Genomic DNA, 144,179 nt, shown 5'->3' on the forward strand with positions numbered 1-144,179 from the left:
CATCACCTTTAAAGGAAAGAATGCACCTAAAGATGAGGCCACAAACAGAAACAACAGTGTCTACAATACATAAGTACGTTGGCAATGATTTGATACCAAGATGTGACAGTGTTATGTGCAATTTAGACAATGTGTAGGAGCTTGTCTGATTTTTTTAATTGCTATGGTATGAAATCAAAGCAAGGGATCCCCTACTCCTCCCAGTTCCAGACAGTTTTCCAAATGTCAATGTAGTATATGTGCAATTCAATTAAACTGCACTGTAAACTGAGATTCTCTCTCTGGTTCATTTACTGGTTTATTGTTGGTGGATGGCAATCTAACAAATTTACTGTAAACTCCAGAGTATAAATGGTCTTGGTAAATAAGCCCAAGCCTGTGTTTTTTTTTTAATCTGCCAAGGAGAAAATGGTTGTGTGTTTCTTTCGAGGACATCTGTTTTCACAGTATAGAGCTTGCACATCTACTAGCTATAATACGGTAGTTGAACTCTCTGTTTGCAGTGATTTGTCAGACTCACAGCTCTATTGTAGTCTTGAGCTGGCACTCTACAAGTTTTATTCACTTAGCAGTACACTCCTTGTTTTCTTTATATGCACGGATAAGACTTAACAAGGGAGAAAAGCAGTTAAAAAGTGGCACAAAACCCCACAAATTTTATCTGTGTCGCTGTTTTCCAGCATGTTCTGAGCCGTGAAGCAGCCCTTTGCAATATATGCAAAGAATGGTGATGAGTTTTTAATCACATTGCGTTTCTCAGTGGGACAGAGGCAGCTGTCAGGTGGGAGCTTTTAGGTCAGAGGGGGCCATAAGGGGCCCACAGCTTGTTTGGCCCTGGGATAAGACAGCATGCTAACTCCAGCCCTGGAAAAAACCTGCTGGTGTCCTGATTGGTCAAGTCCAGGCTCCAGTCCATCCTGATCCACTCCAGTTTCTCCTCCTTCCCTTCTCAGAAAGCTGCGCTCTGATTGGCTGCTGGCTGCTCGTCAGGAAGAAAGAGCTGCTGTGTTTGAGGCCGAAAACTCAGACAGACACAAGCAGGAGCAGGACGACGCCGGAGAGACTCCGAGGACGGGATATATCCTCTCCATGACACCGAGGCTGTTGTTTTTACCGAGCTCTCACCGAGCGGATCCTCCGCGCTGCTGCCGCACAGGCCGCCGCGTCCTCCTCCTCCGCCTGCCCGCCGCCTGAGCGCCGCTGCCCGCCGATCACTGTGCTCCAGAGCCGCTGTTTGTAACGGGACCAACGCTCAACCGTCAAGCAGAGAGAGATTTACGTGTCTGACAGATCCAGAGGGGAAATAACGGCTCATCTGTTGCTGTCTGATCGCTTTAAAGATCCGAACAGGTGAAGAAGTGCGCGACGGAGCAGTGTCTTATTCTGCGCAAACACTGAGCTGAAGACACATCTCCTGAAGCTGCTCTCTCCTCGGGCTTTAACACTCTGGATTTATTACATGAAGGGCTTTTAAAGAAGCTGTTTGAGGCTCGTGCAGCAGGTGAGTCCGCAGATATGAGGCTTCACACCGATATCTCCTCCAAACATCAGACGAGTCAGTCCCGCTGCGTAAAAGCACCGAGATATTTTTGGCACGAGTAGTTTTCACTTGTTATTCTAACCTTAAAAAGTCCTTGTGCTTACCACTCATTCAGGCCTCTTCTTGTCTGCGTGCGTGCGCGCGCGCGTGTATTTGGTTGGCAGTGGGGCTGGGAAATAGATCGAGTTTTTTAGATGTATCGTTGTATTCTCAAACGGGATGCGGGGCTAGCCAACATCGTTTATATCGATGTAGTTTATGGTAGGGCTGGGGGACACGGACCCTATATCAATCCTATCTCCGTAGTTTTAACTGGGAGGCAGTACACAACATATATTTGGATTTTTTATCTCCAAAGACAAACAGTTGTCATAATACCAGAATGATAAAGTTTGATATGCTTTTAGTAGAAATCAAACCATTATGAAGCCTGTCTGATACAAACTCCTCCAATGCAAAACATTGGCAACATTGATGCATATTGTGGTTATAGTTGCCAAAAAATTTGTTGATGTCGATGGCATCAAAAGGTAAAAAACTTCATGATCATCGTCAGCACCGCCTCATGACAAAGTGACACCCAATTTTTAATAATAAAAAACTGAAATATTAAATTGAGATTTAGCGTAGGTCCCAACTATTTCTCTAGATCTTTCCTGAGATGTTTATAGCTCACTTCCCTTTCATGTGGATTTTTTTTTTTAAGCTTCAAGCTTTGTGTTCCACATTGAGGCGCCTCCGTCTAGCCACTCTGCCATAAAGCCTAGATCAGTGTAAGGCTACCGTTAACTTTGTCCCATCTCCACGCAGGATCTCTGGAGCTCGGTCAGAGTGACGTTCAGGTTCTTGGTCACCTCTTTTTCTGAGGCCCTTCTTGGGTGGGCGACCAGCTCTAGGAAGAGTCCTGCCAGACTTCTTCTATATGGGAATGATAGAGGCCAATGTGCTCTAGGGAACCTGTGCAGTAGATTTTTTTGAAGCCGTCCCCCAAACCACCTCCTGTCCACCTCCTGGGGTGAAGCCAAAGATCTCGGGGGTGGCGCGGGACCCTGTCTGCTGCCCTGATGTTGTTAAAATTAGATGTGCATATATTTTTTAAAAACATGATTAGAAACATAATGAATGATAGTGTATTAAGGCCAACTTAATGGATAAAAAACTAAAGAGAAGCTGGTAATTTTTGAGAAAAAAGTCAAAATCTTAGAGGGAAAAAGATGATAAAGTTGTATATTAACAAGAAAACAAACTCTTGAAACAAACCAGGAAAAATGTTGGGACCCACCGCCTCAGACAATCCTGTCTCTGAGCTCTGCAGGTCCTTTGACCTCTTGGCTTGGGTTTTGTTCTGATATGCATTGTTAGCTGTGCAGTCTTCTTTAAAGAGGTGTTTGCCTTTCCCAATTATGTCCAATCAATTTAATTCACCAAAGGTGGACTCCAGTCAAGGTGTAGAAACTCAGTAAAAAGAAGAGAAATAGGAGGAACCTGAGCTAAATATTTTTGTCCTTTTGGGCCTGAATACTTCTGTCAATGTGATATTTCAGTTTTTTATTTTTCATCAATTTGCAAAAACTTCTAAAATTCTGTTTTCACTTTGTCAGAATGGGCTACTAAGTGTAGATTAATGAGAATAAAAGTTTTTTTTTTTTTTTCTGTAGCATCAGACTGCAACATTAGAACATTAGTAAGTGGGTCTGAATACTTTCTGAATGTTGGAAACATTTGAAGAAGTGGTGAGAAGAAAGGATTTTCTTATTCCTGGCTCCACCGTCTTCTCCAACCAAAGTAATGCCCTGGTAACAAAAAGCAGAAGTCATATACACCAGAAACTTGGCAATTAAGTGCAAAATCATCTGCAACAGTTTCGTATGAGGTTATCAAAATGCTCCTTCCTTTAACTTGTGCTTCCAACCCATCAAATCTCTATTATTTTAATGATAAACAGGATCAGAATGGACACAAACTTCCAAGTTCAGTTGTGCTAAAAATGTACTAGTTTGACAGTTCCTCTGATTTCTGCAGTGAATTGTTGTGTTAAATGCGTGTTTTCCAGGTTTTTTTTTTTTTGCCAGCCCTGATGCCTCCAGGAAACACACAGACCTCAACAAATTGGTTGTCCTAATACCAGAATGATAAACTTGGACTGATAGGAGGAAAAATTCAACCTTTCTGAAACCTGACTGATATCACAACAACAACAAAAAGTCCCAGATGCCTGATACAGGACAGTTGAAGACAGAAATGTTGGCTACATTTGTAAAAAAAAAAAAAAAAAAAAAAAAAAAAAAAGGTGAATCAGGTGAATTTAAAGATAAGCTGCTTTCTACTTCCACCTTCTCTTTCAAGTGTGGCCAACATGATTGTGAATATTGCAAGTGTCCTCTCTATTTTGGTTAAAGTCAGACTGCAGATGAAGTTTCTGTCTTTTTTGATGCCAACAATCATTAAAGCAATAGAGATTTGATCATTTTGAGACATCGGATTTAACCCTTTAAAGCCTGAAAACACAAATTATAGCCAAAAAAAAAAAAAAAATCACATTTTTTGGAACTGAAATGTTTATTTCACTTTCTAATGAAATCTCCAAAAATCTAAATTTACATAAAATTTAACATATATATATAAAATTATCTCATTTGATACATTAGGTGTTTTTGGTAACTGATAATCCACTTGAGGGCATTTTTATCATTTATCAGATTGTATTCAGAAGTTTTTTTTAGTCATTTAGGATAATATTAGTTAGAGGTATCATAAAAGTATGTATCAAATATGACACAACAGGCTTTAAGGAGTTAAAAGGAACCCAGATATAAGGACATGCTGCCTGTGTTTTTGAACTATTTAGACATCACAAAGGTGCACCAGCATATTTTTTATTGAAGATGATAATTTGGCCAGTGTTGGGTGTTTTGGACTTCTACTTGTGGAATCACAGTGGTTTGAAAAGTAAGTAGAACCAGCAAGGACTGAGAAAAGCCTTCCTCCAATATCCACCTTTCCAAATGTTGTAAATATTTTTTTGTTTTGTTTTGAGTAGTTTTGTTTCTTTACCTTTTGACCGTATTGTTTAGCACATTGACTCCATTCTGAGTTAAATGACCTTCAGTGTTGGAGTTAGTTGACAGTGTTGATCCATTCAGTGTTAATAATGCTGCAGAGCAGGGGTGTCCAAACTTTTCCACAGAGGGCCACATACAGAAATATATAGTGGGGCCACTTTCATATCCATCGCCATGAGAATTTGAAAGTTAGTAAGACTAATCCAATGTAAGGTAATACATGCTTATCAATTTAGTGTGCCTAAATGGCTGACAGGGCAAATAGACAGTCATTTTCAGGATTTTGGGGAGCCAGTCAGATTTCAAGGGGCCCTGTTTAGCCCTGGCTACCACTGGCTCTGCCCCTGAAACGTTATGGATGCTGCTGTTTGCTGTGATAATCCATCAGGGTGTTATTAATCAAGAGATATTCTTGTCAAAATGTTTGTTTACAAATTTAACATGACAGCACTGCCTTCTGCTGAAAACAAGAAGTACAGTACAGATTCATGTTTTACTGTGGGCCATATTTCATTTTACCTCTAGAATTTGCTGCGGGCCAATCAAAAATGGGCTGCTGGCCTCATTTGCCCCTCGGGCCATAGTTTGGACACCCCTGCTGTAGGAACTCGGTTGATCTAAACTCTGCCCACTGCCATTTCAAATCTGTGGATTGGAGTGTTCCCATCATGCTCTTGGGTGTGTTGCCTGTTGTAGAGTGACAATTGCCTTTGCTCATGTTTCTGGGGAATTATTGTTGTTTTGATGTAAAACACTTCTGCACCATGAGTGAAGTTATCCACTAAGTTGGTCACTTCCTGTCTGTGGTAGATGATGGTCTTTTATAAAGTAGAGATGGGCCAGGTCCAATCTAGTATCGGTATCTGCTCTGATATTTACCTTATTTTTACGTCGGACTGATGGTGCTCCATGTGACAATCCAAATTGTGAACTTTGGACCATAATGTACACAATCCTGCTAACATAGTAGCAAGCTATATGGGCGACAGCAGCACATGCTCAGTCCAATTATCATCATATTTCACTCTGACACTAAAGAGCACTTATTTTTGTGATTCATGTGAAGTACAGCAATGAGGTAAAGGTATGTTCTCTCCTCTCTAGGTTTAATGTCTGCATTAAAAGCAACATTAAAGGACCATGCTCTGTTGTCATGTCTGTGACTATAATACGAGCTGCAGCGACTCGTATGACATCTTAAACAACTGTTTAAATTTGTGGTTTAAATCATGACTCGCTTGTGTTAAGTCCTTGATAATTGAAAGAAGTAGGCTCTGGCATTTAACAAGGTTGGAAAAGCAGCCTTAGAGTGACAGGGAGGCGAACTACAAACACGGTGGCTGTGGCTAAAGCTAAGTTAAATCAGTGATAAACATGGTACTGGATGGTCTATAAGAATGAGTGGAATGCAACATTCAGCTAGGACATACTCTAGTTCTGCATCTGGGTATTTGCCTTTTCCTTGCCGTTCCTTTGCTCACGTTTCTGGTATATTATTGTTGCTTTTGACGTTGAACACTTCTGCACCAGGATTGAAGTTATCCACTAAGTTGGTCACATCATGTCTGTGGTTTAGGATGGTGTGTAATAAAGGGTGGAGTGCAGAATTTCAATTTCTAGATCTGCATTTGTCTCTGCTCAATCAACACAGACATTTTTCTTTTTTTGACCAGCGTTCACCCCCTTGGCAATATTGTAAAGCTTTTTTAAAGATATGTCTTAACAACTTGATGCATCATCCAGTCCCATGCCGTCAGCAGTGCAGCTCATCCAGACTCTATCTTCTGAAAACCCAGACAGAATTGTTGCGTTAATTCCCCCAACACCAATCTGCCCTGCTGTTTCTGTGTCCGTCTGTGTTTGGGGGGGTGAGCGTGTTGGAGGATTATCAGACATGAGTCTGTCAGAGATCCTCTCCAAGCACCAGCTGTCTCACTCCTTATTTAACTCCACAGGACAAAAAAACTTCCTCTCGTTGTCTTTAGTAACCATACTAATTCACCTCTCTGTTCAGTCCCTGGGCATGCACTCAGTGATCACGCTGGTGTATCATCAAACATACATAACAGGAGTACGGGCTGAGCAGCAACAGTTGGACAGGAGCAGTAAGGACAGGATGCTGTAGCTATAAACCAAAACTGAGTCAACGTTTTGTCTGTCTGCTTTAATCAAGAGGGTGGGGGGCTGGACTCTCAGGGGGTGGCAGAAAACATCTCTGCTCTCTCTGCTGCTTCGCTGACTCTGTGTTCAGACCCTGAGGTGTTACAGCGATAGGTTTCAGGTGATGAAGTCGTCACAGTGTAATCACTGGGAGATAATAACATTGGCCTTTATCAGTTGTTATCGGCTTATATCATCTGTAATTATTGGCTTATATCAGCTGTACTTATCAACTGTAATATTCGGCCTATATCAGCTGTAATAATTGGCTTATATCAGCTGTAATACTCGCTTATATTAGCTGTAATTATAAGCCTTCATCAGCTGTAAATATTGGCCTTTATCAGCTGTAATTATCTACTTATATCAGCTGTAATTATTGGCTTATATCATCTGTAATTTCCTGCTTATATCAGCTGTAAATATCGGCTTACATGAGCTTTACTAATCAGTTTATATCAGCTGTATTTATTGGCTTATATCAGCTGTTATTATTGGCCTATATCAGCTGTAACTATCAGCTTATATCATCTGTTATTATTGGCTTATCAGCTGTTATTATTGGCTTATATCAGCTGTTATTGGCTTATATCAGCTGTTATTATTGGCTTATATCAGCTGTTATTATTGGCTCATATCAGCTGTTATTATTGGCCTATATCAGCTGTAACTATCAGCTTATATCATCTGTTATTATTGGCTTATCAGCTGTTACTATTGGCTTATATCAGCTGTTATTATTGGCTTATATCAGCTGTTATTATTGGCTTATATCAGCTGTTATTATTGGCTTATATCAGCTGTTATTATTGGCTTATATCAGCTGTTATTATTGGCTTATATCAGCTGTTATTATTGGCTTATCATCTGTTATTATTGGCTTATATCAGCTGTTATTATTGGCTTATATCAGCTGTTATTATTGGCTTATATCAGCTGTTATTATCGGCTTATATCAGCTGTTATTATTGGCTTATATCAGCGGTTATTATTGGCTTATATCAGCTGTTATTATTGGCTTATATCAGCGGTTATTATTGGCTTATATCAGCTGTTATTATTGGCTTATATCAGCTGTTATTTTTGCCTTATATCAGCCATAATTATTGGCCTATATTAGCTGTTACTACTGGCTTATATCAGCTTTAATTTTAGGCTCAAATCAGCTGTAAATAACAGCAGATTTTGGCTGCAAATGTTGGCATTATTTTAGAATAAGTCTGTAACGTTTTATGGCAGAATCAACAGACCTTCATCAGTCGAAGTCATTTTCTCTGATCAACCTTACATTTTTTTATTTTTTTGTGCAAGGACTGAAGATTTAGAACTTAACTGTTATGTATAGTTATCAGTGTTGGTAGCTAGAATGAATTTGTAAATATTTACATATTGAGTATTGGCAATATCCATTACCATGCCCCCCTAATTATCAACTCTTAAATGGTGAGGCACTTCAAGCATTCTCCTCTCATCCTGCAGGTTGGGTTAAAAGTGAAAAAGTAGAAAAGTTCATCTCTTGTCTTTGGCTTTGACTCCTACAAAGAGAAAATTCATCAGAGTCCTCCTCTCAGACAGTGCACGTTGTCCTTCATCGTGCATGCTGATCCTGAGCTCCAGCTCTGCAGAAACGATGATAAACAGTCATTTAGTGAAGTTAATTTAAACTGTGCGATAGCGCCTTCGTTCGTCACTGGATTTATTACAGCGAGCAGACTCTCATCGGAGCTCTCCACTCGTTTCATCTGGAGAAGAAGCTCCGAATAAAAGAGAGTCACGTCCTGTTACTGCCTCTGCATCCTCATAGACTCAAATATTAAACTATGAGACTATTTTTGAGTCAAAACATCATGTGTGTAAAATTTCTGCAGGTGCTGTACATGTGGTTATACACTTTTATTTTAAATAAATTACTGAAAATGAATGAATGAATGTTGACCGTGCCTTTCTTGCCCTCCAGGTGGGCAGGTCATTGATTGTATGACATCAGGTAAAAGCTCAGAATTTAAGATCCATACTGACGCTGGTGTTTCTATCAGAGCAACCTTCCATTGACTCTCTGCAGCCGCTGTGTGTTGTACTTCTAAGTGAAGTTTAGTCAAAGACAGTAACACAACATGACTGCAGCAGATCTGCGTGCAGAAAACAAACGGGTACAGTAAGGATAAACACAGTAGCTTCACAGAAACAAGGATATTTCCTTGAATTGTGTCTGTGAGAGCCCCCCTTTCTGAGAATTGTGTTTTCATTACAAGTTTATGAGAGTTAACGGAAAAGCTAGCGTGTCAGAAATATGAATTATGTAAGAGCTGAACCCCCTTATGCAACAAAAAAATTAAAAGTAACATCTTTTATGCAACTGAGTTTTACACATGGAGAGATTCATCAGCTGAAAATAACAAACAAAGACCCTTAGTTATTATCTTCTAAAATTAAACCTATAGGATGTTTGGTTATCAACATGTCAGATTGTTGCAGTGCCGTACAGTGACATCAGGTATATGCTGTCCTATCAAATAAAATCAGGTAAAGCTTAAAGGATAGAGGATAATGTTAAGTGTGTCAATCATGATTATATTTGCTTTAACCAAGCAGCCCTAGCCATGATCGTAGGATGTTGGGTGGAGTTGGTGTTTGGAAAAATGATGGCTTGTGTTATCATGTTTGTAATTCTCGGTCAGTAAAACAAGATGTTGTTGATGTGATTGTAAAATATGATGTAATAAATAGGGTACAATACGTATCATGATACATGTTGATTTTGGATAGTAAACATGCCTTACACCAGGGATTTTCAAACTTTTTTACCCAAGGGACACCTGAGATCAAGCCAAAATATCCGGCCCCACCATGCTCATCCATGCAAAAATGCCTCTTTAATACTTGATATAGAATCTTTAGCCATTGTATAGTTGTAGTCATAATGTATGGTTGCACAAATTCCCACGGCACACCAAGACTTGCCTCAAGGCACACCAGTGAGCCTTGTCACACCGTTTGAGAACCACCGTCCTTCACACAATTCACTACAGTAACTTCTTCATTGTAGAGGAAAAAACAGCAAAGGCAAAGTTTTAATTGTCCTTAAAACAATTGAACTCAGATCTTCAGAGAGTCAATTGGTGAATTAAAACATCTTTTCAATAATCACTGAGCTACTACTTCATGTGTTATTTGATCGTGTTATCTTAAGATAGCCCTCTTACCTTAAAAACTAGATAAATTGTCCAGATTCCATGTTTGTCACCTGGCAAATCCATCTTGCAAAGCTCCAATCTAAAACCATTGTACCAGATCAGAAAATGGACCTGAACAATCAGTATCATTTGAGGAGAATGAGGTAGTAGCTACAGGCAGGGTTTAGTTGTATTGGAGGCCAGTAGCAATGGCTGCTGTCGGTGTTGCAGTTAGCTTAGCTATAGTATAGCGACAGTTTTGTCAGAAATAGACCACATTTCTTTGTTAAAATAAGAGCTTCTCATGGCAGAGAAGATGCTTTTGCACTTCTCCCAAACAGCCTTGACATGAGTTTTATCCACCAACAAGCTCCACCATTCATAAACTACAACAGTGCCTGTCTGGTGATCTCAGGTTACTAATACTGATACAACAATAATACTTCAGTTTCTGTGATGAACCACAAGTGTATTTTTTGTTGGGTTTTTGATGTTTGGGTTAATTTGGGTTGGATCAGTTTTTCTTTGGTTCTTCTGCTGTTGGGAATTTGGATTTGACTGTTGTGTTGTGCCTATTGCCTTTGCACGGTTGTCAAAGCACTTTGTAAACCCCTGTACTTATACTATAAGTAACTGCCTGAAGCCTCCATTCTCAGCTATGGCTAAAGTCTTGACAAATAAACCACAAAGCTCTGCATGTGATCTTCTGATCCCATTTACAACTTTGGCGAAATTTTGACTTTACATTATCCCTTGGTGCTAGATGTCACAACACACATTGGCCCAGTGTAGTAAGCCAAGCTGATGATGTTAATTGCTAATAAGCCAGGGGTCTTGTCACGTGTTGATGACGAGTGGTGTTGCTGCAGTATCTTACCTTATTTATTGCACTGCTTGCATGTGACATGACATATCCAGCTACTGACTTTCTGGACTTTCTTATCCATTATTGTTTGTTTTGATTTGAAGCATGTGCTGCATCAAGTAGTTTAGTGTCTGCTTCCACCTGTTAGGGGATGTGCATTTCAAAAACTGTCACTGTAACCTCTGCATATTGATATTTTGAGTGCAGGCCTAGTTGTGTTTTTGTGCTGTACTAATGTAAATAAAGCATAATGGTATGATGCTGTGGTCTTGTTGTCGGTCAGTCAAATGTTATGGTGTGATGTTGGAAGTCAGCAAGCATGAGGCTGTGATGGTGTTTCTTTTCATCGAACAGTTAAAAAAAAAAAAGTGCTGTTGAGATTTTGTATTTTTGGTATTACTCAGTTAAAGGTGATGTTTTGATGTCCAGATGGCGTGCAGAGTTGTTAGTAAAAGGTGCTGTAGTGATGGCGTGCAGCGCTGTTTGTAAAAGGTGCTGTTGTGATGGCGTGCAGTGCCTCCATGTTTCCAGATGTGCAGCAGCAGCAGGAGGCGACTGCTAGCAGCCTCAGAGAGAATCAGCTGAAATAACCTCTGACATTCAGACTGAATGGAGACGACCTTTCCTTTCTCTCCTCGCTGTGCAGTGGGCGATCGAGTGGGAGGAATTCAGAGGCTGCTTTCTGCACACTTTGGTCCATTTAGTACTGAAAGCACAGAGGACAAACATCTTTGTATATTTGGAGAAACCCAGCAGTTATACTAAAGAAAAAAATCAAAGCAAACAGATCTCTGAATACATCCAGGACATTGAATGCTGAGATTTGATTTTTGTGTACTGATGTACTAATGTACTGCTGAGCCTGCAGCAAGGACATGAAACACAAGGGGCTCTGTAGTCCTTTGAAATAGAGTTACAAGGTGAAATCTTCCCCTGTGAAATGGGGACCCTCCAAGTTCCTGATACATCGTCAGTGGTTTTCGACAGCATTTATGTAACAGACAGATGATAATACTACAAGCTTCTTACCTGATCCTAACCCTAACCCTAAACCTAAAGGTGAACATGTAAAATGTAGGGGCATGGACAGTACTGGGATCGAGTCCAAATCCAAATAACAGAATCCCTGTAAACATTAGAACTGGATGAATGTAGTTTTAAATCAGAGCTGTGGAAAAGTTTTGAATATTTCCATCTCTGATGCAGTAGGAAGATGAGAAGGCAAGGACGACAATAAGAATAAAACATTTTTATTTATGACCTCCGCCCACGAACAGAATAGTCCACTAGCAGAGCAGCTGCTTTACTCCTACTGCTGTTTCCATGATAATGCTTGATTTTATCTAAGAAAATCAATTTTTTTATGATTATCATTGATAATCCTGTGGGAGTTTCTAACCATAAAATACAGAAGCGTTGATTTTTTTAACCTATGTTGGCCCAAACTGAGATCTCTTTGAAACCAGGATAAAGTAAAACATAAAAAATATGAGGAACCATGTAACTATTATTTTCCCAGTCTGTGCCCACTTCGCAGCTGTTTTGTTAAGGCTCTTAAGAAGAACAATGTAAGAAATCTGTTGAAGCCTGATCTTGAAGACTCTGCATGGTCGCTCAGGAAGAAGCAAACCGTGGATTAGTCATGACCACCTGTTGTGTCTGTGTGTGTCAGCTGATGTTTTGATCACACTGGACAGCTGCAGAGGAGGCTGAGCCGGCTCCTGCTTTATGAGGAGCTCATGCATGTCCAGAAAGCAGAAACAGAGTACATACGCACTTATTCTGCTCTCTTTTTTGCTGAGAAATGATCATGATGGCTTATTTTTGCTAATGCCCTTGCGCTTTGTTTGTATAAAGACTACAACAACAAATTTTATAGTAGAACTGACATCATGCAGTTTAAATCAAGAGGTTTTCTTTGCTCTAAAATAAGGAACAAGGGAGAAATTAAACTAGGAAATTATGTAATAAAGCTGATTTTGTTGCTGATGCTCACTCTTGTTGTATCCATTTTTCAGTGAAGTCACACAAGGTGGTGTTATTGAGGCAATACCTCCAGGCCATTTTTGAAACCCCTATCAACCTCTCATTTTTCAGAATGTGTGTCAATTTTCAAGTGCTTATAAGCATATTCAGTACCCAAAATAAGTTAACATGGCAAATAAAAAAAACAGAGAACCTGCCCGATTACAACAGGGGTCTTGTACCACTTGGTACTCTGGCCCTTACCAGCTTGAATGCAATGCATCAGATTAGACAATGCACAGCTGAGTTATAAATAACTTCTTGTTTCTCCAAAATATGCAAAATTTAGGGCTCACCACAGCCCTGCCTTTAAAAGTTGACAATAACCTTTCATTATCAAGGCTTCTTTTAGCTGTATGCCAAAGCACGTCGATCGGATGAAATACATTGGACTTGTTTGATCTAACATGATCCCTGGAACAGGGCCAAAACATCCTAATTTGAGCTAATTTATTCAAAATTGCTGATTTCCTGTTGGAGTTAGGGTGTTTCCTCAAGAGACTTTTTTGTTAACCTCCCCAAGCTTAACATGTCTACCAAATTTCACAATTTTAGATGAAAGTCACTTTTGGGGTTGTTCTGTAGAAGCACAAAAAGTAGTTCTGTAGAAGCACTTTTCAGGCAGATCCAGAGGGCCAATTTTGAAACCTCTTTTAACCTTGGATTTTCAGACCATCCATCAATGACCCAATTATCAAGTAGAGAACCTGCCCAGTTACAATAGGGGTCTTGCACCACTTGGTGCTTGGGCCTGTAAGCAGCTTGAATGCAACAGAGTCAGATTGGACAATGCACAGCTAAGTTATAAACAACCCTCTGTTTCCCTAAAATATGCAAATTTGAGGGGTCGCAACGGCCACACCTTCTGACTGATGAAAAAGTTTAGGATAACTTAATTATCAAAGTCTCTTCTACCTGTATGCCAAAGCACGTTGATCAGATGAAATACATTGGACTTGTTTGATCAAATATGACCCCTGGAACAGGGCCAAAACACCCTAATTAGAGCTAATTTATTCAAAATGGCAGATTTCCTGTTGGAGTTAGGGTTATGCCCCAAGAGGTTTTTTTGTTAACCTCCCCAAGCTGAATATGTCCACCAAGTTTCATAACTTTATGTGAAAGTCACTTTTGGGGTTGTTCTGTAGAAGTACAAAAACTGGCATTTTTTAGGCAGATCCAGAGGGCCAATTTTGAAACCTGTATCAACCTTGCATTTTTCAGACCATCCATCAATGTCCCAATTCTCAAGCAGAGAACCTGCCCAGTTACAACAGGACTCTCGTGCTGCTTGGTGCTCGGGCCTGTAAGCAGCTTGAATGCAACAGAGTCATATTGGACAATGCACAGCTAAGTTAAAAACAACTTCCTGTTTCCCTAAAATATGCAAATTTGAGGGGTCGCAATGGCCACACCTTATGAATATTGAAAAAGTTTGCAATACCTTTATATTGTCAAGGTCTCTTCTACCTGTATGCCAAATTACAAGTCGATCAGATGAAATACAATGGACTTGTTTGATCAAGTATGACCCCTGGAACAGGGCCAAAACACCCTAATTTGAACTGATTTATTCAAAATGGCAGATTTCCTGTTGGAGTTAGGGTTATGCCCCAAGAGACTTTTTTGTTGATCTCCCCAAGCTGACTCTTCCCACCAAGTTTCATAACTTTATGTGAAAGGCACTTTTGGGGTTGTTTTGTAGAGGCACAAAAGGTGGCTCTATTTAGGCAGTTCCTTCAGACCATCTTTATAACCTGTATCAGCCTTGCATTTGGAAATCCATCCATGGGTGTACTAATTTCCATGTGCTTTTGAGTATGTGCAATACTCTGAAAAAGAGGAAACATGAGAAATATACAAATAATTGAGGAGAGCCATGATTACAGTGGGACCCTCGTACCACTCAGTGCTTGGGCCCATACCAGCTTGAATGCAACATTTTTTACCCTTGCAAAGTAAGATTTTGTTAATTGAAATGCATAGTTATGCTTATTTTCCTGAGCTGAAATACTTAGAAATAAGTAGAAAGAAATGGAAGTGATTTGAGAATTAGCACACTCTCTCCAAATGTTGAAAACATCTTGTTACAGCAGTCTAGTTTTACCAAAATATCATCCTTTCTGTCCATGGTTACCAGATACTTCTCTATTCATTTATGTTGGAGGGAACATTGTTATTTCTGCAGTAATTACCTCATGTTCTGCCTCTTAAAATGCCACTGAACAGAACTATTTCTCCGTCACTCAGCTGATTTAGTGAACACAGGAATAATGATGGAGCTGCTCTCTCTCTGATCGTCGCTGTAATTGCTTCTTCATTATTTCTCTTTGATTGACTTTGATTCATTTTTTATTCAGTAAACATTTCATCTGAGCCATTCCCACATCCTGCATGCAGTTGTAATCAGATGTTAGATAAAGGCCACGGCATCTGTAAAATCAGATCCTTGTACAAACACATTATAAGCGGCTTGTATTGTGGCTGATCTGCTGGTCATTGCCTCTGTGTTTCTGTCAGTTATTATAAAACGCTGGTATAGCAACATTTGACATTTCATCTTCAGATTACAACCTACAGGTTTTCAGATATGAGTGAAGTCTTATTCAAGTTTAAGTCTCTGATGACTTGCTCTTGTAGACTTTTTTTTTTTTCTGAGCTCAGACAGAAATCTGTTATTTTACATGTTTTTTTAGCTGATGGCAGATGTCTCCGAGGCTGACGTCTCTGAGGCCAACGTCTCTGAGGCAGACCTGACCAAATAAAGGTGAAGAGCACTGTGGCTGTAATCTTTGAGAGCTCATCATGTTTTATTTATTCTCTGAGGTGTTGATTCAGCTCCTGTGGCTCTGCTGGGCCGTGCTGTCGGACACTGATTGGATGTTTTATTTTATTAAACTCCCTCTGTCCCAGTGTGTTCGGTCAGGACAACAGAGCAGAGCATTAGGAGAACAACAGCATTACAGTGTTTTAATAGAACAAAGGTTGTCGGACTTGTTGTCTTTTATTTGTTTTTAATGTTTGCACTGAACCTTGGAGCGTCTGAGCGTCTCCAGGGAACGAAAATACACAGAGTCGAGGTGTTTGCTGTGATAAAAGTGTTTGTCTTTGGAGGAAGAGAAGAAGCTTTTAAAACCCACATGGAGGTCTATCAGTGTTTGCTGTTGTTGCTTTGTTACATTTAGTTTGATATTATCCGACCTAGGAGATCAGAGACTGCTGCTGTACTTATTTTTAGTATTTGCACATGAATCTGCTGACATTTAAAGATTTTATTAGCATTTGAATGTGTCTCATAGGGGAAACCATGATACCACAGTTTGAAACTTTGATATGATTCTTGGAAAAATTGAACTTTTGGCAACAAAAACAGAACTCTCAGAGTCCTAATATTTGTTTCTATACAATATGTAACCTCCAGCTGTAAATTTCAGCCCATATCAACTGTAAATATCGGCCATTTTCAGCTTTAAGCATCAGTCTAAAGCACCAACTATCAGTCTTAATTGGCTGTAAATATGGGTCTAAACAGGCTCTAAATATCAGCCTATATCAGCTTCAATATCAGCCTATAAAAGCTACGAATATCAACCTGTATAAGCTTCTATATTGGCCTAAAGTAGCTATAAATATCAGCCTGTATCAGCTTCAATATTGGCCTAAAGTAGCTATAAATATCAGCCTGTATCAGCTTCAATATTGGCCTAAAGTAGCTATAAATATCAACCTGTATCAGCTTCAATATTGGCCTAAAGTAGCTATAAATATCAGCCTGTATCAGCTTCAATATTGGCCTAAAGTAGCTATAAATATCAGCCTGTATCAGCTTCAATATTGGCCAATAGTAGCTATAAATACCAGCCTAAATCTGCTTCGATATCAGGCTTGTAGGTTATACATTTCAGCCTGTATCTGCTTCTGTTACAAATAACTGCCTGTCACTGTTTTAATATCGGCCATGGTTAGCACAGTGTAACGTCAGTTGCTGCTTTCCAATGTGACCATCTCCCATTTGGGTGAAACAAGCCCTCAGATTCAGTAGTTGGAGGTTAGAAGACATTGGTAACAATGAGATTAAAAGCCATTTGTGGTGTTTGTGCCATAAACAATTAAAAAGCCACAACTTAAGACATGTTTTGTTATCTCAAATGACAAAACACTATATATACTGGCTGTAAATATTGGCCTGTATTGACGATAAATATTGGCCTTTATCAGCTATAAATACTGTCCTGTATTGGCTGTAACTATTGACCTATATTGACAGTAAAAATTGGCCTTTGTTAGCTGTAAATAATGGCCTGTGTAGACTTTAAATATCAGCCTGTATCAGCTCCAATATTAGCCTATATAGGCTACAATTTTCCCCTTATGACAGCTTCAAATTTGGCCCATATTGGTTATAAATATTGGCCTACGTCGGCTGTACATATTGGTCTCCTAACAGCTTAAAAAAATGGGTGTATAACGGCTTTAAATATCAACTAATATAAACCTTAAATACTGGCCAATATTTGCAAAATTGTAACTATTTTAGCTGTAAATATTGGCCTAAAATAAGCTGTACATATTGCCCTATATCAGCCCTAAATATTGTCTTTTCTCAACTGTAAACATTGGCCTATGTGGCTGTAAGTATTGACCTATATCAGCTGTAAATATTGGCCTCTGTAGGCTATAAATTTTGACCTGTAATCAGCTGTAAATGTTGGCTTGCATTAGCTGTAAATATGCGCCTATATCAGCTATAAAAAAATGGTCACGCAATGGCTGTAAATATTGGCCAATATTCGTTGTAAATGCCTGCTAATTTGGGCTGTTAATATTAGTTGTAAATATAGGTAAGTATTGCTGTACATATCGGTCTATCATAGTTGTAAATACTGGCCAATATCATCTGAAATTTCAGACTATCTGGGCTTTTATTATGAGTTGTTAATATCAATCTACAGTTTTTTATGTTAGTCTTATCCAACTGAAAATTTAGGCAGGGCAAACAGATCTACACCAGCTGAAGTCTTTTTCTTTGTCCTTCTGTAAGCTTTGAAGTGTGTTCGAAGAAACTGAGTCTTAGGTCTGAACTTCTTTTATACATCAGTATTTATGCTGGTATTAATATTGTATGATATTGGCTAAAATTCAGTATTGTGCATGCTTACTAGTCAGCCCATCAAAAGTTCATCAACACAGAGCACTACACTTCTGTTTGTCTGATTTCAAAATGAAAGTGCTAGATGTCTTATTTTTTATCAGTGGGAATGACATGAAATTCACAGACAGAGCATTACATATTTATTGGATACGGTGTGGACAGCAAGCTTGCAAGGCTGCACGATGCATCACCATATCTGATGCTCACATGCTGTTAGGAGAATCGCCATTCGTACAGGCCCACAAAAAACACTTTAACAGTGGAACCCACTTTCAAAACGTCGTGCTTTCAGGCATCCAAAATGTCATTATTGCGGAAACAAACAACCAAAATATACCAAAGGTTATTATTTTGGTTGAAATCTATGTCATGTAGCATCAGTTGCACAAACATGTCTGTGTTTCATATGTTGCGTTGAAGCTTCGTTAAAGGTTTGAAATTTACCAGCTGCTCCATGTGTCTCCTTAAAAGACGACACAGTTCGCCCTCCTCCACCCTGAAGCTAACGTGACATGAACATCAGGTCAAAACAAACGCTGGAGGAAGACTATAACTAAATGTGCCCGATCTGTTGCTGCAGAGAGTCGTATAATTTAGGAATGAGACTGTCTGACAACACACGGGCAGTGTTTAATCTGGTTTGCAGATTAAAATCCAGACGCTGCAGACAGATCAGGATCGCTCGTAGACTTTATTTGGTTTCTAATTAGCGGCTTCATCGTGTTCGCGTGTCACTGTGCGCTCTGACAGGCCTCAGCTTCCACAGGGAATGCACTGATGACACCATTTCTGTTTTTAGTCCCTGCCCTACTTTCGTCTCCGTGCTGCAAGTGTTCGGAGGAGGTTTGAGGAGCAGCACAAGGACGCAGCCACATACTGAACATGACTCAGGGAAGAGTTTAATCGTATTTTTACCGAGCAGAGGAACCAGACGAGTTCAAAGAGTGTTTTCATTGGCTGCAGGTCAGCATCACATTCAGGCTCACATCAATGAAGAGTTACCTAAAGGGTTATTCTGCTGTTTTTAAACCTTGACCCCGTTTATACCTCCGAGTTCCCGTTGACTGATGAAGCAGAAAATTAAAAATCATTTAGATTTCCTCATCCTGCCGCAGGTAAACGGGCTGTGACGTCTGCAGCATAATACTTGTTTTTATCTGTGACAGGCTCTCATTGTTAGTCTTTGTCACAGTAAAACAACAAGTAAAAAACCTAAAAGTACCACTTGAACCACCTGAGAGTTCATGAATCCAAAGAACAAGTTGGGTACAGCGGAGTCGAGGAAAACAAAAGCAGAGGTTTCCAAACCACAAGAGGCTGGAGGCTTGGAGAAAAGCTTGAATGCTGACACAAGGTACAAGAGAAACCGACACAGAGGAGGACAGAGACAAGTGCAAGTTTTCTGAGACGTGGTTGGGGGAGAAGGTGTTGGAGCCGAGGCCAGGGCCGATACTTGTTGACATTCTAGAGGATTTTCCAATTTAAAGTGTAACACTAGCACAGAGCATGCAAAGAATGCTTTATTTTGCATACTTTGACAACAAGTACTATCTAAATGTGACTATGTTGTCACATTTTTATCTGACAATTTGCACAAAACATGCACATAATGCAAATGACATTTTTCTCTTATTTTCCTAAATATTAATGCAAATGACAGAATATTTTTCAAGTTATCAGCTGTTAGAACATAATTGTCAGCTGTCTTTTAGCAACTGCCTTTATTAAGATGTGAAAAGATACAAAATTTAAGGGTGGGGCATGTTTCAGATGTGTTTTATGTTGTAGGATAAAACATTAAACTTAAGCTTGTGTTCACCACAGACCTTATTTCAGGCATTTAACCGAAAAACTGAAAAAAGCTCTATCTCTGCAGGTATTTTTTCTGAAATACTCAGAATTACAATCAGAGCCTGGCAGGCACAAAACCAACAACTTTTATCAGCTGTTAACTTTAATTGGATGCATTTCTTCCTATAGATGAAGCTTCAGCCATCCTCTTTGATCGGATTAATCCTCTCCAAAACTTTCCATTATTCAGACCAAAAGTAAAAGTTCCTGTAAAACTTTGCATCCACAAACAAACCAACAATCTCAGAGCTGCAGTTCCAACTTTCCCTCCTCTAATCATTCTGCTCGACTTTTGACAACAGAAAACTTTGAACCAGAGAGAAACAAGGAGGGAAATAAATCAGCATGAAAATGACTGTTTCACTATACCAGGCTTTCCTTTTTTTTCTGTTTTAGCCTCTAGCTCACAGTCGGCCATGATTAATTGCTTCATCTGAGTCCCTCCAAACTAAACAGCAGTTTATCTCTGTGCTGCTCTATAAATGTATAGTGCTGCTGTATATAAAAAGGCCAAAATGCCAAGTGGTGCTGGGAGATTTCTGCCACTGAGCGATAACCAGACCCCTAAGATGCACGTCGCAGTTGCGAGGACGGTTAAAGGGAACCGTTTCCTCTGATTTAGGGTGGACAGAGACGATACCTGGAGTCCCAATTACTCTTTAAGAGATCTCGGTCAGAAGAGACTCCATGGTGACTTGATATCTGAAGATAAACCTTGAAGTTGAGAGATAACTGTGATTTATCCCAGGTCTGTATCGCGAATGTTCTGATAACCTTGAAAGTACACCGCCATGTACTACATCCTGTACTGGAGTGTTATATATTAACCTTTCTACTTCTTCTCCTTCTTTCTTCTCTTTAATCATCGTCTTTTAACTGATTGTTTTTTCTTCTTCAACTCTTCTATCTTATTACACTGCAATTTCACTCCATTGTTCTTTGAAAAACTGTTCAACTTCTGTCAGATTGCACGGGGATTGGGTGTGAACAGACCTTTTCAAGCCCAGTCATATATGTCCTGTTGGTCCGAGGTCTGGGCTTTGACTTGGCCACTCCAGACATTTACCTTGTTGTCTTTAAACCATTTCTGTGTCTTGCTGGAAAATAAGCCTTCTCCAAAGCCATAGTTCTCTTGCAGGCTGAATAAGATTGTTCTCCAGGATTTTCCTATGTTCTTCCTCATTCGTTTTACCCTCTTACTTCACAAACCTTCCAGGGTCTGCTGCCAAAAAGCATTCCCACAGCATGTTGCTGCCACCACCGTGCTTCACAGTGGGAATGGTGTTTCTACTTGAGCTTCCATGTCATCTTCCTCTTGTTCTTTTGTTTTCTTATCCAGCATTCTTCTATTTCCATTGAATCTTCTTTTACTGTCTGATTCTTTAATGTCCTCATCACCAAAATTGTCTTTGGGGTTCTTCTTCTTGTTCAAAATCTTCTTTTTTATTCATCGTTAGTCATTAGTAATCATGTTCATTAATCTCAGTATCAATTGACTTTATCTTAATTATATTTTTAGCCATAATAGATCAGCACTATGTGAAGTATTTGTGCCTTTTGTCACTGATCCCTGCAGTACACCTGCTACTGACAATCTTAAAAATACTCACAGGAAGGATGTCCAACATTTAAAATTGAGACCTGCTTTCCAGCAATCCTAAATTACCCCATAATTCCTGGGTAAACCCTGGTGGGTGGAGCACTAATCCCAAATTTGGCTTGGTGTGAAATAAAAGCAGTAATCATCATGACTTAGGGTGTCTTTGTATTGGGTTTTAGGTAATGTGAAGCCTTAATACAGCTCTGAGGTAGCCCTCCTCAGCACGGTAAGCTGATTTAAATGAGAAGCTGCTGCTGCCTGTAGCGTTCTCCACCTTACTGCCGAGGATATTCACCTCTAAATGTCTTTATCTGCTTCTAAAGCACCAATGACAGACATACTGTAGAGCCTCCTCACTGCTCGCATCCCTCGCCGCTCTTACAGAATACAGATGAGAGCACAGCCAAGGTAACATGGTAGAAGTGAAGGTAACTCCGCCTTGCACAATCGATGTATGTTTGTCCTCTGTGGAGATAAGACAGCAGCATTTAGTGCCGAGTACGTTGTGCACTCCTGTCAGGATGATGGGGATTGTTTTGACCTGCGGCCACTCTTAATTATCACGTTGAGAGAGAGTCTCTCCTCTATGCTGGCCTTCGCCGAACACAGGGCCGCTCTTCATCTTCCTACTTCAGCCCGACTGCATGACTGTAATACTGAACACACGCTCGGTCACGCTTGCAGTGGTTTTATCACTCTGTGTTTTGTTCAGAGCCGATGGAAAGGTTGGTAGTGTCTCCGCTCCTCAGCCGTTCAGATGTGTAGATGGAGTCGGCTCTGCCTCCGGGGTCAACACTTCAAAGAGGAGCTCTAAATTCAAGCAGAGAGCCGTGGCCCCGGACTCAAAGGTGCTGACTTTCATCCCAAACGCTCCACATTTGATTGCACGTTGCCCCGGTTCATGCTGAAGGTCATGGTCTCTTCAAGTCAACAGAATCACATCATCTGCAAAAAAAGCCAAACCCTTTGAAGAGTAGCACACTTTAACTGTTTGTAACCCACTTTACTGTGACCCACTTGAGACCTCTTTGCAGAAAATGTAAGAAATCTGGTCAGGTCCTAGCTCTGCTGGCCATCAGCCTACATGGTTAGGCGCCATGTGGTAGGGTAGGTACTATCAGTGTCATCACTACCTAGAGTCTGGGTCGGACATAGGTTTGGGGTCTAAAATGAGATATTTTTTTAATTTGAGTCTCTAAAACATTTTTGCATTTCAAATATAAACTCCCTCCTACTTTCATCACACATCCTAGCAGTCTGCTACACCTCCATCTGTAAAAAAAACATCAGCAGCTGTTTAAGGTGGCCACAGCATTAACACACGCTGGGATGAGGTGCCACTGATAGTGGGAATACACTGATTCTCCTTGGGAATGTAGTGTCTGCTTCAAGTGTCATGCTGGCATATCTGTGACAGCAGTAGCACCTCCTGCAGTCTGAACATGAAGATAAGTCCCAAAACTAGCTGGCAATCTCGTCATCAAGCACCAAAAAAGTGGCAGCGTGAAATGCATGTAGTCATGTGACTAACGCTGTATCAACGATGGAGAAATAATACACCTCTAACCTAATTAATAGGTTATCAATGTGAAAGGTTTGTCATTAGGACTGCAGGTATAAAAACTTAGTGACTGAGTTTGAACTGAACCTTCATCGTGATGTTTCCTAAATTCACCAAGTGTTTGTGGAGCGAGTATTTGTAGGGTATTTACCTACTTAATGGTCAACTAATTCTTCATGATATTGTTGCAGTTCTCTGGTAGTTAAGTGATATTTTACCCTAACCCTGGTCCTTGTGATATTGTGTCAGTTCTCTGGTAATCAGATGGTATTTTTCCCTAACCCCAAACCTTAACCCTTGTAATACTGTGGCAATTCTCTGGTAATTAGGTTATATTATACCCAAACCCTAGCCTTTGTAGTATTCTGGCAGTTCTCTGGTAATTTGGTGGTATTTTACCCTGAGCCCTTACCCACTTAGCCTAACCCCCCTTAAATAAGTGGTAATAAGGTGGTATTTTACCCTCACCTCTCTCTTACCTTACCCTAACCCTTGTAATACTGTAGCAGTTCTCTGCTAATTAGGTGGTGTTTTACCCTACCCTTAACCCTACCCTATCCTTAACCCCTAGCCCTAACCCTAATATATAATTGAAAATTATTCAGGAAGGAGTCAATTTAATTTTTGTGGGCCAAAATAGAAATTACTAAGGAATTACAAAGCAACTTATCTAAAATTAGAAAAGCACTCGGAGAGCAAAGACCTCTAACATTAGCCCTATCTCCCAATAGTAAAGAATCCTTTAAAAAATTCCTGGATCTCAGACGGTGATTTGGATCATTCCCGAAATCTAATCAGTTCTTCCTTATGCCATTTGTGACATTTCCTGAAAAAATCATCAAAATCTGTCCATAACTTTTTGAGTTATGTTGCTCACAAACAAACAAACAAACTAACAAACCCTGCTGATCACATAACCTCCTTGGCGGAGGTAAAAATATCATCTTATTTCTAAGAAATTACTTGGTAAAATACCACCTAATTACCAGAGAAGTGCCATGTATTACGGAGGCTAGGGTTAGGGTAAAATACTACCGAATTACTAGAGAACTGCTACAATATTACGAGGGTAAGGGTTAAGGTTAAATTTGGGTACGGGTAAAATATCACCTTAATACCAGGGAATTGCCACAGTATTACACATATTTACTTGTTAATTAAAATGTTACTACTCTACAAGTACTAACGTACAGTACAAGTTATGATTTGGTAAAATTCAACTTAATACCCCTTATCCTTAAAAAATTAGAACTACAAAATTACAAGGTTATTAAGGTCCACTAAAATAAAAGTGATACCGCAAAGATCCTCAAAGCATTATCGACATTGCCAACTTTCTTTAAAGAAAGATTGCCAACTCATTTATATTATTTAGAAACAAAGGAGTTTGCTTGTGATTTTTGATGGATTCATTATCCTGGTATACACATGTCTAATGAAGTCAATGTACTTTTTAAAGCTTAGTCCATCATTGAAATAACAGAGTCTGGATCATTTAAACACACAGTATCACAAACATTCAAAGGATTAAACACATAGACAACCCTGGTAAGGCAGGAAAACATTACCTTGAATGATAATATTGGCAAAAAGGAACCATAGCAATACGACAGCATTTCAGGACCTTGGGAAGAAAATCCCACACCAATTAGTCGGATTAGATGTTGATAAAAGCACTGAAGCTTTTGAGGCTTTTGTAAAATATCAAAAAAAAAGCGTGAGGGTACATGGCATGGCGTTGTTGTGACAGACCTTGATTAATTACCCAGACAAACCCTGGCAGAGCATCCACTGAAACAGTGTTGGACTCCCTGCTGAGGCCGCTGGCACAACCCTCGATTGGGAAGAAAAGAAGAGTTCAGAACACAAGCTTGAATCTGGTGAAAGTAATACAACTTTTCTATTGATTTTATACTTATTTAACATTGATTTTAGCGTGGTTTGAGTTGGTATTGATCAAAATGTTCAGTTATAAAAATGTCTGCGTTTGCCTTTGCTTTTTGTTCAGAAGTTTAGGATGAAATAAACATAATTAAAGGATAGTTTAGTGTTTTTACAGTGGGGCAGTTTTAGGTACACATCAATAGTAAATATATTAGGCTAAAAAGATCCGGATGGATGTCTTAGGAACGGTTTCTTAGGAAGAAAGTTGACAAAGTAAAAGCTTTACAGCACAGCAAGTATTGTTGACCTTTGAATGATATTCTGTTTGTCTTCAGTGTTCTTGGATCAAGGTAAAAATCATTGATGGGGGTATTTTAGAGTTAAATTACATGAGTAGAGCAATAAAAGAAAACATGATGTCCTGTTATTTTTTTTAATGGTCCATTGAATCCATTTGGCCTTGGTCTGTTCCCACAAGTATGGAATAAAAAGAGTCTTTGGTTTATTCAAATGCAGTAACCATCATCAAGTTTCTGGGTACCTTTGGCCATTCCCTGTTTCACTTTGAGTCGCTCCCATTCCACCTGCAGACTCGTAAAACAAATCTGTCGGCTCCATTTACATCTCTAACACACCATGCAGCATCTTTAAATACTTCCAGCTCCACCGCAGCGCTGTCCTTCACAACCAACAATTCAATCAGCCTCTCCCAGCATGTTCCCCCATCGCCGTTTTCTACCAATAAAGCTCTGCTCCCATAATCATCGCTCATCACTTTTAGTGTCAACACTCAGCTATTTACTATTGAGCTGTGGATATCAAATTCTATTTTCTATTAACTTACCGTGGAGCTGTGAGGGGAGGTCTCCCCATCGACATCTCGAGCTGTGGTTGTAAATTTGAAGGAAGGAAACGGATATCACATAACTTTCCTTACAGCCCAGATTAGAGACGACTGGATGTGATTCTTAGCCCTCCGCCTCCTCCTCCTCTCTGTTGTAAATGTTTGTGAGTTTTAGGGAGGATTGGGGATTTTATGGTGCAACTTCAGCTTTTCTAAGAAGTAAATTAAAGGAGTTATACCGGCCTTATGTTGTTTCCTCCTTTAATTGTTGACGACCATGTTTTCCTCCAAGAACACGACTCGGAGCAGATGCACAGACTCAGAAAGCTGTCTTAAAGATCCTTTAAACCCCTGAAACATGAGAAATATTATCATCCACATTCCCTTCAGGCTTTGCAGCTTCTTTTTCTCCATCCTCCTGTCATCTCCAGCCCTTTGTAGGTCAGACAGATCGAGGCCATGTTGGACTCTTCAGGTTGTTTCTCGGCCTTTTAGCTTTCGATCACCTGCCGCTGCTTCTCCACATCAGAGAAAGCCTTTCTGCTCGCCTTTAGGGCATCCACACCTTTTCTTTCTCTGGGCTTTTACTTCGACAGCCACGGGCTTCTTCTAAAGTATGCAACACAGGGACTGAACACATGGTCAGACTCTCAATTCACTATAAATGTCTATTAACAGAATCTTTAAATGAACTAGATGAGTTCTTTGTAGGCAGACTCCTCCAATGTCACCTCTCTTTTCTTGTTTGGAACTACATAATCAACTATGATCGACTGCTAATCAATATTTATCAGCTCCAACATGCCTATGGTTTCCTTTACGCAAACAAGCAAAAATGTGGCAGCAATACCAGCAACTGTCATAGAAGATGTAATGCTCTTGATAGTATTGTTAACCACAGCTGGGATTCAACAGAGAAGAATAAACCAGGCTGAAGACGTTTTGTGTTTGAAGTTAACAGCCAAACAGCGGACCTAGGGTGTACCATTACTCTACTGCTCCCAAGCACGCTTGAACCCCAAAGTCCACTTTGATTAGTTTGACGAGTGTGAGTGCTCTGTACTGCACTCAAGCAAACTTTTAACAGCTTTTCTCCCACATTATGAGAAACTATAAATCAATCTGCGGCCACATAGAAGTGAGGGAGATCTAATTTAATAAATTCCAAAAGTCTGTTCTTTTGGTGACGCAGTTCATCAGCGTCACACCTTGCAGGTGTAAAAGATTTGATAGTTAAAAACTAAAACCACAGGTCATAAATGGTATAAACATGTGAGGTTTAGCTTATTTTGCCACCAAAGAAACATCTAACCCCATATATGGAGGTCATCTCCAAAGGAAAACATCAGTCCACATATTCTGGGAAGTAGAGGGACTACAAATGTACTACCATGATAGAAATTATAAAATGAAAGATTTGGATACATGAACAAGTGTGCTTGAGAAATAGAAAAATATAAAACTTCATGCACATTGGATTAGCAATACTTCAATCCTATACATGTGTAAGCCAATAGTGGCATGTCATGAAATGTAAGATCCTGTTTTGCACAGTGTTGGAGTTCTTTAGAGGTGTGCAATAAGTTAGCCAAAATGTACAATATTCCTGGTATATTAGGTTTCCTGTTTATATTTTTATGTAGCATGGCTACATCAGATTGTTTGCTTAATGTCACAGTTAGGCCGGCAACGTGCAAAACTGCTCATCCAGGCTTTAGACTGAGGTTTTGATTTGAGTGACTGACCATACATTCGGAGCCGTACAGAGTTGGGTCAGCGGAGGAGTAGTGGCATCTACCGGCGGTTCATGGAGCATAGTGGACACCGGCTGACAACATGTGATGTCTATAGCGCTGTGGATACCTTGTTCGGGGGAGTAAGTGGGGCTACCCCTCTCCCCTGTCCTAACTAAGCGGCAACTCTCCGGTCCTGAAAAATGAAGCCAATGCGGAAGTGCAAAAAATTGCAATACAGTGAGTGTCCACTTGAGGCTGGCTCCAGGAACAACGGAAGTCCCGCCTGAACACCTGTTAAAAAGCCGTTTTTACACTAGAAATAAACTGGTTTACAGCCTGGTTTAAAAAACCAAACATGTCTAGTCAGCTGATGTCTTCATGTGCTCTCTCTGTACGGGGGGCTGAATTTTTTTGTACCACAATGGTTTCGATTATTTTTAGGAAAAACCTCACTGTGGAGTGATTGGCGTGTCTCATTTGATTGACGGATAGCTTGACAGGCAGAACCTACGTTTCTGTCAACCAGAAAGTCGAGCTTAATAGACGGGCTGTTAGGTTGATCCAAAGTTTGGTTGAGACAGCGATTTCAATATGGAAGCCGCCACATTGGCCTCAAAAGCACTTTGAGTCCGCCTATTGTAAGCAGACGGCTGACGTCACACAGGGTTTGTCAAATTATTTCTCCAGTCTATGGTCCTAACCTGTGTTTGCAGCGTAGACTTGAATACACACATCCAGGGATTTGCAGCTTTCAACAGGTATCCCAGATAGTTGTGGTCTGGCTTATACTAGGTCTTAACCTAGTCTAGTTGCCTGAATATTTCACTACTTTCTGGACACGAAAGTTGCATAAGAATAAAGATTTTTTTTAATTTTGCACTTTGAATGCTTGGCATAGTTGTGAACAAATCAAAACAGGGCATTTTTAATAGTTTTTTCAATGCAGAAATCACTACTTGTCCCCCAAGGGGAGTTCTTTGCTGTTTGAAACTCATTTATTTCAGTCAAAATAAACACTCGTGACACGTCATTGGATTTGGCTTCTAGGCCAATATTTACAGCTGACAGGTCATTGGATTTGGCTTCTAATAAATGTTAAACTGTCGAGTTTCCACGTTTTAAGCTTTTAGAATCCCTAAAAGACCCAGTCATTCCTACTCACCACCAATAGTTTGACAGACATGCAATTTATGCAAACAGTATGGACCTTGTTCATGCAAACCGAAGATTAGGGATGAAAATAACACCAGTTCTCCTGAATTTTTATCGGTCATATCTGCATGTAAAATGTGGGAATGCAATCAGCTTTTAGCCCTTAAAAAATTACCAAAATTGATTATATTGATTGTGAGTGTTGTGTACTTTCACCATGAGGAGTCACATCCAGGTTTAACTTTTGAGTCTTTGTCTAAAGATGCATTTTTACAATGCTGACACTTTGATCAAGTGGTCTTTGTTTTGTATTTAATTCCAAAAACGGACATATCATCATTGGCTTGTATTAAAGAAGTGTTTTAGGTCTCTTTTTGTGTTTCTTTTGTTGCTGCCAGCCTCAGATGTAAAGCTGAGATAGCCTGTTTGTCTGTAAAATCTAATCAGTGAGACAAATGTCTGATAACAAAGTCCAAAAATGTCCCTGACCCTGTTTTTTTTTTTTGTTGTTGTTGTTGTTGTTTTTTGATGATATTATCCGTCTTCACACGTCCGTGCTCCTCTGAATGTGCTTACTCAGAGCTCTGACACCTCACTGGAATATGCTAATAAATCTCCAACGAGTAGCATTTGCATTGTAAATCTCAGTATCCAGTGGAGAGCTAATATCACAGAAGGGTCAGAAGCTAAGGAGCCGCTCAAATGATTCATAGTCCTCCTATCAAAGCGGCGCTTGTCCTACTTGAGACTTTAATCTCCTTCAGCCTCGTTTAACCCCGGCTCGCTCTTCACTCGGCCTGGCCATGAGACCCCGGAGATCCAGAGAGAGCAGAGAGCTGGAGATACTTTTGTTTTTTAAAACCCACTCCGTCCCCTCAGTTCGCCTGTGGTTTCCTCGGTGACACAGTGATAATTGGCGTCCTGGTTTGTGTTTGTGCCAGCCGGAGGTATTGTGTTTCATCCCGGGGCAGTCTGTGGTGCAGATTAGAAATCGACTTGGGTCAAACAGCTAATTGGACAAAAGTGTGTGTAACTGAAAGAGGATTTCTGCTGATATCATATAATGAGACCTCCGGACTCTCTACTCTGCAAACTGACGAATGAGTTTGGGTCATCAAAGTCTGATTAGAGCGCCGGCACTGATTTATGCAACATTTATTAACAAGAAGCTCTTTCAGCTTGGTCTACAGGTTCAACATGGTGTCACTGTATGACGAGCTTGTTTAATTTCTAAATGAAGATTTCTCCAAACGGGCTCTGCCAGGTCGATAACCTCGAGTGTTCCTGTTCAGTCATATGTGGTTAAACTCTTTGGTACTGCTCATGTTTCGGTTTTATTTTAACCTTTTTAATGCATGCAACTCTTTCCAGTAAGACACTGGCACAAATTAAACCATATTCCGTTCCCAAAACCTCCACTATTCTCCAAGATTTACCATGACTGAGCCTATGTCTACCAATAATAGATAGCTGAAAACCTTACACTTTGGTTGGGCCATGCCCCTCTTGTTAACCCTCTTATTTATGACTCTAATCTTTTTTTGTGTGAAGATGCCAGTCTCATGAAAGTGGATATTCTGTAAAATTAGATTTCTTAAGACTGCAATGTTTTAAGGAGTTTCAGGACACCTAAATGTGTGGTGATGTCTTTTTTTTCATAATAATTGTGCTGTCTTGTTGAGCTAAACCTTTCAACAGGAGAAGCAGTGAGCCATGTTAGACCTTTGTGTTTCTGTGCAGGCTGCTGATGTGCTTTAAAGTCTGAAATGCCCTTAGCCATCAGGTAGCAGCACTGCAAACAAAATGCTTATTAAAATGTTTTGATTTCCATTTTCTTTCCATGTGTCTTCATAATGAAGGCAGTGACCAACTCTGATGTCAAAAAAGGCCTTAATTCCAGGGTCAAAATGGTAACTTTCAAAATAGGGCCTACAAGATTGGGATTTTGCTGATAGCTGATGTAGGCCAATATTTACAGATGATATTTGCCGATATTTACAGCTGAAATAGGCCGATATTTACAGATGATATAGGCCGATATTTACAGCTGAAGTAGGCTGATATTTACAGCTGATATAGGCCGATATTTACAGATGATATAGGCCGATATTTACAGCTGATATAGGCCAATATTTACAGCTGAAATAGACTGATATTTACTGATGATATAGGCCGATAATTACAGCTGAAATAGGCAGATATTTACAGCTGGTTTTCACTATCCAGACATTTTCATATCTGCCTGTACTAATATAATGAGGGTATGGTACATGACTTAGAGGGAGACTCTCATTCTCTCTTTCTCATCCAGGAAGGCAGATTCATGTGAGTTGCCATAGTTAGATGCTCCATCTCTGATAACCTTGACCAAACTAAAGAAAAGACCCTGGACTGTGCTGTACAGCAGTTAAATGTTGATGAAGTTGTACTTAAATTTTTTAGAAAGAACAACAAGGGCTTATTTTATTTATAAATCTAGAAAAACTTGTAAACCACACCTGCTCATGCTCATTAGGGATATGAACTAATTTCAATGTGATTTTTCTCTTAAATGGAGAAATGGAGTGCTTGAGGTTTGCTGAAATAGCATCATGATACAGATTCATTAATTGTGAGAAGTCAAGCTTTGCTTGTCGTGTGCCTCTTTGAGAGGAGAGTAAAAATCTTTTATTGGCCTCTTTATTCTTCATCAGTGCATCATTTGTTCTGTAGGTGCTTTGGCCTCAGGTTCCCTGCTGTCATAGCTACATTTTAATGGTTTTACTGTCGTCTGAATAAAGAATGATTCATGATTAAAAGTTGTTCAGAGTCTCTGGTAAATAATTGAAGATGTTTCTTTTGTCTCTGGAGGATTGACTGTTTTTTTATTTCCCTCAGCTGCATCAGTATCTTTGTGCTCAGCTGTTGTGTCAGGATGTGAAATGTCGGCTTCTTTCCTAACTTGTTTTTCTCCTCTCTTTCTCTCCTCAGTGCCATGAATCAGCCTGGGCCCCAGCTGCTGCCCACCTAGAGGTCTCTTCGCCTCTCTTTCCCCATCTCTTCGGTCCAGAGGATGCTGGGAATGTGTCGCGGGCGCAGGAAGTTCCTGGCGGCCTCCCTTGCCCTGCTCTTCATCCCGGCGCTCACCTGGCTTTACCTGTCGGTCGGGAGCTTTCAAGGTGAGCAAAGACAGGTCTCTCTTTGTGAAGCCTTTGTCACTAGCTCCACATTTAGCAGAGAAGGTGGATCATTCCTTCTTCCTATTAATCCTTTTGGACATTTATATTGACAGTGAAACATCACATGGTTGTAAAAATCTCACCTTGAAACCACAGTGTGATTCAGTTACGTTTGAGTAGGTAAAGCAGATTTTGGGTGTTGAATCATGTCTTGAGCTATTTTTACCCGGTAATGAACAGACTCATAAAATACTAAACTTTTCACCTCTTATGTGCCTCTTTGCAAAGTTTTCTAAGTTTTCTGGAGCACTTTTTGCCACCTAAAAAGTGTGATTTATTTGGAGGAATAACTCCTTGCATTATAATAAGTTCCTTCTCATTTTTTGTGCTCTCAGGCTTTAATAAATCAATTTAGAGGAAGGGAAACAATAAAAACAGCCGAATAAGAAGTTTTTCAGAGCTCCTATTAAGCCTGGAAGTCAAACTTTGAGGATTGTCCCATAAAGTGTGATGAAACAAATTTCCTTTAGACAAAGTCACCTTTGGGTTGGCTCTTTTCTCTCGTCTGGAGGTGGAGTATTAGAGAATCACTGAGGCCTGTCCAAAGTTGATTACTTCCAGCAGACAGTTTAGTCCAGGAGCTCTTCGAGCCGTTTTAATGACTCCCACTCTCCGGATTGAAAGGCTGCGTTAGCGCCGTTATTAATTATGATTAAATTGACAATTTTGACTGCGGGGGTCACGGTGACTGGAGACTGTATGTATGTGAATACGCTCCTTTAATAGCCGAGTCAGCCAGGTCTGCAGAGTCGTTATTAGATTTGGCAGTGTGTTGGTGGTGGTGCGGACTATTTCCTGGATGTGTGATAAGTTGTGAAAGGAGCTGGCTTCAGGGAGCGTCAGGCTGAACATGTCCGACACCGACAATGTGCTGCTCTGGCTCAGACTTCACAGCCCCATCCTCTTTGTCCATGTATGTCTGACCTCTTCTCTCTGCATGGCTGCTGTTTGTCTCTTTGTCTGTGACAGACTGGGATGTGTTTAGTCTCTGTGGTCTCTGCTGCTCCGTGGGGACGAGTAAACCAGCAGAGAGAATGGAGAGAATGTGAAAACCCTCACCTCAGTTGTTTCAGTGCTCTGTGCTTTGTTTGGTTTTGATTCTGATTATTTATGTGTGGTGAAAAGTTTTATAGTTCTAACTTTTTATGGGATGATTAGTCACAGAAATAATCTAATTTCACAGTTGTCACAGTTATTTATCAAGCATAAATCTGACTGACAATCAACGCCTATTAAGCTATTTTCCTGAGCAGTGGTGGACTCAGGATGTTTGACGGACATGGTCGAAACCAATAAAGAGGGCACCAGGTATATGTAGCGGGGCAGTAGTGCATGAAAAGTTTTATTTATAGTGAAATAGTTTGACATCTTGGTTAATATTTAATGTTTTTTAAAAAGTTCAATAAAAAATGATATAATAAATATATGTATTTATTTTAGTAGGATTATACCTACTTCACATTTGTAATGTAACAGATGAGGAGTTATGAACTATCTAACTAATAGTTTTACAAGGATATACAAGTGAGGGTGCCAGTGAAGACTAAGTTCATGGTACTTTATGCATTTCCGCCACTTTGGACATGTGCCCTCTGAGGGGCATTCTGTCAGATTCTATCCACTGAGAGGGTAATCTGTCAAATTTTGCTCACTTACAGGGCACCAAAGGCATGACAGAAAGTTATTGGTCCAAGGGCCTTTGTTAAATTGTGTCCACTTAGAGGACACCAAAAGTGACATTTGGTCCAATGTTGTCCACCTAGAGGGCATCATAGAGACCTCCTTGTCAAAAGTGACCACTCAGAGGAAACAGCAGAGGGCATTTTTCAAGAAAAAAATCCACTTAAAAAGCACTGTTTGGTGCCCTTCATTGATTCCATACACCTTGAGGACACCACACAGCCTCTGTCCATTTTTTTCCACTTAGAGGTCCTCAAAAGGGACACTCTGCCCAATTTTGACCTAGAGAGAAACAAACATACCCCTTTGTCTTATTTGTCCACCTAGATGGCACCGAAGAGGGTCTCTTGTCAAATTTTGTTCACATGCAAGGCATGAAAGAAAGGCATTTGCACATTTATTCAACTTACAGGACGCCAAAGTAACCTGACACGCCAGATAGATTTGTTTCACACATCCATCTGGGAAAGCTTCAATAGGAAATGTTTGGGAAAAGGCAGAGGCTTTGAAAAAAGCTCGGAGTGTGATTGGATGGACGTTCTGTCTGTTCCCATCTCTACAGGCCAATCAGAGCAACAAAACACGTGACGTAGCCGCTATCAAGCTGCGCATGCGCAGCCACCGAGGAATAACCACGAAACATTGCGACTATAGACATGTCAGTACACGACTTTTGTCATTTTTGAAAAGTAAACAACTCACTGCTGTTCTTTGTTCTTCTGTTACTGAAGAAACATCATGTTCTGATAAAACTGGTGCTGTAGCAGCATCCATGCTAATGTCTTCCACCATAACAGCACCGGCCTCTTGTTGCTGCTTGCTTTCTTCATGACTCTGCCGTGCCCAAAAGTACTGCCCCTCGTTGCTGACTGGTCCTGTCAGTTTCTAACCACACCCAAACGGTTCAGATGGGAGCTTTGCAAGATAGATTTGCCAGTAAAAAACAAGGAAATGGGCATATCCATCTGCTTTGCAAGGTTAACGCCAAAGAGATCCTTTGACAAATTTTGTCCACCTAGAGGGCACTGAGTAGGGTCCCTTGTCAAATTTTGTCTAAAAATGAAAGAGAGGCATTTGTCCAATTTTGTCAACTTAGAGGACACCAAAACGGGCATTCTGACAAATTTTGTTCGTCAAGAGAGCAATAAACACACCCCTTTGTCAAATTTGTCAACCTAGATGGCAACAATGTAAGTCCCTTGTCAAATGTTGTCCACATAGAAGGCACAAAAGAGAGGCTGTTGTCAAATGTTGTCAACTTAGAGAATACCAAAAAGGACATCTAGTCCAATTTTGTCCATTAAGAGGGCACCATAGAGTCAAAGTTTGTCTATGTAGAGGACACCAAAGAGGGCCCTTTGTCAAATTTAGTCCACTTAGAGGGCATCATAGAGGTCCTTTTGTCAAAATTGACCACCCAGAGGAAATGATAAAGGGTGCTTGTAAAAACATAAAAAATCCACCTTAAGGGCACCAAACAGGGCCCTATGTCTAATTTCGTCCTCTCTGAGGGCACCAAAAGGGGCATTGTGTCTATTATTGTCTAATTTTGTCTGCAACAAGCACACCAGCAAGGGCCCTTTGTCAAATTTTGCCTGGTGAGGACACCAAAAGGGGGATTATGTCCAATATTTTCTGATCAAGGGGTGCTAAAGGGGGCAATGTCGAGGACACCAAACACAGCCCTTTAACAAATTTGGCCACTTAGAGGCCACCAAAAGGGGGATTTTGTCTAACTTTGCCCATTCAGTGAGTACCATAGGGTGCTTTTTTGAATTTTAAACACTTGGAGAGCACCAAACACAGCACATTATTAAATTTTGTCCACTAAGAGGACCCCAAAAAACCAGCACAAAAAGCTGGCATCAAATGTACTGATTTCCATCTTTTCTACATCGAGTTCTATGTGGCCAAATGAAAACTTTCAATAAAAAACTTTGTAGGCATGCAATTTCAGATTTGTATGTTAAATTTAACGACTCTTAAAACAAATATCCTGCATCTCAATGAGTTAACGACAGCCTGTAAAGATATGGGTGAAATCAAATACCAGCACTTATTAGATGTTTCCTTTGTTACTCCCTTTGGTCCAAAAGAAATCTTGTATTCTTTTTTTTTTTACATTATTTTGATCATTCAGAAAGCCACTTTTTAACATGATTGTTCCACTGATTTAGGTTGAAAGAAGAGTAAGAAGTTAGAGATTGTATGATGAACTTCCTCCCATGTCTGTATCAGATTATAAGCTAATAAATAAACATATAATTCAGAATAACAGTGAGATATTTCAGGGTTTTTGATGATAAGCCTGTGTGACAGTGAGCTGCGTAAAAAAAAGACTCAAATAGAATAAAAACGAGATCTTCTGATCTGAAATAGTGATTGTATTTCCGTGCATGTTTGTCTGGGAAACATAAAAAATCACTTGAGAATTTCAAATATTCAGTAGTAAGGTTCGGTTTTGATGTCTTTGGTAGAAAAAAAATGTACATGATGCTATGAGCTGCAGAAAATTGGAAGTGACAGAAATTGAGAACATGTTCCAAGATCGTCTTAACCAGAAAATTACTCTGCCTCCGTAAAACGTTAGAGAAATCCAGGCTGAATATGTCTGACTCTGGGTAGTAAATGCTCTGTTCTCTGGTACAGAATCAATGTGCTTTTTTTAAAACTAGAACTACTACCTTGCAGTAATGTACCTCCAGCAGGGGCAGTTTTGGTCTTTTAGAAGCCTGAGGCACATTAAGATTAAAATCAATTGTAGCAAATGAACCAAATATTCTGAAGCATGTCTTTTCTGGCACCAGCTGGAACTTAGAGAAATGAAAATAGATGCTCACTATTGGTAACATATCGGTTCTTCTGACACTAATCAGACTTTTGGATTTATTGATGCCATTTTACCACACAGTAATCCACCAAGTCATGGTTTCAGTATGTTTGTAGGGATCTACCGTACTATCATTAGCTTAATATAAAGACATTTGGGGTCATTTTAAGGGGCTCTGACCTTGATTTTGGGATCAGGGGTCCTTGCCATGGTTTTTTTTTTTTTTTTTTTTTTTTTTTTTTGTAGGGTTGGGTTATTTTTTATTTATTTATTTTTTTTCTGATATGGTACCAGTGCCTAAACAATGCCTGAATGGATACTTTTGAGAGAAAAAAAGTGTGTTGAAAATCAGCTGTAGATTTTCAGCTTTCTTCTCCTCCATCATCTTTGTCCAGCTCTCTGTCAATACTTTCTTCTCCTTCATCATCCTCATTTTGCTGTCTCTTTCCCTGCACTGTTCTTCTCCATCAACCACATCTTACCCTATGTCCCTGCTTTCTTCTCCTCCATCATCCTCGTCGTTCTTTCTGTCCCCATTTTCTTCTCCTCGGTCACCCTAGTCTTGCTCTCTGTCCCCACTTTCTTCTCCTTGGTCACCCTAGTCTTGCTCTCTGTCCCCACTTTCTTCTCCTCGGTCACCCTAGTCTTGCTCTCTGTCCCCACTTTCTTCTCCTTGATCAAACTAGTCTTGCTCTCTGTCCCTGCTTTCTTCTCCTCAGTTACCCTAGTCTTGCTCTCTGTCTCCGCATTCTTCTCCTCAGGCACCCTAGTCTTGCTCTCTGTCCCTGCTTTCTTCTCCTCAGTCACCCTAGTCTTGCTCTCTGTCTCCGCTTTCTTCTCATCGGTCACCCTAGTCTTGCTCTCTGTCCCTGCTTTCTTCTCCTCGGTCACCCTAGTCTTGCTCTCTGTCCCTGCTTTCTTCTCCTCGGTCACCCTAGTCTTGCTCTCTGTCTCCACTTTCTTTTCCTTGGTCACCCTAGTCTTGCTCTCTGTCCCTGCTTTCTTCTCCTCCGTCATCATCCGCATCTTGCTCTTTGTCCCTGCTTTCTTCCCCTCCATCATCCTCATCCTGCCCTCTGTCTCCACTTTCTTCTCCTTGGTCACCCTAGTCTTGCTCTCTCTCCCTGCTTTCTTCTCCTCTGTCATCATCATCCTCACCTCTCTCTCTGTCCCTGCTTTCTTCTCCTCTGTCATCATCCGCATCTTGCTCTTTGTCCCTGCTTTCTTCCCCTCCATCATCCTCACCTCTCTCTCAGTCCCCGCTTTCTTCTCTCGGTCCCCCTCATCTTGCTGTCTGTCCCTGCTTTCTTCTCCTCTGTCATCATCCGCATCTTGCTCTTTGTCCCTGCTTTCTTCCCCTCCATCATCCTCACCTCTCTCTCAGTCCCCGCTTTCTTCTCTCGGTCCCCTTCATCTTGCTGTCTGTCCCTGCTTTCTTCTCCTCTGTCTTCATCTGCATCTTGCTCTTTGTCCCTGCTTTCTTCCCCTCCATCATCCTCAACCTTCCCTCAGTCCCCGCTTTCTTCTCTCGGTCCCCCTCATCTTGCTGTCTGTCCCTGCTTTCTTCTCCTCTATCATCTGTATCTTGCTCTCTGTCCCCACTTTCTTCTTCTCGGCCAACCTCATCTTGCTCTCTGTCTGCTCTTTTCACTCATTTGCACTCACCTCTCCTTAGCAAGAACTTTGTGATGAGCTACTTATTTTTTCTGCCTCCTTTCTCTTTCTTTTTTTTTTCCTTTGGGCACCTGTGATGCCACCTTAATGTGGCATCACTCCTCCAAATTAAAGTCACCTTTCTCCTCTCCAGTGAAACAAAAACAAAAACAAAAACACCCTCTTTAATCCAGGCTTCTCTTAAAATGATATATCTGTTTTTCTGTAGTTGGTATGTGTTGTTCACTTGCATCATTTTGAAAATAAAATTCAGAATAAAATTCTTGATGGTGCAGCTCCATGTAGTGGTCAATGGTGGTCAATGGTAGCTTTTTCTGTCCTAAGCTTTGAAAGCTGTGTTGCTTATAAATATCCCTAACCAGACAGTCCTTTGTTTTCTGGAGCAATGAAAACTACTCCAGGTTCCAGCCATAATGTAGCTGCTCAAACTGGGCAATGATTAAAATGAATTTGATACACACCAAACAGCCAGTTTTATTACTGAGCTTGAAGAAAAAATCTGATATCCTATTATTGAAGAGTTTATGAATGTAAAACAAGCTGGAGCTTGTTGATCAATCCAAAGCCTGACCCTGGGGCTCTAAATCTTCACTAAACACACAACCCTGAAAACTTGAACAGAGGAAAATAGCAGTATTTAATCTTTCTATCCCTCACATTTCATAAATATATATTGTCTGTTTTGTAAAAGCCAATTTTCTCCAGCTTAGGGCTGAAACCAACGTCAAGTCTTTCCTTGCTTTCTTTGAAAAGAAATCCGTGTTTCCATCTCATCATGTCAGGATTATCTCTTGCCTTGTTTCCCGTGATTCTCTTGTTGTTGTGAGTTTTCCCAGGATGCTGTAAAATGTTGTTTTTGCCACTTTTTAAATTGCTTTCCCTCGGGTTAGAGGAACAAATGCTTTGACTCTGATAATTTAGCTTTTACTCATCTTTAACACGGATGTTCGCAGGCCTCGTAATGACCACTCTGGGGCAGTCAGCATAACAAGGAATGCATTAGTGAATGAATAATCCAGAGAAAGAACAATAGAGGTTTAGCTTAAATTACTCTTGTGCATCTCAGAAAACAAATGGCAGCTGGCCCCTGAACACCAGATTAGTGAATCAAATATTCCAGTCAAATTGGCGGTAATGCGCTCAGAAAAATGTTGGATTTCTTTGAAAATTTCACAGAAATAAAACTGCTCTTTGGTGTTGCCAAAGGCCAGTATGCAAATATTGTCTCTTCCTCATTAATCACTCTGCTTGTTCATTACTTCATTACTTTGACCTTCCTGCCAAATTCATTTAAGTTCCCTTCGAGGCGTCGTTGAACCTTTCGGTCCTGATTTCCTAAATGGACAACAGCATTTCATATTCATAAGACAAAACACGCTCACTGCAGGATTCATTAATGTGGAACATCCCCCTTGTGGATGCTCAGAAGTGGAGATGAATGTTCCCGTGTCCTCTGTGTGACTCAGGCCTTTGTGTGGAGCTGACAGAGAACTACAGCGTCCAACAGCCAAACAAACCTCGTTTCAGGGGTTGGTATTGTTTCTTTCTAATGGCCGTGTGGAGATAACATACATCATCAAAGAAGCGCTGGATTGTCTGCAGCGTGAAGACGCAGTGTATGATTTATGTCCTCCTGCTCTGGTCCGACACAAGCTACAACCTTAGCACCTTTAAAGTGGAAATGGTGAGTGTAACAGGCTACATGTGGTGGTTGTGTTCTCTTTCTTGCATTGTGTGATGAACCAGGTATCAACTTTCACTTTTGGCACCAGTTTGCCATTTATAGAAAAAGCTCAAGCAGACAACTAGGGCTGTACTGATTCATACTTTGTATGTGTTGTTTTTTCAATCTCCTGTCACATTGCATCTTCATCCTTTGGCAGTTTATCTTAACCACAAGATTTCTTGTCTCTCAAACTTCCCATCACCCCAGCATCCATCTGAAAGCTCATACCTGGGGTTTTATTTAATTTCCCCCCAATGCTGCATCCAAAAGTGATCTGCATGGAGTGATGAGGTTGTGGCCTAAATGGCGAATTCAAAATGTCTGATGCTGCTATAAATGTTGAATTACATTACAAATGTTAGTTTTTTTGTCTGAAATTCTGAACTCAGCTGAAGCATAATCAGTTCTCTCACAGCCATTGATGTATCCATCCATCCATCCATCCATCCATCCATGTATCTATCCTTCTGTCAGGTTTTCTTCCATCCATCCATCCATCCATCCATCCATCCATCCAGCCATCCATCCAGCCATCTGTCTGTAGATTCCTTTATGGATCCATCCATACGTTGATCAGTCTGTCTGTAAATCCAACCATCCATCTGTAGATCCATCCATCAGTAGGCCCTTTCATAGATCCATCCATAAATAGATCAGTCCATCTGTAGATCCAACCATCCAATCGTAGATCCATCCGTCCACAGAGCAATCTGTCTGTTGATTCATCCGTCCATAGATCCATCCGTAGATCCATCTGTCTGTCTGTCCAGAGATCCATTCTTAGATCCAGCCATCCATCTATAGATAAATAGACCCATCCATCCAACTGTAGATCCATCCATGTTTAGATCCATCCATTCCAAGATCCACCTGTAGATCCATCCATCCATCTGGAGATCAATAGATCCATCCATAGATCCATCCATAGATCCATCCATTCATCCACCTTTTTTTTTTTTCTCAAACACAATAGTTCAACCTTTCTATCTACATGTGATGATTGGGGATTAGGCGGCTAAATTCAGATCCCTTGGCAGTCGGCTCCAGAATTACTTGAGGGTTTACCTGGTTCTTAATATTTTTACCATTTCAGGTCAACAATCCTGATCAAATGCTCTGTAGATATAGTAATGAAGCTGGCTATCACTAGTAGTCACTGTAGCTCTGGTTAAAGACATCTACTGATCTGCTGTAATGCTCTTTATCCTGATGTAAACAACAGTGAATGATAGCACTGATAGCATCTCATATGAATTGATTGGGTTAGCTCTATTTCAGTCTTAAAATGGTGATAAAGTTGTATGACTAAATGCATCAGTGACTTGCATTGAATCAGATGTGGATCTTTTTCTTTTTCCAGCAACATCACACAAAGTCGTGCAGATTGTTAAACTGTGTGAGAGACTGACAGCAATCACAGACATGCCAGGATGTTTTCCAAATGGCTCATGTACAGTAGTTAGAGTTGATCGATCTGTGCCAGCCCTCCGTATGCTGCAGGAAAATCATGCCTGAGGAAACTGAAATTCAGTTCAACTATTAAATGATTCATGCAGCACAGAAAAAAAGTGAGAAACAGGCTCATATCATACAGTTTATGTGCAGCTCAATCTACTTCAACAAGCTGAGTCGACAGCCAGGCAGCAGCGTGATGAATTCCCAGGAACATTGGTGTTATTGTTCTTTTTGTTTGTGATTAGTTCGAGAATTTATGGCCATGTTCATCTGTAGGATCTGGCAGTTATTACTGGGTCCACATACGGCTGTATTTCTAGAGACAGAAGCTCTTCAGGTAGATAAATAAGGCAATAACTGCATAGGATGATGCTTTATTTATTTGTAGCAGACTTTCTATCGACAGTAACAATGGTGGCACTTATCCAGGACCGAGTTTTCTTGTTTCTATTTCAGTATCTCTCTAATTCCATCAGATGCTGTACCTGTCCCAGTTCTGCAGTAATTTAATCACCATCTTTGGAGGTCTAGCACGCTCCACAACACTATAATTTGAGTCACACAGAACATGACAGTTTCAGGTCTCTCTAACTTGATTTAACCGCATCAACAGGCTCGGCACTGGCACACGAGGGGATCCGACGCCCAATAAAAACACCTGACTGTAGATGCTATTTTATACCGACAGTGGAGTAAGGGAATGATGCCAATTAGAAGGACAGAATGGGAGTCACTTCTCTGCCTCCTTCCTGCTACACGTTTATTATTCATAAAAATATGAGAGCTGCTGCACAGGGATGATGTGCTTTGAGGAACCAAGACCCAGGTCAGAATTGATTCAAAGAATATTAAGTTTAATCCATTTGGATGGAGTTTTGTTTACTGTCACATGGTCTCTGCAAGTGGATTTATCTCATCACTGATCTGCAGTGAGCACAGCCCACGAAAAATATCTAAAAATCTAGTGTATAGTGTTAGTTCAGGCAGGCCATAATGGAGATCAGCGGATCTCACACAAGGCCCTTCGTCGGCTAGCTGATTTGCTCTAAACAAGCTATTGGCTAATCGCTCTGCCTTACTTAAACTGCTCTTGCCTGGTTCTGCCGCTCTCTCTGCAAGCTGCTCTTGCAACCCTCCTCCACCCCAGCTCCTCCTTCATTCTGCTTCTGACTTAATCACTGATGCCTGTTGGGTTTGAACCATATTCAAGGGATCAGAAGCAGATTTTGGTTTAATTTATTAATTTATAATAATAAAATTTATATACAAAAATATAATCGTTATATCAATTATATGCATCAGGACTCAAAAATTTATATCGTTCAGGCTCTATAGGGATGAGAATCGAAATCCCGACCAACATGGTACTGGTACCAACCCATCCAATATGTACCGAACCAAATTACAGCACCAATTTTGGTGCTTCATTTTGCTACCACCTAAAATGAAACCCACCCCAAAAGAAAGATGTGAAATCTCTTTTGGGATTTTTGAGCACTCTTTTTGTTTTAGCAGAGCACAAATGTCTTAAATGTTTCGCTGTCCAGAGCAATGTCTATGCTCAGCTTGTGTGTTCCTACCAATAACAGTCACAAGACAAGAGGTTTGAGTCCCTTACATAAAGAATTACTCCCATTTCCTTTACTTACATGTTTTATTGGCATCTTTGTAAGATATTTCTCTGAATTATTTGCAATGCTGAAATATGTGTGTTCACCTACTGACTTTTACGACTTTTTTCTCTTGAAGGTATGGATTCAGATGCCGTTTAGGCACCTGAACTATTCAATAGTTAAGTAATCAGCACCAGTATCAGAAAAAAAACCAAATGATATCCACCCCTAAGGCCCTTGTTTTAACATTATACACCACTAATGGAAGCCATATGTAAATATTGGTTGACTTTGCCTGTATGCAGATGACACTGTAATTTATATAAATGAGGAAAAAAGGTGTTTATAATTCATACATAAAATTGGAAAAGAATGCGAAATACCCAACTGTTGGTCGGTTAATCAATAACTCTGCTGATCAATAAAGCTTTTTGCAACCCTGTTCTTCGCATGGAATGATGACAAGGTTGAATTAAGTGCCCCTTAAAATTAATCTTATGGAAATAGTTTTATTTTTTATTTTCAATAAATAACAGTTGAGTTACGTAAACATACTGGCCTTTAAAGGGTCCAAAAACAAAAAAAAAATAATAATTTTTGATAACCTGCTTAAAGTGGGGTGAAAAGTTTAGAAATATTGTTTTACAGCAGTTTTTGGGCAGCTGATATTTGTTCTTAGGGAAAATGCATCAGGATACTAGAGGAACTCTTAAGAGTTAATTTTAAGCTGTTTTTTATTTCAAAAAGAGAATTTTTATGTTTTGAGGATACACAATGAATGGAAGCCATATATAAATATTTATTGGCTTCGCCTGTATGCGATTTACTTATGTAAATGCAGATGCATCTGAAAAAATGCAGAACCACGGATACTTGTGTATTTAGAGGTCACATTTCACATGTTTAATAGTGTAAAGAGGCTTTAACACATATTGGCTCATGAAGCTAAAACTGTAGAATAAAGAAAAAGGCTCAAAAATTCACTTGTTCTGTGGTAGTTCAGCCATGATTGCATTCATGATGCTCCGGGTCCTGATATAGAATGGAATAAATGAATAACTGGGGAATATTCAAACCAGTTAGCAGCTGTCAGACCATCCATCACCTGTAAACATCCAATCAAATTCAAGGTCACTGACCCGGCCTGTCCATCAGCTTTTATTACCGTTCTGCTGTTGGGAGTCTCTGCAGGAAACTGTCCAGATCATACCATAACTGTCAACGCCACCATTACACAGTTGACACGATCCATCTGTTCTGACACAAACACACCCTGCTGTGCATCAATATGGCTGCCATACGGCATATCAAACCTCACATGGGGCTGGCAATAAACTTCCATTAAACAGCTATTTGGTTATTGATTAAGTCATTTACTCTGAGCAGCCAGGAGACATTTCAATCACCAACCTCTGGATCCATCAGTCTTTGGGGGAGTAAACGTGACTATGAATTTTAATGTTCACACTCTGAACGATTGTTCTGCTCTAATTTGGCCCCATGGGTGACCTCAGCCCCCCTTAAGGTGGTCCAGCTTACCTGGCTGTGCATGTAAAAAGGCCTCAGAGGTTTAAATCTGCTGATGGATTGATAGTGTATGATTACTTCTTCTGTTTCAAGTCTAGGCTAAGTTGCAGCATCATGAGAGCATTTGAGAATTGAAAGTGTAAGAAGCATTTGTATGATTCTGTTAAAACACAAAAGTCTTGGAGGTGGAGGCGGTATGCTGCAGCCAGGAGGATATGTAGGCAGGAATTTTGTACCTTCATTAAATGTGCTGTTTGAAAGAACAACCTTTGAAACTATAATTCACTTTTTTATTCACTTTCCCTTTAATGGATGCATTTCTCACAGATATTTTTAAAGCTAGACATTCCTGAAATACCACGAGGAGATGAAATCAGAAGCTGCATTGCTTCTGTTTTTTCATTTATTTTCCTCTTGAGTACAAAAAGGAGGTTTAAATTTGCATCAGTGACATTTACTTATTAATCTAGGGATCATTTTAGGACAAAGAAAGGTTAATAGGAAATGTAATTTTCAATGCTCTTTCCTTTTTTCTTTATCGAGACCAAATGGCATCGTGCTGCTGGAGGTGTTTCACTACAGGTGATCTGTTCACAATGATGGATGTGTCACTGCCACCCACCAGATATCAGCCAGAGAGCAGGAGGGACAGAGAGGACCTTTACTGATAACAGTAATTAAACGTGATTAGCTCGTATATTTACAGGGACCCCGGTGTCCAAACAGCCATGAATCACTCAACGGGAGGTACATGTGTCCCAGTTTAGCTAGATGAGAGGTCAGCTTATCATCAACAGGAACGCAGGATTGTTAGATATTATGCATATAAGGCATTCAACTTTGTGAAGGAATGCAACAATTGTATTTGATGATACAATTTGTTGAAAAGAGCGTCATTCAACCTCCAATATCCCAGTCATGTCGGTTTATGAAACAAGGATAGGGAATTTTGCTCTGAATTTTCTTTTATTCCCAAATGAATCACTCATTGCCTATCTCTTCATGAATATTAACATGATAAAACTTAAATGCAATTCTGAAAATGACCAGTACTTTTAATCAGTGACCTTCATTTGTTCAGTAGGGCTGAATAATATATCCTTTCATATCACTTGCAATGCGTGCATGCGTTATGTTAACATTACAGCACATGCAATGTTAGTCACATGACTTGAAATGTGCAAACCATCCAGCTAGAGCAGCGGTGTCAAACTCAATCACAAAAGCTTCTAAATCTGAGCTAAAAAGTCAAACTTGTTTGTTCAAAAAGTCAAAACAAGAAAATAGATGTTGAAATAATGCTTTTGAAAGGCAAATAATAACGTGTTTAAGGCAAAAATATGACTTAGAATTTAAAATGGTGCACCTCAAGGTCAAAATATGAGATAAAAAGTCAAAATAATAAATTGAAAAGGTCAAAATATGAGATAAAAAGTCAAAAAAATAAATTGAAAAGGTCAAAATATGAGACAAAAAGTGAACAAAATAAATTGGAAAGGTCAAAATATGAGATAAAAAGTCAAAATAATAGATTGAAGAGGTCAAAATGTGAGATAAAAAGTGAAATAATAAATTGGAAAGATCAAATATGAGATTAAAAGTCAAAGTAAAAAATTAGAAAGGCTAAAATATGAGATGAAAAGTATAAATAAAACTAAAAAGTCAAAATATGAGATAAAAAGTAAAATAATAAAACTACAAAGTAAAAATGGGAGGTCACTATAATTCCTTTATTTCGAAAAGGCCAAAATGATAAGATAAAGTCAAAATTATGATTTGAAAATGTTAAAATATTAGACAAAAATTTAGAATAATAAATTGAAAATGGTAAAAAAAAAAAATGAAATGAAAGTCCAAATAATAGATTGAAGTCATAATTGTGCAATGCAAAATTCAAAATATTAAATGAAAACAGAAATAAATTTCTCTTCCCACATTTCTCTGATTATTTTACTCTTTTTTTCACATTTTTATGACTGAAGGATATTTGATATAATTAAGATTAAGTTAAAATTGTTATACTGGACGAAATCTGCTGTTGGGTGTAACTGTACCACGGGCCAGATTTGGCCCCCAGGCCTTGAGTTTGACACCCCTGAGCTAGAGTTATTAAAAACACCTACACAGGTGTCCACTGGCCTTTGGATGAAAATGGATAATACCCAATCCTACTGCACAGATTGCCCCAGGGAATTTTTGGAGGAGCTTTTGTTTTGCACCAGCATTTGGTCAGTAACTTTCCCCTTCTTGCATCTAAGGTTTCTTTCTTTCAGTCCGGTTAACGCTCTCAAACTCCTGATCATTCTTCATTTACCTGACCTGCCCCCACACTGCCGACTTCACTCCTTTCTCTCGTGGGTTGGTACAAATCTTCACCGCTCGGCCCCTCTGCCATAAAGCTTATTTAGCGTAGCCTCCATGTCTCTGGAAATGCACGGCACATTAAACCTGCAGCCCTATTTTTTCAGGTTAAAAACACATGATGTAGTGGAGCCTCAAGGATTAATTAACCATGATGTTTCAAAGCAGTCTTAATAGTGCCATCAGTTCATAGCTTCATCTCCATGTCTGACACTTTTTATTTAGTCTTCACCTCAATCTGAGAGCTGATGTTTGACACTGCAGAGTAGTGTTTTCATTGATTTCTGTCTGCAGATTTTGTGGATAAAGTAAGGTGTACAGCTGCATTTGAAGCTTAAATTTGATGACCTTCAAATGAACAGAGACTTTCGTTGAGGTAGAGAGTTTTGGGACGGCTTCATCCTCCAAAACTGAGTCATGAATTATGTTTTCTTCCATTTCTGAGTTAAAAAATCAACCTCCTGTTGTTACTTCTCTGTGATTCTGCCTTGTGTTTTATCCTTTTCTGATGCAACTACAGCAAGTACAGAACTGGTTGCCTTGGTAACCATCCACAATGCCAGTCCCCTAGTGACTGTCTCTTTAAATTTTTTAACCCTGCAGTTTGAAATATTCTTACATGAAAAATCAATGCTTTAGTCTACCAGTAAGACAGACGTGGTTACCAGTGCAAGCAAAGATAGGCACAGAGAAAAGATCTGAGTGGCGAGTAAAGAGTTCTTTCCAGTCCGACATGTCTGCAGTAACACTTTGTTGACACACCATAAATCAGCTGCTTTTTCCCCGTCCATCTCTGTGTGCCAGACTCGTGTAGCTTCTCCTTGCTGTGAGACCGTGGCTGGGCTGTTCTCTGTATAGAAATAAGCTCCAGCTTTACCATCTGCAACATGTGGATCCAACTATCAGTTATCCGTCTCATAGAACGATTGAATAGCTGAGATTGAACATTGAGTATGTACAAACCCAATTCTGTATGTTTCAAAACCTAGGAATCAATAAGGTTTAAAGCCGGGTATACACTGTGTTTTTGTCCAATTCAGCCACAAATTTTGAGTTGCACGACTCACTTTGAAGCCAGACTATGACCCGACGAGCTGCTTCTGACTGGCCGTATGGATTTCTGGCATGTTTGATATTTTGGTCGTATGACTCCAGACACTTCACAGTGAGAGCAGAAACACAAGCAAAATTAATGACTTTAGGGGATTGGTTTCCTTTGTAAACTTTAAGATAATGTCATAAATTACCATTACAACAGCTGGAATGAGTTTCTGATGCCCCCACCCCCCACCCCCACTATGGTAAAGGAAATACACGAGCAGGAAATATTCCTACCTACTGACCTGCAGTAGACATGGATGGTGAGGATGTTTGTGTGTGTGGGATAGAGAGAGATAGCAAAAGACAGAGGGCCAGATCCACAAAGAACGGATTGCTCCTGCTAATAACGCCATTATTTGCGCAGAATTTGCTCATGCAATCTGCCCTGTTTTAGCGCCTTATCCTCAAAAGAAATTGCTCTAATCATATGCAGGTGCTAACACGCCCACACAGTTTGGCAGCTGAGCGCTATTTGCGCCTCTGATTGCAATAAGCCGCATGGCATCTAGTAGCGCAAGGATCATGCGGCCTGGCAACCGGTATCTGCAGATGATTTCATTGTCGCTTAGATCAAAAAGTGATACTCTCCTCCAATAAATCCTTTCTTGTGTGTGCCTGCCATCTCACCTGCCACGGTGCCTTCGCCTGGCTACAATCACTGCTGCCATGATTACCGCAGAGTCCTGGCATGACAGCCCTTATATAGGCTATGCTCCACAGTTACCACCAATTGAGAGCAATTTGCAATCATCTTGAGCGAGAGAGAGAGTGAGAGAGGGAGAAAGAGATATTGCGCGGATTTAATACACGGGTCTCACTGACGGTAAATAGCACCGCTTTACTGCCTGTGGCAATTAGCGCTGGTCTTTGAGGATTAGGTGGTATTTGCAATGAGGCTCATTTGCATAGGAAGGGGGCAATTTTGCGCTGAATTTATGAATATTCCCTAATTTACATGCATATTGGACCGGCGCAGCGAGGAGTGGCAGTGCAGTTTGGGTTCAGTTTGCGTGCATTTCACCCTTTGCGTATGCTTTGAGGATTGCACGCTATTTTTTTCTGTCATTTGCACAGGTTTAGTGGTCGCAAAAGCGGTGCAATCCTTTTGAGGATCTGGCCCATAGATGGCAGTAATGGATCTGTTCATGCCAGTAAAGCAAACTGAAAATTGAAATTGATAGCGAGAGCAAGGGAGAGAGAGGATTTGACTGGAAACGCTTCACCCTCAGTGTGTGAGACTTTTTTTTAAAAGGAAACTGCGGCTTTCTGACACAGTCCATCCCGACTTCACTCATTCAGTGTGAGCATTCAGGTCGGGCACGAGCATCAGACTGTGCAGTGTGAGCACATTCATTGTGCACTATGGTCATGCATCCTAAGCGATTCAGACGCACAGTATGAATTGACATTCTGCCACGACTGTCGTATGGTCAGTTTGTAACCAGTTTAAGCTACCCAATACTGCCATCCAGTCTCACAGATTCTTAGACGTAATACTTATCACTGGTGCTCAAACATGCTTACCTGACACACTGAATAGATCCACTGCATGGATATATTTCACATTCATTTGGGAAACCTTCCATAGAGGATGTCTGGGAATGGCAGGACTTTTTAAAAAATTCTCAGTAGGTGATTGGATGATTGTTCTATCACATTCATGACGGGCCTATCAGAGCGACAAGACAGCTTGACAGGCAAACTCTGCTGTAGTGCATAAATAGTGGAGCATGACGTGGATAAAACTAATGCCAAGCTGTCAGGAGAAGAGTGAAAACATCTTTTCTGCAAAGAAAAGCTGGCTACTTTTTCCTCAAAAAGAAGTGAGTAGGTTCCGGGGCTGAAGAAGCAGGAGTTCCTGATCTGTCTTTGTACTGTATTTCACTCATGTTTTGTGCAGCTTCCTTGTGACGGACCATGTTGCTCCCCGAACACAGTAACTAGCACTGAACAATGAATCTAATAGGCTATATGCACATGCGCTTCTGTATTCGGAGTTAACCAGCCCAATTACTTCCGGTTGCCATCCTGTCCCTTTGCAAGTATGGTGTTTTTTTCACGGTCTCTCCAAGATGTCCCGAAAAAAACAGTGAACGACGTGAGCCACATGATTCAAACACTATCCAACATCACAACAATGAAGAAGGAGAAGGGCTTAAAACTATACATTTCAATCTACATCCACAACTACTAGTTTTAAGCCCTTCTCCTTCTTCATTGTTGTGATGTTGGATAGTGTTTGAATCATGTGGCTCACGTCGTTCACTGTTTTTTTCGGGACATCTTGGAGAGACCGTGTAAAAAATGCCCTACTTGCAAAGGGACGGGATGACAACCGGAAGTAATTGGGCTGGTTAACTCCGAATAGTGAAGCGCGTGTGCATCTCGTGTGCATATAGCCTATTGCGTAAAATAATGCAGTTCATTTGTATTAAGTAGTACTTTCAAGATTTACAAAACTGCTTGCAGAAAGGCCTTTAAGTTTACAAAGTACCTTTATTTTCTTGTTGTGGTGTTGTTTTTTATGCTTCTTAATATTTGTTTGTTATGAGTTGAGAAATACATACTTCAAATAGTGTTAGTTCAGGCAGGTTAGAAAGTCACTGCCATATTTGACTTCAGCTGATCTCAGGCAAGCCCTCATCAGCTGATGACCAGCTGATCCGTTCTATACTTGCTATTGGTTGATTGCATTCATACTGCCATAATTAAATCACTCTAGCCAGGCTATGCTGTTCTGCTTTCTCTGCAAGCTGCTTTTTGCAACCGTCCTCCACTCCAGCTCCTCCTTTATATCTGACTTTATCATTGTCATTCTGTTGTCATTGATGCCTGCTCTGCTCTGACTTTATTGCTACCTCTCTCCCTGCCTCAAGTTTTCCTTGTAGGCACAGGAAGAGCAGGCACACCACCGAATATAATACCACAGTGAAAGCAAATTAGTTACTGCTAATGAGGAAAAAAATTTATAACCACAAATCATGTGTTTCTTGACAATGTGGTCCTGACTGAGCTATCATCATTCTCCACATTTCCCTTGATAGCCAAGATTCATGATACCATGTATGGATTATATCGTAATTGCAATCACATATTGCAGTATTGTCCAGTAATTGCAGTTGCACATTGTTAACAAATCATGCAGCACTAGTGCAAACGAATGTGGGAACCAACTGCAGACTCTTGAAGTTTTTGGGACAGGAAGAGGGATCAAATAAGGAGGAATTTTGGGTTTTGCATTTCACAAGAGAGTCTCGTTCCTGTTTGGGTCAATCTCCTCTATGTACACGGGCATATTTTGGCAGTGGACTGGCCTGGACGCAGTGCATATCTGGAGAGCAAAGTGGAGAGTACAAGCTGTGAATTTGCAAAGATTTATTAGAAAAGGAAATCTGTATCAGTCCACCCTGAGAATTTCTGATCTTTTTGGATCCTCCTTTAAATAGAATCCACCTGCACGGAAGTAGATAAACATAAACAACATCAAGAGTTTATTTGGTTTATGAAATTTAAAAGTAAAAGCTGATGTAAGCTGCACATGAATTATTAACACAGTCATTTTGAGAACAAAAAGCCTTCCGCAGCCTTCTTCTTGGATGTAAATGACGGTGTATTGTTCTCAGCTAATGTTTTGTTGTTTTCTGTCCACTGCTGGGAGAATCTGCCTCATGTGTTTACCCCGGCTTTTGTTTGCATGTAGATGATGAGCTTCATGACAAATACCTAAAAGCCAAATGAATTGGCTTGGCTGCAGAAGAGACCAGGTGCATCTGCTGCCCTGCAAATGCCATATGCAATCTCTGAGCGGACAAACAAACGCTCGTGGAGTCCAGTTCTGTGGGATTAGGCCCAGCAAATCCACTCTGCAAATTAATTACAGCCTGGACGAAATGGAGTCCAGAAGGTGCTTTTGTTGTGTGGGGAGAGGGCTTAGCGGCCCTCCACGCTCCAGCAGACCCGAGTATGTGCTGACTGCTTTTATATCTTAGAGCCACGGGGGACGGTAAATCTGACAGCCAAGAAAAGTGTGTCTCTTCATTAACACACTTGGTTAGAGAACAAACCAAAGTTTTCCTCAACTCCATCCAGGCCTCATTTCAGCTTCAGACAAACGAGAGACATGACGACTCGTTCTGGAAATTATCAGCTCCTTGTCTGCCTCTTCAGGAATGGGATGTTTATTTGACAGCCTGCTTCAAACGCTGACAAAGACTTTCCCAGCTGGTCAGAACTACTGCGATAATAGATGGTGTCATACTGGAAAACCATCCATTTCCTAACATCGATCAATACATGTAATCGAGCCACAACGCCTCTGGTTCCTCGCCAAAGTGGGATATGTGGAGATCTCCAAGGCCGCTTCGCTGAATCCTTTATGACCTTCAAATATGAGGTGAGGCAAGGTTTCCAACACGTTCCGGAGGGAGGAAGAGCTGCAGGATTCAGAGCCATCGTTGATATCTGCAGAGGAAATTGTTCCTGACTGGAATCAGATAGTGCGAAGAGAGACGGGTTGTTAGTACTGACAGGATCGATCCACAGATATCGCTGCACAATCAGATCTTCACATGCATTAACACTAAGATGGATCTCTAAAATGCAAACCTCTGGAGATTCTTTTTGAGGAGAAATCAGTCAAAATTATTGATTCAGCCTTGAAAAAAGCCTCAACTTTGATATTGATCCCCCTTCTTCATTGTGTCGACAATACCAGCAGCTACACTAGGGCTAGGCCAGTGGTTCCTTTTTCCCTTTTTTCCTTGGAGCCCCTCTTAATTGTATCTCCAAATAGCTGAACCCTCCCAAGACCCACCTGGGAAAACAATGGAACATTGCCGTAAAAATCAACACCAATTTTGATAGTTTCTTGATAAAAACCCGAAGAAATAGACCTAAATTTGTTCATCTTACCATGAAACCTTTGTTGACTTTGTTGAAACTATTTAACAATTAATCTAATTTTGAGAACTTCAGAGCCTCGTGGCACCCCTGAGATCTTTGGTACTCCCTCCAAAGGTGTCCCAGACCCCAAGTTGGGATCCATGGGCTAAACCCTTTGTGACCAGTTAAGGGCAACCTTCCACATTCCACAGAACATTTCCATTGCTCCTCAGTCCAGTGTCAGTGTTGCTTTACACCTTCATCCAATGCTTGGCATTGGACTTGAAGTTCAGAACTCTTCACCTATGTAATCAACAGAGCATTGATGACTTGGTGACACATCATGCGCCTTCGCAGTCATTGACCCCGCTCTGTGATTTAAGTGCCCTTCTGATTCGCAGCTGAGTTGCTGTTATTCCTAAATGCTTCCACTTTCTGATATCACTTACAGTCTGATGAAATCTCATGAACTGCAAAGTTTTGCATCTAGTTATTGCAAAGTTAGCATCTATCACAGGACCATGCTTGTGTCAGATAGAGACTGCATGCAAAACACTGCCAGCCAAAATAAAAATTACAATCACAATTGTCGTCTTCGGTTTATATTTTTTAGGTAAAAGTGCAGCACATCTTCCTCTTCCAAGGTTTAAACCCTCTCAGCCCTCCTCTAACATTTGAATCAACAGATGTTTCTCATTAAGTTTCCAGCCTCTCTATCTCCTCAGCTCTTACATCAGTTTCCAGCTGAGCGTTTTCATGGGAAGAGCAGTTTTAAAAACATATTAAAAATGCATGTAAAAAGTGGATCCAATACTGGGGCCCAGTAGGGGGCAACCTGTTTTTTTTTTTTTTTTGGTGAAAATGAAAGGAATGGAATAGTCGCAGCTGTAAATGTGAAAATAAGGTGCATTCATTTCATTTTCCTTTTCACTGTCATCAACATCATCCTCTCAGGTTTTATCTCCTCCAGTAGTTTTATCCAATGATATGAAGCTCTTAATTTGTGCAACATTTTGTGAATTATTAGACCAAGATTGTACATTGCAAAAGTAAAAGTATATTTAATTTGGAGTTTTCCGCAGTTTCTTTTTTAATATTGTGTATATAAACCTTTCAAAACTTTCTAGCCTCTATTTATTATCCACAGTACATCTGCCTTTCCTTCATTTTCTTATGCAACAACAAAAAGACCAAATATATAATGAACTGCAAATTAATTTAGTAAAAGTTGGAGTTGTCATCAGAGAGACTCTGACTGTCGAGTCACAACATCATTAAGAAGCCACAAAAATGTTGACACACCAGGAAGAATTGTATTTAGCAGCATTAACTCTTAGATGCACGAGTGACAGGACCCTACACTCTTCCAAAAGTGGGTCATTTTTCACGCACTAATGCATCTAAGGGTTAACTGATGTTTGACACCAACATCCTTTTGGCCAGACTTAGAAATGTATTTTTGAGACACCATGTTAAATATGTATGGACTTTTCTGCCCTTTCATAACACTATGAGTGTACAGCAGTTGCTATGTGTTGTATTCTTGAACAGAATTAGCTGCTTGTATGGTCAGGAGGAGCTTTGGTGTGATTTTGTTGCCCTGCTGTGTTTGTTGACATTCAATTAAATTTAATTATGGCCTGAAGGAGATGTTTAATTTAACAGCACTATCATAACAACCTTCTTCCTCTTTTAATGGTCCCTTTAATGAGATTTTACTGACCTGCTTTGACTTAAAAAAACTGTATGTTTAAAAAATGTTCTTATATTTAAATGATATTTTATAAAGATAACTACTACTCTTCTTCTGTCTATGTTGCTTACTCATTTTTAAATGATACCAAACTTCCTCAGTGGCGTTGATCTTCATGTTAAATGCGTCTCCTCCTGTGTCCCCCACAGTGAAGCCCCTCCCTCTGTCTCCGTTGGAAGCCCAGTCATCTGCGCCTGTGGGCGGAGTCGGCGAGCGGCAGGCTTTGGAGCTGCGGGTGCGAGCGGTGGAGGAGGAGAACCGGGCGCTGCGCCGGGAGCTCAGCCGGCCACCCAGGAGCCCGTCTGCACGCCTTCCAAGTGCCGGTCACCGTGGCAACCAGAGCAGAACGCATTCAGAAGAGGGGACGGGCGATAATGAGGGACAAAAAGCTGCGGCGGTGGGGAACAGCTCAGACTGTGTTCAGCAGCCTGCCGTGGATAAGTGTGAGGTGAGATTGTTTAACCACACAGCGCTCCATCAGTAACACAACACGCCACGATCAGCATGACCTCAGAGATGTCTTACAGGAAGTGGCGTGCTATTAGCATGCTGTGACAGCGTGTTATATCAGACTTTAGCCTCCTATTAGATTAATCCTCAGCAGACATGCAGCTGCTTCTCTGTCTGGAGACGGCTCGCTGTCAGGATAATGTTAGAGCTTTAACGCCGCCACGCTGAGATCGCTGCACGGATAAAAGCTCACAGCACATCACCTCTCAGCCCAGCAGGGGTCCATCTGCGCGACACTGACACTGAGTTTTTCTTGTCAGGGTGCAGATTTAAGATACCCACAGAGAACACTTTTCATTTTAGGTTTCTGTCAGAGAAGGAGAAAGTTTTTCTCTGTCTGGTAAGATTTGCCCCGCGGAGGATGGTTAGCTGGGATTGTCAACAAAACTCAGAAAACTTAAAGTCTGTAGAATACAGAATCTGAGGTTTGACGTGTCTCCAACTTATGACCTCTAAAGTGGGGCACACAATACGAGATATCATAAAGATTATCGCCCTAACTCCCCCTTCCAACCTAAGTCAGCAAGGGTCTGATTATCTGATGGTTCTGAAGATTATCTAGCCACATTTTTCTCTGGTGTGAGGTGTGTTAAGAGTAATTTAAAAAGCCGGTCACAGCACACAACACACAAACACTTTCATTCACCAACAACCAAAGCCTACACTTTGAAAACCAAAAATCTCACAAAATCAAGCATCAGAATTGCATCCCAAATGTCTTAAAGTTTTCAATCATAGCCAACTGCTTCTATGACAAAAGGGGCAACTCCTTGATTCATGGCAACAACTCGACTGTTTTCATAATGCATCCTAAAGCTGTGCCAGGCTTGACTGCAGCGGGTTTAGACCCTCAGATCAGCATAGTTTAAAGGGTTATATTTTGAATTTCTCCACAGGAAGCAGCAATGCTCTTGTTTTATGCACAAAAATAGCCTCAACTTTAAAACCATACAGGACTGAGCAGACACAATGCTTATGCATCTAATAAGAGAGAAAATGTTTCTCCATTGTGTACATTGTGATGACAAATATTCCCAATGGGACAATAAAAGAACTATAAAGTGTTGTACTTTATGGTAAAATAAAGTCAGAATGTTTTACCAGCAGAGCTCATATTTAGAAAACTATGGCTACAGGGTTTACTGTTTAGTTGTTTTTGGCAGTGATTAGAGATAGCCATATTTTTGATTAAAATGAAGATGGGGCAGAAGCTCTCTTTAATAATGATTTAGAAGACGCCACTTTCATGTTTGTGTTGTTTATTGCCAAGAAGAGTCAGTGAGTTATAGCCTAATAAATGTAAAAGCTCTTTTTGTTTTAATTTGTGGACTGCGTTTGTGACTATGTATGAGTGGTTTGGCATGCTGAAGAGCTTCTTCTTCCTCCTCCTCTTTTTCTTCTACAGTACGGCATCAACTTTTTCCTTACTTTATTGCTTTTTGCAGCAAAATCTTTAAAACCCAGCCTCCCTAAAATAAGCACCAGCAAATTAAATGACACTTTTGATTTTGACTGTTTTTTGGCTGCAAAAACTGCTGATGCTGAAAGAGTTTTTGCACTCAGACTCTGAAGTCTGAAGGACTGATGTGGATTTGGATTGCATTGACAGGAACAGCAGCGGTGAAGAACTTAAACCCCTTGAAGCCCACTGGCAAAAATAGTTCAGAATTGTAATTTCTGCACTATAAATACATTTTAAGTTGTTGTGAATGTCTTTTCTATCAATGGCATGTAAGTAGCCACCTTGGAAAATAGTCTTGATGATAAAAATAAGTCTCCCTGTACTTCCTGTCACGACATTGTTGAATTCCTGCTACATTTTATCATGGGATAGACAATGACCAACCCCTCACAATTTTTTCACTCAAATTTGGCGACAGCAGTCATTACTTTTTAGTTAGATTTTGAGTCATTTATGAAATTCTTTGATTTTTGGCTCAAATTTGGCAACAGGTCTTTGGTCATGACTATTTGGTCAACTTTTGAGTCATTTCCACTATGGTCGATTTTTCACTCCACATTGGACTTTTTTGTCCGATTTTTACCCTTTTTTTACATTGTTGATTTTTAGCTCATATTTGCTGCAGGTTCAGGGCCATGATCTTTGCAAAATTTTGAGTCAAAAATGGTCAATATTTTGCACTGTTTTGGATAGAGTTCCTCTGTTATCACTGTTAGGTCAGATTTGAAGTTGTCACCAAGATGGTCAGTTTTTGCTCACATTGAACGACCGGTCTGTGGTCATGACTTTCTGGTAAGTTTTTATTTATTTTCACAATGGTAGTTTTTTTTTTTTTTTTTTTTTTTGGCCATAATTTTGGATTCTACAGTCATGCCAAATTTTGAGTTGTTCCAAAACTGGTTGATTTTGCACTCATGTTTGGCGACAGGTCAGGGGTCATGACTTTTTGGTCAAAATTGTATTTGTTTCCACCATGGTAGATTTTTGCTCAAATTTGGCGACAGGTCAGGGGTCATAACTTTTTGGTAAGTTTTTATTTATAACCACAGGGTAGAATTTTTTTTTGCACAGTTTTGGATTCATGGTTATGACTTTTTGGTCAGATTTTGTGTTATTTCTGCGATGGGTAATTTTTCACTCTACCTGGCTACAGGTCCAAGGCCATGACTTTTTTTTTTCCGACTTTTACCCTTTTCTTTACATTGTTGATTTTTAGCTCATATTTGCAGCAGGTTCAAAGTAGGCCTAGGTGATATGGCCTAAAAATCATATCACGGTATTTTTCTTGCCTTTGGCTATAACGATATTATATCATGGTATTACAAAATTTAAAAGAGATAATGCTTTTTATTCCTAAATCAAGTGTTATTAACCCCCTTCTCCCCTTTAAACAAGCCTTTGATGGCATACTCAATTGATCTCTAAGTATAGGAACACAGAAAACATGTTTTATTTTTTTAAAGTCTCTCTAGGTTTACTTCTGTCTAACTGCACTCCAAGTTTCGCATTTCATCTCTAACCTGATGAGGTGTGTTAAGCTGCTATTGACTTAAACACGTTTCCTAGTGAAGGCGTTCACAATAAAAGCGTTTCAGGAAAATAACAGCCGCAGACTTTTATTTTGTAGAGCTTGATGGAAGTATTGTGTTTAGCATTGAGTTAGCTTAGCTTTGGCTGCATACCGGAGAATACGGCTAGTTTACAGCAGCAAATAGACTTTTAAATGTTTTTTTAAACTGTTGTAAGAGGAAGAGCTGCAGCGCTGGCCTCTAAGACCAGCCAAAGCAGCACTTAGCTTGTGTTACAGCCCCAGGCAGGCTGACAGAGACAGCACACTGACTTAGTTGCGGTTCAGCTGTCAGACTTTGAGAGGAAAAAACATGTTTTTGCCTGCTAACTCACACTGATGCAGATACGATGACGTCATTAACAAGCATTATCGCAATTGGTTGGTAGAGTCCAAATCTCTACCTTAGGCCAAATTTATATTATTTATACCATCTACCGCATTTGCCGCGCACCCCTAGGTCATAGTTATGATCTTTGCAAAATTTTGAGTCATTTCATAAATGGTCAATATTTTGCTTAATTTTGGATAGAGTCCCTCTGTTATCACTGTTAGGTCAGATTCTAAGTTGTCTCTGCTATGGTCAGTTTCTTGCTCATATTTGACGACCAGTCTGCAGTTATGAATTTTTCGGTGCGTTTTTATTTATTTCCACAATGGTAGTTTTTTTTTTATCCTCCACAATTTTGGATTCTACGGTCATGACCTTTTGGCCAAATTTTGAGTTGTGTCAAAAATGGCTGATTTTGCGCTCAAATATGGCGACAGGTCAGTGGTCATGTCTTTTTGCGAAGTTTTTTAATTTATTTCCATGATTGTGGTTTTTGTCTTTGCACAATTTTGGATTCAACGGTCATGACTTTTTTGTCAGATTTTGTTTTAATTCTGCGATGGTTGATTTTTTTTGCTCTAAATGGTGACAGGTCCAGTGTCATGACTTTTTGGTCAAATTTGCTTTTGTGGTTGATAATCACACATCAACTTAATCATGAAAGTTTCTTTAATAACCCAAATAACAAATATTACATCTGATGATCAGTATTTTGTGTGTGGAGTTGTTTGTCAAAGCGGCAGCTACTGTTGTCAATAGAATTGTGAAAACACAGGCAACAAGATTGTTCATATCTCGCTCATTTTCAGTGCAATGTACCATGGCTTAAATTTATCCAAAGAATTTAACCCTTTAAAGATGTCAGTGTTCAAAGCTATTTCTTCACTCAGGTTTGCTTTCTCCTGGGCGACCCCACAGAGCAAAGCAGCAGTAATAGATAGCTTGTAGCTACTTGCTAACACATCAGGAATGTGGACATATACGTAAAAATGTAGTAATACTAACCATAGATAACTAAAGGTCTTATATATAGTGTTGGATTAAATGATAATGTGGTAGATTGCCATGTGGTAGAAGTCCATAACCGCTAAGCTTGCCGACAATTAGTGCAGAATATTAACGTTCATTTTTACCACTGCCTTTCACTGTTTCACTCATTCAAAAGAGATTTTTCTTGACATGAGAGCAAAAAATTGAGAAAATAACTGCTGAACATGTTCATATGGGGTCCAGTCAACATAATTTTGAGCATTGAAAAATTAGGAAAAAATTTTGGGCAAAATGGGTTGACATGAGGCGCCCTTATATGTGAATTACAGGTGTATGTCAGATATTTATGAGACAGTATCAGGATTTAAACATCTCCATACTGCTCCAAAGCTCAGGCTGAAAATACACAGAGAATAAGAGGATGCTCAGAGCTGATTCTCCTCCGACGTGCAGACACCCATCTTGTTCTACCTCACCAGCAGGTGTTTGCGGCTCTGCGATGGTTTCTTATCACCACCTTCTTCTTTTCTCCCACATCAGCTGTCACTTACTCTCACTCGTCCTGCAGGGAGAGCGGACCTCTTCTGGGCTCAGGGAAGACAAGGAGTGAAAGGAGAGAGACGCGTTTCTGTGGTTTTCTTCCAGCAGCGTGTGAACACGAGTCCTGCTCATTTGGAGAGCCCTCCGACTGCTCTGACCCTACGGGGAGATCACGTTCCTCTCTGAGAGGGAATAAAAAAGATGCACAGGGAGTTTGACATGTCCAGCTGGCATCATGGAGAAACATTTGGAGCTAAAAGTGCAGAATTTATGACCCGGAGCTCAGAGAGGAAGAGCAGCAGGATGCTGACATTCTGTTAAAAATCAGCTAAAGGGAGAGATTCATTTCCAGCAGTCACTCCATGTTTGCTCAGAAACAAGCAGATTGGAAAGATTCAGGCATGAAAAGACCCTGTGCTCCTAAATATTTCCTTTGAAATCCACATGAGAATAATCATCAAACAATACTGATAACCAAAGTCTGCAGTTTTGATATTTCTTAAGTGTTTTTTCAGTTTTTAGTTGCAGTAAACAATTACATTGGCCAGTGCTTTTCTTTGTGTTTCACTCTCAGGTAAACGGTTCAGATAATTAGCTCGATAAAAAGATGGAAGTAGAATAAAGGTGATAAAAGATAAACGTTTTTTCCTTTAAGCCATTTACTTATGGAGCATAAACTCCTGACAGTTAAACTTCAGAGTGTTTCATTACTGCAGTAAACGGAGTGTAACAGACCATAAGCTGCTGACTTCATAGTTTTATGGTTGATCGGATTCTTTGATACGAGTTAATAAAAGCTCTACGGTATGATTTTATACAAACACTCTTCTCTCTTGAAGGAAAACTGCACTCTATGCTGTGTGTTGATTTTCATTTCTAACAAAGTCATGCTGTATTGTGTTTTTTGAGCTTTTTCTACTCCTGCCTGGTTGGTTTATCAATCAGTTTATATTACTGATAATAATAATAATCATCCTTCTAATGATTTTTCTCTACTTTTGATCCCCTCAGACCATCCATGTGGCCATCGTATGTGCAGGGTACAACGCCAGTCGAGACGTGGTGACGCTGGTTAAATCCGTCCTCTTTCACAGGTAAACTCATCATCTATAAGTCCTCTTTACTGCGTTTATTCAATTACACATGCTATACGATATTTACACATTAACAAGCTCTTTAGGCTGGCTCAACCCTAAAAACGATTCATGATCAAAATGTCTAATATTTTTAACCCATCAGATTTTTTTTGTTGAAAAATCTCCCAGTTTAGACGTCGGACAGTACTAAACATTGACAAAAACGAAGACAGAGGAAATAAATCAAGCGTATAGTGTTGGTTTAAGCAGACCACGGAGAGATCAGCTGATCTCATGAAAGCCCTCATCAGCTGACAGCCAGCTGATTCCCTCCAAGCACGCTATTGGCTAATCACTTTCATGCTGCCTTATTTAAACCACTCTTGCCTGTCTCTGCAAGCCTCCTCCACCCCAGCTCCTCCTTCATTCTGCTTCAGACTTAATGTCATTCTGTTGTCAGTGATGCCTGCTCTGCTCTGGGGATTTTTGCTGCCTCTCTCCCTGCCTTATGCTTTCGTTATCGGCACAGAAGAGCAGGAACGTGTGCTGATCCTGCTTAATGCTTTCCATGCAGGCTTGTGGAAGGGCAGGGGGATCCCAGAACAGCCACACAACCAAACGTAAATGAAAGCAATAGGTGCAAATTAGTCTCTGCTAAAAATGAAATACTTACAGCCCCAAATCCTGTGTGTTTAAAAAGAGTTTAATGGACTTTTGACACCATTTTTCTCTAAGTCACACATTCCTGATCCACAGAACAGGGCTATGCAGCCCACTTTTGGGTCCTAATCCATCAGTTGAGTTTAAAAGAGATAGGTCTGAACTATATTCATATATCGCTTTTGACATCAGTATTGACTAAAATGAGTTTGAAAATATCTATCAGAAATTGGCAAAAATCCAATATTGTGCCCCCGTTCTTTTCCAAATATCGTCATATTGCTAATTCACCTGTAGTACAGTGTGTAGCAAGCCTTGGTTTCCAGATTCTCTTTTCATTGGCCAGAAGATGTGTGTTCATTTGGACAGAAACGTCCTTTTTGATGGCGATCAGCAGCGCTGCTAATGTGCTAACACCTGCAGCTCTGTTTAATCAGCGGGGACGTTTAAATGTTGACTCTGTGGCGTTCAGCTGTGAGTGACAAACATGAGAGCAGACGCTTTAACGGAGGTCAGCAGGACAGACCGATCGAGTGACAGACGTGATATCGATCATTAAACTCCTGCTGTGATAAACGGGCCTGCGGCTTTTATCAAACTCTCTACTCCTGCTGTATTTCTTCACTTTTTATGGATCTGTGATGAAATATTGAATGTGTGGTAAATCCCCTTTAACAGAAGATTGAAATGATGTGTGACTGTGGGTTAATTTCAGCAGCTGCATGTCTCTCGGCCCTCTCTGTAAATCATGTTCAAGCGCTGCCTCAGTGATGGAGAGTCGTGTAGTCACTCTCTGTGAGACTGATGCTGTCACAACTGAAAGATGTCCTCCCACTGCTGGATTCACTCAGACAGAGGAGACTTTATCACTCTTGTATGACCAACACAAAGATGGATTAAAGATCTGAAATATCCTCGACTCTATGTTCTCTTAGTATGATCAGACCCTTTCCTCAGTAGCTGCCTGTTCAACAGTGGACTCCTGTTTCAGACTGGGTGCGTGGCAGCTGCATAACAGCTGTGTAATGGTTTGATTTTTATTTTAGCGTGCATATTAATGAGTCCGAGCATTCTGGCATGAGTGCCACGTCTCATGTGGCTTATATGTGGGTCTCTAATCTAGAGTAGTCATTCTCAGCTGGTGGGTCTGGGACCCAAAAGTGTCCCTGGAAACAAAATGGTAAAATGTCCATGAAGTGCAGAAGCCCTAAGCTCACATAGACTCATACATTTTACTACATTTTTTCATAGTAATTTTTTTATTCATCTTGAGATCTTAACTTATTTTACTCATTATATTGGAATTTAAAAAATGTTTTTCCTTGATTATTTGGGGTTTCCCTTTGGCATTTAGGTGAAATCCTCAATAAAAAAACAACAATGATTCTGCAACAGCATCATATCAGCGCCCCCTGCTGTTAATGCGTAATGCCACTGCAGGAGCACAGAAGAGGACAGCAGAGCTGGGCTAAAAATTTGGGAAAATTCAGGTGGTAATGTCTCATAAATGAGGGAGTGGTGGGTCCTCAGCATAGACTAGTATTGCCCCCAATTTACCACGAGCCATGGCCATAATAGACAAGGAAATGATAAATAAGTAGCCGTACTGAACTTGTTTATGCAGAAATGTACATCAGTATTGTAGCTTATGAACATGGTTCTTCGTAAACTTTCCTTTGAAAAGATATTCTTTTATCACGTTGGCTTCATTTTCTAACCATGGAGACTGTTACATGGTTTCTACCCTTATCTTAGAAACAGGAAGGTGGTTAATACCTGCCTATATATGCTGTGAATATTGGCCCATATTGACTGTAAATATTGTTCTGCAACAGCTATAAATATTGGCCAATTTCAACTGTAATAATCTGCCAATACTGACTGTTAATATTGGCTTACATCAGCCATTGATGTTGGCTTATATCAGCTGTATATAGTGGCCTATACTGACTATAAATATCTGCCTTTATCTGCTGTGAATTATTACCTTTAACAGCTGGGGATAGTTGCCTATATTAGATGTATTCATAGACCTATATTGGCTTTAAATTTAGGCTTATATCTGTCTTTTTTTTTTACCCAAAACATCGCTCTATATCAGCTGTGGATATCAGTCTATATCGCCTGTATCCAATGTTTATATCTGCCCATACTGGCCGCAAATACCCCTACCGTCAGCCAATGTAGACTGTAAATATTGGCCTACATCAGCTGTAAATATCCACCCTTCATTGGTTTTTAATGAAGGCTTATATTGGCTTTAGATATTGGCCTTTTGGCTGAAAATGTCATTCTATATTGTCTGTAAATAATGCTCTATATTAGCTGTAAATATCCACCTATACTGGCTAAATACATCAGCCTGTATTGGCTGTTAATCATGGCATATGTCGTCTTTAAATATCAGCCAATATGGGCTGTAAGTATCAGTCTATATCAGCTGTAGGAATTGGGTTTTATCTTCTATAAATATGGGTAAGTGGGGAGAGGGAATATGGGTAATCTAAGCCTATATCGGCTGTATATAGGCTGTGTGAGCAACAAGGTCAAATGTGTCATTGACACATTTGTTGGTTGGCAGTTTTACATTTTTTCATGAGTTTACCACCTATCACAAAAAATGTAGAAGCTAAACAAATTCTTGTAAGAATGAGAGGGGCTTTAAAGCCTCTACTTTGCAGTGTTAAAGTTCAGTGTGCAACCAGCTGATATTCAATGGCATTCTTCATCAAAATTCCTTTCTTCAGTTTCCATTAAAGACAAATCTGATGAGCTGGTTTTGATATTATGATGATGTCCAAGTTGAAGAGTCCTGTGACGCCCTGTTGACCAGATGCCAAGAACCTTAAACCTGTCGTTATTATTATGCTAACTAGTGCCTGTGGAAACCCTGCTGAATAAGAGGTGGTTATTATTATTTTATATCAGTGATAGCCAACATTCCTGGTATCTGTAGTGCTGCTGCTGTAGCTGCTTCCTTCATTACTGGAGTTCGATGAATCAACCAGTAATTTGTTGCTGGCTTAGCTGCATTCTCATTGTAACTAAAAACTGTAACTAAAACTTAACTGTAAAAAAGTTGTTTTTTGTAGAAAAAAGTCTGAGAGCACTGTGGTAGCTACACTTGCATACAGATGTCTCTTTATTTGAAGCAGAATTCCTGTTATATGACTACTAATGACTTCCTGGGGATTTTTTCATAGCAGAATGTGCTCCATCCTTTTGTTCTTTGCAGGATTGTTTTCTTGCATGCAGCATATGCTGGCTGAATGCTAGTGAGGAATAAGAATGGGAATACAAACAAGAAACAGAGCACTTCTGCACCCCCTGATTCAGTATTTTTATGAATTCATTAGGCTCATGTTTCTCTGCACAGATTTAAAAGTTAAAAATCTGCGTCCACTCCTGACATCTTTCCTGTAACAACATATTAATATTTCATGATGGTGATTGGATGATGAGATTATGGTAGAAACAGATCTGATAATCAGGATGCTCTCCACATGTTTGCATCCTTGTCGACACGAATCCGGTGCTCGCAATGAAAGGCGTGTTGCTGTTTGTCCAGAGGATGTGCAGACTTTTGTGTTTATCTCTGCTGCTGCTGCTGACAGCGTGAGAGTGTGAAGCTGGGTTTGAATACACTCTGACAGCTCCCAGCCTCCAGAACTTATTGAGCAAGTGCAGCTGACACATTCATTCCCAGAATCATTCAGTATCAGACGCCATGGGGGGCTCACATCGCCGCTCCGTGTCACTATCTGTTGACCTGATTTGAAACTTCTGAATACCTTTTTCACGCTGCTCCTCTTCGCCGTGTGCAAACTGATGGTACATACAGAACGGAGAGGATTCTTTGGATAAAGTTTGGTCGTGGTATCTGATTTAAAGTCATTTTTACCCTCAGCCATGACTTTTAGTACTCATTCCAAATCTATAAGCTGCAAGTTAAAAGCACAAAGACCAAATTTTCCACTATATCTGAGTTTTCAGTCATATCTCACATCGTATGTTTACATGGTTACATTAATCTGATAAGCTGCTTTTCTTCCGTGCAGCGTCTCCACCTTTGGCACGCTGATGCAACAGGCAGTGTGGCTGTCCTGGCTCATTAGCTGCAATGCTAACTTAAACTTAAAATGACCAGATGGAAGTTGAGATAAGTACACAATGTGTCCTAATGCAAGGCTAAGCACTCAGTGAAGAGACCCCTAATCTTTGTCATGCCCTTATGGGCTGCTGATGAGTTATATAACCAACCACATGGCCTGTAGCTGCAAGCCCACAGCCAGGGTTTTTAGGAAAACCTCCCCTCTTTGCCAGTAGTAGCATACTAATCCTATATGATAAAATATTTAGCCACTTGGTCTTACACCTCTAGCCAAGTAGTGCTAGTAGTCTCACAGTAAGTGAAATGGGAATCACCTGAGTGTAGTGAATGTGTCTAAAGTAACTGTAATATAAAGACACCTGTGTCTGGACGGTCCAGTCACTGGTTAATCAGTATTCCTGGCTACCATTACACCATGAAGACAAAAGAACACTCCAAGCAACTCAGAGAAAAGCTTATTTAAAGTATAAATCAGGGGGTGGATACAAAAAACATTCCAAGGCACTGACTATTCCTTGAGTTTAGTTAAATCTACCATCTGAAAATGTAAGTAATATGGCACATATGTGAATCTGCCCGGATCAGGCTGTCCTCACAAACTGAGCGACCGTGCAAGGAGACAAGTGAGAGAGGCCACCAAGACACCTAGGACTACTCTGAAGGAGTAACAAGCTTCAGCAGCCGAGATGGGAGAGACTCTGCGTACAACAGTTGTTGACTGGGTGCTTCACCAGTCAACGCTTTATGGGAGAGAAAGCCACTATATACCCTACCATATGGCCTCTTACAGATTCCCCCAACCTAACTATGTCTGATGGGTAACAAGAGCCAGGTCATCACCATCTCACTTTCCTCCCTTCACTTTAGTTTTTTTTTTCTGGTTTGTCTTGAAACGTCTTGTAGATGTCAGATAGCAAGGTGTAAATTAGTGTACTGTATTATCTAGATGTGTTTGTCCTGCTTTGGGGAATTTGATTAGCACAGTTTTATTGGACTTACATAATAATTTGGCTTTCTCTTACTGAATGTACTGATTATGTTCATTTCTTTTTGTCCACAGGAGGAACCCTCTCCATTTCCATTTCATCACCGACTCCATTGCTCAGCAGATCCTCTCCTCTCTGTTCCACACCTGGATGGTTCCCGCCGTCAGGGTTGACTTTTACGACGCAGACGAGCTGAAGGTGAGGACCCCAGGGTCTCTGAGAAACAAGCTCACTTCCACTTTTTCTACTTGGGTGCTCTTATATGCCCTAAATCTAATGACCCACCCTGTGGTTCATTTTAGTCGGAGGTGTCCTGGATCCCTAACAAACACTACTCTGGGATCTACGGTCTGATGAAGCTCGTTCTCACCAAGACACTGCCGTCCGACCTGCAGAGAGTCATCGTCCTTGACACGGACATCACCTTCGCCACCGACATTGCTGAACTCTGGGCCGTCTTTCACAAGTTTAAAGGTAAAACCAATAATATTTTCAAACTGGGTTCTTTAGGAAAATCAAGCTTTAGGACTTTTTACTTTCACCTCAGGCCGTTTCAGACTGGGTAGTTGGTGGCCGTGTTATGACTGCGTGTTAGCTTGATTTTCATTTTGACATGTAAAAGTATGCGCCAATACACTTCTGTTTTTATATTTCAAAACAGAAGCCTATAGTCTGGTATTTACCTGGAGAAATTAACTTCTTTTATACAATGAATAAAGTCATTTTTAAGGAGACTCATGCAGGTAGAACTTATGAAGAAAGCTGACATGCTCCAACCATCGTGCAGCAAACACGCACCCAGACTGAACCAGCTGTCACTCTTGAAACCAGGACTTTGTCCTCCTACTTTACTGACAGCACTAATGAGTAGAGTGTTGGATCAATGGTTATCTTCTCTCTCCACAAATTTCTCCAACAAATCCTGCTGATAAAACCTGCAGCATGACTCAGTGTGTGGGATTATGCTCACTGAATCGATCTGTGTTGGGATCAGCTGGTTAGTAGGTGTGTGTTATACAAGTGGTGTTGGGGTGAGCGAGGACGAGAGGCTCTTTATCTCTTCTTTCACCAGTTTGGGTGCATAATGCAACACTCTGACAGGAATATCTCATGCTGTTTTATTGCATTGAATAATGGGAAATCTTTGGTTGAGTTTTGCATCATCAAAAGTAATAGATGCCACAGTAATAATGCCCAGATACATCCTTTAGGGCATTTAGCCTTAAAAAGTAAGAAATGTATTGTGATTTACATTAAAAAAGTCTTGATCCTTGGAAGCCATTGATCAGTCAAAGGGCTGCGATAAGAGGTGCTTTTTTTCCTGCAAGATGTTAGTTAGTTTGGGCTGCCATCCAACATGTTTGTATAAAATGCCTTTCTTGTTGTTGGGTTGGAAAAACATGATGCCAATGAGGATCATTTCACTCTGGACACGGGTTGGGACAGTTAATTTTGGAAGGATTTCACTATTAAAATATGGTCAAATAGGGGAAAAGTCAGCCTGTGATTCCCAACTGCTCTTTTTATCCATGTGTGGCACTGTTTTGCATGCCAAGGATGTGGTTCTTTTCTTAGGTTTCCTTCATTAAGAGCAAACTTAACCAGAGTAGTGCTTAAGTGAACATATCAGTATCTTCCCTAATTAAACGCCCTGTCTGTTATTCTGAATATTTAACATGATTGTCAGGATTTGTGGGGGATGAGGGCGTGATTTGACACATCTGTTGTGGGTGCTGGCGGGATTGGACGGCATGTGCTGTGGGAGGGGTCAGGGGTTGCTTAGACTTTGAATATCCCACCATCCACAATATGAAATTATCATCAATGAATAAAATATGGGTTTATGAGATTTAGCAATCATTGCATTCAGTTTGATTTACATTTTTCACAGTGCCCTAACTTTTTTGGATTTGGGGTTGCACATGCCAAGGTGTCTCACTGTCTTTCTGAGTTCTCTAAGTAGCAAAATCATCACAAGGTATTATCTGGGCTGATGAAATCAAAGCTTGATGTTGAAATGCCCAACCACAGAAGGGGGATGCTTTAAAAACCCAATCAAACTGGAATACTCTGAAGGTATCTCTACATTTGGTCTGTTTGTGTAGGCTTCCAGAAAACCTGCAGAAATATGGATGATATGAGCTTTAAGTATTGGCTTAAAACTCTGTCCGTATCCTTTCACATGTTCGACATCAGAAAAAAATGAGCCTCAAGTCTGGAGACAAAAAGACAAAGTCCCATCGGTCGGTCCCCTGTAGGTAGGGCGAAGGACATAAAGATCCAAGGAAGCAGCCAGTGTTGAGTCGCCTCAAAGATTTATGGGTAATGCTGTCCCATAGTCCAGCACAGCCACAAAGGTCCGGATCAATCTTAATTAGCCGTTGACTGGGATGCAGCACCTCTGCCTCCTGTCCTCTTTCCTGTCCGGTGCGGCTGAACTGTTAGCCTCATTATGTTTAAAGCATTACATCGGTCCACTCAGACACACTCAATAAATGCTGCTCTCAGGCTGCAGCATTATTCAAATCACAGACACACGCTCGTAAAGACGCTTAAAAAGAGCTGATACAGTGTCAGGATTTAGCCAGCACAGCTCGCATTTTATCAGGTCGTTAACTTCATTAAGGTCTAAAACACCGGCACATTTAGGTTGATAACATGTTAATTCAGTCAGAGTAAAGAACACGTAACATGAAGGAGTTTACACATGAGCACAGAGGCTGTTTGTGGTTAAAAAAAAAAAAAAAGACTGGAGAGTCTGAAAGGAACATGTAAATTTCACCACCACGTTGTCTTCATCATTCTTCTAATCTGGTGGCCATGTGTTAGTAGGTGGACAACAACAGACAACAACTGTAAGTGATATTAGAAAGTGGAAGCATTTAGGAACAACAGCCACAAAGTAAATGCAGCTGCTATTTGTGTGAAAGAAATCAAAGAAACTCAGGCAATCTATGCAGGCAAAATAAGTCCATTCCAATATATGCATTTTAAAAGATTTACTGTCCAAAGGGGGCCCTCAAACAAAAATCATAAGCCCACCCTGGTGCATGCTGATCCTCTACCTACCTAAGTACCTGTAACATCTCAGGTTCCTACAGTGTTGCCTAATCACCCACCTAGGCTAAAATAATATTAATGGAAACCAAATTTTAAACAAATAACAGCCCAAAAGTAACCAGAAGTTAACAACCAATCTAAGCAAACTTAATACCAAGAGTAAGAATACCAAAGAGTTCTGAACTTCTACTGGCATTAATGTGAGCACAAATGCTGTGCCATGGAAGCTTCATGGAATGGGTTTCCATGGCTGAGCCGATCCTTGAAAGCCTCATATTACCAAATCCAATGCCAAGCGTCAGACAGAGCGGTGAACAGCACCTCAACACTGGTCTGTGGAGCAGTGGAAACATGTTCTGCAGAGCGACAAATCACTCTTCTCCATTTGGCAGTCAGATGTGCAAGTCTGAGTTGGGCGGATGCCGGGAGAACATTACCTGCCCGACTGCACTGCCTGACCAACTGTGAATTTTGTCAGAGGAGGATAATGGTATGGGGCTGTTTTTCAGGGTTTGTGCTAGGCCCTTTATCTTAAGTGAAAGACAGTCTTAATGCTTCTACATACCAAGACATTTTGGACAATGCCATGCTTCCAACTGTGGCAACAGTTTGGGGAAGGCCCTTTTCTGTTCCAACACGACTGTGCAGCTGTGTGCAGACTATAAAGACATGGTTTGATGAGTTTGGTGTGGAAGAACTTGATTGGCCTGCATGGAGACCTGACCTCAACCCCATGGAGCACCTTTGGGATGAGCTGGAATGGAAATTGCGAGCCAGGATTGTGGGAGTTACTTAAATAAAATCTATAATAACAAGAGGATCACTGAATGAACTTTAGAAGAATTTAAAGACTTTACATTGATTCTATAAATTAGTCTTTTTCCTTGTTTTACTCATCTTTGAACTATTCAATTCATATGTAACAGATAAGCCGTGATATAACAAGGAGAGAATGACTGAAGCATAACCTACCAATCACATGGGATAGTTTTTTATATGCAGATGTATTCAGCATACATGTAGTGGAAATTAGAATCATTTCCCATGATGCTTTGCTACACTTGTAGCTGTGCACATCCATGGTATTGTAATTTGTCTTGCGTGATCTCTGACATGCAGATGATGGAATTGTTCATCACATGGATCCTTCATGACTATGCAGATGAGGATGCCATAATTAACCCTTTACCTTTTCACCCGCTTCTTTTCTTCTTTTATAATAAAACCTCTATGAAATGAGAGCTAAAGGACATTTCAAGGTTTTCTTTGTATAAAATTTTTTTTTTTCAAAGAACCTCAGAGCTCCTTTATAGTAGGGACATTCAGGTCATTTCACACATCAGTCGCTCAGAAAGGGTCCTTTAACCACGGACTTACTTTTTATAATAAAACTAAATCAGATTAAATATTTCCCTTTTTATCTTCATGTAATCAGTAAAAAAACACATATTCTAACCGTGCAACCTTGATTTTCTGTTCGCATGGTTTTAAGGATGCATGAAAGCAGCCCTGCATGCAGCCGTGTTTGTCCAATCAGCTGAATAGAGGCCATGTTTCACTGCTGCTTTGACCCGTTAGTAGCTGCTTCTGTTTTATGGATTACCATTGGGGGTTTTCCCCCCAGGTCGTCCCTCTCCAGCTTTCTCAGTATAGCCCCGTCTATTCTCAGAGAGCTGAAATGTTTAACGTGTGCCACTTTACCCCCCACGCCGCTCACAGACGCTGACGTCCGTCCATTTATCCATCCATTGTCAGAGCTCAGCGGTGCCTGCCTGCAGTACATTGGAGTTAACCCTGCAGTTATAATCAGCAGGTTCTCTTTGGAGCCCCGGGGAAATTAAAGGCTCACTCCAGACCTCATATTTCATTTTAGACTCGCTCCCTAACGCCGTGCCCACCGGGGAGAACAAGCTGACCTCTGCCGCTTTGACTGATTCGTGCTCGGTGAGGGTGTGTACAAGGTGAGTGAGGGCAGCAGGTGGAGGTCAGCCATGTGTGGAGCGAACAGTGAGTTGGAAAGCGTTTGAACTCGCTCACTGTTAAACATCTCTCCGGGGTGGCGTGCAAAGAACACAGGATTGTTCTTTTTTTTGTCATCCGCGCTGAATAAAATACAAATATGTCAGGTATGTTGGCACACAGTGAAGTAAAGTTTTCAATCCAGAGGAGCGAAGAAAAGCAGAGGTCTGACTTTATAGTTAACAAGAGCAGGAAGTAGAATTCATTTAGGGGTCCCTTGTGCCAGTGTTTTTAAGAACAGTCCTGTCTTTAAATGATAGTGTTCCTGATGTGGATGGATAAAGATGTCAAAATTTGCTTCCAAAATATTTGCATTTTCATACCGTTTATATGCATCACCATTGGTGTGCAAAGGCCTTTAGACTGGCTTCAAGTCTGTAAGTCTTGATTGTAGCAGTTCCGCTGGTTAATTTAGTTGGTGGGTTGTGTGTTATTAACCCCGTAAAGCTTGAAAACATAAATTATAGCCAGAAAATTTTAATTTTTTGGAACTGAAATGTTTATTTCACTTTCTACTGAAATCCCAAAAAATCCAAATTTCCATCAAATTTAACATATATGTTTTTTGTATCTCATTTGATACATTAGGAGTTTTTGGTAACTCATAATCCACTTGAGGGCATTTTTATCATTTTTCAGATTGTATTCAGAAGTTTATTTTGTTAGTAATTTATGATCATATTGATTAGATAGAGGTATTATAAAAGTATGTATTAAATATGATACAACAGGCTTTAAGGGGTTATGAATAAGATTAAGGCCCCATCCACACGGAAAAGAATTCAGGTGTATACGCAAAAGTTTTTTGTCGAATCGGCGTTTCATCGACATGGAAATGGCGTTTCGGGTGTCTGTAAAAGATACTTTTTGAAAACGGGTCCCAGAATGCATAAATCCGTGAATGACTAGCGTTTCGTCTCCGTGTGGACGGCTGTCCATATCTTTCTTGAAACGATGACATCACACCTAGTATATCCCCCTTAAGGCGCCTGCGCGGGTCGGACCAAAACATTAATGGCGGACTACAGGGTGGTGTACATGCTGCAGAAGCTGCTGAGCTTGTTATGGATTTTACAGCAAAATCTAATGCTCCTTTAACACACCACAAAATGCACAAACCAGATGTTCTTAAATCCAACGCGGAGAACAACTAGAAGGACAACTAGAAGAAAGTCTGTGTCAGTTTTCTGTGGTCTTCTTCTTCTCCTTTGGTGCATTTCCATGGCAGCGTTACAGCGCCATGTACAGGCTTGGCATATGCACTACAACTTTTTTAGTCATTTCAGTGGTTCCTGAACTGACTCCGTCTTTACCCCAGGTAATACCAATCCTGTACGAATAGGGTATAAGATGTAATTTCCACATGCTCCTTGTCCGCAGCAGCTTCTGCACATTAAGGTTTTGCTCATACTGACAGAGCACGCTCTCTGAGATCCACATCTGAGGTCCAAGCAGCGAGAAATGAGTGTTCACAAAATTACAGGAGAACGAGGTGACAACAGTCCAATGTGGGAGTAGCATGTAAACAGTAGGTTTCTTTGTGTTTCTGAATTTGATTTGCTGTTCACTTTGATTTTATTCAGGGATTTCTTTTTGCTTCTACTGGGTGAGCACAATAAAAAGTTAAAATGTGGTTTCCTGTCATTTTTCCTCCTCCAGTGGAGTGGCGCTTCTGGCACATGCACAAGAAGCGATTTTCTCCAAAATTTGCAGAATTTAGTTGGAGATCAACTCAGACATGCCCTTCCCAGAGATGCTTACTCCCTTCTGGGGGGTCCCGAGGTGTTCCCAGGCCAGGGGGGAAATATTATCCCTCCAGTGAGCTCCAGGTCCTCCCGAGGGTGTACTACCAGTTTAAAGTTCCCACCTTCGTAGAGAATGACCAGAAGATCCGGATCAAATACCAATGCTTCCTCAACTGATTCCTTCTGATGCAAAGGAGTATTATGAAGTTCTAAACTTTTTCTAGTGCCTGATTTAGGCCTAAAAGAGGAAGACTCTAGAGAGTAGAAGTTGAATAAATTAATATAACGTAGTGTTTGCATGCTGCTGCATCGGTGTATGATTTAAGACTCAGAATGTTGCATCTTCTAGCTCATATTTTTCTAAACAGCCACCCAAATCCCTTCTTACACTGTCACTTTCCCTTCAGTTATTTTCGTCCAGACCTTCATGTCTACCTCTAAACAATTATTTTTCTTTTTAAACCTTATTTTAACATAAAAAGCCGACAGCTGAGGCAGATGAGGATAAACATGAATAATTTGTGAGACTGTCTTCCTGCTGATGGCGGCGTCAGAACAGAGGAAAGGGAAACAATGTTCACGGTTTGATGTTTCCTTTTAAAGACTTTTTCTTAGAAAACCTCCTGGGGCTTTCGGTTTGTGCTAACTCACGGATACTCTAACGTTTCTTCCATGTCTTCATGCTTGAAAACCTTTTTCAAATGATCCTTCCTGACTGGGAATTTTCTTTTTCTTCACCCAACATTGAACCCGGCAAGATTCGCCAGAAGGCTCTGCTCTTTTTAAGGAGAATCCTCTGACCTGGAATCAGCCCAGAAGAACCAGATTGGTCAGCTTTTACCTGGATATTTAGAGTTTAAGGGCCTGGGTTTGCTTCAACATAAAGTAGAGTTGATCATAAGACTGCTTTCACACCTGGGGCATTTGGGGAAGTTGTTCTGAAACAAAGCGGTGATCCCTCTTTCACCCAGTTTGTTCAAATGGGTGTGAACATGACAGAAAAACTCTGTTTAGAAGCAAAACAACCAAGCTGAGATTGCTTGGAAGAGGTGGTCTCAGCCTGCTTCCATTTGAAACCTGGGGTGGTTCATTTGCAGTAAGAAACCAGCAACCAGAAGCAATCAATGGTTGTCTCATCAAACTGCAGCAGCAGCAGTAGTGCTAATATGAGTACCAGGCAGTCTTTATTACACATGATGATAGAATAACAATCACTTGCAATCCAATAAGTCTCGCCATTAAAATGCTGCTTTTGGCCACCAAACATTATCAGCACAAACACACCATCTCCACTGTGAAGCACTGGTGGCAGCATCATGTTGTGGGGATGCTTCTCAGCAGCCAGCCCTGAAAGTGCGTGTGAGCACTTATTGGCATAAACATAGCAACAGGTCAAAGTTCCTCAACTTCTGGTCACAGGGCTCTCTGACATGGACTGGTTTAGTTCCAAGAATTTCATCCAGCTGGTTGAACCAGGGCAGTTTGCCCTTCTCATCACTTGAACCTCCACCTAAGAAGCTGAGCTCTGCTTTTGCATCCTGCTGCTACAGGTTCTTTGCAGACAGCTGTAAGAATCACCCTGTTACCTGTAACCAAGTAGCTGCGATGACTTAGTTACAACAGATGATAAAAACCGGTTAATCCATAACACCAGCAGAGCTTTGAAAACCACCGTTGGGCTCAGCCATGTAGACAACAAAGACTCAGGTCTTGCAAGCAGAAGCCTGTTTTTTGAGGAAAATTTCAAACAAAGAACTAGGAAGATGGTAGTCATTGCAGCACTTCACATCGAGGTGTGAAAAGGACAGTCTCCTCTCTGATTGGAGGAAAACCCCAGGGGTCCAAGGAGAAGTACAAGGAGTTTTCTTTCCTTCCTTCCTTCAAGCCTTTCTGTTGTCCCAAATCTGACTCTTGATGCTACAAGACTTTTCACTTGCTGGAGATGCACCAAACCATGGAAGAAATAATAAATGGACTCACCTCTGCTCACTCTTGGATCTAGTTGGACATCAGACTCCTATTGCAACTTGATTTCAAGTCAAACACTTTTTCCGGGAAGAAATATCTGAGGAAAATGCTTTTATGTGCATTTGCCGAATGCTTAATTTGTTGTCTTGTTGTCGCTGCTTATGTATTGCTAATTTACTTTGCTGTGCCCATTTATTTCCAGTACAGTTCCTTTACCTACTCAAACACTAGTTTGACTGCCATAGAATCAAAGCCTGATCAGTGGGTTACTGTGTGGTGAAGTTGCTGAGTTTGAAGCAGAGAGCTAAACTTTCTTTCTTGGACACACAGCTCCATCCTTTTCAGTCCACCATCTTTAAAATACAAATCCTGTGATCAGTACATGACTGTGGACTGTTTGCACATGGCCAGTGCAGTCTCTTTGCATGTAATGAAACTACTTCATTATGTTTTCTGTTCATGAATATGTTGGTTCACTACTCTTTTGCTGGCAGGAAAAGGCCCAGAAAGCTCACCCAGGAGATTTTCAAGTAAAAGCACCATCATGTTGTTGGACACTTAGAATAACAATCATGGCCAAATTGTGTTGAAGTTATCAGCTTTTAGTTGATGGATGTTAATGGGACGCATCTGCATACAAGCCTTTTCAGCTGGTATCTCAGCAGCTTGTTGAAGCTATCTGCTCAAGCAATGCCACATTGTTTTGAACAGATTGGTTGATAGGTCTCCAGCTTTGCTGAAACACAGATAATTTCCAGCTAACAATTAAAACACTTGAGAGATCAAAACAATAACATAGCGACCTCCACCGTGTGATAAAAGTGCAAGACGTGGTTTAATTATCTTCCTGACATGAGTTTCACGTGACTTTTCATAGAAACAAAATGAATGGTGACATCTCATGATAGGGGATGATTAATGTGCTAAATAAATTCTCTGCATTCTGTTGACGAATCAGTGAGTTTGAGAGGACTGCCAGCACAGGAAGCTTTCATTTAAAGGAGGAAGAGCGTGTCTTTGAAGCTTCAGGACTCATGAATAGGATCCATCATGCATACACTCACTCTGTTTTTACATCTACGTCTGACACGCTGATGCATACATTTAACTTAGAATCACATATGAGCTCATGTTTCTCATAGAGCTTCACAGGTGAAAGAGCACACCTGTCAAGACAAAGACATGCATACACACTGAGGTTTATTCTGATCATTAATGTCTTAAGATGGGTTAGAAAGGCAAATGCACCTGCTATCATGACCCTAACATCCTAAAGAAATAAGCAAACCTTTAAAGATGTGTTCAGTGGGTTTGAAGGCCAATGTGAGGCTGTGACATGATGGTGTATGATGCAGTGGTGGTTTGTCTCTGAAGAAGACAGGAATCCTAAATAGACAGATGACTTAACCCTGCAAATGGATGCATTTAAAACTAGTATAAATGGTCTATAAGCAACCAAAACATCAGCTTTATGTGATCAAAGCTAAGAATTAAAGGCTGGATTTGTTGGCTATTTGATCAGCTTTTATTTTTTATCTCACAACAATCTCCCTGAGAAATTTCAGTCTGGTTTAAAAGCTGGTTAAAGCGCTGAGATAACCTTCCTCAAGGTGACCAATGATTTTCTTTTAGCGGCAGGGGGTGGGGGGGTGGGCAGTGCAGTTTTAGAATTGATTTGCTTGAGTGGGGGCCCTTTGGTTGTTCCAAAGTCAAAGGTGTTTTAACTGGTTTTATCAGACAACATCAAATCACCTCAATTTTAGCTTCCTTACTTCGGCTTCCACTTAGTCTTAGAAATTATTTTAAGATTTTACCAATCACTTTTAAAGAATGTATAGCTCTGGCTTCAAGCTCTACATCAGCATTATCAACCCCCAACAAGCCCGCCTGCAACCATAGATCCTCTGGGCGGGGGCCTCCTGGTCATTCTAAAGTCAAAGGCTTCTAACTGGTTTTACCAGACGACATCACTTCACCCCAAATTTAGGCTACTTACATTGGCTTCCTGTCTTTTAGTATTGTTTTTATGGTTTTTCTAAATACTTTTAAAGCACAAAAGCACATATGGGTCTGGCTCTAAGCTATGTGCCAGAATTATTAGCCTCCAATAAGCCAGCCTGCAGCCTTAGATCCTTGACCAGGGGCATCCTGGTGGTTTTAAAGTCAAGGCTTAAAACTAAAGGTGATTGAGCATTTTCTTTCAGGGCCCCTCAACTTTGGAATGGCCTGCCTGAGGAGATAAGCCGTGTAGAATCAGTGACATCTTCTAAATAATTGTTAAAACTCATCTTTATAGACTCACTTTTATGTGATGTTAAGGTGATTTTTCCCCCTCTTTCCTTAATTTTAAGGCGTATTTGAATTCCTCTAAATATTTATGTAAAGAGAAGAATGTTTTACTTCCTTTGATTCCTTGTTAGCCTCTTTTTATTACATTGTCTTTTTGGCTGTTTTTAGTTTTCAGTTGTTATTGCAGTCCTGTCCTATTGCTTGTATCTCTTTTTTGCTTTTTTCCTCTGTACCTTTGCTTTTATATCAATTTTTTACTGCTTCTATTTCTATAGAACTTACTTTATCTAGATTTCCCCATTTATATTTTACTGTTGCACTGACTTCTGCACATGTCAAAACACTTTGTAAACCCTTGTTGTTTTTAAAAGTGTTAAACAAAAAAGGATACAATAAAAAAAATGGACAGCCATTTAAAACTCATCTCATTGGGAATCTTCGGTCTGAGTCTGGCTTGAAATATCAGCCTTTTAAAAGCTGATGACGCTTTGACAATGGCTTCAAATAAACCTATTTCACGGCTTCCTTTACACTTCAAACTTTCATTGTTTCTCTTTGTTCTTCTACATTTACCCCGAGTAATCTCTGCTGAAGTGAGAAACAACCGACACGGGCAGGAAGAGTCGAGTTAAAGACGGGCAGAGAGAAAGAAACAGAGCCTTATCAGCGAGCAGAAGCCCGGTGTGATATCATTTTGATTGACACGAGCAATAATTGGCCATCAGTGTTGTGATGAAGTCTTTACACAAAGCTGCTGAGCTGGAACCAGACTGGAGCATCGACATGATGACTGTAACCGTCCAGCATCCTGCAAAAACTCTGTGAAAAAACTCGTCCCACGGTGGTCAGTTAGACGTAGCGCCGCACTAAATAAGCTGTCAGTGCCGCTGCATGGTTTAGACTTATAGGATTCACTCCACAGAACATTTCTGCTCAAGGAGAAGTCATAAATACACCACAGATTTTCTTTATATTTCATCTAAAAACTCTTCAACACTTTAAGCACAAAGAATAAATCTCTTTATGAGCATGGAACCAACTTTTTTGAAGCCTGAAATTCAGAAGAAGTGATGAAAGTGAGGCGATGAGAAAGAAAGATATGTGTGCTTTAAAAGGAAACACTTTTACATGAAAGTGAGAGCCAAAAGGTCGACTTTCATGTTCAGATCTGATGAAATCAACAAATCAGACCTTCACATTTATGAAACACAGTTTCAAAAGAGGACTTGTGAAATCCTCGTCGTCCTTTATATGAAGAAAGGGTCAAGATTTTAGCGCTCCATCCTTTCATGGTTTTCAAAAAGTGTGAAGAAACTGGAGAATGATGTGAAACCAAACTGATTAATGAGGCTAATTAATGTTGAAGTGATCCAAATCATTACACAAAGCAAAGCCTGTCATAATCAGCCAAGACTATGACATAGATAAGAAGAAAAAGCAAGTATTAGGGGTGTAGTGGTTCAGTAGTTTTGGGGTTGCGGCTCAGATGCACAGGAAAAACTCTCCATGAAAGAGTGGCTGCACAGTTCTAGGTTTGTCATCTTGTTTATTGGGGACTGTCAGTAGTGTTAGCTCCAGCTCCCTGTGATAGTTGGTACAATCTGTAGTGCATTGAACATTAAACACAAAAAGAGAAAATATATAAAAAGTAACGACAAAAATCGGAATAAAATAGATTCAACCTGGATCAATGGATCAGATGCAAGATTAATAAAGTTTGTGGTCTCGTAGTAAAAGAGCAGCAGGTGTGGGGGTTAATGGTGCTAAATCTGTGCTTGTGTGAGCCAGTAATGGACCACTGACTGGTTTATGAAACAGTAGAAGGGACATTGAGACAAGGCTTGAAACGGGGCTTCTCTACTACTCTACGGTATATCCACACGTAGCCATCATCATCATATATCATTTTATTGGTTTTATAAATCAATCATGGTCATATCATTTGGGATTTTTGACAAGAAAAGAAACAATAATAGGTAAGTGAAAACAGATTTATACGAGGTAATATCAATTAAACAAAAACAAGTGAAATAAATATTCACCCCCTTCAAGTCAGTATTTAGCAGATGCACCTTTGGCTGCAATCACAGCGCTGAGTCTGTGTGGATAGGTCTCAGCCAGGCTTGCACATCTGGACACTGCAATATCACTCTATTCGTCTTTGCAAAACTACTCAGGCTCAGTTTGCACGGGGTGTGAACCCAGCCACATGTCCAGCCACAAAATCTCTATTAGACTGAAGGTTTAGCTTCAAAGGTCACATATTTTACCCCTTTAAGACAAGTTTATATTGGTCTCAGAGGTCCCCAAAATATGCCTGTGAAGTTTGTTGGTAGGAAAAAAAAACAAGTATTGGATTTTTGCATGTCTAAAAACCCCTCTGTTTCAGCCCTGCTCAGAATGAGCTGTTTATGTGTGTGTGGCTTTAAATGGTTATTAGCTTTCTGACTCCACCCCTCTCAGAAAATGGATGTGGCTCTCCTGGAGTAGGATTAGGAAAGGAGCGCGTAATTTTCTTCCAAGCGGGGAGGGCCAACCGAACCTAGGGGTGGTGCTAACTTTTTACTGATTCTTGGGGGGGATTGTGGACAGAGCAGGGGCAGGGGCACATATTTTTGTAAGAAAAGCCTGATAAAGTGTATTTTGCATAATATGTCACCTTGAACTCAGCCACTTCAGAACATTCAGCTTCTTGTCTTTAAACCATTTCTGTTTTAGCTTTCACTGTATGCTTCGGTTCATTGTCTAGCTGGAAAAAAATCTTCTCCCATGCTGTACCTCTACCTTTTACGAGCCAAGAAGCATCCCCATAGCATGATGCTGCTTCACAGTAGTAATAGTGTGTTTGTGGTTATGTGCAGTGGAGTTTTTGATCAAGCGTCTTCTCCGATGGCCAAAACACGCCATTTTTGTCTCATCAAACAAAGAACTTCCTTCAGATTAACCATGGTTACTCAGATTGTGAGGACGTCCTGTGCCATGATCCTTCCAGTTCTTGATGATGAATTGAACTTAACTTCAGGGGAAGCTCAGTGCCTTGGAAATTTTTTGTATCCATCTCCTGACTTATACACTGGTACTACAAAGTCTCGCCATCCAACAGGTCTTCAAAAACTGCTACCAAACTAGAAAACTTGATCAAAATTTGGCCTCTGATTACTCTGCCATGGCTACATTTTATTTACGAATTCATTTTCAAGTTTTATTGTATTATTTACAGCACTGGTTCCCAACCTGTGTGCATATGTGCTGTTTAAAGTTCTTAATTGTTTTAAGAAGGTGTGATATGGTTAAAAACTTGCCATGAAACAGATCTAATTCATGCAAACAGCCTTATACTCATGTTTTAATGTGTTTTTGGTTATTAACCTTAAAACCAAACATCCCACAGGAACTGAAAGACTGAATAAGAAATGTTTTAGTGGCTGTATTCAGAACGTCTCAGGTCTCCGTCTTGCCCCCCCCCCCAGTGTCCTTCAGCATGTAGTGATCAGCTTAAAAGGATTCCTGACACAGAAGTTGAAACGGACAGAAATGACGTCCCCTGCTTTTAAAAACGGTCTAATAAATTAAAGTGTCTCTAATTCAAGGACAGGTGGTCCGCAGGTTCTTCTGCCAAGGCTTCGTCTGCCATCGGCTCGAGGATTACAGAGGAGGGGGCATGATGTCATGATGTAGAGCAGCGTGTTGTCATGGTGACCCGCTTCTGTCATTACAGCTAATGCATCCTGCATGCTAACGATAGGAGCAGGACGGTTAGAGCCGGGGTTTTTATAATCACACGAAAATCCTCAAAAAACCCAAAATGTTCTGAAATGAGTTAATTTAAGGAGGAAACTTGACTAAAACCCACAAAGAAGTATGTTTAACTTTTAATTCCCACAACAGCGAAGGATTAACTTCCACAGTGGAGCAGCCAGGGAGGAAATTTTCATAATTCAACACGTTTGAGGCTCTGGAGGCCCAGCTGGGTCCCTGGAGACGATCTACAGATCTAACCTTCATCTGCAGAGCTTCACATCATCAATCACCTGCACAGCCACCGCGTGTCCCTCATCCTCCTCCTCCTCCTTCTTCTTCTTCTCCACTCTTTACTGCTCCACACTTAAAAAGACGGCGCTGACTGAATGTGTAAATATGTTTTTTATGGAGAAAGTGGGGAGCAGAGTTCTATCTGTGCTGCCATTCTGCAAAACTCTGACTTAATGATTCTTCTTCTTTTTAGATTTTTCTGTGTTTAGGAGCTCTAGCTTCCATTTTTACCAACACTGTCAGGGTTTTATTTTTCTGTGCCATGATGTGCACCTTTCCTCTGCTGGGTTGGCCCATACAGTTCCTCCCTTAATGTTAACATGTTCAAAATTACATTGAAAACATTCAAGCTTTTTAATCTTACTAGTGTGAGTGCATCGGCTCTTTATGAAATGCTCTGCTTTGTGTAATAATTTGGATTCTTTCCACATTAATTAGCCTCATTAATCAGTTTGGTTTCACATCATTCTCCAGTTCCTTCACACTTTTTGAAAGCCATGAAAGGATGGTACGTTAAAATCTTGACCCTTTCTTGATGAAAAGGATGAGGAGGATCTCACAAGTCCTCTTTTGAAACTGAGTTTCATAAATGTGAAGGTCTGATTTGTTGATTTCATCAGATCTGAACATGAAAGTCGACCTTTTGGCTCTCACTTTCATGTAGAAGTGTTTCCTATTACAGCCAACATATCTTTCTTTCTCATCGCCTCACTTTCATCACTTCTTATGATTTTCAGACTTTGAAAAGTTTGTTCTGTTCTCATAGAAAGGTTCATTCTTTGTGCTTTAATTGTTGAGGAGTTTTAAGAAACAACCACAAACAGTATTTGCTCAATTTTACTTGTAAACTGTTGGTTTCCTTCCAGAATCTGCCCAAGCTATATATCCTTTTTTTGCACCATGAAAAAAAGTCCCAAGGTCCTCATTTGAGTACCTCCTTTTTTTTTGCGGTTTTATAGCTTGTTACTTTTGATAAAACTTGTCATATTAACATATTTCAAACTACAGACATTGGCAAGCATAAACGAACAAGTTTCAATCATAAGATTTAAAAGGTTTTTGTACCTTGACCACTTTTGGGTTGAGAATGGCTGTAAAGTATTTTGGTCAGAATGGCGGCCATCTTGAATGGACACCAGTAATTGTAAGGTGCTTCTGTGATCACAGATGGCAGACAGAGTGTCCAGGCCCCCCAAGACCCTCTATTTGGAAAAATTAAACATTGGTTTCAATTAGGCCTGCTTACTCCACATATACAGTACACTATCCACTATTACGACAGGCCTTTTGGCTATTCTAAAAAATGTAGGGGGGGGTCTGTTTATTTTCAAAACAAAACTTAGAATTTTCAAGTTTAAAAAAAGCCATAAATTTACCACAAAAAACTTGAAATTTTTTACTTTCAAAGTCACAAATTTACGTCAACCAAATAGTGACTTATGGAGATTATGAGGTCTAAAATAGCCTATATGGTGGAAGAAAATGATAAATTATACCAGATGAAGGTTTTATTTCTTGCACAGTTCCTGCAACTGTGAGCCTAATGGTTGGTTGGCAGTCTGTAGGTTTTGACATCATTATTTACAGAATTTGATAGCAGTCACCTCTGGAGTTTGTCTTGTTTTGCACCAGTAAATTCCCTCTCGGCCCAGTACTCATGTTGGCGTGGTCAAAGACTTCTAAGAACAGCCTCCACATGAATGCGTTGCTCTGTAATCATTGTAAAAGGCTCCTGAGTTGCCGTTACTAGCCTGTATCTCCTGATGCTGATGGTGTGTGTGTGTGTGTGTGTTTGGTGCATTAGGAGGATGAGGAGTGTATGTTGCCCAGCTGCTGACCTCGGCATCATCTGTTTCTGTATCAGCAGCTCTGACTCAGCAGGAAAAACTCGCCGTGATCTCCTGCTACCTCCACAGCTAATTTAAGAACCCCCCCCCTTCCCCTGCTGCATGCTGGGAAAAAGACTGTGCATGCTCCCAGGTCTGCTGTGTTCATCGTATTTAGAGTTTAGTCTTTGTAAAACGGCCGTCATCAGTGAACAAACGATTTAATGGTGCAGGCCGGAGAGGCAGGCGGTAAATAACAGGATCAATAGGAAGTAAAGAGAGTGATGTAAATGAATCTGCTGCAAATTAAAACAGACGATTCAGACGATGTGTGTCAACAATCATCCTGTTATAACAGGGTGTTTTTAATAGGATTTTATTCTAAATCAAACCCCCGCCTTCTCCTTTCCTCTTTGTTAAATCCAGATTGAACCCGTATTGATTTGAGTTCTTTTCTTCCTGTCATGGCTCCCTGATTTAAACTCAGTATTTGACTTCTTCTAAAGAAGCTGATGGTTGAAGCTCATGCTCTCTTGTTCATCAGGTTTTCTAAGCCGATGTATGGATAGCTTAATGTGTTTGCTTTTAGAAATGCATTAGGGAGTTTTCTCAGCTTGGAATGAAAGTTAGTAATACTAAAGACATGGAATATTTTGGGAAAAACAAATTTTAATGTTCTTTTTGTGTTTGAAACCATAAAGAGTTGGCGAACAAAGAATAAGCCTGATATCAGCAGTATCTGAGAGGTTTTTTTCTGAATAAGACAATAAAATACTTGATGCACTCTTAATAAAGTATGTATCCATCTCTACTTCCTTCCATCTATACCACCATGCGTTCATCAATCAATCCGAGTGTCTCTCCATCCATATGTCCCCCTTTGCATTGGCCATCCGTTCATCCAGCTGCCCTTTCCATTCATCCATTTATCCATCTATTCTTCCTTTAGATCAGTGTTACTCAAACCTGCTAGACCAAAGAGCCAAACTGTTGAAAAAAAAAACATTTGCAAGAGCCACAATCTTAGTAGTGAAAAGTGGCAAAAAAATGGTTAAAGTGGCAATAAAAATAAGTTTAAGGTTGCAAAAATGTGTCAAAAAGTGACATAAAATGGCAAAAACTGGGTGAAAACTGACAAAAATGGGGAGAAAAAGTGCATAAAAGGGAAAACAGTGGCAAAAATGTTTGAGAAGTGAAAAAACAAGAGTTACAGAGGACAACAATCGACAAAAAAAATGGCAAAACATATTAAAACAGGCTACTTATCATTTATTTAGTGATGATGTTTGAATACAACTCCAGCCATGAAACTACCACTGTGTGAAGTCTTAACTAATCAGATCAGGCAATTTTTAAACTCCCCAGACTTGTGTTATAGGTGCCAGTCAGTATGGTTGTGTCAACGACTAAAACTAAGGATGCTTTGTTTTTATTTTTGTTTTATTTTATTTAGTTTTATAAGCATACTATACAGTTATAATTAGTTTTTGTTTTTTGGTAAAGTCTTAGTTTTGATTTAGTTTCAGTTAACTAAAATGATTTTTGAATTTTAGTTTTAGTTATTTAGTTTTAGTAACTATTACAACCTTGCTACATACTTATACATCAGTCTGTCCATCCATCCATATGTCCATTCATCTATATATTCTTTTATCCATCCATTAGTCCATCTAACTATCCACTTTCCATCCATCTGTCAACGCAATAGACTGTCCATCCATCTATTCATTTAACTGTTCATCTATAGAGCTGTCAAGTGTTCCATCCATCCATCGATTTGACTGTCCATTCATCCATACATCCACCCTGTCTGTCTATCCTTAGTTCATCCATCCATCTGTTTATCCATCGATTTTAATATCCCTTCATGCATACATACATCCAAGATTTTTTGTCTATTCCTCTATCAGTTTATCAGTCTGTCCATCCATCCATCCATTTCCATCCATCCATCCATCCATCCATCCATCCATTTCCATCCATCCATCCATCCATCCATCCATCCATCCATCCATCGACTTATGCATCCATCTGTCCATACATCCATTCATCCATTGCTCCATTGTCCATCTGTTCTTTCCCCCATCCACGCATTCTTTCTCCCCCATCTCCATCCATCCATCCGACTATCTGTTCATCCCTCTGTTCATCTTTACATCAGACTATCAGTCCGTCATTCATCCATTTTCTGTACCAACCACATATTTATCTATACATCTGTACATCCACTCATCCATCTATCCATCCATTAGTCTATGGCTGTCCATCCATCTGTCATGCGTCCACACGTCTGACTATTGTCCATTCAACCATTCTTCCATCCATCCCTTTGTCCATTGATGTGACTGCCTATCCATTCACCCAACCATCTATCTGTCCTTTTCTCCACCTGTCCATTCCTTCTTCCATCCACCCATCATACTGTCCATCCACCTGTACATCCATCCATCAGGCTGACTAACTAGGGTCGGAATAGACAACATTAGCGCCTGCCAGACCACCAACAACAGTGGCACGTTCAATAAATCACTTTTTTCCAAAATCTGACGCTCGCTTTGACCTTCAACGTATCCTCTTCACCATGTCTGATTGCCTAAATACATAGTTAGCAGCCATGCCACCGGCTGATTAGATAGTTATTTAAATGAGCAGGTGAACAGGGTACCTAATGAATTGGTCGGTGAGTGTATCATTTGTATTTCTTACTGCTGTGTTGTGTTTAAGAGCAATCGAAAGGCTTGAATTTCCCTCAAGGGCTGATAAAGTTTTTTGATTCCAGTTATAGTTTTGATTCAAATCAAACTTTTCATTCTTTTATTTTTTTTTTAATGGGCTCTTATCTAACAAACATAGCAGGAAGACAAACTGGTGCCCAGAAAAGCTTTTTAATTATCATTATTGTCCAGTTCTGATTTTTCACGGGTAGAGAGAAGCGATTTCCTCGTGTTTCTACTGTCCCAGTGTGTGATATTCATGATCATCCAACATGATTAAAAAGTCATTAACTCTAATTAATCACACTGGGTTATTGCTTTATTGCAATCAAATATTTAACCTTATTAAAGTGTGCAGTAAAGTAACACAGAGGGGATTTCCATCAGAATATTCCTCCTCTACCAGCTCAGAGAAACTTTTCTGATGGAGTCGAACCAAAGCAGAGAAGTGTGTGAGGATGTCAGGAGGATGAGAGTTTGGTTTTAATGTTCAGACGTCTTCTTTGTTTTCAGCTTCTCCAAAGTGTCCTCGTGCTCTCTGCCGCCTGCTCCAATAAGCTCTCATTAATCTTCCTTACAGCCTTCATTAAAGCTGCCACCGCCCCTCCCTCTCTGCTCACTCTGCACGCTCCTATCTCCTCCCAACGCCTATCTGCTCGACCTTTATCTCCTCACAGCTCGCCGTCCATAATCTCTCCCTGTGAAGCCCACGTTCATCCCTCCTCCTCCTCCTATATATTTCATCCTCCTCCCCTTCTCTTTGTACCTTTTTGTCTCCTGGATAAAAAACTTGAAAATTCATACCAGTGGAATTCAATTAAAAGCTTTTAAAGTTTGTGGTTTCCTCACACATTAAAGCCACCTCTATGAGGGGATTTTCTAGCTCCGCTGACTCCGTCGTGTCTGAGACCGATCATCACTAACCAGATTGTCAGTCTGCACACAATCATGAAGGAGCAGCAGGTTAGCCGGACATTATCACTCCATTATCTCCTTCAGTTAAACCGAACGTCAGCTAACCTTGCAAAGCAGATGGATACGCCCGTTTTAGTGTTTCTCACTGGCGATGCCATCTTGCAAAGCTCCCATCTGAACAGTTTGGGCCCGGTTAGAAAGTGACAGGACCAATCAGCGACGAAGGGCAGTACTCTCAGCCCCGACAGAGTCGTGATGTATGCAAGCAGCAACAAGAGGCTGATGCAATTATGGCGGAAGAGCTTAGCGTGGATGCTGCCAAAACGTAAGTTTTATCAGAACTTAAAAGAAGAACAAAGAACAGCATTGAATTGTTTTCTTTTCAAAAACGACAAAAGTCGTGTACTTACATGTCTACAGTTGCCATGGTCTGCGAATGAAGGACAGGCAACATAAGGGAAAGATTGTTGGTGTTTATGTGTTTTAATGATGATAGGGAGAAGAAGTGGGCTGATGGTTTTTATAACTCGTCTGTTTCAGTTTTAAGAAGGTAACCAGTTTTTTCCATAAATCAGGATGTTGATGTTAGCTGGTATGGCATGTCTGTGGCCAAGGATAGCTTTATCCAATGATTTATAGTCTATGGATTAAACCTAAAGCCACAAATTATGTCGTCAGTGGGCCTGTCTTTGATATTGAAGCTGTAGCTCTGAAATTCAATCACCATAAATTCTCAAATAATGACTTTTATTTCCTCAACTGAAGAAGGAACAGGCCCCTTTTTACAAAATCCTTATTAAAATTGGTACATTTTATTCACATTTTTCTCTCACTTTCTGTTGAGCAAACTTCTTGAAGTCAGGATGTTTTATAGGAAAATTTTGAGAAAAGAAGTTGTCAGTCAAACATGGCATGCTGATTCTTGGAGCAGAGCTACTGACTGCTGTAGCAGGGCCCGAAGCTAACAGCTGCTGACAATCATATCCTGGATATCACACAGTAAAGAAAGGTTCAAATGTTGTTTTGTCAAAATGCACAGGATATAAGACATAAAACATCAAATACAAGAAGTGCACAATGAAAGCACAATAATAACGTTTAAAAAATGAGTAATCACTAATGTTGTTTATCTTCTGTGTTTCAGGTCAGCAGGTCCTGGGTCTGGTAGAGAACCAGAGCGACTGGTACCTGGGGAACCTGTGGAAGAACCATCGACCCTGGCCCGCTCTGGGGAGGGGCTTCAACACAGGTGAGAGCATGTTAGCACGTTATCATGGTGGGCTTACATTTGAAACTAGCCATGTGATGATATGGCTAAGAGGGTTTAAGTCCTTGAAAATGCTTGAGTTTTATTGTGTTTATAAGTAAGAATGGGGGGAAATGCTGTAACTGAGTGAACTTTAGTGTAAGTCATTATTTCACAGCTCATCATATTCATATTTTTTTATCAAGAATTTATTGAAATTGATATTTTTGTTTTAATAAATGTTTTATATCAACTTGGTTGTGAATTTTTCAACAGAATTTTGGTCATTTTCTGCTTCTGTTTTGATGATGATATAAAGCATACTGAATATTTATTTGTAAATGAACTTACCACAGCTAGAAAGTACTCACAAAACTTTTAAAAGCATCCTGGCTGTACTTGAGAAGTGTTTGAAATTGACCTTAGAAACCCTGAAATTTTCTCATAAATGTAAAAAAATAATAACTTTTTTCCTGCAAATACACAGCCGGACAGAGAGTTCTTCTTCATGTATACCGTGTTAATTTATTATGATAATCCTCTGGGAAATAAACAGTTTACTGCGGCTTCCTTCCTCTTGTGTTCAGAGAGCAGTGCTTATTAATAAATTGCAATAATAATGACAACTTTGCATCATTTTCTGCAACCCAAACTATTAAATTACATTTTCCTTGTGCATCAAAAGTAAAAAGTATTATTGTTTATATAACGGCACAGCTGTCTGTGAGGTTTCTGTCTGTCTTTAAACACATTCCAAGTTATTTTCAAAAAAATTCTGGTCACTGATCGTCTCCTGTAGATTTGATTGAGCTTTATCTCTCTATTATGATAATTTAAAGTTATTTAAACCATCAGAGGAAATGTTAATGCACCATCTGACGGCTGCCTGAGTATTTTTATTGTTTCCTTTATTTGTCTTCAGAGTCTCCACCGTCACTTCAAAGCTTCAGATAATAAAGGAAAGCAGCAGCAGAGAGGCACTTTAGTGCTTTATTTCAGGCTTTGATGCATTTTTCAGCTTGTTTGAAGTTTTATGGGGAAACATTTTCAGGAATTGAGTGGTGTGATTGAAGAAATGATTGGATTCATTTACACCTTATTATTTCCTCTGTATGTACAATGCCTATAAAAAAGTACTCACTCTCTTTGATGTTTTACTCTTTTATTGATTTTATAAACAATCATGGTCAAAATAGTTTGGTTTCTCTTTTTTTTTTTTTACAAAAAAAGTTAGTAAAAATCTTTTTTAATGTCAAAGTGAAAACAGATTGCTACAAAGTAATGTCTATTAAACAAAAGAAAAGAATGGTAAAATAAGTGACTGCATAAATATTCATCCACTTTAAAGTGCCAATTAGTGCCAGTAGTCTCCAGTGTTGGGTGGTGTTACTTTTGAAACTAACTCATTAGATTACTGCATTACATACTGAGAGAAGTTAACGTGTTGCGTTCCTGCGTTACCTACTTCTAAAGCTAACATGTTTTACTTTTGCTTTACTACATATTAAAACTCTTTAGCCACTCGTTTGTTGTAAAAACTACAGATGAAGACCACACATCTGCATTTGAATGTGCAGACTCTAATGTCAATGTACAGCCTCATTTACAGCCCATAATCTGTATCTCTGCAGCCTGAGAACACCACTAACAGACAGGAAAACCTTTACAGCTCTTTAACATGCTCAGTCTGACAACAAGCTGAGCCGAGGCAGACAGAATCACTCAAGCGCTGTGCGTAATAACAGCGCATAATTGGAACGGCTGCACAGCTGATTCAATGAGAGCAAACAGAGCTTTTAAACTTACATTTTCACTATGATGCTGTTCTTGTCCCTTTTATCCAAAAATCCATCATAATGGGGATATTCCACAGTGTCATGCTGTCCTCTCCATCATCTTGCTGGTCCAACAAGCTAACAATGCACACGCGTAATAGCACAGAATGTTTACCTTCCGCTGGCACGGCGCTACGTGCCAACGTGACTACAGGAAGAGAGAAGGACAAACAGAGCAGATGCTTCAAGGAGTTTCCTTTTTTTTCTTACTCTCGTTTTGAAGCCATGGGGGGAGGTGTGGGGGGGGGGCATTTGGGATTTTTCTTCCAGTAATGGATTACTTTTATGAAAATGTAACTAATAACTAACCTTGCAAAGCAGATGGATATGCCTGTTTCCTTGTTTGTCACTGGCAAATCTATCTGGCAAAGCTCCCATCTGAACCGTTTTGGCCTGGTTAGAAAGTGACAGGACCAATCAGCGACGAGGGCCAGTACTTTCAGGCATCGCAGAGCCGTGATGTAAACAAGCAGCAGCTAAGGCCGGTGCAATTATGGCGGAAGATCTTAGCATGGATGCTGCTTAAGCGCCAGTTTTATCAGAACTTGACAACGTTTCTTTGTTAAAAGAAGAACAAAGAACAGCAGTGAGTTTCTTGTCAAAAACAACAAAAGTCGTGTGCTGAAATCTCTATAGTCACCATGTTTCACATTATTCCTTGGTAGCTGCTCAGCTTGGCAGCGGCTACGTGTTTTGTTGCTCTTATTGGCCCGTAGAGATGTGACAAACAGAACGTTCATCCAATCGCACTCCAAGTTTTTTTCAAATCCCAAACATTCCCTGTTGAAGTTTTCCCAAATGGATGTGTGAAACAAATCCATCTGGCGTGTCAGGTTAACTAATAACGGGATTACTTGACTTGTAAAACTAATGCGTTACGTTACTCGTTACAACAAAAAAGTAATCTGAGTTCTCTAATGGATTACTTTATAACGCGTTACCTCCAACACTGGTAGTCTCACACTGTTAATCAGTGTTTATGGCTACCATTACATCATGAAAACAAAAGAACACTCCAAGCAACTCAGAGAAAAGGTTATAGGGAAGTATAAGTCAGGGGGATAGATACAAAAAAGTCATTCACTTAAGAGACATAAACTCAAAAAATGTATTTTTAATGTCTTGAATGGGGCACCAAAACTTTGAATTTTTGAGATTATAAAGTCAGAAAACAGACAACTGTGTGGAAGACAGTCGTACCAGATGTTTTCCTTGCACAAGTCCTGCAGTTGAGAGCCTAAGCAAATGACACTTCTAAATGACACTTCACTTATACATGATTGTAACTGGCAGCAAAAAAAGGTGATCCACACATCCCTAGCATGTATGTTTTACCTGCACCCAATCCTGCAGCTCTTTTTCTTCTTCTGTTCTGTCTCTACTGTTGAAAATAGCACTTATAGATATACTAATACCCAACATTAAAACTCACCTCGAACTCGTCTGTCTGCCGAGGTTCACTGTGACTGAACAGCGCATCATCTTGTTGTTTTACACAGAACAACAGTTTGACAGAAAGCCTCGACTCGGCTGCAGCTTTGAGGCGGTGTCCGTGGCAACAGATGGAGCACAGCGGGGCGTGAAAGACGCTTTGTTTGTTCCCATCCAAAAAGAAAAAAAATTTCAGCGCGCTTCTCCCTCTGAAGACGCTTTTATTTGTTCGGCAGCAGCAGGAAGATTTCCTTTATTAGCCGAGAAAACGAGGAGAAGTTTTCTAATGTTGGTAAGAGGAAGGTAGCAGAATGATTAGTGTTTGTAACAGGATTTTAACGTGTTCTCCTCATCCTGCAGCTCTGTCTTTAAGTTCAAAGTGTCCTGCTTTATCAGAGAAAACACAAGGCCAGGACTCAGAGCCTCATGACGGGACTTTATCACCTTCAGCAGGCTGCATGATACCAATCTCTCTGGTTCTTTGTGCTTTCCAGGAGTGATTCTTCTTCTCCTGGATCGGCTCAGGAAGCTGAGATGGGAGCAGATGTGGAGGTTGACTGCAGAGAGAGAACTAATGAGTATGCTGTCCACATCGCTCGCAGACCAGGTAACACGCACAAAGTACACACATAAACACACACAAACATCCTCAAACATCCTTACATCTAAAGCATGGAAACTCTACTTCTGATAAGTCTTCTTTTAAACAAGAAACAAACATGAATTCACTGCAGGAGCTGTGTAGGTGTTTGCATTTAGATGTGGCTGACCATATAAACATGGTGTTTTCTGCAGTAAAGGCTTCAGAAATCCTCAGGCAGACTAAATTTTACAACATATTCTCGGTTCTAACTAATGTGGAATAACAATAATAGTCGTGCTGCAAGAAAGTTTGAGTGAAATTATGCTGTTCTTCACAGTATTCTTTGTTGTGTTTTGCTGCGCTGACTTAAACTTTTGGCTACATAGCTCAGTGATAACTGGTGGTATTGCAGTGTTTGGTCTGTATCCATAGGCTTTGAGAGAACAAATGAGAGATGGCTGAAAATAACGCAGTGCGGACAGAAAGCTCCATATTCCTTTCGAACACAGAGCATTTATCAGCCTTCATTCAGGTCCTCTTCCCAGCAACGTTTCCCAGCTCCTCCAAGGAGCTCCTGAGGCATTCCCAAGCCAGACATGATATATATCCCCTCCAGCAAGTTCTGGGTCTACTCCGCAGTCTGCTGTCAGTTGGACATACCTTGAAGATCAGGGGGCATCCTGATTAGAAATCCAAAACACCTCAGCTACATTATAGGTTTATTCAAATACAGGTACTTTAATATTGAGCTCCACTCTTCTTTTAAGTCTTTCCACAAGGTTGTTGAGTGCTTTTGTGGGAATTTGTGGCAGTTCAGTCCATAGAACATTTACAAGGTCTGGCACTGATATTGGACGAGAAGGCCTGGCTCACAGGCTTCTTTCCAGTTCCTCCTAAAGGTGCTTGATGGGGTTGAGGTCAGGGCTCTGTGTGGGCCAGTCAGCTTCTTCCACCCTGAACTCATTAAACCATGTCTTTATAGTCCTTGCTTTGTGCACTGGGGCACAGTCGTGTTGCAATACAAAAGGGCCTTCCCAAACTGTTGCCTCAAAGTTGGAGGCATACCATTATCCAAAATGTCTTGGTGTGCTAGCAGTGAGATTGTCTTTCACTGGAGATAAAAGGCCTAGCCCAAAACCTGAAAAACAGCCCCATATTATTATCCCTCCTCCATTAAGCTTCACAATTGGCACAGTGCAGTCAGGCAGGTAACGTTCAGGTTACAAGTCGGGGTTCCTGTCAAAATCAGACTCGCTACTCCAACTGCCAAACAAAGAAGCATGATTCATCACTCCACTGCTCTACAGTCCAGTGTCTGTGTGCTTTTCAACGCTCCATCTGATGCTTGGCATTGGACTTTGTGATGCAAGGCTTGTATGCAGCTGCTCAGTATGCACAGTGTTTGTGCTTACATTAATACCAGTGGAAGTTCAGAACTCTTCAGATCTGGAATCAGCAGAGCATTGGTGACTTCTATGGACCATGTACATAAAACCTGGCATTTTACGTGGTTCTCTGCTTAGCGGCTGAGTTGCTGTTGTTCCTAGATGCTTCCACTTGCTAATAATTTGACTGACAGTTGACTATGGAATATCCAGCAGGGATGAAATTTCACAAACTGTCTAATTGCAAAGGTAACATCCATTTAAGTCACTGAGCTCTTCAGAATGAAACATTTTGTATCACAAATGTGTGTGAATGAAGACTGCTAGCGAGGTGCAGGTGTGGCCAGATACTTTTGTCCATATTGTGTAGCTTCTTTCCACACAAGGAATTCCTTCTCTTTTGGTCACAATCATCAGAAGAGTCTCACTGACAGATTTGTGTTCCTCACAGGAACCATTAAACCTCAACATGAACGTAAAGAACGCTGCCTTAAAGATGGCCGTCACTCCGTATGAGACGCTCATACAGCAGCAGGCCAGTGAAACACTCAGACATCTTCCTCAGCTCTTTATTTTACAAACTGCACACCTAACGGGACTTAACTTAATGAAGGTTTAATTAAAATCTCATAAATGAGCTCACAGCTTTGAGATAATGGAGAGACCCTTCACCGAGGTCTTCATCACTCTGCCCTCGCCGTGGTAGATAAAAAAACACGGCACGCTTCACAATTAAAACCTTTTATGACCTTCAGGATATGGATACACTCGAGACAGAGGGGAAAAGTACCACCATAAAACCAAACTTTTATTTTATATCTTAGAAAATATTCAAAGGACAGCAGTAAGACCTGAAAGAAACTGTTTAATTTCAGCTTTTTTATCTTCAAGTGTTTTATTTCTTCTTCTTGGCTTCAAAGACGACTTCAAGTGCTCATTGATCCTGCTTCTAAAGCTGTAACAAAAGCTGGCCCTTCCTTTGTGCATTGAAATGGTTATTTTAATGTGTCTTGATCTGCAGAGAGGGTGAAACATGGGCCATAAAAGGAAGCATGAAAGATTTAAAACTTTCCTAACTGGTACAGTCATCCTCTTATTTCTTCCTTTTCTACTTCTTTTTCTGTTAGAAATTTAGACGATTTTATTCCTTCATCCATAAATGTGTCCATTTGTTCAGATGCCCTTCTGTCCTTGTATACTGTAGGATTACAGTGACTTTGAACTATATAGTAGCTTCTATACGAACTATAACATCATTAAAGCATTGTCTTCTAAAGTGGCTACAGGTTATTTGTGGTCATGTGATCCCAGTGACACATGACAGTCAGACTGGGGCTCAGGAAGTGAAGAACAGTGGTTAATGGAGGAAAGTTAGTCCATTCAAGCTCTGGGTGGACCTGTACACTGTCATCAGGTAATCAGGTAAATTCTACATCCATCAGTCCTGCAGACCTTCTACAACACACATAGACAGATGAAGGGAGATAGGAGTCTTGAGGAGTCAAGTACTGAAGAGGTTAGCTGAGCTCCTTTAACAGCTTTTCTCCCTGATTTGATCATGAACTTGCTTTTAATGGAAACACTGACATACTTTTAAGATAATAAACCTTGTGCGGTACTGGTTAGATTGGAATAACACCTGGGGGCCTAGACTGGCATGTATGCAGAGGCAAGGATGGAATGTTTAACAAACATTTAAGGTTGATATCATTTTCAAAGGCAAGGATGGAATCTTTTATAGACATTAAAGGATGGCCTCACCTTAAGAGGCAAGAATTGAATGTTATATAAACATAAAGGACAGCATCATCTTTAAAAGGCAAGGATGGAATGTTATAAACATTAACGGCTGACATTGTCTCCAAAGGCAAGAATTGAATGGTATTTAAACATAGAAGGATGACATCATCTTCAAAGGAAATGATGGAATGTTTTATAAACATTTAAGGTTGGCATCATCTTCAAAGGCAAGGATGGAATGTTTTATAGACATTAAAGAGTGACATATTTAAAGGCAATGATGGAATGTCATATCAACATTTAAGGATGACACCATCTTCAAATGCAACAATAAAATGTTTTATGGATACTTACGGATGGCATCATCCTCAAAGACAATGATGGAATATTCATGAAGCGAAAAGGGTCTGGTTGCAGACATTGGGTCATTACATCGCCACTCTCACAGACCACCAAAAGTTAAAAGTTAAAACCCCGACATGCAAACCTGATTACAAAACATTTAATGAAACCGAGTAAACAGTCTGCTTACAGGAAAAAGATGTCCTCCATTAAAACATTCTAATGCAGTATGTGTAGCTTAAGTAGCTATGTTAGCTGTGCATGCTACATAAGCTATATAGCTATGTTATCTATGTAGCTTACACAACTACATTATCTACATAGCTATGTTTGCGTTAGCTACATTTGCTAACGTGCTAAGCTCACATTGCTAAACGTAATTTAGCAAAATTGGTTTATATAGGAACGTTTATTATGTTGCTAGCCTATGTTAGCTTTAGGTAAAGCTAACAAAGCTAAAGGGAGCCACTGTTTGTCTAAGAACTTCTAAAATGAGTCTCTCTCAGTTCTCTCTGCTTTGCTTATGAATAAGGTTGAATTAAAAAAGAAAAAAATCTAAAACTGAAAATCCAGTGTCCTGACAAATTACAAAACTTCCATTCTGAAAGAGACAGCATCTCAAATGAACGGTCTGTGAATGGGGCCATTGCCCGTTCAACCCACTTTTCCAAAAGTTGCCAACAAAGGAAACAGAAGAACAAAGGTGAACAGAAGAGATGTTTGAGAGACCGAGTAATGATGCTGGCTCTTTTATATGAACAAAAGGAGCCGGTTCTTGTTTGAGACCCAGTTCCCTTTCTTCTATTTTAAAAGCCAAGTTGGTACATAATGAGGTGCCGTTTGGGGGCCTAAAGACCAGCTCTTGTTACTGAGCTAAACCAAATTATCCAGATCTCTAAAAAGATGGGTTGCCCAATACAACGAGTGAGGCTGGACAGACAAGACAAGGGTTTATTGTGACAAACTGGACTGAACCACACCAGACCATTTGGTGGAAAGAAACCATATGTGAACCTATGTTTTTATATCTTACCCTAGATTTCCTTTTTTGTTTTGTTTTTGTACTATATCCCTATGTTATTGATATTCTATCCATCAATTTGACCCCCATACACTTAACTAGCTCTGTAATCCAAAGTTTATTACAAAAATGCACCTGCACCATCATAAGCCCTTCTTACTGACCCTCCACTGCACTGTTACCTTTCAGCAATCGTATGTCTCTCAGAGTAGTTTAACCACCAGGCAGATGTTCTAGTTTTTTATTTTCAGACCCAGGTATAAAGATTGATTACAGGTGTGTTTGATCACTGACTCACCAGATATCAGGGTCACATCAGACTCCTCCGTTCAGGTCTGCAGATGATGAAACAGAAGGTAAAGCATACGGCTCACTGTGTGTTTTTCTGCAGGACATCTTCAACGCCGTGATCAAACAGAACCCGTTCCTGGTCCACCAGCTGCCGTGTTTCTGGAACGTCCAGCTGTCGGACCACACGCGCTCTGAGAAGTGCTACAAAGACGTGTCGGACCTGAAGGTGAGACCTGCTGCGCTCACAATCTGCCACTTCACACTCACACCGGGCCATTCATCAACTTTCACAACACGAACAATTACACATGTTTGGTTGACTAAATACCTGTATTTTCCTCTGAAAGTTTTAGCACTTTTTTATACTCTCAATCACTATTTTCCATCACTGCCATGCCTAGTTATCATCAGGGTGCCTTTACATTGATTGAAATTTAAAAAATAACAACTTAGTTTCTAGAATAGATGATCCAAGAGAGGTGACTCACAATAAGAGTCAAGGAAAAGCCAAATCTTGGAGTAAAATTATGATTATAGACACATTCATGGAAGGATAAATAAATTATTATTCACAACAATAACACAAGACAAAGCAGTCGATTTATTTAAGGCGTTTGAAGCTGATTTAAGAAGCAGCTTGGTGATTATTTTCTGCCTTTTGTTGTGTTGTTTAGTGGATTATGTAAGGATTACATCAATTTTTACTTTATTTTCCCTGCTTTTAAACAACCAAATTAGATGATAAGCCATAACATCAGAAAGAATAGAAGCCACAGAAATAATCAAATCTGAGGCTTTTGTCCTAATTTTGTCCTTTTTTCTGCATTAAGAGACTACATGAAGGCTTTTTTGTAACAAGAGCCATTAAAAGCTGAATTTGTTGAATGTGTCCCACTTTCAAGATTTAATGGAAGCTTTAAAAACATTATTAACAGAAAAAAGATGAAAATTTACGAGTGCTCATTTCTGCTGTGGGAAACATTTGAACAAAATGTTTCAAAAATGGGTCTGTGGAATCTGAATTAATGTCTGATGTTTGAGGATGAAGATGCGGCGAGAGTACGGAGAGTGTGAACCTCCATATAGGGACGCTTCTTGGCTGCTCTTATACCTTGGGGTCTATTTGTGACTGAATTTTGGATTTATACCGTTAGAAAGTTTATCACCTCTTTCCTGGCTTGGTTTATTTGGGCAGGGCAAATATAGTGACCCATCATGTCACCGGCCGTCAATGGCGATTTACCCCGCCCCCCTAATGCTTCAACGATGCAGTCTGTTGTTAGCTGATGTCACTGCCTTCAATGAAAGTTAACAGCCAGTTAAACACTGTTTTTGTGTTCATCGTGAGGTAAATTTCCCAAATTCATTAGCCACATTGGCCTACAGATCATTTTAAGCATCATAAAGAGGACTTTCATCTGGTCAACATAAGGTCAAGGGGGCAGGCTAATTGCCAGAGTACCTGTCTAGTTTTTACTTGAACCAGATGCAGCAGGAACAAACATCCTACCTGCTGAAGGTCAACTATAGTTGTTCAAGAATGTAATTTGGCCTGGTGTGTCATAGCCATACAACAAACCTAAAATACAGATTTTTGTCACTTTGCAGGGTCTTCAACCAAAATTTTTTTGGTGAAGCTGAACAAATCTTTTCACACATGAAAGCAAATTTGGGCAAATTTGATCTGATTCAGCCACGACTTTAAAGTTCCATGTCTCGCTTGGAAGTCGCACCGATTTTCAGTTGGATTGTGCATTTTATGTAGTTCTGTGAACAGAGGGATATGACCACCAGACCCCCATCCACAAAACACCTTCAGAATAAAAGCATTATGTGTATTGCTCAAAGTTGGCCTTGAAAGATCAAGCTTTAAAAAAGTACACTGGAAGAGTTATTGTTTCTTCATTCAAGCCTGTAATGTCGTCTGGAGTGCCATCTATCCATCTACAGCTCACAGAGCTCTGAACTCTTGGTAACTCCTAGTGTGAGCGGTCATTCTCTGTCACGGTAAACATTAATGGCTGAGAAATTAAACTGTTTAGTTCTCCGTTTAACTATGAGTGCATTTAGGCACAAAACTGTTGTCAGCTCTCACACACTGATCCGCAGACACAGCAGCCTTGATTGTCACTCACTCTCTCAGGGCAGAAGGGGACCAGCTGTCGCTCTGCCACACATCCAACATATTTCAGAGTATCTGAAGTTAAATGAACAGTTTAAACAAAGTCGTGCCTGTGCAGGTAGTCTGTAGACAGTTTCAGGGCTGCTGAAACTGTACCAGCACAAACAGAAACCAGGATGCTCAAAAAAACTGACAGAAACTGGTATACTGAAGTCCATGCAAACACAGTCAACATGGTTATGCTTTAGTGAAATGCAAAGAGTCACATCCATACATTACCGCAGAACAATCAGAGCGTGATAACAACAGCATGGTAATTTGTTCTTCTCTCTGTTCCCCTCAGGTGATTCACTGGAACTCTCCAAAGAAGCTCAGAGTGAAGAACAAACACGTGGAATTTTTCAGGAATCTTTATTTAACCTTTCTGGAGTACGATGGAAACCTGCTGAGACGAGAGTTGTTTGGATGTCCGAGCGAGGCCGACCACAACAGTGAGAACGTAGGTGTCACAGACTCAGCATGTCTACTGTTTATTCATCAACAGCGCAGTTAAATAGTGAACTAAACAAAGTTATTGCCTTCCTAACAGTGCAGCTTAACATTGCTGTCCTGCAGCTCTCTATCTGCTCTCTTCTGTGACGTTTGCTGTGAGATGGACAAGAACAAGGAAAGTGGGTGATGACAAGGCACCAGTGTCAGAAAGGAAGATTTTCTACACTTTTCCTCACTCAGTTTTTTTTAATCATGCTTTAAAACATGGAGATAGTTGTGCATTAATAATATTAATATCTTGTGTTTGAAAAACACAATGTACTTTATTTTTACAGGGCAGAGAATAAAATATTTAATAGATGCGGTGTGGACAGCATGCCTGTAATGCTATGTGATTCAATGCAGCATGAGGCGATGTGATGCATTGTGATGTCTGATATTTGCGTGCTGTGAGGACACTATATAAGTGTGGAGTATTTAGCATCAAAGAGTCTGCAGCAACATTTCCACTGATAATAGGGTCTTTCATGAAAAATGCAGACCTTTCTGTGCATTTTGGCCTTTCATATAAATACACAAACGGTGTAGGTCTCAAAAATTGCCCCTTCTGTTGGATCTTGTGTCTTCCAGGATGAATATTTTTAGAAACAACGTTTACGGCGTTTATGTGATGGGGACAACCTGGTCTCTCGTTATGTTCGCGAACAGAGACCCCTAAAAGGACCAGAGAGGTCACTGCTGCCTCATACAACACTCCAAAGGCATAAAGCCCACCACCAACGTCAGCGTATTTTGGACCAAACCCGGTTTGGGTTGGTGGGACAACTTTAAAACTTTGGGATGACTTTGGGAAAACAGAGTAGGTGCACTGCCATTTTCTAAAATACCTGCCTACATGTGGACTTGGCCTAAATCCTGATTTATCTTTTTTTCTTGGTCAATCAGATCACTGCTAGCCCTTTATAGGGCACTCGTTGAAATACTTGGAAAATCAAAACTTAAGTTCTAATACTATTGATCGACATCCCAATACTTTTTTTTTTTTTTTTTTTGGCACTTTTCTATATATTAACATTATTATGGGGAAAAAACAAAGTGATCATCTATGGTTCCTTGTCTGTTTATGGGGAAAAATCCATGAAGTATATATTAAGATGTTAATTATGGAAAATAAACACAAATTTCACACACTTCATTTTGCGAGACATGGTGAGGTTGTCTTTAGGTTCTGTAATGGAGATACCACCAGTTTTATCTTATAATTCCAACAGGACACCTAAAATAAACACAAATATTGAATAACTAAGTGCATTTTAAAAGTGATGAGGCTAATAAAAAATAAGAACAGATTTATACTATTTAAGTTTCATAAAAATGTAGTAAAACTGAATAAAATCACATATATTTCACTATTTTTACTAATTCTTTTTCTTTATAATTCCACCAGAAAGTAAGAAACATCACAAATGTTAAATGTCTGAATTAATTTGAGCAGAATTAAGGCTGACAGTAAAAATAAAAACTGATATAAACCACAAGAAAATTTCTTTAAAATTGTCAAATTTACTACTGATCACTCTTCAGTTTTTACAAACCTGTAGCCACATCTGTATACACTACAGAGTACTGTTATCCTACATATTAATGAGTAATTTGTCCAGAAAATACCCTTAGTATGGCTTGTTAAATGAGTTGGCCATATGTCTTAATACAGTCACCATTTTACACCCCTAAACAAACGTATGTCAGAATACAGTTCCTCCATTTATCACTCTAAAATTTCAGCAGCTGCTTGAAATCCTATGCGAACAAAATCTATGATGACATTTAGCACTGCTTTATAATATGTGAGTTTCATCAACTTATCATGGTTGGTTATGGTGACTCAAAGGAGACTCAAAACTGCATTTTTCGAGTTCTGGAGGAAACAGGAAGTTCGAGATGCTCTTGGCCACTGCTGATTGGTTGGATGGTGTGACTCCACTGATTGGCTGAGAAAAATTATTTCAGTTCTACTGTATCACAGATGGGAGGGGGGAGGCTATGAAGGAAGTTGGCTGAAGTGACCATATATGGTTCCATACCCCACGAAGGGTTAATCTTGGTGACAAAACAAGACATTTTTAAAAAGTTTTCAATGTTTATTTCTAGATTTTAATTCATTTATTTTAGCTCTGCACATTACTAGAAACTTTTAACTCAACAAGATTTGATTTAAAGTACTTAAAGGCACAGTGTGTAAAATTTCGCCACCAGGGGGCTCTCAACCAAAACAACAACACAACAGGATAAGTACAGACTAGTGCTGCCCACCTCCACTGTTGATAAGAATTTTAGGAATGAAAATAAAATTTTGGTTTTCTGTGAAGTAAATACGCCCTGTGATGTGCTGTTTTTATTGAAATGTGTCCTCAGTTCAAAACAAGAAGTAGTATAGAAAAGGAGGTGGGCGGAGCTAGGTGGCGCTGGTCTGAATGAGCTAGAAATGGTTTAACCTTGATACTGAGGTCAGTTTGGGCGATTGAACTCTTAACGTATGGCAGCTTCCATTGGAAGACATGTCCTGCTACAATTATACAAATAACACGTGTGTCAGTCCTTGAACCTTCAGGAAATATTTAAGATTGTGTAAGACATCATTTATTAAAAAAAAGTATAACATAGGAATGGTCATCTTGTAAATTGAAATAGATATTCTAGTGCAGAAATTCTACTTATTGTATCTTTAGCTTTGACTGATCTTTGGTTATAAAATTATTCTAGGAGCTGAATTTCTCTTTTATTTCCAACATAGATAAAAAATAGCCTAAGGTCAGAGTAAAAGTGAAATTTTCAAAGCTACTACATTCAGTTAGAGCCTTGTCAGAGTTGTATCATGAGGCAGACAGTGATCTGTTAATGCTCTCAATGCAGCAGAGGAAATAAATTGTACATTTAACTCAGACTAAGGAACATCCCAGAAAAAATTGAATATTTTTGTTCTATTTTCCTCCTTAAAAAAGATTTCCATCAGACGATTGAGGCAGCTTGAGGCTAATCTTGTCACTAATTAAGAAAAATGTTTTAGTCTATTTAATCTCCTCATCCTTTTTAACTTTGGGACGAAAATAGAAAAGTTTCTTCTCTTGGGCACAGCAGCTTTCTCAGTCCTAATAGTCATTTTCCTGCACATATTTTTGCTAAAATCTTCTGATGATTTTTCCTGTGGATGACAGGATTCTTGCACATCTTTTCATCATTATTTAGACGTCATTTTAACTATAACTAAAATTATTTTATTTTTGGTCCTTATCCATGCATTGTTCTAATATAATAATAAAAAGCGTGTTTTGTTTAAAATTTTGATCCTTATCGTGTCCTGTAAATACTGAATATGTCTGCAGTTTCTATGGATGTTTTTACTTGAAAATATAGACATGGTTATGTTGATTCTTTTTGTCCAATCCGGCGTTAAATCCTCCATGTTTTCTGAGGAAGGAAATGTCAATCATTTAGTCAATCAAATCTGTGACACAAAAGCTTCCCCCATCGTCTCAGACATCCTGGGATCCATGAGGATTTTCATAGTTGTGTTTTGTGTGGTTCAGAGTCCAGTCAGGCCAAAAATCAGTTCAGTCAAATTTATAAGAGGATCAGGATCCTGTCTGAAAGCCTGTTTTTCCTTTAAGTTAAATTCAGACATGAAATAATGGAACAAACATAGTTGGCCAAAACACAACATATCATTTTCCTTTCCATTTCCGCATGATAAGGAGATATTCCCCTCTGTTTTTGTGCAAAATGACTTAAACTGACATGTAATTGTGGGTAAACCTGCGCAGCTTTCCCAATTTCGTAGGGGGGTAATTCCCCCTTTGATATTTTGATATGATTCTGGATTCACAGACTACAATTGGACTGGATTGGCCTGGACTATATTTGATTGGGTTGGATTGGATTGGACTTTATTTTCTTGACTTGGTTTGATTAGTTTGGACTGAACTGAACTGGATTAGATTTTCTTGACTTGATTTAATAGGGATTGATTTTCCTGCCTAACTTGATTTGATTTGATTGAATTGGATTGGAAAAGAATGGAATGGAATGGAATGGATTGGATTGGATTGGATTGGATTGGACTGGACTGGACTGGACTGGACTGGACTGGACTGAACTAGACTGGACTAGACTGACCTGAATTGGACTTGATTTGATGACTTGACTTTGATTTGCCTTGATTTGATTTGACCTGACTTGATTGGATTAGATTTAACTCTGGCTGAATTTGATTCTATAAAATGCAGACTGATTATGAAATCCTGATCATTTTTCTTAAAAAATTGAGGAAAAAAGGGGACAGTGAGATCATTAGTTGTTATTTGTCAAATAGTTGTTTCTGAATTTTCCTAAAAGAAACAACATACTGAACCGTCTAATTTCCTGTTTCTTTGCAGCTTGCTAGTGTTAGCATTTGACCTACTTAACTTCTGCCATCTCACCGTCTCAGATTTATGTGCTGCCGTTGTACTATATCACTTTTCTATTAAGCGTACACATTGACAGACATTTGGAAAGTTTTCTTTCCTGTCTATTAAGTCCGCATTTCTTGATTCCTGAGATGGAGAACTGTAAGATGCTTCAGCCATGCTCTGTGTTACTCACCTAGCTACCTAGGGAGCACCTGGGCACACCTGATTGGTGTTACATTTATACAATCCAAGGCTCCCTGTGCAGTGCACTCAGATCTTTTTGTTCTTGTCATTTTATCTTTAAACCAGTACCTCCTATTCAGAAGCCCAAAATCTCAACTCTTACTCTGAGATGAGACAATGAGCCGACTCACTGAAACAGATGAAATCCCCCTCACTAGCTGCTGCTAGGATTTTTATGGATCGGGCTTTTAAGCAGCTGTGGTTCAGATGGCCTAGCACTTAGGTCGTGCCCCATGTAAGCTTGTAGCTTGTGTTCAAGTCTAGCCTGTGGCCCCTTTCCCAATCTCGAACCCCTGTTTCAAATTCTTAACACTGTCCCATCTCTGTCAATAAAGGCATTAATAACCTTGGAGCCTCTGTCAGCGGGTCCTTGAAGCCTTATTTCCATCGAGGTGGGAGGATCGTGTTTAAGGGCGGAGTTAATGAGCTGAAGTAGCTAACTGTGACCTACCAAGGTACTGCAGATATAAAGTAGCCTAAGCTAACTCTGCTACAATGTATTGAATGATAGCATTTGTGTTTAAAATTGTACATCGACACTTTACAATCGAATGGAATCAAAAACAAAAAAACTATGGCTGCAAGTAGTGTAGGGCCCTGGCACCACGGTGTATGTCACAGCTGTGTAGCAAGTGATTGGTGTCGGCAACCCATGCAGTGTGATGCAGCACAGCAGAAAAACCATAGAAATCCTCCACAGACTGTGATGAAATCAAATATAAGTACATTTTAGTTTGTACATGAGCTACTAGAAGGGCAGTACTAATATTTATCATGTAAAATTCAAAGAGTATGAGGCATTTTATGTTAGAGGTGCTGCTGGCTTCTTCCAGCAAAAGTATAAAATTCACATTTTAATGTGTAGAGGAACAGACCTTGATCATACATCTGAAATCTAAAGCAAATCAGATGTTAAATATGAGAGTTATGGAGACTTCCTGCCAAATTGGCGAGATATCAAAATGGTAGCCATTGCCAGAGAGATGTCCTTTGATGAAACATGTCAGTGTTGTGTACAGATTTTGCAGCTTTTCAAAATATGAGGCTGATAGGTTCAACACAGTAGGAAGAGTAAAGAAATAGCCAAGTCGTCATTTCTTGTTGCCAGTCGGGGGAGATTTGATGAGATGTTTGCATGTGGGCATGCTCAGTGTGATACAGTTTGAGAAACTGTATCACTTTGAGAAACAATGTATATAGAAGTTAAAACAGGCTAAAGTCATTTAACATCATCCGAAAAAGCCTTTTATCGAAATTGAGGTGAAGCTGGTGGACTTCTTGTTGGGATTTTGTCAAAGAGGCTTTTTTGTAGGTGGAGTTGTGGTGCATATGCAGATGAAAGATCATAAGTCTTGGTGTAATGGCGGTAAGGCGCTGCATTATGAAAGATTTAAAGGGAAAGTAAAAACAAAAATCACCCAAAGAAAATGTGTTTGCCATCAGGGGTGCTTTGTTCAGAAGAATGATTTTGATGCTCGAATGTATTCAGGACCAATGTGTGATCATCTCTGCTAAGTTTGGTGAGGATTGTAGTAAACACTAAAAAGTGAAATTGAATGATTGTGCAGAAAATACAGCAAAAAAAGTAGTGAAAAAATCCCCCAACTTTGGTTCCCGGTCACAGCTCCACCCCAAGGCAAAAATATTTTTTACAACTTTTGATCTTCACCTTTTCTAGAATGACCATCAAAATTCTGGAGTCAATCAGATAAAATCCTTTGGACGAGTTCGCTAAAATATGCAACCTGTCCATTCAGTGAAAATGCAGAAATTTGACAAAAATTGTTTATAATGTGCTTCCTGTACATTTTAGAGGATGGTCCCAAGAAACTTTTTTTCATCTCAGCATGATACATATGTGTACTGATTTTCATGCTTGTAGCTTTACCCAGTCCCCTATGTCACATCTGGGGCTACCGCAGGGCCCCTGTGCAATGGACTTAATGGTTCCACCAGAATACAAAAACTTCCTCTGGGGGACAATTTTCAGGAAAGTTTGGTGAGATTTTTGAGCATGTTAAAGCCCCCAAATTAGCAGTTAAAAATAACGCCTACAGATACAATAGGGTCCTCGTTCCAAGGCCGGTGCCGGTGCCTAATAAAACTGTGAACGGACCTGGTCATACCTGTCCATGAAACTCTGCCTTTTGGAGACTGAAGAAACCATCAAACAAAAACAAAAACAGCACACATCCTCTTAGATTGAATTAATTAAGCTGAGTGCAATTAAACTACTGAATAAAAAAAAAAATCATAAAACTGTAGAGCTGCTTGGCTCTGGTATTTGTTGTGGTTTCTTTGAAGCTTGCAGAAGCCTTTTTACTCACTTTCGAGTCTGATGTTCCACATATTTTCTCTGTTTGTGTCGTATTCTTTCTGCAGTGAACGCCTCTGTTTGTATCCAGCTGAAGGTCGCCGTGGTCAGGCCTTTTTTAACGGCTCCTTCCTTCCTTCCTTCCTCTGTGGGGCCATAGAATAATTTAAGTGTCAGCTCTGTGGTCAGTTAATCTCATTATAATTTTCCATCAATGTGTGCCAGAGTGCTTTTTTTCTGCCAACACTCAGTCCTAATGTGTCCTTTACTCAGGAAATAGTTTGCTCACTCAATTTTTCAGAGTTTGAGCAGCGATTTAAATCCCATTAAAGTGATGATTAGTCTAATGAAGCCACGAAGGGACCGGATCCTGCAGCAGGGTGCGGACTGGACTGCTCAAGGCCCAACGGGCCTCTGCAGGCCGCTCTCTGTACAGAACAGCCAATCAGAGAGTCAGGAAGAGAGAAACATCATTTTTGTTTCTACTGTTTCCCAAAAATACAAGTGGAGAAGCCTGAATCCATAATTCCTTCTCCTCTTAAGGTCCTGGATGTCGTGGTGCAGCAGCATCAGTGGGGAACAATCTTTTGCCCAAAAATGTCTAACTGTCAGTGTCTCTCTCTCCTCTTGTCCTGCAGCTCCAGAAAACCTTGTCCGAGCTGGACGAAGATGATCCGTGCTACGAGTTCCGTCGGGAGCGATTCACCGTTCACAGAACACACCTGTACTTCCTGCACTACGAATACGAACCGTCCTCCGATAACACGGATGTCACGCTGGTGGCCCAGCTCTCCATGGACAGGTAATCTTTCAGACCAGTAGTAGTTCTGCAGAAGTTTCAAATAGCGGTGTTCCTGCACAAATAATTTCACATCTTTGAACCTGCTTGATCACGAAAGACACATCTCTAGCAGTCCGAGCATGCTCCACAATTTCTGTGCTGGGTTTTGAGAGAGAAGTCTATAACAACAGATGCAAAGCAGAAGATATGTTGTTGTCTCTCTAAGGATATCACCCTAAGATACAGGAATAGATGCATCATATTATTAACAAAAGTAAAGCTGAGTCTGTGCTTTATGTTCTTTTCTGCGCTCTCTTTAAGTTCAAGAGGAGGGCAGAAAATAAAACCATCAGGTTAAATCAGCGTGGAGTCTCTGCAGTAATTGAAGTCTGAACAAAGATGAACATTCATTAACACTACAGGAACATTTCTGCTGCAGCAGTTAAACAAAAACATTCAGATCTAACCCCTAAATTTGTCTTCTTCTCAGGGTAATTTCATTGTAATTCTCTCAGCCGTCTCTGTTTTCTGATCTTGTTGTGTTTGTTATGCCACTAGAGATTATTCTGTGTTCTTACCACAGATCAGTTTTGCTCTTTGGGATCATTAAACTCTGTCTGCTGTTATTTAACATAATGTGTAAAAAAGAAGAAGAAGAAACAGTGGTGGAGAGAGAAAGGGGAAAGGGATGAAAGTTGTCAGGAATGGTGACACTGTTTCCTTTGTTTGTTTGAAATCAAAGGTTTAAACTACAGTGGCCGTGAAGGTCAAAGGCAAAAACATTTATTGAACACCAATATATTACTTAAAACATAAAATCAATTCCCAGAAACATTCCATGAAATGTAAAAGGATTAATAAAATAAAAAAACAATGTTTTGAGTTTCTTTTAAAGGTGCAGTGTGTAATATTTAGCCTATTAGCATTTAGCAAAACAAGCTTGGTTAAAATGAAACATAACATTTATAAGTAGACTGATCTAAATTAGTGTTGACATCTGAAAACACATTTTTTAAATTTATGTTTTAAATTAACTCAGAATAAGCCTTGTATTCATACATAGGGAGGGTCCCCTATAAAGACGCTGCCATCTTGGATTTTTGCGTTTTGCCTGTTTCTATGGCACCATAGAAGGAACCAAATAACAGTTAAGCATGTATTGATTTTTAAACTTCACTGGTTCCCACAGTTATCACCAGAGAAATGAGCATCACACTCCAGAACTGACTGTTAGATGTTGATAGTCCCAATTTTACACACTGCACCTTTAATTTCTTTTATTTTCAAGAAATGTTTATAGAGAAGTTTTTTTTTTAAAAAAGGTTTTGTGTTTTTTTGTAATGTTTTCATGTTTCAGAATGTTTGTTTTTAAATACATTTTGGCATTTTTAGATGAAATTAAATACCTTTTTGTGTTTCATAAAGTATTTTGTTGGCATTGATTATCTTGAAATATGTTTTTGCCTCATAAAATATTTTGTGCTTAAATATTTTTATTTAATAAAGTAATTTTGTTTTTCACAAAATGATTTTGTGTTTAATTTAATAATTTTTGGTTTTCACAAAAAAAAATGTCATTTTTTGATTCATGAAATATTTTTGTGCTTCACAAAATAATTTTCTCATATTTTTTTCATGAAATAATTTTGTGTTTCGCAAAAAATATTTCATGTGTGTGTTTCATGAAATGATTTGTCTTAAAAACCATCTTGTGTTTCAGGAAAATATTTATTATATTATATAAAAATATTTTTGCTTCAATACATATTCTGTGTTTCCTGAAATAATTTTTGTTCCATTAAATGTTTCAGGCTTTTTATTATCCTTTTACCTTTGAATAAAATTCTTATGTATCTTATGAACATTTTTCTGCATTTTGAAATGTATTTGCTTTTCTCAAAACTGTATAAAAAGTTGAAATTTAATTATTGTTTTTTGTGTTGTAAGAAATAACTTTTCCTTAATGTACTTCAAGCTTTCTAAAACAATTTAGCAAATCATCTTTTTATGTTTAGTGAAATAATTGTGCTGTCCATGAAAAGTTTGACATGTTTTTCTTTTTTTACATTATATAAATGTTTTTGTGTTTCTCATAGTGTTAGAAAGTGCTCTATGATTTAGAGTGTTAATATTTCATTAATCAACTTTTCATGTGTTTCTTAAAAGGGTCATTTGATTTGAAATGGCTTTATTTTTCTTTAACTGTTGCTTTTAATGTATTTGTGTTTAATGAACACACTCACAAATGTAAAATATATTTTTGCATTCCCTCAGTATTTTTGTGTTTCATAAAATGATTGTCCTTTTTAAAAGATGTTTTCACAACATTTTAATTTATTTTGATTTTTTTGTACGTCACACTATTTTTGGTTATTTCTATCTTAGTGAAAGTTTTTTAGTTCCATGATTTTTTTTTAAATTCAGTTTATTGATTTAGCTGTGTATCATCAGGGCTACTGTATAAAATTGACAAATAAGAAAAAATGCCAGACATTTTTAAGAATAATTTGACATTCATGTTAACAGTAGAGAATGTTGCTGCTAAAAATGGTTCAGTATTTTTAATAAACTAATTTGGCACGTGTTCCTCTGAGGATTTTCATTCTCCTTTACAGACGTCCTTAAAGCCGCCACTAACTCCAGACCTCCCTCTGATTTTTATTTTTGTCTCATAAACTGTTGTTCTTTAATCTGCTGAGCACGTTTTAGCTCTCTGGATAATAAACCTTTTGTTTAAGTGACCCAACGGTACGTTTCGCCACCCTTAGGACAACAACACTTTGTTTTAATATTGTCAGTATGTTGTATCTTCTACTCAGCACTATATTATTATTATGTAGTGAGCGTTATAAATGCTGCTACCTCGAGGGGCTGCAAGCTGGCTGCAGACTTTGTCTTGTTTTAATGAGGCCCATGGTGGCTCTGCGGGGGGAATACGGGCATATTGCAGATCTGAAACAGTGTCAGACATGCAGAACAAAAACACAACTGCACCGTCACATGGAGTATACAACAACTGTGGAGTAACAGGGGGAGAAGGAAGCCAAGGAACGAGGAGAGAGGAAGGACAAAAAGAGACAACAATCAAATTTAAAGGATGAAATCTCCCACTGATCAGCAGACGTTTGAATTCAGAGTGAACATTTTCAAAGCAGGAGTCTTCAAAGAAGAGCTTCCTGCTCAGTAAATCTGCTTCTTTATGTAACAAAGATAAAACAAATATCAGCGGATTGAATCAGACTTACATCATTTTAAAGATCAACCTACTCATTTGAAATATCTGTGCAAAAGCAATGAAAGCCAACAGCTCTTTGTAATGTAAATGTATTTATACTTAGATTCTGTCTAATAATTAAAAAGCTTCAAAATCAAAAAAATTAAAAAGTGCTTTTTTGGCCCCTGCAGGCTCCAGATGTTAGAGGCCATCTGTAAACACTGGGAGGGGCCCATCAGCCTGGCCCTGTACCTCTCTGATGCCGAGGCTCAGCAGTTCCTGCGTTACGCTCAGGGCTCCGAGGTGCTGATGAGCCGTGGGAACGTTGGCTATCACATCGTCTACAAAGAGGGGCAGTTCTACCCTGTCAACCTGCTGAGGAACGTGGCCATGAGGCAGGTCAACACGCCATATATGTTCCTGTCCGACATCGACTTCCTGCCCATGTATGGCCTCTATGAGTACCTCCGGTAAGACGACCTTGACCACTCAGATGACAGATTTTTTTTTTTTTACTTTCTGAAGATCATTGATCCCTGATATCTCCAAGTATGTAAAATAACGTCTGTTGTGTTGTGTTTGTAGGAAGTCGGTGGTGCAGCTGGACATGGCCAACACAAAGAAAGCTCTAGTTGTTCCTGCCTTCGAGACGCTGCGTTATCGTCTCTCTTACCCAAAATCCAAAGCTGAGCTGCTGTCTCAGCTGGACATGGGGACGCTCTTCACCTTCAGGTAATACACCTCTCTGTTATTTTTCTTTAGCCAACAGATTTGCCAAAGCAGCTCCTTCATTTTCTCCATCTTTGTGTGAATTCATTCATTAACCTGGATCTTGACTAAATCCTCTAGAGCACAGAAAGGAAATACCTCAGCTTGTTCTGAGGGGGTGAATCATAAATGTTAAAAAAAGAATGCAAACAAAAGATAATAAGCAATTAAAAAGATAGACAGTTATGGTGATGTAAAAAGAAACCACAGGGAAGGCTGCTCTGCATCATAAAAACTCTGGAAAAGTTTAAGGACTTTTTACTGATTTTTCCATAGCAGAGTTGCATGGTGGTGCAGGTGTGAATGTGTGCATTCCCAGTCACTATTTTCCATTAAACCAGTTCTAGGGCTGGTTCAGAACCATTGCGTTAACTTAGCACCACTTCTTTTTTTTCCATAGCCAAATAACTGGAACAGAAAAATGGTACAAGTGTGGCAAAAAACCTCTTTAATATTAAATAGAAAACAGATTTCTACAGAATAATGTAAAATAAAAAATAATATGTAAGTTATGCATAAATAATTTAAGACAGGTCCAGCCAAATAGAGCTAGTAGCTTCACAATAAGTGGTACAGGGATCACCTGTCTGCAGTCAAAGTGTCTTAAGTGATTGTAGTATAAAGGCACCTTTTTCTGTAAGTTGGAATCCCTGGTAATCAGTATCCATGGCTACCATTACACCATGAGGGCAAAAAAACAGTACAAGCAACTCAAAGAAAAGGTCAGTGAAAATTTTAAGTCAGGGGATGGATACCAAAAATTCCAAGGCACTGCATATCCCCCAGAGTTCAGTTAAATCCATCATCAAGAAATGGAGGGAATATGACGCATGTGTAAATCTGCCTAGATCAGGCCGTCCTCACAAACTGAGTGACCGCGCAAAAAGGAGACTAGTGAGAGAGACACCAAGACACTTACGACTACTCAGAAGGACTTACGAGCTTCAGCAGCTAAGATGGGAACCTTTGCATATGACAACTGTTTCCCAGGTTCTTAACCAGTCAAAGCTTTATGGGAGAGTGTCAAAGAGAAAGTCACTGCTGAAGAAAACTCATTAAATCTCAACTAGAGTTCACCAAAAGACATGCGGGAGACTCCATGGTCAAGCTATACGCTCTGTGAAGCAAAGTGGTGGCAGCATCATTCTGTGGGGACGCCACCACGATGCCTAGGACTACTCTGAAGGCAACAATTAAAGCCAGATTTGATCAAAATTAGTACTGAAATTAAATGTAGCGATTAAAAAAATTACTTGTTTAATGTATTGAAAGTGGTGATGTTCTTGGGTGAATAAATTCAAATCTGGTTGATACATTTTCTACTTCAGAGACTTGACTGAACTTAAATGGTGTTGGCTCCATCCTGGAACTGGTTTGGTGGTAATGGGGTATTTGTCAGCCCCTTGATTGACCGGTGACCAGTGAAGAATGTAACCTCACCTATTGCCAAATGACAGATTGGATCAGCTCCAGACTTCCGGGACCTCCCAGACCTTTTTGCTGTGAGGCAACAGCACTAACGCTGCACCCCAAGGTGGCTGATTCAAACCAATAAACCCATTTTAAAACACAAAGTATGCAAGAAAAATAAAACCAATTCCTGGATAAAATCTTACATTAGATGATTTAAAGCACAGGGAATCTGAAAAGGACAAGGATGGAAGAGACCATATTGAAATAACAAGAAACATCTTTATTAATTTATATTTTATTAAGAAACTGAAAGATAAAGCATTGTTTTGTGCTGTTATTAATACCCAAATAAGCTGAAGACAAGCTGTCTCTCCCACCCACACTCTGAGAGGACTGGAGGCAGGAACCCAGCGCTGTGATGTTTCTCTCCGCTCTCAGTAAAGGTGTTTTTATTTTCTGCACCGTGTCTGTGTGTGTGGTCACGCTGTCTTCGGTCACACTCATTCTCCTCGCCCTCCTACAATTTTGAGTCAGTAAAAACCGCTTTTATCTCGGCGGTTGGTGCAGAAAAAGTGTTATGATGGCCCAGGAAGAAAAAGAGACAACACAACTTTTTCCCATCAGGACTGATTTGGACACGGGGAGAAGTAAACAACATTTTATAAAGAAAGTCTGGGCTTTAAAGGAAGCTGCAGAGATACAGACGTAGGCTAGAGTTCAAAATGTCCTCAAACATTCTACAAACTATACATCAGAGTTCCTCTGGATGTAGAAGGAGAGTTTGCTCTTAATAGATGTAACAAAATGTTTCTTTTCCATTCCTTTAGGTACCACGTGTGGACTAAAGGCCACGCACCTACTAACTTCGCCAAGTGGCGGACAGCGACCACGCCATACAGGGTGCAGTGGGAGGCCGACTTTGAGCCCTACGTGATGGTGAGGAGGGACAGTCCCGAGTACGACCGCCGCTTTGTGGGCTTCGGCTGGAACAAGGTGGCTCACATCATGGAGCTGGACGCACAGGTAACAACACTCTTTCTTTCTGCCCTCAAAAAGACTTTTTAAAAAATCTTTTGGTGCAGTGAATTCACTCCTGATTCTCTAACCTGGTGTCTGTCAATACAAACCTTTGCACAAACAACATCATTCTGCCTCTCAAAATTGCAGCATTTATTTTTTCAGACCACAGTCGATTTTTCCAGGGCTTTTCTTCTGAAGAGCTCTCAACTGACCAATCAACACACTTGTTGTCGCCTATGATAAAAAAAAAAGTGTTGAGGCAGACACAGCACAGGTGCAAAAACTTCTTCCTCTCCATAACACTGATTATTTTTCCCTTCCATAACATTATTCTCTCTAAGCAATGACTGTCTTTAAATGCAAGTGAGCAAATTCAAATTCAAGTGAACTTTTAACAGCTTTTCTCCCTCATAATGTGAATTTCATCTATGAAACCAAAATGATGGGTTACTGTTCACTAAATATGCCTTATGAAAAGAAATTTTCATGGATGAGCCCTCAGTTAGGCTTTTTTGACTCTTTTTAATATCAAAGTGAGAACAGATTTCTACAAAGTAATGTCAAATGAAAATATGCAACGTATAATAAGCAAGTACATAAATATTCATCTCATTCAAGTCAGCATTTAGTAGTCCAGCCACAATTATTGGATTGGATTGAGGTCTGGGCTTCGACTCAGCCCCTCAAAAGCGATTACCTTGTTGTCTTTAAACCATTTCTGTGTAGCTTTCTCTGTAGACTTTGGGTCATTGTCTTGCTGGAAAATAAATCTTCTCCCAAGCCGTAGTTCTCTTGCAGACTGAATACGTTTGTCCTCCAGGATATTCCTATATTTCACCACATTCATTTTACCCTCGACCTTTACAAGCCTTTCAGGGATGGCTGCCAAGAAGCATCCCCACAGTATGATGCTGCCACCACCATGCCTCACAGTGGCAACAGTGTGTTTGTGTTGATGTGTAGTTTTTGGTGTCTGCCAAACAGTGTATAGTTTGACTAGTGTTATAGTACTTGAGAAAGGTCTTGCTCTTGAGACCGATCTCAAGAGCACATTTTGAATGTCTTGGTCTTGTCTCAGACTTGAGAGCATTTTTACACGATCTTGTCTGCGTCTCGGACTGGCTTGACTCGGGATTTTCCATCAAGACCGGTCGAGACCAGCACTGATCTGTTATTCTTCATTAGTGTGATAATAAGGAGCAGCGCTTGCTAAAACAACAAATAGCTACACCTACAAAAACTCAGCAGTCCATCTTATTTCTAATCAGGAATACCTCTGAACACTTACTTTAGGCCTCATTCACCTGACAAATCTAGATAAACAACTCATTTTCAGATATTAAAAATAACTTCAGACTTGTTAGTGGCTTTTAAAAGGATGTTTTGTTTTGTTTTTCACAAGAAGTTGAACAAATTTGTGAAGATTTAAGATTTTTGCATGTTGTGCGTTGAAAGAGTAGAAGACACCTTGTTTTTACGAGTCAAATACATTAAGAAGAAAACTAAAATTAAAAAGAAAATGCTCTTTAACTGTTCAACTCTGTCATGGTTTTTTAAAACTGATTTTTATGGCCTCGGTCTTGACTCGGTCTCGACCACCAAAGTCTTGGTCTTGTCTTGGTCTCGGTGCACTCTGGTCACAGGCAAGTCTTGGTCTTGGATAGTGTGGTCTTGAGTACAACACTAAGCTTGACCATGGGGTCTTCCACGTGCCTTTTGGCAAATTCAAGTCGAGGTTTAATGAGTTTTCTCCAACAGTGGCTTTCTCTTTGCCACTCTACAATAAAGCTTTGAATGACTAAGAGCCCAGGCAGCAGTTGTTGTAAGAAGAGTCTCTCCCATCTAAGCAGCTGAAGCTTGTAACTCCTTCAGAGTAGTCCTAGGTGTCTTGGTGGCCTCTCTCAGTCATCTCCTTCTGCACAGTCACTCAGTTTGTGAGGACAGCCGGATCTAGGCAGATGTACACACGCCTTATTCTTTCCATTCTTGATAACAGGTTTAACGGAACTCTGGGAGATGTTCAGTACCCTGGATTTTTTTTCGTATCCATTCTCTGACTTATACTTTCAATAAGCTTTTCTCTGAGTTGCTTGGAGTGTTCTTTTGTCTACATGATGTAATGGTAGCCAGGAATACTTATAGCCAGTGACTGGACCTTCCAGACACAGGTGTCTTTATACTACAATCACTTGAGACACTTTTACTGTACTCAGGTGATCCCAGTTCCACTTCTTGTGAGACTACTGGAACCAAATGGCTGAACTTCTGTTGAATTAGGTCAGTCTCTTTAAAGGAGGTGAATAGATGATAAAAAGTAGTCGAACATCTTACAAAAGCCTGCAATTGTTTGAGAAATTCAAGAACTGTAGTGTAAGCATGTCTAAATTACTCCATGATAATGATCATCATAACTCAAGTCTGCATGATGAGTAAAACCTCCGAGTTTGTTCAGCTGTCAGAAAACAAACCTGCTCAGCTCTGTGTGATAACAAAGTGAGACTTCTCTGTCTTTGTCTTTCTCTGCAGGAGTACGAATTTGTGGTTCTCCCCAACGCCTACATGATCCACATGCCTCACGCTCCGAGCTTCGACATCACAAAGTTTCGCTCCAACAAACAGTACCGGGTCTGCCTGAAGACACTGAAGGAGGAGTTCCAGCAAAACATGTCGCGGCGCTACGGCTTCGCCGCGCTCAAATACATGACGGCCGAGAACAACAGCTAGCTACCACTGCAGACCCTCACTTCACCCGCTATGAACTACTGACCCACTCCACGAGGCGGGGGAGGAAGGAGGAGGAAACAGAGACAGCCCTAGGGAGGCTGACAGGGAGGATTTGAACCTTCCACTGACTTTTAGAGAACGATCTACCCTCTTTGTGGGACTGTGAGGGTCTGTATGTCCTTTCTTTGGAGAGATAATCCAGGAGGAGGCCGCTCCTGCAGGGATGGAAAGCTGTGACAAAAATCCCAGCTCAACCCAGGCCGGGATACGTCGGCCCTCAGCAGGCAAAGAAAAACAGACGTTCAATGCCTGGCCATATTTGTAAGAGCAGTGACAGTGGTGGGTGGGGTGTGGATGAGCGTGTGAGTACAGGTAGATGTGACTGTGTGAATGTTCCTCCAGGACGGCATTTAGCTAAACCTTAAGCCGAGCAGAAGATGTGAAACATTTCGTTCTGAGCAGCAGCGGCAGTTTGATTGACAGCTCACCCCGACTCTGAATGCAAATCGTCAGCAGGCGGCGAGATAAGACAAAGCGGTAAACACGTCCACACAGATTTACAGAATCTCTTTGTGATGGGTGACACACACGCAGACAAAACACATTCTCTGAGATAATGTGGCGAGCTGCCAGCCAGCGAGAGCCGCTGCTGCCTGGTCTGATCGCTGATTCACTTCAGAACAAGGCTGGCTACTCAGTAGATGGTTTTCAAATCTTTACCCATTTTAAAGACATGGTAGACCACAGATATGAGGACAGACTCTGCTTATCTTTAACATTATTATCCCCTGAATTAACACGCTAGACCAGAGATCCCCAAACGGGCCTATGGGCCAAGTCCAGACCACCAGAGTCAATTATTGGCTTGGATACACCCTGGTCTGAAACTTCTACAAAATTCAGTTAGTCATTATTTAATGCAAATTAGTCATGTCAATAGAATATCATGAAAAAAATTAATTTATTACTATGATTTAATTAAAAATGTTAAATCTCCATAGATTCTTGATTAATTTCATGCAGAGTGAAATATTTCAAGACCTTTTTGTGTTTTTATCCCCTTGATTACAACTTATAAAACTTATAATCTACTATTTCAAATATTAGAATATTGTAGAAAAGTCCAGTTTCTTATGATTTACTGCTCTAACTCTAGTTCACAGAGTACAAACAACCACAATCATGGGAAGACTGCTGACTTAACAAATGTCCAGAAGACAATTATTCTCATCCTCCACAAAGTGGGTAAGCCACAGAAGGTCACTGCTAAAAGGGCAGATTTTAGAGCCCCTCATGCTTCCATCTGTGGAGAAGTTTTATGGAGATACTGATCTCCTTTTCCAGCAGGGCTTGGCACAGTGAAGCCAAAACTACCAGAAACTGGTTTGCTGACCATGGTGTTACTGTGTCTGATTGGCCAACCAACTGGTCTGACCTGATCCCATAGTGAATCTCTGGGGAAAAGTCAAGAGGAAGATGAGAGACCCCAAACTCAACAATACAGATGGGCTGAAGGCTGCTATCAGAGCAACATAGCCTCAGTAACACCCCAGCAGTGCCACAGACTGATCGGCTTCATGCCACATTACTTGTAGTAATTTGTGCAAAATGAGCTCCAACCATGATCTGAGTGCATAAATGAACAGATTTTTTTTTTTTTTTTGATTGGTGTTTTGTGATATTCTAATATTATGAGATTTTTTTAAATTTTTGTGAGCTGTAATCATCAAGATTAAAACAAGTCTTTATATATTTCACTTTGTATGAGATGAATCTAGAATATAAAGAAGTTTCACCTTTTGAATTAAATCACAGCAAAAACAAAAAAAAGGAAAATGATATTCAAAAATTTCAGAAGCACTTGTTTAATGACGTGATGTCGTTATATGAAATGTGATAAGTCTACGGTTACTTTTAGTGTTTTAGATGTGTTTGAATGTCAAAAAGATCCCAAGTGGATAAAACAGCATCAAAATAAATTTTTATTATCTAAAAAAGTCCCTTTGGTGAACCTCTGGCCCCAACATAAAGGTCCAAGCCCCTAAAAAAGTCAGAAAATGGCTTTATAACAAGCTAGATCACAGGCTAGGGCCCAATGCCCTTGACGTCCAAAATCTAGTCCGCTCATTCTAGAGTCAGAGTGGACAATTGTGGAAAGTTTGAAGAAAATCTGTAAAAGTATTCTTGAGATATCAGGTTCACAAGAATGACCGGGGTAGACAGACAGTGAACTATTCAATATGGAGGACAATTGACACAACAAGCAACAAAAGAAGACGTTACTTCCATATTTGCGTGCTGTACAAGTACATAACTTCTGATTAGTGGCACAACTGTCTGCTCATTCTCATATGGGAACAGTATCAGTGGTGATGTTTGATTAGTACAATTGATGATCAGGTAAGATCCAACTCAATCTGGAGCAGTAAAATGATTCCGTCGACACAAAACAATTAATTATTTGTAAATATAATTGGTTCTAGCTAGCCCATCCCTACAACAATCAGTATTATCTATGAGTGTGTGTACAGTCCTGATGGGTGGGGATTGTAGGGGTGGATGGGCGTCTTGTTATCACACCATCAGCTGTATGCTTTGGGTCATTGTCTAACAGGAAAATAAATCTTCCCCCATGTTATAGTTCTCTTGCCTACTAAATAAGATTGTCCAGGATTTCCTCATATTTTACTGCATTCATTTTACCCCCCCTTTACAAGCCTACAGGGCTGGCCACCAAGAAGCATCCCCACAGCATGATGCTGCAACCACCATGCTTCACAATGGGGATGGTGTGATTGCTCAGTGTTTGGTGTCCGCCACACATAGCGTCTTGTCTGATCACCAATCAGCACCATTTTTGCAGCAAGCCTCATAATACCTGATAGTTCTGTGGGACAAATCGGGACAAAAATCATCTAACGTGTAGCCAGCTTAAGTCGCCAGATCTGATGTTCGGCGTAGGAGGTTGGAGTGTTTGATGAAGGTGTGGTCAGCACTAACACCTGATGCTGCAGGAGGCGACTCTGTTAGCCCGTCCCTCCATGATCAGTATAATCTGAGTGTTTTTACAGTCCTGATGGGTGGAGATTGTAGGGGTGGGCAGGGGTCCCGCCATCACATCATCAGGAGAATCCAAGGAGAAGAGGAGGGGAAGCAACAACTGTGAAACTAAAACTCAGTCAGCGAGGAGAGTCATGTACTTCTTTTCTCTCTTTTTGTCTTCGGCCTCTAGTTTGACAACAACATGATGTCTGTTAGGACGCCGTCAGCTCTGTTTTGGGTTAGAAATGTGAAAAAAAAACTCCTCCAACTCCAAACTCTGATAGTTTAAGGCTCATCAATGCTCAGTGTAGTTGGATACTTATGGAGTCCATACTCTGTTTTGCATGTTCATTCAAAGCTAACAGATATGGACCAAATGTTGCAGCACCACTGATAATCATGGGGGCAGTGTTGTGCAATGTAACCAACAGTTCAAGCTAGGGCAGCAAAACACAATAAAGAGTAATAATACAGAAATTGGCAGAATGTAGTCAAAATTTCTGGGGATATTTTTAATGCGCAATAGTATTTTCATACCTAAATGGAGCATAAGTGAGCCTCAGGAGAGAGTGGTTGTTCAGAAATATGCGGCTGTGAAACTAGAGGCCTCTCTCTCTCTCTCTAAACTGTAAATCTGCTGAAGGGCTCGGAGCAGGCAGCCAGGTTTAAAGGTTTAAGTGTTTGTGTGAGTTAATACGCTGTGTGTTGATTGTCGGTGTACGCCGTATGCTGAAGTGTGCGTTTGTTTGTGTGCGTTTTTTTGTGTGAGTGCAAGGAGGATGTGCAGTGTGTAAGTAGGACAGTCTGACTGATGCTGCTACCTGAATAAAAGCGAAGAGTCAAACCGTCTCTGCCTCCGTTTTATCTTTCCTCTTTTCATGAATTCTCTTTAACCTTTTGAGCCCGACGTGAAGAGTGAGTCGTGACCGCTTACTGAGTTCACCTGGGGGGCGTGTTTACCTGTTAGAATCCCCCAAAGCCCCACCTGTCTGATCTCCGCATCAGCAGCACAATGTCTCTGAGCCAGTTTTTATTTTGCGTTATCATCCATGTAGGGTAATCCACATCTACTACCAAGATGACTGCACTTTAGTACGTCTGATACATTTAAAGGACACATCGTGAATCTCTTCTTAGAAATTTTCTGAAGAACTAATTTGCAGAAAATCTTAAGAGCATACTGGCGAATAAGGCCCATTTGATATTTCGGGTATCTCGGTGAAGGAAGGCCATCTTGATTGTGTTGGATCCAACACAGTTGGGCTCAATAAAATAATCATATTGATACCTCACACTTTTGGTTTATTTGGACAAAAATGTCTTCCTCAAATTCATTGTTATGATCTATACTGTGCCCATGAAAGGTATTCAACCCCTTGGACGTTTTACCCTTTGATTGATTTTACAAATCATCCATCCATCTATTTTCTACACCGCTTATACTGTTTGGGGTTGCAGGGGCTGGAGCCAATCCCAGCTGATATTGGGTAAGAGGTAGGGTACACCCTGGACTGATCCCCAGTCAATTAGAGGGCTGAGATTCAGAGACAAACAACCAGGCACTCTCACACCTGTGATGAATTTGGAGTCACCAATTAACCTAACAAGGATGCCTTTAGTGGTGGGAGGAAGGTGTAGTAACTGGAGAGAACCCAGAAGTCCCCTGACCCAGAAGAGAACCAGGGATCTTCTTGCTGTGATGCTACACCTTTTAAAAATCAATCATGGTTTAATATAATTTAGCTTTTATGATGAAAAAAAAAAAATCGATGTCAAAGTGAAAACGGATTTCTACAAATAATGTCAGTGAAATAAAAATATGTAATGTAAAATAGTTAATTGCATAAATATTCACCTTCAAGTCAGTGTTAAGTAGGTGCATCTTTACAAGCCGTCCAGGGCTGGCTGCCGAGAAGCATCCCCACAGCATGATGCCGTCACCACCATGCTTCAGTGTGGGGATGTCGTCTTTGGTGTCCGCCATACATAGCATCCTGTCTGATGGCCCAAAAGCACCATTTTGGTCTCATCAGGCCAAAGAATTTTTCTTCCACTTGACCATGAAGTCTCCCACATGCCTTCTTCACAGTGGCTTTCTTTTTTCCACTACCCCATAAAGCTTTGACTGGTGAAGAACCTGGGCAACAGTTGCTGTAGGTAGAGTCTCTCCCATCTCAGCTGCTGAAGCTTGTAACTCCTTCAGAGTAGTCATATGTGCCTCAGTGAAAACTCTCACTAGTCCCCTTCTTTCACAGTCACTCAGTTTGTGAGGATGGCGTGATCCAGGCAGCTTTACACGTGTGCCATATTCCCTACATTTCTTGACGACAGATTTAATTGAACTCTGGGGATGTTCAGTGCCTTGGAATTTTTTTGTATCCATCTCCTGATTTATACTTTTCAATAACCTTTTCTCTGAGTTGCTTGATGTGTTCTTTTGTCTTCATGTTGTAATGGTAGCCAGGAATACTGAATGGACCTTCCAGACACAGGTGTCTTTATACTACAAACATTTAAGTGATTTGAATAGCCAGCTAGTGCAGGTAGTCTCACCATTAGTGAGATTACAGGCACCATTTGGCTGGGCCTTTGTTGGATTAGGTCAGTACCTTTACATGAGTTGAATATCTATGCAGTCTCTTAGTCTACTTTACATATTTTTATTTCTTTGTAGAAATCTGTTTCCACCTTGACATTAAACAGGTTTCTTTGTTAATATTTTAGTCAAAAAAGCTATATTATACTGACCATGACTGATTAATAAAACCAATAAAAGGGTTAAACATCCAATGAGAGGACTACTTTTTATAGGCACTGTAAATATCCTTCCACTGCTACTTGCTAAACATAAACTTCATCAAGTATCCTCCAGGTGTTGCTGATAAATGAATCTTTATTCTAGGTTTTAATGTCTGTAGTGTTTCCTCTGATGCCACCTCTACACAGTCCTCTCCTCCTCCTGTTGTTCTGCTGTTCCTCTAAATGAAATGTCCTCAGAGCGCACCGTTTATCAGCTCCCCAGAGTCCGACTGTCCCTGGCCGAGCCATCCCTTAACTCCCCTTTAATGAAGGTCCCACAGCTCCATCCCTCTTATCGGATAGGCTATTAAAAGTTTTACTAGAGCTGCTCATTAATTCAATTTAAAATTTAATGCATGAATTTCAGCGGACTTTTGGATAATACATTCAGGGGACTGGAGGCTGTTAGCCTTACAGAGAAGAACAGAGGCCTCTGAGAGCAGGAGGGCAGACTTTTTAAGGATGTTTCTGCACCTGAAAATAAAGTTCAGGCTCTTTTATCATCGCATATAAAAGTGGGGCAAGGGTTTGTAAGGCTGTTCTTACTTCGCAGTCTCACTTCAACGATGCTCACACTCATATTTATGAAAGTAAAATCATGCACAAAGAAATTAAACATGTAAAAGTTAAAACAAAACTCTAATTTGTATTTTTACCAGTGAAGGAGGCTATTTCTTGTTATTTTTTGCTATCAGGCTTTCAGATTTGCTTTCTGAGTTGCATGAGACAGTTCAGATTAGTTTAGCATGCTTGTGTCATGTAGAGAGCTTGGCCTTGGCATTAAGGCTAGAATCAGGGAGAAACAGATATTATGAGCTGTTTTCTCTCATGCACTCCGGAAAATAGAGAAAGTGTTCGACTGTCCTGCAAAACTTTGGATGACTTACCTCTGAAATCTTGCTGAGTTACTCTTTCGTCGTCCCTAACGGAAAGAGATGTTTTCTGTTCCAGGCAGCAAGAGGCAAGATGTGATTTAAAAGATGCAGCAGAAACCAAATGATGGATAAAGCAGCAGACTACGGCCCTCATTCAACTCACGTAGAAATCTTTGCAGATTTCACGACAAGGCCCATGTGGGATTTATGAAACTTGCTTATCTGGTCAGTCACGGCGTACAAATGAGCAGGTGTTGAAAAATACAGCAGGTGAAAACAGTCATTTAAAAAATACCCCCCTATATAGTGAGGGTTCAGTCGGCCTCACCCCCAGAGGTTACAACATGGAGGTATGTAATATGGCGAAACACCTGCTCCCTTTTTTCTGGTTTCCCTGTCCAGATCAGAGAAGTAAGGAAAAATTAGATATTTGTTTTTCAACCTAAAAAGTGTGATGTAATGGAAATGTGAAGAAAAATCGCATGTGTAAGGAAATCACCACTGCGATGTTGCAGTCAACTGAACTCCAGCTGATATTAGAATATTTAATTCATACATCTGTGATAAACACCTTTTTTTATCATGGTATCATTATCCTTTTCCTTTGCTTTACAATATAATAAATATTCGTTAAAGAAACATGAGCTGCATTTCCGATAATCTTAGAAATGCACAGCACAAAAAAATTTTTTATAATAAACACAATAAAAGTTTTTACACTGTCATGAAGATGTTTTTCAGACCGTTCAATTTAGAAATGTATTGCAAAAGTGCAATGGGAACACTTTTTCTACATTTACAAATCGCAGTATGTAACAACATTGCACTGGAAGGTCATGGACAAAAGTATTGGCACCCCTGGAATTTTTCCAGAAAATACACCATTTCTTCCAGAAATCGTTGCAATTACAAATGTTTCTGGTATACACGTGTTTATTTCCTTTATGTGCATTGGAACAACAGAAAAAAGCTAAAGAAAAAAGCCAAAATTTACATAATTTTACACAAAACACAAAAACTGGGCCCGACAAAATTGTACTTTTGTCCATGACTGTACGTGTCGACAGAAGAGGAGACGAGACTTTTCTTAACATCATACTTATACCCATATACAAGGCTTTTGCCATGCATACGGAGTTTGCCTCTGAACTATCATCTGTTGCCTTTGTATTTTGTTCAAAATTATCAAGGAAACCGCTGTAGATGTAATCATAACCGTACTAACACACAACAGGTTTTGAACGTCCAGCTTCCTTGCAGCAAAGTCACATGAGATGAGACTTTACGAGAACTGCGAGGCACAAATTTCCCTTCAGTGGAAACATATTTCAAAGTGGCATTGTATTTAGTTGAAATTTAAGAAATATTGCTTTTTATTTTGCTTATTCATGCAACTTTTTAATGACTTTTTAATAGTGTTTCAACTCATTTTTTCCACTTTTGATCTATTTTGCCCCTTTTAACCTTTTTTGCTAGTTTTTCCTGTTTCACTACTTTAACCCACTTTAATCCCATTTTTGCCACTTTTTTTTAACCCATATTTGCCACTGTAATCACTTTTTCTGCAAGTTTTTGCCACTTTTAACCCCTTTTTGCAAATTTTCTCCTCTTGGTAATTGATAATTTTCTCTCAAAGGTATTTTAATACCTTCTAATTCATTGTCTGGCATCCTGATATTTGTGTACATCATGGCTGAAGTCTGACATTATTTTTTCAAATGGTTTAATTAATATGCCCATCCACAATGTAAACACGACCAACAAAAGGTAGTTCGTTTTCAAGACAAAAGATTTATGCTTGGAAAAGACTATATTTTGCCACAGCATAGAAACAAATCTTTTATTTCCTATTCGAGTGGTAATTGTTCAGGGCAAATATAAAATGTGGTTATCACAGATGGATCATGATTTTCCTCACCTCCATGGCCCCCTCTATTTGGCTGGGCCCCACAAAGCTCTCCCCTTTATCCCCCTCATGGGCGGCCTTGCCAGGTAGTGACATGACAGTTTATGTCGGAGGTTCATGAGAGATTTTTAAAAGTTTAAAGTGTCCAGTAGCCTATAAAACAAATGAGCAATTGTTAAAATTTCTATATCTAATCTTAATCGATCGGTTGTAATCTTAACATTTTAGAGTGCTGGATGAGCTCCTGACGCTTACAGCCCCCAATTGTTCGTACGTATGTAACTACGTGCACAGTTGTAGATTAGATTATTAGATTATTTAAATCTCCTGACATGCAGATTGATTATGATCTAATGTAAAGTTATTTTTTGTGATTGCTTATGGTCAACTCTTAAAAAACACTCTCCAGGTTTATACCATTAAACAGTTTGAAGTAAATCACTCCTCTGCCCATTAAACCCTACACTTATTCATAGCGGACTAAAAGCTTAACAATTCATGTTAAATTTCCTCTTTATTCTCCCTCAGATTACTACAGCGTTTGTTCTGCTCCCACCATATTTCATAAGTGATATTACAATATACAAAGAAACTTAAATAATTACTGAAGGCAGAAATGTTAGCTCTTTAAATATAACAAGCAAGGAGGAAATCAGCTAAAAAGCAATATTGTGCTAGTGATTTGCTGCTCCAGGGTAGACTGAAAGAAGGCCGAGACCGTCTCTCACAAGCAGAACAAGCCAAAGAGGGAACATCTCTTTGTTTCAGAACAACTCCTCCAAATGATCCAGGAGTGAAAGCAGCCTCAGTCTGGAGTGAAGTGGTAGAAAATCTTGGCCTCTCTACCAGCAGAGAAGAAAGGTGAGCTCCATTAAACTCTGACTGCCTCCTCTCAAATATTTACCAGTTTGTATTTTTCAGCCGAGTGAGACGAACAGGAACGCTGCTTTCACTGTTCTGAAGGTCTTTTATGTTTACTGCTCTGTTTGTCCTTCGGACGACTGAATTACAGCATCAATCCTTTCATCAGAAAATAAGACAAACTATGAGGAGTTTAAGAACCCAGTTTGGGTGATGTTTGCTCCAGTATTTCATCAAATTCACTGCCTGCTCGGTCCAGTAAAAGAGAGATTATTTTTTTCAAAAAGTGGACCTTTTTAAGTTTCTCCCCTTACTCTTTTAGATTTATTTTGAGCTCCAAATCAGAGGGCTGCATTAGAAGTGCAATACCAATCTCACAGGAGAAGGTGGTTTTACTCTTTCTGTGGGCAGGAATTTAAAAAATCACCGTGGAGTTGAATTGTCGGATTGATGGAGGTAAAAAATGTGAAATGCAAAGACAAAGCAAATCAAGTCTCACATTTAGATTCATCCCTCATTTACAAATGAGAAAGTAACGTCAAGGATAGAAAAAAAGACTCTCTATGCCTGCTGCAACAGTTGCAGGTGGGGGTCGATGACACATTTTGCACAAGCAGGTGGTAATGGTTGGAAATGTTGCATTAATTTATTGGCTGTTGTTATCTCAAAGGGGGACTCATTTATTCATCTAAAAACACTGACTTAATTTCGGCACCCTCACGGACACAGTTGGCAACTGTTCTCAACTGAACAAGCCTCACAACCCACCATCAAGTCCTTGCTAGGAAATTGCAACCCACATTTCTGGTATGTTTTGACCAATTCAATGAAATGTGATACAGTTTGGACTTTGGAAACCAAGCACGTTTTAGGAGAGTGTTAATGTTTTTTGGGGGGCACAACCCATGAAAAGCAACTCACTTTGGGGTCCTAGCCCACCAGTTAAGAAATACTGGCCCTGAGGTCTGGTCATGCCCAATTTACACAAATGGGCTGGGTTCTAGTCCAGCCTGTGGCTTCTTTCCTGCCACTCTCTTCTTCCAACACTAGTCTTGTATCAGTAATGGTATAAAGAGCCAAAAGTATAATAGAAATCAGGGCCTTTAGTAGTGAGGAGGGAGGCTCTTTCATACCATACAAAACCGCCCTGAAAAAAGAAAAAACAGGTTAAAAGGTCCAAATATTTCAGGGGTGAGCATGTGCACTTAGCCTGTTTGATGTGTGGGTCTCTTTGGTGGCTCTGGTACGTGTAGCAAATGCTCGGTGTGCAGCAGCCCAGGGCCAGCTGATGTCTGATGGATGTATCTGCAACTAGGACACACAACTGCCCAGAGACGCCAAAGAGTCCAATCAATACCCTCATGAACAATACAGCACCCCAACACTTTCCTCATCACTTTGCTAAAGTCTATAAAAAAAATAATTCGTGTCTAAAGAATTACTGGTGAATTCAGTAGGATTATCTGATAAAGAAAGCACATCATACAAAATGCTCCCCATAGATCCCTAAATATTTGATTCAGGATGCATTTTATTTACTACAATTAATATCACTTTAGATTAATGAGAGGAACTGGAGGTGTCTGGATTATTTGCAGGGTCTCTTGAGGTCATTTGGTCCCATGGTTAACTGCTGTTCCACACTGACACCTAGTGGTTATCCAAGGTATCTGCATTCTGCAAGTTAAACAAAATTGCAAAAGAGATGAACGTGACTATATTATGAAGTGACAAAAATCCTACATTTTTTTGCAGATCAGCATAGGTATGAAAATGAATATTTGAAATGTCTGAAATTAAAGTGCTTCAATAAATCAGCGCTCACCTCAAATGAAACATCAGAGCCTTAAATATTCAACAGATGTGTTTATTGCAGCAGTCAACCAATATGTGTTATACCTGATTACAGTCTTGAGAGTCTAAATATGGTATAACAAATCCACTTCATGGAGGAGATATTAAAAGTATTCACCCACTTGGACGTTTTTACCCTTTTATTGATTGTATCAATCCTGAGCAATACAATTTGGCTTTTTTGACACACAAAAAATTCTTTAATGTCAACGTGAAAACAGATTTCTACAAAGTAATGACAGTTAAATAAAAAATATGAAATGTAGAATAAGTGATTGCATGAATATTCACCCCTTCATGTCAGTATTTCGTAGATGCACCTTTGGCTGCAATCACAGCACTGTGTCTGTGTGGATAGTTCATTTAGGCTTGCACATCTGGACACTGCAATTTTACCCGTTTCTTCCTTTTACCCTCCACTTTTACAGGTCTTCCAGGGTCGGCTGTCGAGAAGCATCCCTACAGCATGATGATGCCACCACCGTGCTTCACAGTGGGAACGGTGTGTTTCTTGCGATGTGCTTTGTTTGGTGTCTGCCCAACATAGCGTCATGTGTGATGGCCAAAAAGGACAGTTTTGATTCTTTTTCTTCCACTCGTCAAGGGAGTCTCCCACATGCCTTTTGGCCAACTCTAGCCGAGATTTAATTCAAGTTTTCTTCAACAGTGGTTTTCTCTTTGCTTCTTTGATGTTTAGTGCCTTTGAATGTTTTTGTAACAATCCTCTGGCTTAAACTTTTTAACAACCTTTTTCTCTGAGTTGCTTGGAGTGTCCTTTTGTCCTCATGGTGTAATGGTAGCCATGAATACTGATTAACCAGTGACTAGCCCACCCAGAAACAGTTGTCTTTAAACTACAATCAATTAAGCCACATTCACTAGTCTTTTTATGACGTGTTAATTTTATTTACTTTCTGTATGTACTTCTATGTTTAGTATAAAGGTTTATTATCTTAAATTTTGAGATTAAAATTCTTAAATAGTAATAAATGAAAAAAAATAAATGAAAAAAAAAAAAAAAAAAAACTTAGAATTGCCGAGTTGGAGCTCATTTGCAGTCAAAGAGACACTAAAATCAAGTAGTGTTTATACAGGATCAAAAACCTCCTCTGATGCCTGCCTGACCCATGTTAAATTTGGACCAAAGTATGGCACAGATGTTTATTTTAGGCAGCAGGGTGCTTTATTCAAAGGTACAGAAGGGTAAATATGTCACCTTCAAAGTTAAGCAGAGTGAACTGGACTAAAGGTACCAGCCTGGTGGTTCCTCCACTGGGGGTCACCTCCGCCCCCTCTCTCCTCACTTGACAGATGTTTACAGATGGCAGTGACAGAGGTGTGGAGGGTGACAGTGGTGTGGCGCTATGTCCCAGAGGGGCGAGCGCAGTCTCCTCACGTAGATCTGTAATGGAGACTGTCTGGAGTGGGTCGATGGAGGCAATCAATCACCGTCTGCAGGCCTCCCCTTGCAGACAGCTCAGCTCGACACGGTTTATTACCAAAGCCAAACTGTTCCTCCTGCATTGCATCCTACGAGAAAACACCAGGAGCTGTGATAACTGAGGCACCAAGTGATTTTAATCTCAGATTGTTTTAACAAGTTAGAACAAAGAAACCAGCGACCACACATGCTGTCATCCATCTGAACACGCCGTACCTGTATGCACAGTTTGAGAGATAGCTTTGACATTTTTAAAACTGCAGTGACATTTTAGAAAAAGCTCTGGAGTGTTCACATTCTGCTGTTTTTGTTAATGCTGTGGTTTTTAAACCTAATTCACAGTTTGATAGAAAATTTTAAATTCCTGCCTCTCAGTGAGCTCCGGAGGGAGCCACATGGAGGTAAAATGTTCTGACAGCGAGGAAGAAACATCTTTTAAAGCATGCCCTGACATTAAAACCACTTTTTTTTTTAAGTTCATTTCATTTTAGAGAGTTTGTTGGGAACTTGAAAACAGAAAAACAACCCTTTAAAGATCATCACAGCACCTTTAGGCTGGGGTTTGCACCCCTTGATGCAACAAACACATGAAATTTTTGACAAGTCCTCAGCAAGAATGGAGATCGGGAAAAGAGAGACATGATGTCTTTGTGAGGCAGTTGAGCAAGCCGAGGCAAGGCAAGCACCCTGGTGGGCAAGGTGGCGGACGACTGGGCCTGTCAGAGGCAGGCCAACACCCCATTACAGTAGAACTGGGGAAGTCAGAAAAGCCACAACCTCATAAGGCAGGAAGCTCAAGTTACCGCAGGATGATATCATATAAAATGTAGGGCTATTAAACCTATGTCATTTAAAATGTTGTTGCATTATGTGTCCACAAGGTGGTGCATAGTGCTTCTGCTGAGAATTAGTTGATGTGACTTCACCTGCTAACCTTACAGAGCAGGTGGACACGCTTGTTTCCGTGTTTCTCACTGGCGAATCCATCTTGCAAAACTCCCATCTGGACTGTTTGAGCCCAGTTAGAAAGTGACAGGACCAATCAGCATCGAGGGGCAGTACTTTCAGGTGCGGCAGAGTGTTTTACAAGGTATTAGACAGTGTTTTGTGCATTTTTTACGATGCGGAAAAGATCGCTAATGCTAACACTGGTGGCTAATCGCTAGCTAACACAAATGCAATTCTAACCGCAAGTTTACCCCATTACCTTCTCTCCCACACCTATCTTTCACCTTTTATTTCCCGTATAACCCCGACATTCTCACACACCATTTTGTTTTTGGCTGAAGAGGCCTTGACCATTGAACACTGGGTTTTGATTTTGTTTGAACTTGGGAGGGGGGGCATTTGAATTATGGACTGTTTGCACTTGAGGAACGTTTGATTTATGGACTGGTGAACCTTGGGGAACACTGAAATTGTTTTATTTGTGCTGTGGGGCTTTTGAATTATATTGAACTAGTGGAACAATTGGGGTCATTACCTGAGTGAACTGATTTATGTTGTAAATTGATGAAATGCATGGAGAAATGTGCCTTAATTGAAAAGAGTTTGGTTATGGTACTGTCATGTCTTTAAAGGATTAATGTGTTGTCCTAAATTTTGGTTAAAGGAAAGACAAAAGAAACCTAACTGATTCTTGGCCTTTATTGCTTGTGTAGCGGAATTGTTATTTTCTTTAGGTTTTAAATATCTTCTCTCCACCCTGAGATTTTAAATGATAGATTTAATTGTCTGTCTGGTGCCCAGTTAAAGTAAAATATTATACATATTTCTGGCCTTAAGTTACGCCACAAGAGGCCTGGACCAAGCGGGAACATACAGTAGGCCTGAAAAAGCAGAATCTCACTGCTTTAGGTTCTTGGTCCAGTCAGTGTATGACATCCCTCCAAGCCCCACCAACCAAGTCACCTCACTGGCCTGCGTTCTCTGCCAGCAGTAGGCCATGTTGGAGCATATTTTAAGCAACTACCCGAAGAGCTTGATCCAGTAGGGCCATGGCCAGGTTCTTCGAGCTTCAGCTGACACCAGCTGTACTGGAATAAGTTTTGCAGGCCGGCCTCTTCATCTTGTTGCAGGTTTTTGAGAATTTGTCTGGCTGCAAAGGAGGAGAGGCTTTAGGAACATCCTGGGAGCAGCTGAAGAGGGAGCACATCTGGCAGTGGATGCTAGCTGAACACAAGTTGGGGCCTGATTACCCCTGGCTGGCTTGCCAAAAGACCTGATGACCCAGGAGTACATCACTGCTGTTATGTCCAGGTTGTACCACAATGGAAAACAAACATATTATATCCTCATGTTTGAGTAGAATAAATCTGAAATAGTGAGCGGCCTGGAAGGAAGAACCTCAAATACCCTCTGATTTGTCTCCTCAGGTCACGTCTGAAATATCTCACAGACGTTTGAAAACGTCCCCAAACACTTTCCCTTCATTTAAATAATTCACAGAGCGAACAGAGCTGAGCTCTCCATACAATTAATTCATTTCCATCTTTATTCATTGCAGCGTTCCTTCACTTCTTCTTTATGAGAGGGGAAAAAACCTGCTGCAGAGAGTCCACCAAGGAGAAGATAAGAGAGCAAACAACAGGGAGCACGAGGCGCTCTAAATTATTAAACTCACTCGTACTCACTTACACTAACAGAGGCAGAAACACGAGAGCTGAGAGAGAGTTACAGAAGGATTTTAACGGGTTTGAGTCCTAATCATGAAGACGTGTTTGATTTGTGCAGGATTTCACTACTTTTGATATCTTTACTATCAGTCTGAAGGGTTTTCCTACAACATAAATATCAGAAAGATGGAAAAATTTATTAATAATAACTGTTGGACAATGAAAGTACAGTGGTGGTTCAAGAAGAAGGGATAAGATGTTTTCTTTTGTACGATTTGTAAAAAAGTAAGGGCTGACCATGAGGCAGGATGATCTTTGGCATTAAGCTTTGACCTCCAACAACTAGCCTAATCTAACAAAGGAGTCCATTCAACACCTTTGGCCATCTGTCAATGTCTAGGCCTCACAAGAGTATAGTATGACTGGAAGGACCAAGGTCCGTAACACTTTGACTTTCGTCCTCATGCTCAGATACTGAGAACGCCGCACTGTCTTGCTCAGCAAACCCATCGTCCCATGCACAAATCCAAGTCTGCAGTTGATAACAGCCTCGCAGTCAGTGGATCGATGGATTACGCTGCCAATATAGGTGAACTGCTCCACAACTTCCAGACTCTCTCATCACAGATACAGATTCAATAACAGCATCTGAGGAATCCCCAAATGCCTGGATCTTTGTGTTGGCCCACGAGACTAACGCTTCTGCCGCTTCACTCAGCAAGTTAAGAGCCCCCACAAGGACATCCACAGTCTTAGCAAGGATCACAGCATCATTAGCGAAGTTCAGATCAGTGTTCTGGACATCGCCAAATGACGCTTCACCATTCACTGCCCAGTACAGTACTTTCTGTCCCAGAATATAGTGCAGATATTAATTGAATGAGTGAACGTGGGATATGGTATTTGATTTCACAGGTAGACTTACACCTAGGCCTGTTGCACCTCCACGGTGCCTGTTTAGTTGGCTGCAAGGTCGTCAGCTGGGGACCAGCATTCACCAATGTTTCACCCCTTGTCTCAGAACATCTCTTTGTGGCGGGACAGGGGAAGCGGACATCTCCCTGACACTTTCTACAGCCAGCCTTCTTCAGGAGTCCTTGGCTGTGTCCGAAATCACTTCCTATTCACTATATAGTGAATACGCCATTTTGTAGTGGTGTCCAAATTCTGAGTGAGCATTGTTATTCATATATTGCACTCATTCTATCCCACAATGCATTTTGAAAAGTAGTGAACAACCGATGCTCTCTAGCCCAGCAATATTAACCATCATGTGTAGCGGTTGCTGCTCTGAAATGTGACGGATGAATGAGAGGAGCACAGGAACACATAGAAAAACTTAATACTTTTTGTTTATTGGTTTTAACCAAATCTGTAAGAAAATGTTAAGGATTTTAAACGGAGTAACACTGAGGATTACAAGACATGAGACCATCATCTTTATGCAAAAATAAGTTACATTACACACAGAAAATGTACACTTTTTTGCCAATAAAGACACAAGCTTTTTATGTATTAGTATTTTTTGGAGGAAAATGCATCACATTTAGTATCAGTTTCCAGTGAAATTCTACTGTTAATTTCGATCCTCAGCCGTTGTCATCAAAATCTATGAGCCGTTGTTGCTAAACGTTTTAATTGTGAGACAGCGATGACGTCATTTCCCGAGGAGAAGTGTCCAAAATCATTTTTGTGTTTTGCAATCGAGTCAACTGTATAGTCCACCATATGCTGCTCACTATATAGTGGATAAAGAGTAGGGAATAAGTGAGTTGATTCGGACACAGCCCTTGTGTCTTGTCCCGCCTCTTTAGCCAGGGGCAAATACAAGCCTTTTCCACTTCATCCCTGCTGACTTGCTCAGGGCTCATCCACACAGCCATAGGGCTTTGAAGACTCCAGCCAGCACCAGCTTCCACAAGGTGGTTGCTGGTGCTCCATCCATGTTCCCTGTACTCTGCTATTAGGTAAGTATATTAAAACCTCTTTATTTCATGTGCTGCCTTCCTCATGGTACTCATGGTACCTTTTAACAGCATTTTCCTTGGGTGCTCCAAGTTCAAATATGCTGTTCAGCAAAATCCAAAGTTCTTCTTTTTCTTGCAGATTACATATCTTTTTGGAAACTTCTTATCCAATCATTTTGAATGATTTCTATGCTGGTTTTCCAATCGGTTATATGTACTTGTTATTTTACTTTACTTGTTTTAATCTGATTGTAATCTTGCCCTCATTGGAAGTGAGGTTAGCTGCATGATGGTTAGTGCATCCTAGCCTCACTTGTTTTTCTGAAATTAACTTAGAAAGCGAAAAAGCCCTTAAAGGAACCGTAAACACTGGAAAGTTGTTGGTGCAGTCTGGCCACTACAGTGAGCTTCTCCTTGAGCTTTGCTGCCCTCTTGTGGTAAAAAGTCATATCACGCGTCAACTCTTTTCCAAAAGCTTATAAAGGTACCCAACAACCCAGGTTTTGAGCAGTAGATAGTGGGTCCAGTTTTAGTAATGTAGAAGCCCTAGGCAAGGACCAACATGTGGCCTTTCCCCATGTATCTAAAATCAATTATAGTGAGAGAACCAAACATTTCGAAGCTTATCTTTTTTACGGTACCAAAGCCAGAGAAGTACAGGGCATACCCAAATGGTAAATCTAAAACCCTGAATCACCAACAGTGCTTCATCAGCTCTTAAAAGAGCATCATAAGTCAAACTCAGGCCAGATGGAACATAGTAAAATAAAAAATGGACGCTCCACGTTGGTGACATTCATTCCTGTGACACTAATTCGACCTGGGGGCCATTTGAGCTCCTTGTACAGAAGGGTTAATTTTCACAGCTATTTCTAATTTAAGTCTAAGTCTTTGTCTTTATGGTAAATGCGTTTTTGTCTTAGTCACATTTTAGTCACTTCTACCCTTTATAGTTTTAGTTTAGTTTGCTACTCTTTATAGTTTTAGTCTATTTTTGGTCGATAAAAACTCAAAAACATTTAAGTCTTATCTTTTTGTCCAAGCATTTATTCTCTTTTCTAAATCTCGTACCAAATCATGTATTGAGTTCTATGCACTCTGCCAAACCTGGGGTCCCTGCTTTCTATAGTTGAGATGCAGAATAACTACAGATGCGTTGTATTTTGACAGATTTACCCACAGTGGACAGAAATCACAGACTTTGAATGCCTGACGAAAACTAAATGACATTTTGGTCTCGCTTGAGGAAGACTGAAGTTACTTTTTGTCAGTTTAAGTCATCAAAGATCTAATTTTGACTGGTCTTACTCCAGTCTTTCTCATGTAATGTGTGTGTCGAACATTTGTAGTCGTAATTTTTTGTTGAGGACTAATGGCCAGGGGTCCTCTCAGGGTTTTTTTTGGTGTCTGTTTTCTTATATCTCTGTCCTTATTTACTGTCAAAATACTTGTCTTAATCACTAACAATTTCAGGTATGTACCTCATAGTTTAAGCACGCTTATGATGATGATACAGTATCTTGAAGCCTCATAGTGCAAAAGGTCCCAGGCAGCAGCCTGCCATTGCTTGATGGTAAAACCTATATTGAATGGATAAACAGGTAAAAAAAAAAAAAAAAAAGAAAATGGAAACTTCAAAATTTTGTTTTATTTCTGTAGTTTTTAATTCTAAATTGACAACAATATTGCTTTTTAATACTGATTAATCTCTTCTTCACAGGTTCCATTTAGTATCAAGCAAACAATAGAAACATCACAGCACAGTCGATAAAAACAAGAGAATAAAAAGAAATTCAAACTTCACTGTGACTTGACTGTTGCAGATGTGCTGTAGAAGTCTCCATGTGCTCCCGAAGGACATAAAGAGGGAAAACTCTGAGATTTTAAAATGTTTATATTTCAGTGTTGCACTGTGTGGTGCAGACATGAAGAGACAAAGCTCTGCAGCATGTCTGACCTGCAGGAAAAACCAAATCCTGGCATGTTGGGTTTAGATTTCTTCATTTTTAGTGATGCAATCGGAAGTTTGTTTTTAAGGGATACTCAGTCTCCACAGATTCCTTCTCAATGGATCCTGTTTAGTTTGAGCTTTGGCAGTTTGTTGAGTGCTGTGATGAATTTCTGAAGAAATAAGAAGTTTTAACCAAACACTGTCAACTTCACAAAGACAACATGTTGAGTTTTATACACTGTCAGAGTTTTGCAGCTCTTGATATGATGCTGACAGTCACACAGAAGATGTTTTTGGAATGCATTGCTTCATTTTGTGCTTTTCTTACAGGAGATTTCTCTCATTTTTAAAGTACAGTCCCCATGCAGGAATAGTATGTGTTAAAACAAAAGGTAATGCAGTGTAATGGCTTAATGAGTGCGTTGGCGTGGATGTGAGAATACCAGTTATTCTAGTTATTCTTTAGCTTTAATTCTTTTATCATCAAAAACCTGGGATACTCAAGTCAATGTAAACTCACTCTATGTGTTAAAAAGAAGCAGCAATGATCGAAGCATCACCTACACAGCTGCACATGCTCAACGAAAGACAGAAAAGTTAGCACACTAGCACAGTGATGTTCTACTGTTGTGATATATACATCAAACAAATGTTTCTGCTAGCACACAATAACCACATTGAGAGACAGAAACATGGTTTAACGTGGGCAAAAGCAGAGTGACTGATGAATACATGGATGATTATGATCTGCAGGTCTGTGAGTTCATGAGGCTCTGCTGGCAGTAGCGAATGTCAGAGAAGATCTCCAAAGAAACCTCAACGTTTGAGCCAGGCACTGTTTGTCGAGGCATCGTGGGACTGTGTTCAGGGTCGACGGTGTCTCCGGGTTTAAGGGTCCGGGGTGAGATGGATAAAGAGGAGTCCAGACAGGAGGCACTCATGGTGGGGCGTCTGCTGGGTGATCGACAAGGGGCCACATGCTGCTGACAGAGAGAGAAAGGAGCAGAGATCACGGTTGAGGTGTAATGCCGAGAGGCTAACTGCAGAGTCACATTCTGATGAAGATCAATGCTGCAAAGGATTGTTTTCTGGTAAACTAATACTTATAGCATCCTGAACAAAAGGTTATGAGCATCTGAGCATGTGCACTTATCACAAGCAAAAAAGGACGTATACTTTCTGCCAAAAAAGTTTGCATTCCAAAGAGAAAAAAATGCACTAGAAACATAAAACTTTCCATCACTGGAAATCTTGTGCAATACCATTCCAAGAAACATGAATCCAATTGGCCAGATAAAGGCGCTGTAATTCAGGATCAAGTCCAGCTCAATATGCTCTACAAAAAGCCTCTTTACTTCCCAGGCAGCAGCACTATTGACCGCAACACATTTAAAATACATCAAACTGTTTCGACTTTCACAGTGGCGGTGGTATAAAGAAGAGGATTCTCCTCTACTGTAGATATACTGGCAAATGAAGATCAGTTCTGACTGAGACGTCTCTAATTTTAGTGATTTAAATAGTCTCTCTATGCTGGAAAAGGGCCCGACAGGAGAAAACTTACTATATAAAGTAAGATAAACTAAGCGAAGAAGCCATGGAGTTTGACTTCTTCAACTTGTTCAATGGACACATCTTGAATGATTAGCTATGGTTTGTTTTTTGTATTTAAAATTTGATCCAAACACAATACTCTTTGTTTTGGACTAATTGAGAACAAGCTTATTACTCCATACCCAGTTAACGACAGCTTGTAGTTTCTTATCTAAATTACTGAATAATTCTTTAACTGAAGCTGCTGGTAAATAAAGAGTTGTATCATCTGCATACACAACCACTCTAGCTTGATTTAAAACAAGAGGAAGGTCATTGGTGCAGATAGAGAAAGGTAGTGGTCCCAAGCAGGCACCTTGCAGTACACCACTTTGCAACTCTTTCACATTTGAAAAACTACCATTATAAAATACATGCTTGTTTCTATTAGACAAAGAACTTTTAAACCATCTTACTGTATTTGGTATAAATCTATAATATTTTAATTTATGTAGTAACAGTTTATGATCAGAGACATCAAAAGCAGAGCTAAAAATTGAGCATCAATGCTCCAGCTAAATTTTTCAATCAATCAATCAAACTTTATTTATATAGCACCTTTCAAACAAATTCAATTGCAGTTCAAAGTGCTTTCCAGGGCAGTACAAAAGTGACTGACAAAAAAGTAAAATGGTAAAAAGGTTTAGAGACTAATGCACACAAAAGTAGTTTACTAAAACTATTAAAAAGATGAATGATAAGAAAGACAGAGATACAAGAAAATGCAGAAAAGGGAAGAATTTATGAAATAATAAACATTAAAATTAGCATTAAAACAGTAAAGGTTAAAATAAAACAATGATAAAAGATTTAACATTCCAAATAATTCAAAGCCTATAAAACTGGACATTAAAAATATATGATCATAACTAGAGTTGAATAAAAGCCTAAAACCCCTAAAATTAAGATTGAAAAATTTCTATAAAAAATAGAATAAAATAGAACAATGATCATCAAAAATTATAAAGTACTACATAAAAGCCAGACTGAATAAATGTGTTTTCAGTTTGCGTCTAAAAATCTCAATATTCTCAGCTCCTCTCAGATCCTCTGGCAGGCTGTTCCACCGTCTTGGAGCATAAAAACTGAAGGAAGAATCACCATACATTTTAGTTCTGCTCTGTGGAACAGCCAAGAGAGAAGTACCAGAGGATCTGAGGGTCTGTCCGGGTTCATAAACTAAAACCATCTCTGATAGGTAGTCTGGGGCAAGGCCATGTAGTGCTTTATAAACCAATAAAGAATTTTAAAATCAATATGAGAACTCTTCTCAGCATACAGTTGAAAGACCTGATCAGTTTCACATGTTGGTAGTTGGTATTGTAATTATTTGCTTAAAAAACTGCTGAATTTGTTCACAAACAGATTAAGAATTGGCAGTAGACTTATTGGTGTACAGTTTACTACTAAATCCTTCCACTAATTTTTTGTTAAGGGATAACTTTTACCTAGAGAAGTTTTTATTGATCCCCCACTGGGGTAAATTGGATTGTCCCAACAGCTCACAGTAGATGACAGAACTAATCTAATAGAAGGGGCTTACAATTATTAAATACAAGAAGACAAAAATTAAGCTTTATTAAAGTTTATCTTATTTTCTTTTTTGAATCCAAGCCCTCTCCCTGTCCCTCGTACCTTAAACCAAACCCTGAGGAGCCCCCTGCTTAAAATGACCCACTCTTGTGTGCCTAAACCTAACCCCCTCAATCCCTATCTGACAACAAATCAGATGTCTGTAAAGTTTAAAAGAGTATGTAATAATGTCAGCTCTACACCTGTTAAATGTGGTCATATTATGAATAAATAGCAAAGCCAAGAGTTGCCACCCTCTGACTCATTGCTCAGGAGTAAGGATACGTATCGAAATATGGTACTGACATGGTACCAATACCAACACATCCAGTACCTATCTGACTGAATTACGACACAGATATTGGTACTTCATTTCAATACCCCACCAACCCCATGCAACCCCCCTACCACTCCAGCTGAAAGGCAAGAAATGTGTTATGGATATTGTGAAAAACAGAATATCCCATGTTCGACTGGCAACTTAGAAAGATATTTCTGAGAATCATTCAAGATACCCCGGCAACTTTAAGTCTCTTGACTCTGACTTTCAACACTCTTTCTCTCACAAATATAGATTCAGGCCCTGTTAAGGCTCCAGCATCGTATGAAAAGTATCGATTTTGTGTCAGAAAAAAACTCAAACGATACCCAATTTTATACAGTTTCTTTAACGTTTAAGCTTAAAACAAGTTTTAAATTTATCATGATAGGCTAACTGCAGACAACAGGCCATACTGGTCACATGACTGAAAGCTATGAATTGGCGGTTTATGAAAAAGCTTTGAGATTACCTTAATGTCGTTAGAACAAGGAAATTGAGAGAAAATAGTAAAAAAAAGAAAAAAGTTAAATAATGGTTATTGTGTGTAACTTGCTCCAGCCAATTTGCGAACTTAACATGACGAATCAGCCTTTCTCCTCTGCTGTGCCTCAGCCTGAATGTTTTCCGAACTTCAACATGTTCTTTAACTGCAGAAAAATGGGACAACACATAGCCAAAGGCAGACATTTGGGGAGTACTGACAGTGAAAATCCCTCCCCAGAGTCTGCTTGTGTTTGTGTGCCTGTTGTGTTTCTTTTACCTTAAAAAGGAGCTGAGGAGGTTCAAACCCTCAGCTGTGAGGAGGGAACGAAGAGCGGCACTGAGGCAGAAGGCTACTGACGATCTGAAAGAGACTCACAGCATTAGAGACACAAAACTGCACAAAAACGACCTTTTGAAACACAAAAAGCATGTCCAAAAGAAAGAAATCTCTGACTCAACACTTACCTTCACACTGGTGAAGTTCAGGTTTGATTACATTTGTATTTTTATGAAAAAGAGAGACTATCATTGGGCTACATTTTATCTCCATTAACTTCATGAATATGGGTCTAAAATTTTATTATACTTTACATGAAAACTGGCAAAGTTGCTGGGTAATAAATGAGTGACCAACAGCTAGTTTACCAGAGACACTTACTGAAAGATAACTAGGAAAAGAATGAGGAACTGCTAGTCGACCATAAGTATATAATAACCGTAAAATAAGGCAACAAGGTTCCTCTTTCCTAGTGACCAATAGGTTGTCAATAATCTGTGACCTACGCCATTTTTAGACCTTAATGTGATGTCTTTCCTAAATATTCTACATGTGGAAAAATAAGTACAAAACACCACAGACAAAGTATTAATTCATCAGTATTTACAGTTTATATGAACATAACACTGTACAGTTAAAGCTTTAAAATACTTGATATGTACACGTGCATTTAAAGTGGTCAGACAGCAAACAGGCATTGGACACATTAAGTGAGATGAGATTAACAGTCTGGATGTTTGCACTGCAGGCCGATAGCATATAGCTGCTGCATATGGTAAGCTGGGAGAGATAAAGAGTTGATATCAACAAAAAATAATGATCAGTACTGCTAGGTGGTGCAGACGTTTACTAATGGTGATTTGTAATGGGGGTCATTCTGCTAAACATAGAGTAACGAAAACTGCAGTAATATCAGCCCTGCAGAGAAACCCAAACTGGTTTACAATCCTTTTGTAGGTGGGTCTCCTCATCTTTGGTCCATTTATTCAACAATGACATTCCAACTGATTTTATCGGAGTTGAGCAAATTTTTATATAGTTTGCATTTGTTTTTCCTCAAGCCCCTCTACACTAGCTTAACCGCAGTGTTTCTAAAAGGACGAAAAAGCACACATTTAATGCAATTATAAATTTGATGCTGTAATTTCAGAAGGTCACACCAATAGTGGTTTAACACTGACAGCCCTAGGTATTACATTTGTTGATTTGGTGTTTTCCCTTTGAAGGAGGATAACAGTGCGTGATAAGGCAGTGTCATTTGTTTTCTGTAATTTTGACTTTTTAGTTTTTACCAGACTCAATTCTCAATTCTCTCTGGCCCATCTTATTGACTGTATTCAAAGGCCTGAGACAGATTCCAGCCTGACATTTTTTAATAATTTGGATGGTATAATCAAAGTTTTAAGTCCCTATATGGTGATTATAAAATCCCCTTTATTTTAAGTTTGTTGTATGACAGGCCACTGTGTTATGAACCTTCAGGCCAAGTTTCAGGCATCAAAAAACATCTCAAAGTTTGTAAAATTATGCTTTTAAAATCATAAAAATGGACGGGCATGTCAATTGAATAAGCTGAAACCACACCCAAGGCACATGAGAAATACATCCTCTCAAATAGAAAAAGTGCTTCTGATCAGAGCACAGCTGCCTCGCTCTCTACCAAAGCATAGAGTCAGAAGTTGGGGATTAAATTTACTGTTTTCTGGCACAAATCTCTCTGTTATGATACTTTTAGTTTCTAGGTCACTATGGCTGGTAGATTTGGGAGATTTGCCTCACAATGAAAGAAACAGCATATTGGGCTTTCAATGAAGGCAGTCTGCACTGTCATAAGTCAGGAAAACGAACCTTGAGTCAAAATTCTAAGTTAAACTCTAGCCACCAGTCTAGCCCATCTGGGCTACAGGATGGGTCGACTGAAGAGAACTGCTGCCAGTGTTGTGGCAATTTAACTTGAACTCCACTGATGACCAACCATGAGAAGACCCAACCACAGAAGGACGCGTGTATGAACACATTTGTTTCTACAATCTTGCTGTACAAAGGTTTCTTGGTTGTCTAGTTAGTTTAGCTGCCTTTTAAATATTCTCAGATCGTCCAAGTATTTCCTGTCTGGGTCACAAAAACAAGAACATTTTTTCTTCTATTTGACTGAAAAATTACCCGGCTACATTTAAAATGAGACCTTTCCAGTCCACCCTTAATTTGGGATTGGAATTCTACTGCCAAATTCAGAACGATAATAAGCCCCCGTTACTTGGCAAAGCTATCAATACTAACGTGACTCTGTTGGATGTTTTTCCTTGGGTACCAACAGCAAAAAAAGACCTCGATTCTAAAAAAAACATAGGCTTTTACATGGTTCGAGTAGGCATAACTTGGGGCAGAAACCAACATTTGACAGACTTCAGGTTGTTTCTAACTGTTGAAACCTTCACCAAATCATTAATTTAGCATTGGTCAGTACATTGGAGGGGAGCTGGGAGGTGTTTGTGTTATTGTGACTTTTTGGAAAGAGCAAGGGATTCACAGAGAGGAGATCAAACTGGTTTCCTGCTTTTACCTCATCTTGAACACAACACACCCACACCAATTACTTACAATCAATTTAGTTGAATCTAGTTTGGGATGACGTGACTTTTCCATTCAGTTCACAAGACCAAACTAAAATGTGCACTATTTGAACCAGATCAAATCAAAAATATATCAAAACTTATTCTGTGACCTCCATGTAGCTGTAGACCCAATTCCCCAATTTGACGACAATGGACTTCACAATGGATTCAGCATCAATTAGAAACTTGGCAGCAGTAAAGGAAGGGAGCAATGGTTTGGTGATGATCTGACTCAAGTTACACACCTAGTTCACACTTAATGTATTGTCTGAAATGCTGCATTTGAGTGCAGAATAGTTCATGAAAGATTTCATGCTACCAAACCAACACAGACTTTTCCCTTACTGCCATGCACTCCATCCAACTCAATTACAAATTATGAAGCTTAAATGGTTCAAAAATGTTAGACCAGGCTGATGGCCAATTATGGCAAAAAAAAAACGTTCAAGTAAGCCAATAAAAAATCTGGAAAATATCAGTGCCTGTCAAATGAGTTTTGCCCCATGATGCAAATTTAAACATTATCAAAGTCAAGAGTGCATCCATTAACATTGTCAGACCAATGTCCACAGTCATACAGTAGTCTTGATACACAAATAGGAAAGAAAAAGAGACATGTTTCCAGTGAGACACAGTGGAATAGAAGGTTGTAAATGGTAAAAATGTCGGAGGTATTTTCGGTGTTGATATTCTGGACGGTGCCCAGACAAAAATAAATGTACTGACAGTTATTACAGAGTCTGCTGAGTCATTATCCAAGCCTCTGAAAGTGATCCAAGACAGAAATAAATACACTCAGAAACAGTTTAGCTGCTGTTGAGGTGTGGGAATGGAAAACAAAAGACATGGAGGGCATGAAAATGAGCCCAGACAGGCGGGGAAAGTGATTTAGGATTTATAAGGCACACACAGACACAGGGAGTACGGTATCATGTGTGCTGGAGTGTTAGGATGTCAGAACCATCAATCCAAAAACACCATAAGAAAATGGGATTACTGTTAACTCGAGTCACATAAGAGGATTGAGACCAACTTTTCCCTCACTGCCCAAAAATAAAAAAAATGAGGGTGCACTGTTGACTAGCTAACTAGAAACCATGTTTGAGATCTGAAAACAGTTGTACATATTTGAATATAATGGGCAAAACCCATTTCAGGTAACAATAAGGAGGGTAGGAGGGTTCAGGTTTTTCAGGTTTCAGATTATGGAGAGCAAAAAAGCTCCAAGAATCTTAAGATTGGGCAATAAGCATGGCTAAAATCCTGTGTCTATCCATCAATCCATCATTAATCAATCCATCATTTAGTCCATCCATCTACTACTCAGTCCATCAATTCATCCATCCATTAGTATCTCCGTCCATCCGT

General features: G+C 39.9%; 1 protein-coding gene across 1 annotated transcript; it reads left to right on the plus strand.

The window, feature by feature from the left end:
• Positions 1 to 999: 999 nt before the first annotated feature.
• large1 (LARGE xylosyl- and glucuronyltransferase 1) lies at positions 1,000 to 118,356 on the plus strand. The gene is made up of 15 exons (XM_041780816.1): positions 1,000 to 1,501; positions 31,576 to 31,763; positions 54,574 to 54,872; positions 60,836 to 60,918; positions 66,732 to 66,855; positions 66,960 to 67,131; positions 88,370 to 88,474; positions 92,232 to 92,344; positions 97,200 to 97,325; positions 99,565 to 99,720; positions 107,357 to 107,520; positions 110,905 to 111,183; positions 111,299 to 111,445; positions 113,722 to 113,917; positions 116,441 to 118,356. The coding sequence occupies exons 2-15, from the start codon at positions 31,658 to 31,660 to the stop codon at positions 116,636 to 116,638; spliced, it is 2,268 nt and encodes a 755-aa protein (XP_041636750.1). The 5' UTR covers positions 1,000 to 1,501; positions 31,576 to 31,657; the 3' UTR covers positions 116,639 to 118,356.
• The last annotated feature ends 25,823 nt before the right edge of the window (positions 118,357 to 144,179 follow it).

This window comes from Cheilinus undulatus, linkage group 23 (genome assembly GCF_018320785.1).
Source record: "Cheilinus undulatus linkage group 23, ASM1832078v1, whole genome shotgun sequence".
In the NCBI taxonomy this organism is placed as follows: Eukaryota; Metazoa; Chordata; class Actinopteri; order Labriformes; family Labridae; genus Cheilinus; species Cheilinus undulatus.

Coding starts and splice junctions, on each gene's coding strand:
- large1 (XM_041780816.1), top strand. CDS start 31,658: ATGCTGGGAATGTGTCGCGGGCGCAGGAAGTTCCTGGCGGCCTCCCTT. Junction 60,919..66,731: donor AAATCCGTCCTCTTTCACAG/GTAAACTCATCA, acceptor TTTTGTCCACAG/GAGGAACCCTCTCCATTTCC. Junction 67,132..88,369: donor CGTCTTTCACAAGTTTAAAG/GTAAAACCAATA, acceptor TCTGTGTTTCAG/GTCAGCAGGTCCTGGGTCTG.